General features: G+C 45.1%; 3 protein-coding genes, 1 non-coding gene and 3 pseudogenes across 8 annotated transcripts; 2 read left to right on the top strand and 5 right to left on the bottom strand.

Annotated features, from left to right (window-relative positions):
* Nucleotides 1-28,488: 28,488 nt before the first annotated feature.
* LOC105866121 (epsin-2 pseudogene) lies at nucleotides 28,489-32,997 on the top strand (annotated as a pseudogene).
* A 1,637-nt stretch (nucleotides 32,998-34,634) lies between these two features.
* Nucleotides 34,635-43,868, bottom strand: TMEM230 (transmembrane protein 230). Of its 5 annotated transcripts, none has more exons than XM_076010947.1 (5): nucleotides 43,705-43,868; nucleotides 40,482-40,602; nucleotides 40,018-40,119; nucleotides 38,080-38,202; nucleotides 34,635-35,707 (listed from the first exon to the last, which is right to left on the bottom strand). In XM_076010947.1, the coding sequence occupies exons 2-5, from the start codon at nucleotides 40,578-40,580 to the stop codon at nucleotides 35,567-35,569; spliced, it is 465 nt and encodes a 154-aa protein (XP_075867062.1). In that variant the 5' UTR covers nucleotides 40,581-40,602; nucleotides 43,705-43,868; the 3' UTR covers nucleotides 34,635-35,566. The 5 variants fall into 5 exon arrangements, with proteins under 5 accessions (XP_075867062.1, XP_020137375.2, XP_075867061.1 ...); XM_020281786.2 differs by lacking the exon at nucleotides 43,705-43,868 and adding an exon at nucleotides 43,526-43,698; XM_076010946.1 differs by lacking the exon at nucleotides 43,705-43,868 and adding an exon at nucleotides 43,372-43,517.
* Nucleotides 43,869-45,303: 1,435 nt separating this feature from the next.
* PCNA (proliferating cell nuclear antigen) lies at nucleotides 45,304-50,353 on the bottom strand. Its single transcript, XM_012755205.3, has 6 exons — nucleotides 49,915-50,353; nucleotides 48,956-49,053; nucleotides 48,722-48,789; nucleotides 47,949-48,143; nucleotides 45,780-45,903; nucleotides 45,304-45,695 (listed from the first exon to the last, which is right to left on the bottom strand). The coding sequence occupies exons 1-6, from the start codon at nucleotides 50,133-50,135 to the stop codon at nucleotides 45,616-45,618; spliced, it is 786 nt and encodes a 261-aa protein (XP_012610659.1). The 5' UTR covers nucleotides 50,136-50,353; the 3' UTR covers nucleotides 45,304-45,615.
* Nucleotides 50,354-52,648: 2,295 nt separating this feature from the next.
* On the bottom strand, nucleotides 52,649-52,766 carry LOC142861515 (small nucleolar RNA SNORA26). Its single transcript, XR_012912740.1, has one exon. It is a non-coding gene; the product is annotated as a small nucleolar RNA SNORA26 (small nucleolar RNA).
* A 5,198-nt stretch (nucleotides 52,767-57,964) lies between these two features.
* On the top strand, nucleotides 57,965-123,753 carry CDS2 (CDP-diacylglycerol synthase 2). The gene is made up of 13 exons (XM_012755048.2): nucleotides 57,965-58,253; nucleotides 100,402-100,538; nucleotides 101,212-101,308; nucleotides 102,654-102,751; nucleotides 104,659-104,798; nucleotides 107,341-107,399; nucleotides 108,073-108,155; nucleotides 110,103-110,190; nucleotides 110,752-110,820; nucleotides 112,036-112,188; nucleotides 115,088-115,207; nucleotides 115,634-115,737; nucleotides 115,989-123,753. Exons 1-13 carry the CDS (start codon nucleotides 58,197-58,199, stop codon nucleotides 116,119-116,121), a joined length of 1,338 nt encoding a protein of 445 aa, XP_012610502.1. The 5' UTR covers nucleotides 57,965-58,196; the 3' UTR covers nucleotides 116,122-123,753.
* On the bottom strand, nucleotides 86,898-87,597 carry LOC109729663 (transcription factor SPT20 homolog pseudogene; annotated as a pseudogene).
* LOC105865776 (transcription factor SPT20 homolog pseudogene) lies at nucleotides 87,811-97,197 on the bottom strand (annotated as a pseudogene).
* Nucleotides 123,754-139,553: the final 15,800 nt, after the last annotated feature.

The following is a 139,553-nucleotide window of genomic DNA, read 5'->3' as shown; positions in this document are numbered from 1 at the left end:
AATTAGAGTCACATTCTGAGATCCTGGGAATTAGGACTTCAATATGGACTTCAATTTTCAGTAGGTGCAGTGGCTCACGCCTGTAATCCTAGCACTCTGAGAAGCCAAGGTAGGGGATAGCTTCAGGTCAGGAGTTCAAGACCAGCCTGAGCAAAAGTGAGACCCCATCTCTACTAAAAATAGAAAAATTTAGCCGTGTGTGGTCATGGGTGCCTGCAGTCCCAGCTACTAGGGAGGCTGAAGCAGGAGGATCACTTGAGCCCAGGAGTTTGAGGTTGCTGTGAGCTAGGCTGATGCCATGACACTCTAGCCTGGACAACAGAGCAGGACTCTGTCCTCCCCCAAAATGTGAATTTTCCGTGCACGCAATTCAGCCTGTACAGCTGCCTGCTGCATCCCTCCCCCAGCTGCTGGGAGTGTTGGCTGCCAGTGACTCACAACTACCCACTTCTCCAGAGAATTATTCTTGGCCAACCAGGGTGGCCTTACATGAGAGGTTACCCACCCCCAGCATCCTGCAACCAGTGCTGTCTGACACTGTCACATAAAGGCTGGTCCTCTTGCCCCAAGGTGAGACCAACACTGTGGTGCTATTCATGCCCGTGAGCTCTCTGAGGGATCACACTAAGCTAGATTCTAGATGAAAACCGCATCTTTGCACACATCGCTAATTGATCATGGCACTTTCCCAGTGGGCACAGAGGTAGTCTCAGATTTCTTCTCAACACAGTGCTCTAGGGCCTGGCTACTCAAGATATAGTCCCAGGACTGGCAGCAGCTGCATTACCTGGGAGATTGTGAGAAATACAGAATCTCAGATCCTATCCTGAACTCACCGAATCAGATCCTGCATTCCCAGGTGACTCACTTCCAAGAGGAAGTCTAAGAGGCACTGGCCTGGGCAGCCACGGCCAATCAGAGTCGTTCTATGGGATGAAACATGTGTCCTTTGTATTTCAATCCTCGGTCCTGTCCTTTTCCGTTTATTTTCCGTGCTTATCTGTGCATTGAATGAGGACACAGGTAGCAGGCTGATCTGATTTGCCCACAGTAAGAATCGCAGAGGGGTGGCTGCGACACTGGATTGCAGAATCGGGGTACAGACGCGCTGAGAGGACGGAGCAAAGGACTGACTCTAACAATTGGGCTAAATAAAGTTTGATCAAGACGAACATGAGAGAGAGAAGAGGGGTGTTGCTCCCTGCACTCTGATGAGCACTGCGTTGACCTCATAGGCTACTAGGGAGGACTCAAACATCTCCAGAGATGGATTGCAGGACAATGCTGTCCTACTGTGAGTGTCTGACAGCTGTTCTTCCTTTCCCGTCTCAACACGTGATGGCAGTGGTGGGGGAGAAGGGTGGGAGAGTGAGGTACCCAAATGCTTGAGAAGCCCCAGAGGACCAAAAAGTCTCCAGGGGAAGATTGCACACTCCCCCTGCCCCCTGCCCAGGGAGTGCTAAGTAATTTCTATGAAACATTTAACAGCCATCCTGTGAAAGAGGAACTAAAATTTCTTCAAGGAAGATCAGAGAACAGACCTGAGACAGGTGGATTAAATTTCCAGAAAAGTAAAAAGTCATATAGGCTGTGTCTACATGCATGTGTACTCTCTGACCATAATGCAATAGAATGAAAAATTTACAAGAAAAATTTAGTCCAAAAACTTGTTAACGTGGAACTTTTTATAAAAGCTTCCTAAATGATTAATAGCTACAAGAGAAAACAAAAACACAAATCACAAACTATTACGAAATAAACGATAATTACAGAGCTACATGTCGAAACCTAGATGTGGTCAAAGCAGTACTCAGGAAAGTGCATACTCACAGGATCACTGACAGCAAAACTGACAGTAGGTGAATTCAACCTAAGAAGCTAGCAAAATAAATCCAGAGGAAGTATAAGCAAAAATTACTAAAGATACAAGCAAAAATAGATAAGATGAAAACAAAATCCAATAATAAATGTTATCAATCAAATCAAATGCTAATTCATTGAAGGAAAAACAATGAAATAGATATTTTTGAAAAGGATAATCAGGCTGGGCACGGTGGTTCACGCTTGTAATCCTAGCCTGAGACCAGCCTGAGCAAGAGCGACACCCCGTCTCTACTGAAAATAGAAAAATTAGCTGGGCGTCATGGCGTGTGCCTATAGTCCCAGCTACTTGGGAGGCTGAGGCAGGAGGATTGCTTGAGCCCAGGAGTTTGAGGTTGTATTGAGCTATAAGGACACCACTGCACTCTAGCCTAGGTGACAGAGAAAGACCCTGTCTTAAAAAAAAAAAGAAAGAGATCATCAAAGAAAAAACGATGTGAAAAAAATTAACATTTGTAATAAGAAAGGCCAAAGAACAGATATTGAAGATTTTTAAAAACACTAGGCACAATTTTATAGCAATAAATTAAAAAATTTAGAGAGTTACAATTTATTTGTGAATGAAATACAAATATCCAATAAATATATGAAAAGATGAAAATATTAAGGGAAAGCAGGTTTAATCTCATAAGGACTAACGTCTAACACATTGGAATGATGCATGAATGGCATGACCTCTGTCATGGGAAGGGACATGACGGGCTCAGATGCGGGCTGAGAGGGGAACCGACTGTCAGGAGGAGGGAGCTGGTGCTCCCGGGGGATCAGAACAGAGAATTCTCTGTTTCCATGATTTCCACGATCCACCTCCCTTAGCTGTTTGTTGTTTCCACCAGTGGCCCTTGTTCAGGGCAGCAGAGTTGCTCTAACAATCTCTTTGAGGCTAGCAAGCAGCGGAGAGGTGGCCGTGAGTGCAGCCTGCTTTCCTGGCCAGGAGGAGGCCAGGTGGTCAGAGCAGACGTCCCCACCCCTCCTCACCCCTTGCCACCACCAGCTTCCCCAGTCTCCTGGATACGTATGGGGATGCTTCTGATCTGATTGGGTTAAGGTCAGGGCCCAGGGACTGGGCTGTGGGGCAGGGCTGCCGTCCTAGAGAAGCATGAAGGACAGGAAGTGACCAATCCACAGACTGGACCCCAGGGGGCCATGACTCACTGGGTGCGTGGGGGCAGGGATCACGCCCCTGCCATGCCAAACATCACAACTGTAGGTCACATAGAAGTGCACCAGAGTTGAGCAATGCCACAACAGGGGGTTGGGCTGCATCGGAGACCCCCGTCCCTGGGATAAGTAGGAGAAGCAGGAGCGGATCTGAGAGAGGAGAGGGGCTGCTATGATGTGCAAGCAGCCCACAAAGTCCCCAGCTTTGGCAATCTGCTCAGGCCTTGCCCCTCCCCCGCTGCATTCTGCCCACACACCCACGTTGGCCCAGATTGGGAAACCTCATAGCCTTGCTCAGTCATGGTCAGGTTAGTCCAGGCCAGGAAACCAAGCGGGTGATGCCTCATTGCCACACTGGCATGCCTCCTTCTGGATCGGGCTGGGACTGGCCAGCCACGTCCCAGGGTGAATCACTCTTCGTTGGAGGACACTGCCTTCCCTGATGGAGGGTGTGAAGTGCCGCTTTGTCCCCCTAGAGTTCCAGAGCAGCCCAGAAAAGGAAAGACTGGGGAGCAGAGAAGAGAGAACACTTCTTTTAAAACAAGAATGTCAAAACCCCAAACATAGGGCCGGGCGCGGTGGCTCACACCTGTAATCCTAGCTAGCACTCTGGGACGCTGAGGCGGGAGGCTTGCTCAAGGTCAGGGGTTCGAGACCAGCCTGAGGAGGAGTGAGATCCTGTCTCTACTAAAAAATGGAAAGAACGGCACTCACTCTAGCCTGGGCAACAAAGTGAGACTCTGTCTCAAAAAACAAAACAAAAAACAAACAAAGAAAGAAATTAATTGGCCAACTAAAAATATATAGAAAAAATGAAATGAGCATGGTGGCGCATGCCTGTAGTCCCAGCTACTTGGGAGGCTGAAGCAAAAGGATCGCTTGAGCCCAGGAGTTTGAGGTTGCTGTGAGCTAGGCTGACACTATGGCACTCACTATAGCCCAGGCAACAGAGTGAGACTGTCTCAAAAAAAAAAACCCAAACATAACCAAGGTGTCTCCTTCTGGTATTACTCACACCTGTGATTCACTGAGTTACACCTTGAATGTCTCTGGGCTCAGACGGAATGTCACTGACCCCAGCCAGACCTCATCATCCCCTGTGGACATGAGTGTGTTCATGTCCCCACTGACCTCTTTGATTCCAATCTCCTGCTCCCACCTCCAGGGTCTCAGCTGCCCACCCACACACACTGAGCCCCGGTGCAAAGCTTCTAGGTGCTCCCATTGACTTCATAGTGAAGCTGACACTCCGCCCTGTCTTAGCTCGGACACCTGCAGAAGTAGACTCGGGTATGGGTAGTTGTTTGGAAGAGATTCTGGGAAGTGGAGAGTGAGACAGGGCAGGAAGGAAAGCCAAGGAAGTGTAGATTATCACTGTGGCCGGCAGGCTCATCCTGCTGGGGACCCTCTGATGAGCTGTGTAGGAGACAAGTCAGAATTATCCGGTGAGAGACAGGTAAACTGAGGCAGTTACCCACTGATTCCTGCACTCATTGGTTGAGGACTGTCCTTGGGGCACAAGAGCCCCAGATTGTCCAGACTGCTGTACACAGGCTGAGCAAGCTTCCGTGGTGCTGGAGAAAATCCTGAGGATTTTGAAGTGGGAACGTCACATGTCCTGGAGCTGTCCCCCACGCTGATGAAGGTACCACAATGTCAGCAATGTTCTGGCTCCTAGCCTTCTTGCTTCACTGCCCATCATCAAGATCTCTCCATGGTTGCAAGGTCAACATTGCAGCTCCAGCCCTCACATCTGGGTCCCAGGCAGGTGGCAAGGTAAAAGAATACCTTGCAGCTGACAGTTCCCTTTTTGAGAAGCTTTCCCCAACAACTTCTGCCTACATTCCATTGGCCAGAACACAGTCACATGACCAGACTTAGTCATAGGCATGCTGGGAAACAATAGTTTGTATATTAGTAGCTATGTTAAGCAAGATCATCCAGTGGTTTTATTACCTGTACAGCTGAGATTGAGTGGTTCTATTACTAAAGAAGGAGAAATGGGCATAGGGCTGGGCATGCAGCCATCTGTACCACGCTGCAGTCCCTTTGTGAGAACACAGGTATCCTGTCCTCTTCAGCATCACTCTGAGTACCAAAGATGGGAGGAACAGGAAGGGAATCCTGCCCACAGGAACAAGGTGGGGAGGCCTCTGTGACGTTCTCACCATTTGCAAAAAGAGTAGTATGGGGGGGTGAGAGGACAGCTGGGAATTCCCTTCTCTTACACATCTAGAGCATTCCATTCACATAGCTTCTCAGTAGGGGAAACTTCTCTGCTGTATTTTACAACCCAAGTCATTTTCACACTCAAATACTTATTCCTGGGACATTTTCAGTTTAGCACCTTTAACATACTTACCAACCTCAGTCAGGTGGTGCCTTCGTTTCTCTTTCTTCTGGAAGCCTGGAGCTGTGTCCTCTTTGGGACTCCTTTCCCTGGTGTGGCCCATGATGGACGGTGTGGCCACTGGACCCTGGTGACCAGCTTTGCTCCTGTGGGGTGGCTTTGAGACTCTGAGAAAGAGACACCTCTTCTCAATTGCACCATAAGTTTTGCCTATATCATTTTCACCTCTTCAACCTACAGGAATCCTAATTGTCAAGAAGCCATGTCTTATGCACTTGGGCACCCCCCACACACCTCAAAGACCTGGGGGCGGGCAGGAGCTCAAGATCTTCTTGTTCTTGCTTGGTTGCCTATGACCTGTCCCTCTATAAGTGGCTAACGTAAATTATCTCCAAAGAGGGCAGCTGCCACTGTTTCCTTCTCTTCCTATATGTAAATGCTGCAACTCACTTCCAGAGACATAGCCTAATTCCCCTTTCTCTGAATCGAGGCTGGCCTTGTGACTGAAGAGTGGAAGGGACATCTTGGGACTTCAGGACTCAGTCTTGGGGAAGCCTTGCAGGTCTCAGTTGGCTACCTTGCAATGTTTACTCTTAAGATACTTCTCATACCCCAGCTGACATGCTCTGTGGACTCCCAAGCCACGTGGAAGGCCATGTGCAGGCTCTCCAGTTGATTTCCCTGGCTGAGTTCTCAGCAGACAATTAGCATCACCTGCCAGCCATGTACATGCGCCATCTTGAATTCAGATCCAATCAAGTCTTCAGATAACCACAGCCCTAACCAAAATCTGACCACAGCCACATGAGAGAGCCCAAGTGAGAACTGCTGAGCTGAGCTCAGTTAACTCATAGAACCCTAAAACATAAAAATTAATTGTTTAGCCACAAAGTGTTAGGGCCATTTGTAATGTAGACATCAATAACCAGAAGAGTGCCTCATCCAGGAAGAGAACCCTGAAGTTGTCTTGATCACCCAGGAATCCCGCTGGTGAGAAAGCACTGCCCAGCTTACCTACCTGCCACACTCCTGCTCCAGGTGAGCTCAGGGCTGAGGCAGGTGACAGGTGGCATCCTTCTACCACTGTGGTTCCACTCATCCAGGTGTAAGCAGAAAGCTGTATTTAACTATCGAGAGGGCAAAGACCCAACAGATATTTGCATAAAAGGATTTTTGTTCAACCTGTGCAAACGATCTGGCAGATTTTGTTTGTTGGTTCGTTCTCTTTGTTGTTATTGCCCTGGAGCAAATGTGGGAGAAAAAAAGAAACAGTCTTCGTAGACGATGTATGGGATTTTTTGTTTATTTTTCCTTATTTTTCAGGAGTTGACACTGCCCCATTTCCAGGTGAATGGCCATGGAGTGATTGTCAGGAGCTACTCAAAAGTCAGCTGATCATATGCCCAGATGCCCCAGAAGTGATGTTAGCTTGGGAGTGGAGATATATTTGACTCTAGTCATTAGTGATTGCCTCGGCTCAGGAAGCATGCATCGCTGGGCTATCTGGGGCTTCCTGAACGGCAAGTGCAACCAAGAACGCATCAAAACACAGACAGATGCAGAAAAGGGTGTGGGTAAGTGGACATGGAGAGCTGGAGAAAGGGGGGGCATGAATATACATATAGGGATATACAGATTTATAGTTAGAGTGATATATAATAAGATGAATCAGTATGTGCATTTAGAGACAGATATACAGAAAATGTAGAGGTTTTCTATATATACGAGAGGGTATTTACGTACGTGTGGTAAATGCTGGTATCTGTATGGTAGTAGGTAGATGTTTTCTCTGGTGAGACAAGGTTGAGATAGAATATTGAGAAGGGGCTGGGCACAGTGGCTCACAACTGTAATCCTAGCACTCTGGGAGGCCAAGGAGGGAGGATTGCTTGAGCTCAGGAGTTTGAGAACAGCTTGAGCAACATAGTGAGACCCCACCTCTACAAAAAGTAGAAAAAATTAGCCGGGCATGGTGGTGTGTGCCTGTAGTCCCAGCTACTCAGGAGTCTGAGGCAGGAGGATCACTTGAACTCAGGAGTTTGAGGTTGAAAGAGATGGTAATTGCAAAAGTATTTCTGAAAGTTTCTTTACTGTTGTTTATCTTTTCAATAAAAAGATATAGTTATGAAAACTGCCAAACAACCTGGAAATATTCTTAATGCCAAGTTTGAAAATTGGTAGACAGAATAGCACATGTACTATGTGATTACGTACAAGAATATGTTCAAATGACAAAAACTGGAATGAAATATGCAAAGATTGTGTTAGGGGAGTGGGTTGGGTGATTATTTTTATTTATAATTTTTGTTGTTGTTTTTGCATTGTTTTCTTTTTCTTTTCTTTTCTTTCTTTCTTTATTATTTATTCTTTTATTTTTTTGAGACAGGGTCTCACTTTGTTGCCCAGGCTAGACTGAGTGCCGTGGCATCAGCCTAGCTCACAGCAACCTCCAACTCCTGGGCTCAAACAATCCTCCTGCCTCAGCCTCCCGAGTAGCTGGGACTACAGGCATGCGCCACCATACCCGGCTAATTTTTTCTATATATATTAGTTGGCCAATTAATTTCTTTCTATTTATAGTAGAGACGGGGTCTCACTCTTGCTCAGGCTGGTTTTGAACTCCTGACCTCGAGCAATCCTCCCGCCTCAGCCTCCCAGAGTGCTAGGATTACAGGCGTGAGCCACTACGCCTGGCCAGCAGCAAAATTTTAAAACCTGGCTTGCTCAAGCAGGGGCAGGGGCTTGCCTTGATGCTGGTCTGTGGTTGTCTCGAGGCCCAGGAGACACTAAGTTGGGCCTCTAAGTTCCCCAGAGCAACTTACAGCATCCTGACGGGTAGATGCTGACGTGGAGGTTTTCCCAGTCTTTCTACAAGAAATAATGCCAGAAATTCAACACGAGAAAAGACTGACTCATTCATGCTCTTGCTTCCTCATTTAAGGAGTCCTGACAGCCCCACATTTAGACTACCCAAGGCCAACAGACCTTGGCTGTTTATGGGCCTTTGTTGGAATTCTTCCACATCTATGTGCCCAGAATAGCGCAGGACCACCCATCCTCATGTGGCCTGTGATACTCTCAAAAGCAGCTTAACCTCTGCCAAGGTCCAGGAATCAGGGTGAGGGGGACAATAATCTAGAGGTAGCCCCGGAGATAGAGCTATGAATGGAAGCCAAGGCTGAGAAACAGTGGAAGAAAAAGTACTAGAATATACCAGGTTGCAGAGACCCTGGGGTCCACCTTAATTGTAGAGATAGCAGCTTATTGCCTGAGAACATTCTTAAAGAGCTGGGACTCCACCTGCTGAGTAGCACTATCCCCTGTCTTCAAGGTACCTCCTGGCCCCCCAAATCTGTTAGAAGGCCTCCACACCACCTGGACTTGATTGACTACTAAAGTGACTTTCACTGGTTTTGTACATCCTGTCCCCATCCCAATTTGTCATACCGAACACCAGGCAACAATCTTGTTAAAATACAAATTTAAATTATATCACTTCTCTGTTTGAAAACCTTCAAAGCCTCCCAGGGCCTGTGGAATAGTCAAATTTCTTTTCCTAGTCCATCAGCATCTGACGCTAACGAACTTTCCAGCTTGTTGACCTCAGTCACATCAGTCTAGTCAGCACCTCCACAAAGGCAGCCCACCGGCCCCTCCCTGCCTCTGTGGCTGTGTACACAGGCCTCGCCACCTCTCCAAGGCCGACCCAGCTTCTGTCCGACAACAAAATTCTTAGTATAAATGAGCTGAAAAATGATCAAATGACTAGTATATATATATATATATATATATATATTTTTTTTTTTTTTGCAAAAGTAGGAGATACAATGGGAAAATTTTCCAACTGGTTTTCTTTTCTTTTCTTTCTTTCTTTTTTTTTTTTTTGGAGACAGAGTCTCGCTTTGTTGCCCAGGCTAGAGTGAGTGCTGTGGCGTCAGCCTAGCTCACAGCAACCTCAAACTCCTGGGCTCAAGCAATCCTCCTGCCTCAGCCTCCCGAGTAGCTGGGACTACAGGCACGCGCCACCATGCCCGGCTAATTTTTTCTACATATATTAGTTGGCCAATTAATTTCTTTCTATTTATGGTAGAGACGGGGGGGGGGGGGGGTCTCACTCTTGCTCAGGCTGGTTTCGAACTCCTGACCTCAAGCAATCCGCCTGCCTCGGCCTCCCAGAGTGCTAGGATTACAGGCGTGAGCCACCGTGCCCGGCCCCAACTAGTTTTCTGAAGACACTTCCCTGGGAGGTGTCAGCAGGTGAGGATGCAATCTTGTTCTCCCTAGGAGAGTGTTGTGTACACAAGCACAAGCACATCTAGTCTGAAAAATCCTGTATTTAAAATAAAAGCCCAAAAAAACCCCCTAGCATTTAGCCCATCAGTTCCCAAATGTGTTTGATTACAGAACTCTGATTTCCTGCCACACCTATTAGCAACCCTTGGAAGAAACATTTTGTAGGTCATGAATGGGAAATGTTACTTTAAGTAGTTTTTTCACTCTGGTCTGCCCACAATTTTTTTGAAATTTTAATTGTCTTTTTCCTATACACCTATAAATATAGTATTTTGAGGAAGTCTTGGAAGATGAGTTGTCTCCCAATATTTCTTCTCCCCTTTTTCCAGATAATTTTTTAGCTGGGCACATGGCTGCTAAAAAGAATAAAGTTGGCTTTGTCCAGCCTCCTGTGCAGCTACATGTGGCCATGTGACTAAGTGCCGGCCAAGGGGATGTGGGAGAAGTGAAGGGTTTAGGTTCTGGGCTGTGCTCATACAAGTGGGGTCTGTCCTTCCCCTCTGTCCTTCCCCTTCCACCTGCACACTGGCTAGAATGCAGAGAGACGGGGAGCCATATTGAATCCCGCAGTTAAAAGCAGCACTCTTGGCAGGGCAGAGGAAGAAGACAGAGGGAGCTTGAGCTTCTGGCAACATCACAGAATTGGGATGTTATGCTTTGGACCTTTATATTCTATAAGAGGAAAACCAATTTCTATCTTGTGTAAGCCAGTGCTATTCTTGGCCTCTGTCACACACAGCTGAACCTATACTCTTACAAGTGCAGTCACCATTTATTGTCCCGTCTGACCAGAACATACCCCTGTCATTTGGGAAATGCTTCCCCACTGTCTAATTGTGTAGTTCTTGGCAGTTTCCAGGACTCATTTGCCTGTTCATGGTGATGATTCCAGGGAAGGATACACCATCCATGTTGGCCAAGCAGAACTGTCCCTGGAATGTTTCTACTATACCTGGAGCTGGCAGGGAAGGGCCTTTTTCCTTTTTGGCCATGAGACTATGAAAACATGAATGAAGCTTCCTGAGGATCCAGTTCCAGCCTCCTTGTAGAGACTGATGGCTTGAGAAACAGAGGCCACACAGCAGGTAACTTAGGTTGGACTCCCAAGACCCAGACCCTGAAGTGAGGGTTCATGTGCAAGAGGTTATTAAGGAAGGGCATCTGGGAGTGGGGGAAGCAGGCCAGAGAAAAGGAAGAGTTGGCGTGTAGGGTTGTCCTGCCTCCAGGCAAGAGAGCTGGGCTTTCCTTCTCCCATACTCTCACCCTGGGGAATATAAAATCCCAGTGTTTACAAAACAGGTCCAGAAACTCCAGGCAGTGCTCTCCTGAAAGTCCCAGGTGTGGAAAGCACCCGGAAGGCCTCAAGGGTGGAGCACACAAAGCCAGTGAGAAGATGTCGATGACGCAGACAGCCCCGGATGCAGCCAGCCTGGAGGTGCTCCATGCTCCTTGCCCCAGGGCCTGGCTTTGGTGGCTCACCCTGCGGGAGCTTCACTGTGTTTCCTGGCTCAGGGCGGCTGGCTGGGGCTCCAGGGTGTGGTCAGAGCTGCAGGAGGGCAGGGCTGGAGCCAGAGCCTGGCAGAGGGCTGGCACCAAGGACTGCGCTGGGGAGGCTGCCCAGGATCTGGATGGAGAGCAGGGACACAGAGCCCAGGCAAGCAGGTGCCAGCTCAGAGGCCAGAGACAGCAGAGCCCAAGGCCAGTCTGAGGCTTAGGGTGGTGGGGATTGATGCAATAAAGTAGGGGAGACTAGAAAAGGGCTCTCTCTGTCTCTTCCTCACTTTTAGACTGTCCCCCTTGAAGAAGATCAGAATATGCCACCCCCAAATATGCCACATTGGCACAAGATTTATTTTGAGCTGAAGGCAATTATGAAATAGCAGACAGGAGGAACTCTCTGCCCTTCATATTTCTGCCTAAAAATAGAACATAAATTTTCATTTTTAAAGATGTTTCCCTGTCCCCACCAGGAAGAGGAGAGTGACTCTTACTCACTGTTGTTCCTGGAGGTGGCAGCAAGATGAGTCTGCATAAACAGACATTATTAAATAGCCCCCTACCTACCATTGGGTCCCCCTTAGATTTACTTTCCTACAATTTACAGCCCCTAGAACCCCAAGCCCCCTTTCCTTTGTCTAGTCACTTCTCCACATTTTATCACCCTTTGTTAAAATGATATAGAAGCTCTCAGGCCTATGCATTTCTTTAGGTTTTCACTTATTTTCTGTAAAGTCCCTATGTACATACAAAATAATCTTTTCTCCTGTTAATTTATCTTTATTTTTTTATTTTTTATTTTTTTATTTTTTTTTCTTTTGTCCCATCACTATTCATTGCAAGTTAATTTATCTTTAGACAGTTTGATGTGCAGCCCCCAGCTACAGAAACTAAGAGGGCAAAGGGAAAGTTTTTCCTCCCCTACGCCCTCAACTCCGCCCTCTGCTCTTTCTCTTTCCACGACTATTTTCTTCCAGGCCTGTGGCTGCGTGTTCCTTGTGCCATGACTGTCATTTATTCCTTTGTGTGGGCACTTCTGGGAGCAACTCTCCTCAAAGTGCAACCCTTGCCCCCCGCCCAACTCTCAGCTTCCCCTTGGTCTGCCCATCCCGGCACCAGCTTTCATAGCGGATCCCTGGTAATGTCCCATCTTGAACTAGCTCTGCATGCCCATCTCCGGCCAGCTAGCCGGGAATGGCTGGCACCTGCAACCCTGAGCGCAGGAGCCTCAGTGACTGCCTGGAGAGCTGGACGTGTTTGGGAGTTTGAAGCTCCCCCTTCGCCATGGCAGTAGTATGCAAGTACAGCAACCCTGTCCCTTTGCCTGGAGGTCCCTAATTTATGCGCCAGTCACTCCGTCCCCTCACAGCTTTCTCCTAGGAGTGCTCTTAAAAACCCACTTGCACATGAAACTTTGATTCAGGGACAGCCTGAAACCAAACGCCCCAAAGGTTCATTAAGATGTTCATTTTGCAACTGGAATTCGCTGAACACTGAGTGACTGAGTGATATAATTCATAAAGTGCACAGCAATGGTGATATCATGATGTCTCCCTAGCAGCTGCTCCCCCTTTTATCACCTGCAACCAATTTTCCCTGGTTAAATCTTGACTTTCCCATTCTTAGCCATGCAGTGGGGGGGGGGGGTCAACCCCCACCCATGCTCCCTCATGACCCTGATGGGTTTAAGACATGGCGGCCATTCCCGTGGTCATCACGGCCGGGAAACCCAAACAGATCCAGCACAGGAGGCATCTGCGTGCGTGTCCAGGAAGAAAGGCCGTGAATGAGGAAGGATGTAGTCCACAACCGCTGGTGCTGTCCCAGCCTGCCTGGGAAGGGAGGCAACATCCGGAGTCAGTGCCGGGACAGGAAGAAAGAGAAACTGGGCTTGGTCACATCATCTGAGCCCTGGGAAGAAGACTATTCTGATACAGAAGTCCCCAAATTCCCTTTTACTATTTAGCCAATTTGAGTTTATTTAATTTTTTCCCAATTTTTATCCTTAAGAGTCCTGAGTGATTCATTGGCTCTTTTTGGAAGTGGACCTATTTTGAGATTATTATTATTATTAATTACTTAATTATTTATTTTGGAGACAAGGGTCTCACTCTGTTGCCTGGACTAGAGGGCCGTGGCGTCAGCCTAGTTCACAGCAACCTCAAACTCCTGGGCTCAAGCGATCCTCCTGCCTCAGTCTCCCGAGTAGCTGGGACTACAGGCATGAGCCACCATGCCCGGCTAATTTTTTCTTTTTTTAGTAGAGATGGGGTCTCGCTCTTGCTCAGGCTGTTTTGAGATTATTTTAAGGAGTTCGTTAAGACATCTTGAATGCTCCATTTATTGTATTAGGGTGAATCAAAAAGAATCTTTTCCCCTAGGGTGGAGGAGGAGAAGGAATTAGTGCTTAGTGAGAGTAAAGTTTCAGTTTTGCAAGATGAAAAAGTTCTAAAGATCTGTTTCACAACAATGTGAACATACTTACCACACTTAAAAATGGCTAAGATGGGGCCGGGCGCGGTGGCTCACGCTTGTAATCCTAGCACTCTGGGAGGCCGAGGCGGGCGGATTGCTCAAGGTCAGGAGTTCAAAACCAGCCTGAGCGAGACCCCGTCTCTACTATAAAAAAATAGAAAGAAACTAATTGGCCAACTAATATATATATATAAAAATTAGCCGGGCATGGTGGCTCGTGCCTGTAGTCCCAGCTACTCGGGAGGCTGAGACAGGAGGATCGCTTGAGCCCAGGAGTTTGAGGTTGCTGTGAGCTAGGCTGACGCCACGGCACTCACTCTAGCCTAGGCAAGAAAGCTAGACTCTGTCTCAAAAAAAAAAAAAAAAAAAAAAAAAAAAGGCTAAGATGGTAAATTGAATGTTTTGTGTTCTTTACCATAATAAAAAATTCATGCAGAATGCAGGGATATACATTTATCTAAGTGCATCAAGCTGTATAGTTAAGATGGATACATTATATGGTAATAGATTGTACCCTGGTAAAGTTGATTTAAAGTTATAAAATACAAATGAAAAGAATCTTTTTTCTACAGGGATCCAACCTCATGACATCCTATTAGACCATGTTTTGCAATTGCACCCAACCACTTCACTAGACAGGGAGTGTCCTAAGGGATACTGTGGTCTGGTTGTTATTGGACCCTAGATGCAGTGACTTGAGAGTCAACCATTAAATATCCTTGTATGGCCGGGCATGGTGGCTCACACGCCTTTAATCCTAGCACTCTGGGAAGTGGAGGCGGGTGGATTGCTCGAGGTCAGGAGTTTGAAACCAGCCTGAGCAAGAGTGAGACCCCGTCTCTACTATAAATAGAAAGAACTTAATTGGCCAACTAATATATATAGAAAAAATTAGCCGGGCATGGTGGCGCATGCCTGTCGTCCCAGCTACTCGGGAGGCTGAGGCAGGAGGATTGCTTGAGCCCAGGAGTTTGAGGTTGCTGTGAGCTAGGCTGATGCCACGGCACTCACTCTAGCCTGGGCAACAAAGCGAGACTCTGTCTCAAAAAATAAATAAATAAATATCTTGTATGGATGGACTCACCAGTGTGTAGATACTGGTTATGTAACAGGCATCTATCTGTATATATTCTGCCTGTATCTGTTCTCTGATTGTTATTCTTTAAAATCATTCATTATTTTTTTTTAATTTTTTTTTTTTTTTGAGACAGAGTCTCACTTTGTTGCCCAAGCTAGAGTGAGTGCCATGGCATCAGGCCAAGCTCACAGCAACCTCAAACTCCTGGGTTCAAATGACCCTGCTGCTTCAGCCTCCCAAGTAGCTGGGACTACAGGCATGCGCCACCATGTCCGGCTAACTTTTTCTATATATATTAGTTGGCCAATTAAGTTCTTTCTAATTATAGTAGAGACGGGGTCTCGCTCAGACTGGTTTTGAACTCCTGACCTCGAGCACTCGGCCCACCTCGGCCTCCCAGAGTGCTAGGATTACAGGTGTGAGCCACCGAGCCCCGCCTGAAGTCATTCATTCTTTTACTCGCTATTTACTGAGCAGCAGCTAGCTGACAGGTACTATCCTAGCTGTTGAGGATACACAGTGACCAAAACAGACAAAAATCTGTGCCCTTGTGGATTACATTCTAGTAAAGGAACTACTCATAAATAAGATAAACAAAATGGATACTATGATAGATGGTGGTAAGTATTAAGGAGAAAAAGAAATCAGGATACGGGATACAGAGCATAGGAGATGGGGTTTAGCCTAATTGAGAAGGTGACATTTGAGTAAAGACTTCATGAATGAACCACAGACATCACCCTCACTGCCCTGTGGAAGTACAACCTGGGCAGAGCACTAAGGAAATGGACCTAGGAGAAAAGGGAGGATGCAGACAAGTCAGATACACACAGGTTCATGGCTTCATGTGTGTGTCCTGTGCAGTCACAGTTAGAAGGTCCCCATGTTTGGTTTAAGGCTCTGCTGTTGCCACTTTGACTGACTTTGTTCCTTTCTTTTCTTTCTTTCCTTCTTTTCTTCCTTCCTTTCTTTCTCTTTCTCTCTCCCCTTTTTCTTTCCTTCCTTCCTTCCTTTCTTTCTTCTTTTCTTTCTTTTGACAAGGTCTCACTCTGTTGCCCAGGCTGGAGTGCAGTGACGACATCATAGCTCACTGCAGCCTCCAACTCCTGGGCTGAAGTGATCAGCCTCCCAAGCAGCTGGGACTACATGCATGCCACCATACCCAGCTAATAAATAATGCCATTTAACATCAAAGGAGTTAAGTATTTCCTCAAGATTCTTCTTTGAAATTTTTTCTGGCTATTATCATATCTTTAATTTCTAGATAGATTTCAGAATCACTTTGTCAAGTCACCCCATCATTCCTATGTGATTTTGATTAGAAGGGAATTGCATTTGCAGATGAATTTATATTTCTTTACAATATTGAGACTTACTAGTTTGATAAAATAATCTTTTCAATATCTCAGTACAGTCTTATGATTTTGTTCCAATGTATAATTTGATATCCAAGGATTTTGTTTTATAGTTAGTGTAAATGAGACTCTTATTATGTTTCCTAAATATCATTCTAGTATAGTAGAAGTGTTTTCAATTTTTATATTCTTTGTAACCATCTATCCTATTAAATTCTCTTGGCTGGGCCTGGTGGCTCACACCTGTAATCCTAGCACTTTGGGAAGCTGAGGCGGTAGGAGGATCATTTGAGCCCAGGAGTTCAAGACCAGCCTGGGCAACATAGCAAGACCCCATCTCTACAAAAAATAGAGACACCTGTAGTGGTGTGCACCTGTAGTCCCAGCCACTCGGGAGGCTGAGGCAAGAGGATCGCTTGAGCCCAGGAGTTTGAGGTTGCTGTGAGCTACGATGATGCCACTGCACTCTACCCACCGTGACAGAGAGATACTGTCTCCAAAAACACTTTTGTTTTGTTTTGTAGGTTGCAATCAACTTATTTATAAATTATGATTAGTCTGTGATTCTTTCTTTCATTTTATTTTATTAGTATTTTTTTGTCAATTTTATACTTCTCATTTCTGCTGTGAGAGTGAAACTTACTGTGTTAACTGATGCAATTTTCATTTCCACTATTTCAGTGACCCCATGACTGTTTCTCTCTGGCCTGGCAGAAGCTAGGGTGTTCTCTGTGTACTGGCTTAGGGAAGGAATGACACAGCAGAATGTAGGAAAAGGAAGTCCAGTTCTTGGACTGTGTAGCGCCTAAAGCCCTTATCAGACTTGGAACAGCAGATGGGGGGGGGGATGACAGAGCTTCTGTACTAGGTTACTCAACGTAATGACCCTGCTGGTCCGTGAGCTGTTACTGTCCATGATGAGTTAAGTGCAGATCTTGAAAACAAATATGTAGATGCTTTTATGGCAATTTGCTGTTGCCACAATATCCAAGGGCTTGATTGGCAGACTCATCTCATTGAGCCATATATAGACCAAAAATATTAATCCATGACAAATGGAAATAAAACAAAGTTGGTTTTACTTCTTACATGTTTTGATATGTACTTCTTTAGACTAACTAAAAGTGTCTAGATTCAGAGAAAGAAGACAGTTACAGACAAACAGGTAGGTTCGAAGTTGCCATTATGTCCCTGCATCCTGTCCTCCACCCAGAAGCCCAAGCATGGCCAAAAGTGGGCAGTGGGGGGTGGCAGGGGCAAGCTGCCAGTAGCAGAACTAGATATCCTCCACAGACCAGGAAACTGGAATCTGAAGGGCTCCTGGTTCGACGTAGAGTCTGGGAAGGAGAAAGATGCTATCATTCCTTTGGGCAGTGACAAGGCTGTGGGCACGGCTGGGCAGCTGGGTCTGGACAGCCCACTCAGTTCCCACGCGCCCCAGCACGGGGCTGGAGCAGCAGAACAACTTGACGTATGTCCGGAAGGAGCCCAAAGGCAATGAAGAATTGAACATTCCCACCAAATGGGCACAAAGGCCACCTAAAGCTCCTAGGTGCCCAAATGGGGTGCAGAAGGAGCTGAGAGACTCAGATTCAACGAATATTCATGGCAAGGAATAACACAGCGGCTACCTGTATGCACCAATACCAGGGGGCTAGACAAGACAAAGAGTATCTTGGCAAATGCCAGCGGGGGCAGATGCTTCTCCTCCCTGGAGGCCTTGACACTAAGTGACACTCTCTCTCCCAAGATGAGATGGCAAAGCTGTCAGGAAGGCGAACGCTCTCATAATGACCAAGAGTAAATTTCCATCACCTAGGAAAATGGTGATTCATGATTGAAATTCAAAGGAATTTTTTAAAAGGCAGAAAAAATTTGGAAAGCCTTATTTCTCATAAACCTGAGTCTGCGGACTGAGATGCTTGCTTACTTTGGCTTTAATCAAAATGGCAAGTGTTAGTAGGCACTTTTACCTTGTTTCTGATTTTAATAGGAATGTATCTGGTATTTTTATTGTTAGAATGGCATTTGGTATTAATTCTTCATGTTCTTGATGATGTTAAAGTCCATCTATTTCAAGTTAGCTAGAGAGTTTTTTTTTTTTCTAGTCCAAACTCTTGTTTTTATTTTTGTAATTATTTTTTAACTTCAGCATATTACAAGGGTACGCTAGAGAGTTTTAGAATGTCTTTTTATTAAATCAGGAATAGATGTTGATTTTATCTAATGCCTTTTGGCATGTATCAAGAAAGTCATAAGATTTTTCTCCTTCAAGCTGTTAAGGTAATGAAGTACACAACAGATTTCCTTAAAATACCTTTGACTTTGCCTATTTGTTTTATTATATGGCTAGATTTTATCACCTTATAATTTCTTTACAATCTTAAAATCAATATTTATAGGTGAGTTTGGCATGTACATTTTTTTTAAACATTCGTTTGGACAAGCTTTGATATGGGGGTTACAGCCAGCTTGTTAAACAAACAGTGATGCCTCTAAACTTGTCTCACTCTCTAGATTCTAAAATGTAAAACTACTTACAGTTTTTCTTCTCACATTATGCTGAAATTAAAAAAAAGAGTGAAATGACATTCCTTTCTTTTCCTTAAATCTTTTATTTCTTTTTATAATATTTTTTTCTAATTTTTCAGGAGCTATTTCAAGTTATTTCAAGTTTTTTTAATTAAAAAAAAAGGTCTTTAGGCCGGCCGCGGTGGCTCACGCCTGTAATCCTAGCTCTCTGGGAGGCCGAGGCGGGCGGATTGCTCGAGGTCAGGAGTTCGAAACCAGCCTGAGCAAGAGCGAGACCCCGTCTCTACTATAAATAGAAAGAAATTAATTGGCCAACTAATATATATATGCAAAAAATGAGCCGGGCATGGTGGCGAATGCCTGTAGTCCCAGCTACTTGGGAGGCTGAGGCAGGAGGATTGCTTGAGCCAGGAGTTTGAGGTTGCTGTGAGCTAGACTGACGCCACGGCACTCACTCTAGCCTGGGCAATAAAGTGAGTCTCAAAAAAAAAAAAAAAAAAAAAAGTCTTTAAACACAATTAGTTCTCACACAATTTCCATTAAAAAAGAAAAAACAAACACAACATTTTCCATAGGAGATAGAGGTTTGAAGAGTGGACAGTGCCCACGTCTCCTAACTGGGCTAGGTCAGCAGAAATGTGGGCAAAGGGCGAGGAACCAGATTTTATCACTGCAGAGCAGTCATCGGTGACAGGAGATCCACACAGCAGGTGGAATGACACAGTTAATGACACCAAGCTCATCTGAGTGTGGGCGGTAAGAACTCAATATACAACATTATAAAGGGATCACTTTGGCTGCTGTGCTGATAAGTGAATATTTTATGCTGATAAGAGAATATATTGAGATAAGAAAAAAATATTACAGCCATAAAATAAATATTGATTGCTCTAAAACGTAAAAAAAAGTCCTTGGACATTAAAACCATGACAGGGCCGGGCGTGGTGGCTCATACCTGTAATCCTAGCACTCTGGGAGGGCAAGGCAGAAGGATTGTTTGAACTCAGAAGTTTGAGACCAGCCTGAGCAAGATCGAGACCCCACTTCTACTAAAAAAAATTGAAAGAAATTAGCTGGACAACTAAAAAAAAAAAAAAATATATATATATATATATATATATATATATATATATATATTAGCCGGGCATGGTGGCTCATGCCTATAGTCCCAGCTACTAGAGAGGCTCAGATAGCAGGATTACTTGAGCCCAGGAGTTTGAGGTTGCTGTGAGCTAGGCTGACACCATGGCACTCTAGCCAGGGCAACAGAGTGAGACTCCGTCTCAAAAAATAAAGAAAATAAAACCATGACCGCAAAAAACAGTAACATAAGGATAGGAATTAAGTATAACAGAGGAGTTGGAAGTTGGAATAAAAAACTGAGGAAATCTCCCATAAAGGAGATCAAAGAGACAAAGCATGAAAAAAAAGGACCAAAATATGAAAAATAGAAAAGAGAAGGACCAACATCTAAAGAATCAATCCCAGAAATAGGAAACAGAGACATGTGAGTGAAAGAGATTATCAAAGAAAGAAATTAATTTCAGAAAATTCACTAACACTAAAGGACACGAGTTTCCAGGCAGACAGGGCTCAGAGCGCCTGGCCCAGTGGGTAATAGGTGCTGGAGAAAAGCTGGCAACGGCAAGACATGTCACTGTGAAATTTCACAACACTGAAGACGATCCTACAAGCACTCAGAGAGAAAAACAGCAAAGGAAGAGCCAAGAATCAGCGTGGTATCAGCCAGCTCCGCAGACGCATGGCAAGCCGGGAGGCTCTGCAGTCACACCCTCCCCTCCTCAAAGGGACAGTGAGCAGGTAGGACAGGGGAACACACTCCTCTGCGGAGCGGGTTCTTCAAGATGAAATGGAGAAATATACAAATGGGGTCAGATTTGGCTTTACTAGCGATACGTGCATAGAAAATCACGCAACCAAACAAAGATTGTTAACTCCAAAGAAAACTGAAAGTTCTGCCAGAAGCGAAGAGGGGTCATACGCAATGTCCTGGCTCAGTTGTGAATAGGGTTTATATCCATAGTAATATCAACATTAGTATTATCCATCCCAAATGACACAATTATATGGACAAAATGGGGGGACTGGAAGTGTGTGTCTGTGGTGAAGGACGTCCCAAGTCTCCGATTTCCACTAGATATCGTCAATTGATGAGGCCCAACACTGAAAAGTCACTAAGTGGTAATTTCACATGGAGAAGTCAAAGTCAATACTAGAAGGTTCTGCTGAAAGAAGTGAAGGTGGTTGTCTCTTGGGGAAAGAGGGAGGAGGGACGGCAAAGGACTACTTTTTATTTTTATATATATTTTTTTGAGTCAGAGTCTCACTCTGTTGCCCAGACTAGAGTGCAGTGGTGTCAGCCTAGCTCACAGCAACCTCAAACTCCTGGGCTCAAGCCATCCTCCTGCCTCAGCCTCCCAGGTAGCTGGGACTACAGGCATGTGCCACCATGCCCAGCTAATTTTTTCTATTTTTAGTTATTTGGTTAATTTCTTTCTATTTATAGTAGAGACGGGGTCTTGCTCATACTCAGGCTGGTCTCAAACTCCTGAGCTCAAGCAATCCTCCCATCTCGGCCTCCCAAAGTGCTAGGATTACAGGCGTGAGCCACCATGCCCAGCCTGCAGAGGACTACTGCTTTTCATGACGAACCTTGTGGAACTTTTTTAAAAAAATATGTGCATTGATAATTTTGAGAAAAATAAAACAAAATTTAAAAACAAACTATCCAGCCAGGCGCGGTGGCTCACACCTGTAATTCTAGCTCTCTGGGAGGCCGAGGCGGGATTGTTTGAGGTTAGGAATTCAAGAGCAGCCTGAGCAAGAGTGAGACCCGATTTCTACTAAAAATAGAAAAAATTATGTCATGGAGTCTTGATTGGTAAAAATAAAAGAAAAAAATAGAAAAGATTAGCTGGACAACTAAAAATAGAAACAAAAAATTGGCTGGGTGTGGTGGTACATGCCTGTAGTCCCAGCTACTCGGGAGGCTGAGGTAGGGGGATCCCTTGAGCCCAGGAGTTTGAGGTTGCTGTGAGCTAGGCTGATGCCAGGGCACTCACTCTAGCCTGGGCAACAGAGCAAGACTCTGTCTTAAAAGAAAAAACTACCCTAGTTTTTATTCCTTAGCTGGTCACAAGCTAATCCCCTGTCTCTTAGCCAACCTTAATCCCCATCCATCCCCATGCCTGGCCTGTGGGCCCCAGACCACAGCACCCGTTACCAGCTTTGGAAAGGCCAGAGTTCTGCTCTGTTGCCCTGGCTAGAGTGCAGTGGTGTCATCCTAACTCACTGCAACCTCAAATTCCTGGGCTCAAGCAATCCTCCTGCCTCAGCCTCCCAAGTACCTGGGACTACAGGTATGAGCCACCACACCTGGCTAATTTTTCTATTTTTAGTAGAGTCGGGGTCTCACTCTTGCTCAGGCTGGTCTTGAACTCCTGAGCTCAAGCCATCCTCCCACCTCAGCCTCCCAGAGTGCTAGGATTACAGGTGTGAGCCACTATGCCTGGCCCATCTCATATATTTTAAATTATCTCTAGCTTACTTATAAAATCTAATATGATGTATATACTATTTTTTTTTATTGTTGTAGGGTTTTTTCCCAAATATTTTCAATCCAAGTTTGAACCCACGGATGTGGAACATGTGGATACTGAGGGCTGACTGCACTCATTTGTATCTGTTCAAATATGGATCTCTTTCTACCTAAATGTGTTGCAAACTTCTGGAGGACAGACATGGTGGACAGTCCCTTTTTTTTTTTTCAAGGCAGAATGCCACATGCAGCACCTCATTTGGATGTGCCTGAAGTCTTGGAAGCTTCTCTTACAAATGGACCTTGAGAGCTTGTTTGGAGGTTCTAGCAGGGGAGCACAGCTACTCGTATACCCTTGACCAGGGGTCCTCCAACTACGGCCCTCGGGCCACATGCGGCCCACCGAGGACATTTATCCGGCCTGCCAGGTGTTTTTGCCGCGGCTGCCTGTCCTGCTTAGCAGCCGACTTGTGCTGGGCCCACAGTGCGCATGTGTGGAATGTGCGCTGCACTCTCCAACGGCCCTCCAACGGTCTGAGGGACAGTGAACTGGCCCCCTGTTTAAAAAGTTTGAGGACCCCTGGTCTTGACCAAGAACGATCCTCTATTAGGGATCGTCCCAATATGGGATGTTCCAGAATAGTCGTCCTCTTCAACTTAGTGCACAGCTTTGGGAGGGACGTTCACAGAGCAGTGAGGGAGGAAGGGGACACCCACCTAGCCAAGCAGGTCGGCCAAATCAACCCCGGGTGATCAGTGGGGGCCAAATCAACCCCGGGTGATCAGTGGGGTGATCAGGTTGCAGCCAGATCGCCCTCACATCCATCCTTTTTTAAAAAATTATTTTTATTTTTATTTTTTAGGTGTGGATCTCAGGCAGATAAGATCCATTCTTTTAGATGCCTAGCCAAAAAGCTATGTCCATAGTCAGTGCCCTAAAAATATTTCATGGATAAACTTAAAGGTAGGATTTAGGGTGAATTGATACGCCAGATTTTTGTTTTGTTTTTGATAGGCAAATTTAAATCAAAGTCTGGAGATAAAAACCAAGGTTAGATTCAAGCTGTGACTGATAATAGTTAAGACACGTGGAGGACCTAACTGTATCAAGACGGAGCTTTCAAAGCTCTGTGATCTAATTTTCTGGATAATGTTCAAGTGAAGTTGTTTTAATAAAGAGATATTGTACCCCCAAAGTACTCTCAAGTTTTATGTTCTGGTGACCTGGGGCTTGGTGTGTAAACAAACGTAGGTCTGCCCTGCCAACACCCTGTGTGACTTTACAGACTTTGTTCCTGCTTCCTGTGTTTTCCTAGACTACAAAGTCCCTAACTCCGTACACTGAGAAATTCACTTTTTACTGCTGTTCAGATAAGACTGGAGGAGAGAGGCTTTGTTGCCCTTCGCTGGAGGTGGGGAGATGGACACACCAGGAGAGCAAGGCAGTGGGAGATCATCCTGCGTCGTCAATGATCAAAATGAGTGGGAGGCCTTGACCCTGGGCCAGCATCACTCCATGGCTCTTTTGGTCTCACTGTGCTTTCATTCTCCATTAAATGGGGAAAATATTTCTCATTTTCTGACTCCCCAATTCAACATTCGCATATCAATAAATGTGATACACCACATGAACAAAATAAAAACAAAAATTACATGACTATTCTCCACATATGCAGAAAAAGCATTTGACAAAATTTGACATCTTTCATGATAATCAACTCCCAACAAGTTAGGTATAGAAAGAATGTACCTCTATACAATGAAGGCCATATATGACAAGCTCACAGCCAACTTCCAGTACTACGTGAAGGTGGAAAGTCAAAGCTTTTCCTGTAAGATGAGGAACAGGATAAGGATGCCCATTCTCGCAGCTTGTTACTGACATAGTACTGGAAGTCCTGGCTGGGGCAATTAGGCAAGAAAAATAAATGAAAGGTATCCAAGTCAGAAAGGAAGAAGTAAAATCGTGTCTATTTGCAGGTGGCACGATCTTATATATAGAAAACCCTAAAGACTCCACCAAAAAACTGTTAGAACTAAATGAATTCAGCAAGGTTGCAGGATACAAAACACAACATACAAAAACCAGTAGTGTTTCTATACATTAACAATGAACTATCTGGAAAAAAATATCAAGAAAATTGTTCCAGCTGGGCACGGTGGCTCACACCTGTAATCCTAGCACTCTGGGAGGCTAGGATTGCTTGAGCTCAGGAGTTCGAGACCAGCCTGAGCAAGAGCAAGACCCTATCTCTACTATAAATAGAAAGAAATTAGCCAAACATATTAACGGACCAACAACTAAGTGGACATATAGTAGTAACATTTATCGGGTGTCAGGAGGGTGGGAGGGGGTAGGAGGGAAGGGGTACGTACAACCACAACGAGTGAGATGTGCAATGTTTGGGGGATAGACATGCTTGAAGCTCTTACTCGAGGGGGGAGGGGGACATGGGCAATATAAATAACCTTAACACTTGTACTCCCATAATATGCTAAAATAAAAAAAAGAAAGAAAGAAATTAGCCAAACAACTAAAAATAGAAAAAATTAGCCGGACATGGTGGCGCATGCCTGTAGTCCCAGCTACTCAGGAGGCTGAAGCAGAAGGATCACTTGAGCCCAGGAGTTTGAGGTTGCTGTGAGCGAGGCTGACGCCACAGCACTCTAGCCTGGGAGACAGAGTGAGACTGTCTCAAAAAAAAAAAAAAAAAAAGCATCTTAGCCAAAACACAGATTGGAGCATTTCCTGGCTGAAGTTAGTGGCAGGAATGAAAGAATGGAGGTGTTACAAACCCAAAGACACAGGGAGGAAAAACAGCACCTCCAATGTTCAGGGTAAACTCTTTTTTTTTTTGAGACAGAGTCTCGCTTTGTTGTCCAGGCTAGAGTGATTGCCGTGGCGTCAGCCTAGCTCACAGCAACCTCAAACTCCTGGGCTCCAGCGATCCTTCTGCCTCAGCCTCCCGAGTAGCTGGGACTACAGGCATGCGCCACCATGCCTGGCTAATTTTTTATATACATATCAGTTGGCCAATTAATTTCTTTCTATTTATAGTAGAGACGGGGTCTCGCTCTTGCTCAGGCTGGTTTTGAACTCCTGACCTTGAGCAATCCGCCCGCCTCGGCCTCCCAGAGAGCTAGGATTACAGGCGTGAGCCACCACGCCCGGCCCAGGGTAAACTCTTGAATCACCTATCCTGCCTTTCACTGGGTCATAAATTATACCATACCCTTCCTTGGGGCCTTCAGGGTACCAAAGCTTGTTCTACTCCGCCTGTAGCCTTTCCCACCTTCAGGACTCCTATTGTGAATTCTTACTGATCACACAAATGGTCTTCACCAAGCCTCCCTGCCTTGTTTCTGTGCCATTTCTATGAAGCTTCCTCAAGACCTGGGCAGTTTTTTTCTTAGCCAGAGCATAAAGGTGGATCAAGGAAGGACTTAAGTTCTGGCCCTTCCCCCACTGGCACTGCCTGGGGAGGTCCAGTCCCAAGGTAAGGAAACGGACTAGGTGCAGGATGACCCCACCTCTCAGACACGTTCCTCAGACACTGACATGCATCTTGCATGTCTTGCTACAATGCAGGCTCTGATTTAGCAGACAAGCCCAAGATTCTGCATGTCTGACAGGTTCCCGGAAGATGCTGATGCTGCCAGTCCACAGATTACAGCATGTGAGTAACAAGGGGCATGACTGAGGGGAAGTGCAGAAAACGAAAAGGTGAAAATAGAGAGAAGGAAAAACAAACTCCAGAGAAGTAATCTGATGATGCTGCAACTGCAAAACCCCTCATGTTTAAGGGCTTCCTTGCAGGGCCTTCTGGCTACAAAGGGGGGTGCTGCTGTCATCCCTGCCTTCTGCCTTGTCCAGCACACACCAACCCAGGCCCAACCACGTGCCGGGAAAGTGCCAGGGGCCTGAGCTCTCCTCACATCCTCCGACAGGCAGTTCTGTCAGGGAGAGGAGCCCTGCTGGACCCTGTCCCTGGCTCTGGAATAGTTCTGCCATGGAACAGCAGGTTTGTCAAGATGGCCCCAGGAATAACAAATGGGCTCTCACCTCTCCACCTCTGCCTCACCCCAGGCTCTGCCTCCTGAAGCCAAAGGAGTGACCTTCATTTTCTCAAACTGCAGCTTCCATTTACTGAGCTTACTACTTGCTCTGTGTGAAGCACCATCTGAAATTGTTTGATTTAATCCTCACAATCACTTTGCGAGGTAGGAACTGGTTTATCCCCACTTTGTAAGACAAGGGAACTGAGGCTCTGTGACCGAACTATATGCCTGTGAGACCAGGGGCCTATGGGACTGGATATAAGAGAGAAACCTCAGGATAGGAATTTAATGAATTAAGGCAACTAAGGTGCACTGATTTGGCACATGATCATTCAAAGGTCAGCAGAAAGTCAATGCTGTGCTATTGTCCCCCTACCTGGTTCTGTCACCACATACCAGTTAACAGGAGGCTCCCCTGTGCCAGCTGGTACAGGTAGATCATGCACTGGGCTTGCTGGCCACAGCAAAGGGCGACACACAGCTGACAGAGGGCCACTTAGAAAAGTCCAAATTAAATGTTACTAGCCCAACTGTCCATACCTCAAAGGGACATAGTGCCCTCCCCAGGATGGAAATGCACTTGAGGTTTTGGCTCATTCATTTGACAAACAAGTGCCTACAAGCATTGTGCTAGACTTTGTGGGAGGGTTTAAAACACATTCTTTGTCCTTAGGAAAAACAGCAGGTTGGGTATAAAAGTAACAGAATGGAAACTGGTGAACTGGAGAATCCTGCTCAGCTAAAGCTACTTTCACTACTTTGCTCTATTGGCCTGGAACCTCTCAATAAAGAACTATTTGAAGAACCTCTCAATGAAGAACTATCTGATTTTTCAAAAGAAGTCCAAAATCAAGATCATTAAAAAAAAAAAATGCAGGCCAACATGTGGCAGCTAGTTTGCAACCTCTGCTCCTCACTGACCAAGTCCTGTCTTTTCCTCTTGTACCTGCCTCCAGCACCTAACAATTCCTGGTAGAACCAGAGCGGCCAATGTGTATCTGGTATATTGACCACGTGAAGCTCACCCACAGGAGACCCACCAGAGTGGCCTCATACAGAACAGCTGACACAGCTGGGGAGGATTTTTAGCCTTGGAAGTGACTAATGGGAGGCATAATTGTGCAAATGAGAAGATCCTTATAAAGTTAGGGCACATGGTTTGTCCAACAAGAACAAAACAAGGCTACTTTTAGGTAAAATACACATTTGACTATTGACCAAGGACCCTGCTACATCTACTAGTCCATCAGCAAGTCCCCAATTTCTTTACTTGCCCAGTCCCTAAAGGCATTTGGTTTTCATATCTGGAAAGGGAATTCAGGCTTTGCTTCATTTGAGTCCCAGATATCTCACCTATTGCCTAAGAATCTTACCCAACTTGCAGGTTTTCCCAAGGATTAAAATGAAATGGATACTACCAATGGCATTGTTGGAGAAAGAAAAAATAAAAAAAAGAAAAAAGAAGAAAGAAAAAATGAAATGGATATGTAATAAAAGTTCTTGGCACAATAGGGGGCAAAGGGTTCAAGGAATGCTCACCATTATTACATAAGTTGAGATCTTTTCCATAAAACACCAAAGAATACAATTATAGTCTACGCACAGAAGTTACAGGGAGTCTGATTTTGGCTTAATAAACGATACTTCTGCAACAACGCCAGCTGGAATGAGATTATGAGCATGAATGTTCGAACAGAGCAGCAAGGGCCATTACTCAGCGGACACTGGAAGGGATTCCCACCCTAGGTAGTAAGTTGGCCTCTGCTCTTAGGACACTATAACTACATGCACAAGATGGTAAACCACACTTACACTGCACGTTAAAAATAATACGGCTACAAGCGGGCGTGCGTGCGCGCGCACGCGCCCTGCGCCGTCCCGGCCGCCATGTTGGCTGGCGCGGGTGTCCAACGGAGCCGGAGCCTGACGGGCGGCCCCGCGGGGCCTCTGCTCGCCCCGCGTCCCAGCGCTACCGGGGGAGTATTTCCTCCCAAGCTGGGCACCGTGCTAGGTGCTGGCTGCTCGCTGGCGATGAGACAGGTGGAGGTGACCCAGCGTGTGGACCGCACGCTAGCCCGGTGCTGGCGTCCCGCGCCTGGGACCTCGGGCCCCCGAGGGGGAAAGGACTGTCCGGGGACCTTGCTCTAGAAGGACTCCAGACACTGAACCTCCCTAGGGTACAGACGTAACCAGGTCAGGGAAGCCTCTCTCTTTGAAGGGCTTTAAGTTTGTAACCAAGAAAAAAAAAATGACGACTTCTTCTATCAGACGGCAGATGAAAAACATCGTGAACAAGTACTCCGAGGCCGAAATCAAAGTCCGGGAAGCCACTTCCAATGACCCGTGGGGCCCGTCCAGCTCTCTGATGACCGAGATCGCGGAGCTGACCCACGGCGTGGCGTCCTTCCTGGAGATCATGAGCGTGGTGTGGAAGCGGCTCAGCGACCACGGCAAGAACTGGCGGCACGTGTACAAGGCGCTGACGCTGCTGCACTATCTCGTCAAGACGGGGTCCGAGCGGGTGGCCCAGCAGTGCCGAGAGAATATCTTTGCCATCCAGGCCCTGAAGGACTTCCGGTACACTGACCGTGACGGCAAGGACCAGGGCATCAACGTGCGCGAGAAGTCCAAGCAACTGGTGGCCCTCCTCAAGGACGAGGAGCGGCTGAGGGCCGAGAGGGCCCAGGCTCTCAAGACCGAGGAGCGCAAGGCCCGGGTTGACGCCGGTATGGGCAGCAACCTGAGCACCTCCGGGCGCGGCTCCCGCCAGCCCACGCTCTCCAGCAGCTACTCGAAGCAGGAGTGCGGCCAGGCTGGGGGCTCGCCGGCCTCCTACCACGGCTCCACCTCCCGGAGGGTGTCCTCTGAGCTGGAGCAAGCCCGGCCCCAGACTAGCGGAGAAGAGGAGCTTCAGCTGCAGCTGGCACTAGCCATGAGCAGAGAAGTGGCCGAGCAGGAAGAACGCCTCCGGCGGGGTGATGACCTCAGACTGCAGATGGCCCTAGAGGAAAGCCGAATGGACACAGTTAAAGTTCCAAAAAAGAAAAAGCACGGCTCCCACCCACAGCAGACCACCCTGTTGGATTTCATGGACGCTCTCTCCAGCTCAGGCCCTGCTGCCGGGAAAGCGGAGCCCTGGGGCCTGTCGGCCTCAGCTAACCAGACCAACCCCTGGGGCGGGCCAGCGGCTCCTGAGAGCACTTTGGATCCCTGGCCATCATTCGGTGCCAAACCAGCTGCCTCTGTTGACCCATGGGGAGTGCCTACCGGAGCCAGCACACACTCTGTCCCCAAGAGCTCAGACCCCTGGGCCACTTCACAGCAGCCTGCCCCCAGTGCTGGGAAAACCACCTCTGACACCTGGGGCACAGTCTCAGCCACCAAGCCAGTATCTGCCTCTAGGTCCTTTGAGCTCTTCAGTAATCTGAAGGGTACAATTAAAGACGACTTTCCTGAATTTGACAACTTCCGAACTTCAAAAAAACCAGCTGAATCTGTGGCCTTGCTGCCATCCCAAAACAATGGAACCACAAGCCCTGACCCCTTTGAGTCTCAACCCCTGACCATTGCCTCGAGCAAGCCCAGCAGTGCCCGGAAAACACCTGAGTCCTTCCTGGGTCCCAACGCGGCCCTAGTAAACCTGGACTCACTGGTGACCAGGCCCACCCTGCCAGCCCAGTCGCTCAACCCTTTCCTGGCACCAGGTGCAGCCGCCGCCTCCACCCCTGTCAACCCCTTCCAGGTGAACCAGCCCCAGCCACTGACGCTGAACCAGCTGCGGGGCAGCCCCGTCCTGGGCACCAGCACGTCCTTCGGGCCTGGCCCTGGGGTGGAGCCCATGGCTGTGGCCTCCAGGACCTCCACGGCCCCACACTCAGCTCTGGGAGCCAGTGGTTCTTCTCTGACATCACTGGGGCCCACGATGAAGAATATGGTGGGCAGCGTGGGCATCCCCCCATCGGCAGCTCAGGCCACTGGCACAACCGACCCTTTCTCTAGTGCCTCGGGCCTGGGACCCACCCTAGAGGGACGTCCAGAGCACCCGTGCAGAGGACACTGGGCAGGAACTCTCGTTTGTGGGATGGGGCTAGAGAGGTTGGGGGGTGGTGTGTTAGGGCTTTTCAGTTCCAGTCTTTATAGCCCTGACCCTCAGACTTAGATTGTCACACGAGGTCCTCACGTTCTGAGGCAGGCCCGCTCACCTGTCCCAGCCTGGCCTACTCTCGCCACCTCTTCCCAAGGGCTCAGGTCCTGTCAGGGCTCCTCTGAGGCCTTGGAGGTGGAGGTGGAGTTGTCAGTGTTGCCCCCAGCCTCGGCCCAAGGGTCTCTGGGACGTTGCCTGGCCTAGGACTTGGGACGGTCTCTTAATTTTTGCCCCCAGTCCTAGGGACAGCCCAGGCAGTCCCAGGTGTGGAAGGGATGAAGCACTGGTTCCATGAGACACTGACTTTTTGGGGACGCGGTTGTGCATGTTTTATTTTTCTTTGACTTGTGCGTGAGTTCAAAGTAAACACCACCATGGACAACTCTTGAATTAAATCCACTAGAGCAAGCTTTAAAACTAATCTGAGCATAACCCTGCCACATGGCTGTATGCTTGTATACTTTTGCACACATTTTGTTTAGTACAGCTTCATATTTGAGTTTGCAGAATTACCTAATAGTCTTTTGTTGGCTAATATTTTTATAACGTGTTTCTTATTTAACTGTCTAGTTTTGATAGGATTTACCAGGTCTGGCTGATTTAAGATATTAGCATGTGTCATTTTAGTGGTTTAAATCCTATTTATGGTTTTAACTTTGTAAGAAAATTCTAAAAAGAAAAGATGTTTGGATGACAAAAAAATGCCTTATGGAAAAAGTAAAGCAAATTCTTTATAGGGAAACATATGGGAATTTGATTACACATAAAAGATGATGTTTATTAAAACAAAACAAAACAAAACAAAAAAAAAAAACAACTACAACAGCAACAAACAGGCCCAGCCTCCAGTTGCCTTTTCCTCCCTTTTTTGGTGAATTACTAAATGACTGACTTTCAGCCTTTTGGCTAGATCCTGAGAGAGGCTATTTTTCTTACTGATACACCAACATCTTGAAAGTTAAACAAAAAAATCTCATATATGAATGCGACTCACCGATTTTTATCAACTAATTCCTTTTGTGAATAAAAGGCATGCAGGGATTAGCTGAAATGGAAGAAATGTCTTGACTCTGTGTGTCTGCTCTCCTCTGTCTCAGTCCACACTCGAGTTCAAGATGGGGATAATGTGGAAATGTCAGTTGTCCCAGGGGTGGGGGGTGTTTCTGTGCCCGCAGGTCCCCAGGGGACAGTTCCCAGGCTGAGACGGGGGTGAGGGACCAGGATGGCCCTCATCCACCTACCTGCTAACTCCTTTGTTTTTAAATTGCAGACTTAATAATAATAATTTCTCATTTTGGAGATGTAGAAAAAAATCATTCTCACATGGGCTAAGATTTTTTAACAAACATGTACTAATATTACCTCCCTCTCCCAACCTTCTGCTGTTCTCACCCCACCCACCACTGTAAAAAAAAAAAAGTATTATGTCACAAATTAAAGACCAGAAAAGACTTGCTTCTCCCCAACAAAGACATTCCCCCAATCCTGTGTCCCAGTAGCATGTCTACTGGGCATTTCTGGCTCGTTTTCTACCCTGTGGACTTCTCACCTCCAGCTCCCAGGTCAGCTGACCACCTGCCAGCCCCTCTCTGGTTCCTGAAGGAGAGCTGACCCTTCGCATTGGCACAGAGAGATTTAAGATCTAAAATGGTCTCTGTGGCCAGGCGCAGTGGCTCACGCCTGTAATCCTAGCACTCTGGGAGGCCAAGGTGGGCGGATTGCTCGAGGTCAGGAGTTCGAAAGCAGCCTGAGCAAGAGCTAGACCCGATCTCTAGTATAAATAGAAATAAATTAATTGGCTAACTAATATATATAGAAAAAATTAGCTGGGCATGGTGGCGCATGCCTGTAGTCCCAGAGACTCAGGAGGCTGAGGCAGGAGGATCGCCTGAGCCCAGGAGTTTGAGGTTGCTGTAAGCTAGGCTGATGCCAGGGCACTCACTCTAGCCTGGGCAACAAAGTGAGACTCTGTCTCAAAAAATAAAATAAAATAAAAAAATAAATAAAATAAAAAATAAATAAATAAAATAATAAAATAAAAATAAAATAAAATTTAAAAAATAAATAAAAATAAATAAAATAAAATGGTCTCTGGTCTGGCGCGGTGGCTCACGCCTGTAATCCTAGCACTCTGGGAGGCCAAGGCAGGAGGATCACTCAAGGTCAAGAGTTCGAAACTAGCCTGAGCAAGACCATGTCTCTACTAAAAAAAAAAGAATACAAAGAAACTAATTGATCAACTAAAAATATATATAGAAAAAATTAAAAAAAAAAAAAAAGAAAAAAAAAAAAGAAAAAATTAGCTAGGCATGGTGGCACCTGCCTATAGTCCCAGCTACTTGGGAGGCTGAGGCAGGAGGATCGCTTGAGCCCAAGAGTTTGAGGTTGCTGTGAGCTAGGCTGACGCCATGGCACTCACTCTAGCCTGAGCAACAAAGTGAGACTCTGTCTGAAAAAAAATAAAATAAAATAAATAAAATGGTCTCTGGGCTGCCAGAAGGACATGCAGGGTCTGAGTGAAGACTGCCCACCTGTGCTGTTCCACAGGTGTCCTCTCTGGCCCCAGGAGCCACTCCTCCACCAGAATCAGAGGATGCCATTCAGGAAGGCTAGTGGCTGGTCTCTTCCTGCCCGGGGGAGGGTGGGTGGCACGGTTGGGCGCAGGACAGGGTTCTTGCCCAGGTAGGTGCTTTCCCTCAAATGGTGCGCGGGGCCCAGACCAGTCAGTAGACCAGACTCAACTTTTTGGGTCAGTGATTCTTTTGTAACAGACAAGAGCTCTTGCTGACCAGACTTTGAGGCCCCAACATGACCACCCCGACCCCAGCTCCTGGCACAGGCCATCACGAGTGCATGTTGTCCCTGTTGCCTTCTGCACTGATCATGGAGCCACTGGCCACTGCCATTGTGCTCCCTCCTAACGGGCACGGTGGGGAGGAAGCCACCAGGGACCCGAAGCTGGTTTTGAACTTGTGTTGACTGTTGATACTTATTTACTGTATAATTCATCATTTGTATCATGAAAAAAAAATATGGCTAAAAACAAACAAGAATATGGTTGATCTCCATGAGTATGGAAAGATATACAAAATAGGCTAAGTGGGGGGAAAAAATTATAGAACCAAACAGCAGGAGCCAAAGTTTTAAAAAAATGGACATATATGTTTATGTGGCTTAGACCATTTTAGGAAAGATATACAAGAAACTTTGGACAACCTTGGGAGGTGAGCTGGGGGAGAAAATGGACCAAATGATTTAGTTTGGCAGAAATGTCCTGGTCTGAGCTTTGTTTCACAAACACTGCCCAAGATAAAGCTTTTATATATCATCTCACATCTTCACTGTCAAGGCCCAAGAATTGTAGAGCACTGGACTCCCTAGCCTACCCTCCCATTACCAATGTGCCTAACCTCAGAAGCTGCTTTAGGACACATTCTCTTTGTTCCTGTTTCCCGAGTCCTCTTTTTAACTCCATGTGCACTCATTCCACTGGTGCTCTCACCCAGCCCTGTGACTCCCAAGACACTGTCCAAACACTGACTCCCAGATTTCCACCTCCAGTCTAGAACCCCTCCTGAACTCTAGACACAAGTGTGCCCTGTAACTACTTCAACAGCTCCACCTGGATATCAAGTAGACACCTTACATTTAACACATGCAAAACTCATCTTCACTCCAAGACTTGCTCTACCCACAGCTTCCAAATCGCAGCTGATGACATGTCTAGCTTTTAGCTGCCCAAGTCCACAACCTCATAGCAAAAGAATGACTAGAAAGAAGAGTCTGACCTATAGTGCAAGTAACCTGAAAACAAAGGTTGTTCTGGGTACTGGGATTTAAGATATCTTAAGATTGCTGGGTGTGGTGGCTCATGCCTGTAATCCTAGCACTCTGGGAAGCCAGGGTGGGAGGATGGCTCGAGGTCAGGAGTTCAAACCAGCCTGAGCAAGAGCTAGACCCTGTCTTTACTAAAAATAGAAAGAAATTAATTGGCCAACTAAAAATATATAGAAAAAATTAGCTGGGCATGGTGGTGCATGCCTGTAGTCCCAGCTACTCGGGAGGCTGAGGAAGGAGGATCGTTTGAGCCCAAGAGTTTGAGGTTGCTGTGAGCTGGGCTGATGCCACTGCACTCTAGCCCCAGGCAACAGAGTGAGACCCTGTCACAAAAAAAAAAAAAAAAAAAAAAAATCATAAGATCATTGAAATGTTTTTGAAATGTTTAAAGTTAACTCATTTTAAGTTTAGGATTTGGATTTCAACATTTTAATTTGAGTATAAGTCACTTTTTGCAAGCTAGGAAACAGTATCAGCCTAAGTAAGGCAGTATAGTCTTTAGGGATCCAGACTTCTGATCTTTCACAGAATGAGAACATAATACAAGGTACTGACAATAGGGTTATAAACTCTAAATAACAACACTTATCTACATTTTTCATTAGGAAACAGCCAAAAGTCCAGTCCTTAAAGGCATGATATACAGAACATCTTGATCTACAAAGGACATAATGACCCATATTATATGCTGTTCAACCTATTGGTGATATAGCTCAGAGCTGGCCAAGGATTGGTAAACAGAGAAGGTGTTTACATTTGAAAAGTTGTTCTGCAGTTTAAAAAATTCCTGGTTGCTGTCAATAAGAAAAAGAGTAAAAAATATTACAGATACATGGACACTGATATTTAATTTTACCAAGGTTTTACACTAGAACATGAATGCAGAAGTAACTAGAGGGGATAAACTTAGATTTTTTAAAAATAAATTACTTAGTAATAAGAAATTAGACATGCTGCATTCTTCCATTTGCGGCTAGAACAAATTGACAATGAAGACCATTTAATAGAAACACTCAACTCTAAAGAGGGTGGTGGCAACAACACTTTCCACTACAGAATAACCTCCTGTTTCCTAGACAATTAACATTGCTATTGTTCCATGATACATATTCCAGTGGAAAAACTTGTCAGGAGCTTTGCCAGGGCCAGAAGCTGAAAAGCAGAGGATGTCCTAATTAGCTAATTGTAAGCTTAGTTAACATCTTGGGGATGGAACCAAAATCTGGACATTGTTTTTAACATTGCAAACTGCAAAATTCCTTAGCCCTTAGCCATAGTTTTTGCTCAATATCTCAAAGCTAGGTGTAGTCCCATTGTGACTTTTCTCCTCAGGGCTGGGTGGGTGCTAGTCATCAAAGTCTGGAATGTCATCGTAGGAGTAACCCCGGTAGCCTTTGGATGCATAGTAGGCAATGCGCAGGTGGTAAAATCCGGGAAGGAACACCAGAATGCCAATGATCAGGACTGGAACAGCTCGGTCTGCCCCCTGGTGGCAGAAAGAGGCAAACACATTAGTACCATACAAGTTACGAATTTTTTTAAAAAAGTCATGGGCCCAATCTACAGATCAATATTTTACACTTTCATAACATTTTCTTTGGGAAATACACTACTAAGGGAAAAGGTTTGTTTGTTTATTTATTTATTTTTTGACACAGAGTCTCACTTTGTTGCCCAGGCTAGAGTGAGTGCCCTGGGGTCAGCCTAGCTCACAGCAACCTCAAACTCCTGCGCTCAAGCAATCCTCCTGCCTCAGCCTCCTGAGTAGCTGGGACTCCAGGCATGCGCCACCATGCCCGGCTAATTTCTTTTATATGTATTAGTTGTCCAATTAATTTCTTTCTATTTTTAGTAGAGACAGGGTCTCGCTCTTGCTCAGGCTGGTTTTGAACTCCTGACCTTGAGCAATCCTCCGGCCTCAGCCTCCCAGAGTGCTAGGATTACAGGAGTGAGCCACCGCGCCCAGCCTATAAGGTAGTCTTCTGTTAACTACACAAGGTGAAATGATATTTGTTGCATCAACCTTGCCTCCCTCTGCTTTCAATTCTTTTTCCTCCAGTATTCTTTGTATGACTTGCAGTTTTTTTCTTTATTAAGAAGGTAACAAATGTTTTTGTTACATGGATACCTTTTTATAATGCTTAATAGCCAGGGCTATAATCGATTTCTTAAAAAAGAGGTGTTGGCCAGGGGCGGTGGCTCATGCCTATAATCCTAGCACTCTGGGAGGCTGAGGCAGGTGGATCACTCAAAGCCAGGAGTTTGAAACCAGCCTGAGCAAGAGCAAGACCCCATCTCATCTCTACTAAAAGTAGAAGAAATTAATTGGCAAACTAAAAATATATACAGAAAAAATTAGCTGGGCACATGCCTGTAGTCCCAGCTACTCGGGAGGCTGAGGCAGGAGGATTGCTTGAGCCCAGGAGTTTGAGGTTGCTGTGAGCTAGGCTGACCCTAGGGCACTCACTCTAGCCTGGGCAACAAAGCGAGACCCTGTCTAAAAAAAAAAAAAAAAAAAAGAGATGTTGTCCAGGATGGCCTCGAACTCCTGGCCTCAAGTGATCCTCCCATCTCTACCTCCTTAAGTGCTGGGATTTATAGGCGTCAGCCACCATGCTGGGCCACCTTTCAATTTTTCTATCACTAACAGACTCCTTACTATACCCCTGGGATTAATACTTCATGCTTCAATGAAAGTTAACTGAAGACCCAGTCCTGATGTAAGGTGTTCAAATGTAACTGCATTAAGAACGCCTCTGGTAGCCATATAGCAGTACCTAACGCAAATCAGACACTCCTCTTAAAAACCATGTGCAGGTACTTAATTGAGACACTATTCTCAATTCCAATGATAATAGCGGCAATTTCAGCTCTGGGCAGTGTTCTTTCTGTAGAGTGATATGACCATCATCCTGCTGTATGTTAATCATGGTCAGAATCAGTTCAGGATAACTTAGACACTTTGTATATGGGGACAGCCCAGGAGGAAGAACCTTAGGTTCTAAGGTATTTAAGAAACCTTACGGCTGGGCGCAGTGGCTCACGCCTGTAATCCTACCACTCTGGGAAGCCGAGGCGGGCGGATTGCTTGAGGTCAGGAGTTCGAAACCAGCCTGAGCAAGACCCTGTCTCTACCAAAAATAGAAAGAAATTAATTGACCAACTAAAAATATATATACAGAAAATTAGCCGGGCATAGGTGGCGCATGCCTGTAGTCCCAGCTACTGGGGAGGCTGAGGCAGAAGGATTGCTTGAGCCCAGGAGATGGAGGTTGCTGTGAGCTAGCCTCATGCCACGGCATTCACTCTAGCCTGGGAAACAAAATGAGACCCTGTCTCAAAAAAAAAAAAAACCAAAAACAAACAAACAAACAAAAAAACACCTTAGAGTTCTAAGGTATCACATCAAAGCTCAACTAAAACTCCACCTAAACCCAACAAAAGAAGGACTGATGTATGAGGATCACTGACCCCAGACCTATAGAAAAATCATTGTTTCTCTCCAAATGCTTGCCAGGGGGTTGCAAAGTGATGAGGACATAATATTATTCCAGTTACAGCCCTGTAGCAAGCAGGCATCTTGGATGCCAGCCTCAGCTGTACTCTTCCAAACTATGACAGTGGGCAAACTGCCTAGTATCTCAGAAATTAAATTTGCCTACCAGCACCCACAACCCTCATAGGAACTACGTAAGTTTATTGCTTAAAGGAAGAAAAACATATTTTGTCATCAGAGAAAAAAATATAAAAGAAAATCTTTCTGTTGGAATCTGCTGTACTAGAAATGAATATAAAAACAAGAGCCTTGGCTAACATTTTAAAGATCTCACAGCACATTCCCAATGTCTGTCAGCTTACCCCTTTGCTGATGTAGCCCGACAACAGGAGAGAGCCTATGATAATGAGAAAGGCGCCAATCAAAAACAGCACGGTGGCAAGTGCAATGGCCTTATAAGGAATCTTAGGAGGGCTTTTCTTAAACTGGAAGAGAAACAAAAAAAGACAAGAAAGGACATTATGAAAATACAACAGCCCAGATACTTTAAAACAGGGAGGATAATTAAATTGGATGATTTCTGGGTCTTGAAATATGTCCTACCACCCAGTGCAGCTCTGGGAAAGAAAGGAAAGAGACAGGCAGGACACCATGCTCTAGTTACTGCTCTAACAGTCACTCAAAAGAGTCCTAGAGGAATGTCATCCTTTCTAGTTCTATTCTTATACCATGTTCATAAGAAAGTTTTTTTTTTTTTTTACAAAACCAGAAATTACTTGATGGTCATTCACTCATTGGACATATTATTAAGTGCCTGGCACACAGATGGCTGTACTAATTACGGGGATTGAAGAATGAATACCGGCTGGTTGAGGTGGCTCATGCCTGTAATCCTAGCACTCTGGGAGGCCGAGGCGGGAGAATCGCTCAAGGTCAGGAGTTCAGAAACCAGCCTGAGCAAGAGCGAGATCCTGTACTAAAATAGAAAGAAATAATTGGCCAACTAAAAATATATTGAAAAAATTAGCTGGGCATAGTGGCACATGCCTGTAGTCCTAGCTACTCGGGAGGCTGAGGCAGAAGGATCACTTGAGCCCAGGAGTTTAAGGTTGCTGTGAGCTAGGCTGACACCATGGCACTCTAGCCTGGGCAATAGAGTGAGACTCTGTCTCAAAAAAAAAAAAAAAGAATGAATACCATGATATGGAGAAGAAAATAAGTAATTTCTGGAATCAAAGTTAAGTTAGTATATGGTTAAAGGTTCTAGAAACAGACAATTTTAGTTTTTTCTAAAGCATTAGTTGTTTACCTTATGAATAAGTTCAACTCAAGGTTAAGATTCAGAGACAAACCTTCTAAGGTTTGGCTCACGGCTGTATCCGTTCTAACTGGCTGAAAGTTTCCCAGATCTATTTTTTTTTTTCTTTTTTTTTTTTGAGACAGAGTCTCGCTTTGTTGCCCAGGCTAGAGTGAGTGCCGTGGCGTCAGCCTAGCTCACAGCAACCTCAAACTCCTGGGCTCAAGTGATCCTTCTGCCTCAGCCTCCCGGGTAGCTGGGACTACAGGCATGCGCCACCATGCCCGGCTAATTTTTTTATATATATATCAGTTGGCCAATTAATTTCTTTCTATTTATAGTCGAGACGGGGTCTCGCTCTTGCTCAGGCTGGTTTCGAACTCCTGACCTTGAGCAATCCGCCCGCCTCGGCCTCCCAAGAGCTAGGATTACAGGCGTGAGCCACAGCGCCCGGCCTCCAGATCTATTTTTATCTGTCCTTCAAATGCAGGTCCAAGAGTATGAAGAATTATTTATTTATTTATCTTTATCTTTTTTTTTGAGACAGAGTCTCACTCTGTTGCCTGAGCTAGAGTGCTTAGAGAGCCTAGCTCACAACAACCTCAAACTCCTGGGCTCAAGCAATACTTCTGTCTCAGCCTCCCGAGTAGCTGGGACTACAGGCATGTGCCACCATGCCTGGCTAATTTTTTCTATATATATGTTTGGTTGTCCAATTAATTTCTTTCTATTTTTAGTAGAGACGGGGTCTCACTCTTGCTCAGTCTGGTTTCGAACTCCTGACCTTGAGCGATCCACCTGCCTCAGCCTCCCAGAGTGTTGTATTTATTTATATTTAAAGGGATGAGGTCCTGCTACTTCCTCTTCGGCCCTAGACCAACCTAGAATATTCTATTCCAAGGGGAAATAGGCAAAAAGAGATGCTGTACTACTATTTTGTAAATGGTCAGGGTAGGAACAAATTTAATATTCTGTTTTACTTACTGTTTGTCACAAAGAATACCTTTAATAAATTGGATCTCATGACATCAGGAAAGAAGGAAGATTCCCACAATCTGCTGGCTTCAGCAGTAAGTTTCTCCCTTAAAAGATGAACTGGCTTTGACTAAAGTGTAAATAAACCGGTGACAAAAAATTCTGCTTAGCAAAAAATTTTAAAATTCCTTAAAAAAACTCCACTTAACAAAACACAATCTGATTATTTTCTGGATAAACTAAATGGAATTACAGGGCTCTGGCACTATAACTAAAAAATTCTTAGAAATGGACAATATTAGAATTGGTTTGAAAGTGCCCTGCCAAGGTCCTCTTCTGTAAGCTATGGCTGAAAGGGTTGCAGAGCTGAGTTTACTTCTTGCTACTCCCTCTAATCCCCAGGGACAGTTAGCAAAACCTCCACTGGGAAGGTTTTCCTGCTAACAACAGAAACATATGCAGTCCATCTTATCAGTTCCCTTCTGCATTTACCTGAAGGTCAATGTAGCCATCGTCTGTGCTGGAAAGCCTTGAATATTTCACTTTACTACTTGGGATTCCAGTAGCCAGGTTGGTACGGGAAGGCATCATAACACACTGACACAACTATAGTCTGCAAACAAAAAAACCTTGTTATTGTCTGTAGATGACTATGGTACATTAAAGCCAATGAGTTCAGGACTCTCAGATATTATGCATGGGAGTTCTCGGCTGTCATGTCATACTTGCAACTGGCAATTTAGGCTTCACTGCTTTTAAATCCAGATATTCCTCTGACACAGTAAAAACATTCTTATTAGGTATTTACTTTGGTTAGTCCTTGTATAATCACAGCCAAGACACTAAGAACCAGATCCCACTTTATCTTGCCACCAAGGTTCCTTGCCTCTTAATTTTTCCAAAATAATACAGAGATTATGTGGAAAAGGGTGACTTAAATCCAGGTCCACCTGACACCACAGAATTGAGTAGGAAAAAGATAGAGCAGCATATACTCAACTGACTCTCTTATTTGCTAAGGAGGAGGGAGAGGGCAGGGAAGGGAATACACTCACATCAGTGCTCTGCCTATTTCCCCATGATAGAGATCATCCTTTTAATGCAAAAGATCTATGAAGCTTCTTGTAAATTTGGCTAAGCACCTGGCTATCAGTACTATACCACTGCCTTCAGAAATGCATGTCTCCCTGCCCCATTCCAAGCACTGAAAGTAGTGATTTCATTTTCCAATTACTTCTCAAAAAAGTGAGTAAGATTCTGGTTTACTGATCAAATATTCAAAGCAGACAACAGTGATGAAATCATGGCTATTTTGTCACTAGCTTAAGAGATAGTATATAAGATTTAAAAACAAGACATTTAAACTTAAAAAATTTAAGCCAGCCATGGTGGCTCATGCCTATAATCCTAGAACTTTGGGAGGCCAAGGCAGGAGTATCACTTAAGAAGTTTGAGACCAGCCTGCTCAATATATGGAGACCTTGTCTCTACAAAAATAGAAAAACTAGCTGAGTGTGGTGATTCTCGTCTGTAGTTCCAGCTACTCAGGAGGGTGAGGTGGAAGGATCGCTTGAGTCCAGGCGTTTGATGCTGTAGTGAGCTATCATTTCACCATGGACTCTAGCCCGGGCAACAGTGCGAGACTCTGTGTCAGAAAACAAACCAAACAAACTTATATTTGTACACTTTTCCTCCATAAAGTAACAAAGTTATAAGAACAAAACATGTAAATCTATTCTGATGGCAAGGCCATTTATTTATTTATTTATTTATTTTTTGAGACAGAGTCTTGCTGTGTTGCCTGGGCTAGAGTGGTGTGGCATCAGCTTAGCTCACAGCAACCTCAAACTCCTGGGCTCAAGCAATCCTCCTGCCTCAGCCTCCCAAGTAGCTGGGACTACAGGCATGTGCCACCATACCCGGCTATTTTTTTCTATATATATTAGTTGGCCAATTAATTTCTTTCTATTTATAGTAAAGACAGGGGTCTTGCTCTTGCTCAGGCTGGTCTCCAACTCCTGAGCTCAAACGATCCTCCTGCCTCAGCCTCCCAGAGTGCTAGGATTGCAGGCGTGAGCCACCAGGCCTGGCCAAGGCCATTTAAATGCAAAAACAAAAGAGAAAAGTATTTCAATAAGAGCAACATTAAAAAAAGAACCCATAACTTGAGGGGGGGGGAGGGCAATATACGTAACCTTAAACATTTGTACCCCCATAATATGCTGAAATAAAAAAAAATGAAAAGAACCCATAGATTTACATTTCTCCAGTGTGACATTTTATAAATCATAATCATTATCATCATCACAATAAGGGCAGTTAGTACTTACCTAGTCTTGGTTAGGTGCCAGGCACTGTTCTAAGTGCTTTATACATATTTAATTCTGAAAATTAACAAGCTGTTTTAAGTGGCTTGTAGTCAATGTAAAATAACTAGCATTATGAAAGAAATGAAGCTACATGTTCATGTACTTTTAAGAAGTTATGGCCAGGTGCGGTGGCTCATGCCTGTAATACTAGCACTCTGGGAAGCTGAGGCAGGAGGATTGCTTTAGGTCAGGAGTTCAAGACCAGCCTGAGCAAGAGTGAGACCCTGTCCATACTAAAAATAGAATGATATTAGCTAGACAACTAAGAATAGAAAAAATTAGCCATGGATGGTGGTGCACACTTGCAGTCCCAGCTACTTGGGAGGCTGAGGCAGGAGGATTGCTTGAGCCAAAGAGTTTGAGGTTGCTGTAAGCTAAGCTGATGCCACAACACTCTAGCCCAGCCAACACAGCAAGACTCTGTCTCATTCACAAATACATAAATAAATAAATAATTACAATAATGCTCATCTATGTACTTTTCTAAAAGGGTTAGATCAAACTAACCCTCTTGCGTGGCAAACACTAGGTGTTTAGTGTTGACATCTAGATTACATTTAATATTACAAAACTTAAAAGTTCAAACTACCAATGTGAGGGGCTTTGATGGCAATTAATCACATTTGATTTTTATCACTATTAAAAATTACATACATATTCTGCTTAACTATTGATACCCACATCAAAACTTAAAAAAATCACAGGGCATGAAGGAGAGGAGAAAGGAATGCTTATTCTTGGCAAACAGTAAGGATTCTAAAAGAGGAGAAAGGAAAAACGTAAGTCGATGGAGTATTTTCAAAGTATCAGTCCAACTTCCCAACAGGCTTTTTACCAGCTCATTGCAACCCCCAAATTCCCCCCGCAAGTGAATGTTGCAAGAATTATAAAAGCATCAGTAAAGCGCTTGGCACAGTGCCTGGCATTACACGTCCCACCATAACGCTATTTTCCTGCCCGTCTCCAGACCTCGCCAGGGAGAGAAATAAGAACCAAGGCGAATGTGCACGTACAATAAACAAAACTTATTTCTGGAGCCAACCGTGCCTGGACGGGCGAACGCTCCACGCCGAGGACTCGGCTTGATTTCGGCGGGGAGCGCAGACCCCGCCACGCCGAGCCCGAAGAGGGCGTTTCCGCTCGCGCCCCGCCGCAAGCACGCCTTACCAGAGCGCCACGCCAGTGCCCCGCGCGCCGAGAACTCGCCCACGGTTGGTAGCGGAGGAGCCCGAGGCTGCATTGGCACGGCCCACCTAACTGCCACACAGTCCGCCCAAGCACCGACTAGGCCGCCGGAAGCGGCGCGCCGGAAGTTGCGTCACTCAAAGCGTCGTCTTCTCACTCACTTCCTGGATGCGTCTGGGGTAGCGCTTTGCGCGTGTCGGCGAATGGAACCTGCAGGGGGCGTCGGGGCTCTGGGGCCGCCCTGTTCTAGCGCCGCGGTTTCAAAAGGCGCCCCGACCCGTGCCCGCCACCACCTTCTTCCGCTGCGGCTGGCGGGCGGACATTTTAGGGTCCCCGCCCACCTGAGTCACAGTCAGGCCCAGGGCAAGCCCGCTGCGTTGTGGCGTGGTAGGGATCGCAGTGGTGTACGCCGAACTGGAGCTGGTCAGGGCCACATCTCAGCCCTGTCGCCACATCCCTTGAGTAGCCCCCCATTCTTGTGCTTGTTTCCTTTTCCTGGTCATTAGGCCTTGCCCAAGTAAGAGAGGCCTGCCCACAGGGACATTTTGCTGCAAGTGAAGCTTTTTTTTTTTTGAGACAGTCTCACTCTGTTGCCCAGGCTAGAGTGCCATGGCATCAGCCTAGCTCACAGCAACCTCAAACTCCTGGGCTCAAGCGATCCTCCTGCCTCAGCCTCCTGAGTAGCTGGGACTACAGGCATGCGCCACCATGCCCAGCTAATTTTTTTCTATATATTCTTAGTTGGCCAATTAATTTCTATTTTTAGTGGAGACGGGTCTCGCTCTTGCTCAGGCTGGTTTCAAACTCCTGACCTTGAGCCAGGCTCCCAGCTCGGCCTCCTGCTGTACCTGGCCAAAGCTTTTTTAAGTTTGGTTTATTAAGGTATAATTTACATACAGTAAAACGCAACTGGATGCTCTGAAGAACGCATGCAGTACTAGAAGAACTGTCACCTAGCTAGATAAAATATTCCCATCACCTCAAAAACTTCCATCTGGTCCCTTTACAGCCATTCTCCTTCCCCACTTGCAGGTATGTGGTAGGTAATGAATACTTTCTGGATACAGTCAGTTCTAATATCCACAATAACTAGAACTATCCAAGTAAAACAACAAAGAGACCAGTCACTTTATCTACCAAACAAAATACACTGGGAAAAAATTATAAGCAATATGGGGATCTGGAAAAAAAATTCTGATAGAGTAATTCTCAATATTTAACATGCCAGTGACTTTGTAGCAGTTCCTGGGAATGTTTTCTTCACAACTACAGGGCCTTTTCACTTTCTTGGTTTGATCCAACATCCATGGAATTTGAGACACCTTCATCCTTTAAGGGAGTGAAGTCCCAAAAAGAGTACTCGTAATAAGAAATTTCTGCACAACCATACTCCTTGAGCCCTATTCACACACCTACTGAAACTTCAAAACTCTTGTAAAATACTAACTACGCTAAAAAGAAACACTGCCCTATGACAATGCTAGTCTTATGAAGCCTACACAATTCTGGGTACAGTAAGCTTCTGAAAAGTGTTAGTCTGCTAACTAAAATGACAAAATGATGAAATACTCAGGATTTGCTCTACTCTCCCTGTTCATTACTTGAACTCAAATTAGAATAACAAAATAAGTTTGATAAATGAATCCCTCAAAATATCTGGCATTTGAAATACACATTGATGTGAAAGGGTAGCTATAGCTGAGAATGCAGTAGGATATTTGCAAAAGTCATGGTTCAAATGAAGGCACTGCCCTGCGATATATTTGAAATTCAGGTAATTTTATTTAAATTGAAAAACAATTCTTAAAACTGCATTTAGAATGAAGACTCTTTGTATTATAAAAACCATAAGGAGTATTTCTAAGTAAGACAAAATATTTCTGGGTTAACAAGACCAGATTTGACTTTGGACTTTAAAATTGTAGAGAATGGAGGGGAAAAAGTAGGTTATTTACAGAAAATATCTACATATGTACTCAATATTTTGTGACACGAAAGACTTCAGTATATGCTGGAATCTCAGAAGCAGTTCTCGAATAGCTTAATTTTATTTTCTTTGACTTTGAGAATGCCTAAGATCCTTCTTCATCTTCAATTTTGGGAGCCAAGTAGTATTTCAAATGTCCCATATCAGCAATTTTATACTCTACAACTGAAAGAAAACAGGAAGATAGGTGATTACTGAGGAGTATCACATATACTACCTATGAAACAATGTTTGAATTTATTATCTTACCAAGGGGTACATCTGCAGACATACTGAGTGTTACTGTAGAAGACAGTGGCGTGGCTTTTGTGAAGAAGTTCAGATACCTCAGTGCAAAAGTTAGCTGAACTGGCTCATTCATCTCTATGGTAACCTACAGGAGAAAGCAAAGATTCATCACACTGAAAAAACATGAGGAAAGTTACAATCTAGGCTGGGCTCAGTGGCTCAGGCCTGTAATTATACCACTCTGGGAGGCCAAAGTGGAAGGATCCCTGAGCTTGAGTTCCAGACCAACCTGAGCAAGAGCAAGACCCTGTCTCTACTGAAAATAGAAAAGTTAGCCTAGTGGAGAGGTACTGTAGTCCTAGCTACTCAAGAGACTATGGCAAGAAGATCGCTTGACCCAGGAATCTGGGGTTGCAGTGAGCTACAATGACGCCACTGCACTCTACCCAGGGTGACAGAACAAGACTATCTCAAAAAAAAAAAGTTACAATCCATTAGTTCATAATATATACTAAAAACCAAAAACCTTTATTGGTCATTTTGGAGGGTGCTACAAAACTAATTTTGAAGACTATAAATAAAGCAAAAGAACTATGTATTTATATTTAGCCTTTTCTATATAAATTATACCTGAGGTAATCAAATTATGCAATATGGGACAGCTTCTCTTTAGACAAATATTTCTAATAAATCAACTAATAAATGAAGGAACAAAGTATATTATATTTCAACTCTGTAAATGCTAATGACTTAATGGAGCTAGACAATGACTATGATGGCTAATATTGCAAAAAACACCCAGATACCTTGAGCCTCCTACTAGAGGTAAACACTACCACCTCTAAAGTATTCTTGCTCTCACCCCAAAACAAACACCCTGAATGTCACTGACCCTCTGGAGCTGTGGCTACCAGTTTACAGGAAGTATACAGGAATGTGTTGACACACAGGGATACACTGAGCAAAATCCAGGCCTGGATCTAGTTTCTTCAACAAATAGATTGCAGTGGCACCGGGGGAAAAGAGGGAACCAGTAGATTGAAAGAAAGTTAAGGGGCATATAAACTAATTTCAATGTATGCACTTTATTAAAATATTTTTGGATAAAATAATGAGATTTGAAAAAAACCGAGGCTAGCAGGGTAGTGGAAATGTGATTCAGGAGTTAAACAATCAGTCCCTGGGCTTTGTTATTAATGGTTTTTTTTTTTTTTTTTTTTTTAGAAAAATCTCTATGTAAACTGAGTTTTACCTTCATTTAAACTGAGAGTTGACTTATGCAAAGGATAAGAAAATAATATCTAATATTTATTGTAAGCTTATAATATGCCAGATACTATTTAATCCTAATAATCCTATAAGGTTAGGACTTTTAATCATCCTTGATTTACAAGTGTAATTGGTGCTCAGGCTAGTGAGCAAAGTTTTCTCATTTGACTATAACTATCAAATATCAGTGTATAAATACTAAGAATATTTAAAAAAGCACTTGACTTCAGGAAAACCCTCACTTAAAGATATTTAGGAATTACAGTTCTTCATCATTTTGTTAAAGGAGGGCTCTCTAGGCACCCTTTCAAATAATGGAAAAAGCTTAGGTAAATGCTAGTCAATATTGAACATAGTGCAATTCTTTCCAAGTTACATGTAGTCTACTTTCTAGCCTTAGTGAGGAAACTCTCCGGTTCAACTTTGATTCCTACAGCCTGTGACTTTGGTTAAATTGCCACTTAACTCTGTTCAGCTGGCTTCTCCTCCAATGGGCCAATAATTGGAACCACAACACAAAAAGCTAATACAAGGATTACATTAGAGCTAATAACAGCTAGAGTTTTATCCCTAACCATATCCTTCAATTGAATTGCTGTCCAACGCTCAGTTATTTGGTGGAGGCACAGTAAATTATCTCCAGAAAGCTAAAAGGTAGATGCCTACCTTCCCTATCCTATCCTTAGGGGATGTCTGGGCTTGATCTACAAACCCAGCTGAATTTGTATTCCCTTCTCACAGATACACTTCTAAATTGGATGACACTTATCACTTGCAAATTTCAATGGTATCTTTTAGTTTTCACACATTACATGGGATATAATTTTGCCCATTTTTATTTAATTTTTAATAATGAACCTAATGTCAAGCAGTATTACAGTTCTCTTCAAAATATTTTCTATTTATTTAAAACCTACTTACAGCTTCCTCCTCTTTATCAACGTTACTTGTCTGTGACAATTTAATGTTTCCATTTCCAAGTTCTCCACTTGCAGAAAATTTCACTCCATCTTTTGCACAGGAAATTACAACAGCGTCTCCAATATGACTGAGATCTCGGCATATACGTGCAAATTCACCAGAAGGCATCTTTACTACACAACTGTATTCTTGTTCCTACAAAACAAAGAAATTTTAAATGTTAATTACTAAAAATTTAAAGATCTGGCACCCTCACTTTCTTAACAATGAACATCTAAATGAGAACTCAGAATTTAGATTTTCTGATTACTTTAAAACATCATTCACATAATTTCTTAACACACCGCAACCACTCAAAAAACAAATGTGGATATAAAACACGTATTTCATTAGAGCATAAACGTTTAACAGCAAATGCACTATCCAGGGCTAACTCAAGAAGACATTAGGGTATGGCACAGAAACGATGATGGTACAAACAGACCTAATTGATTTCTGAAAGAAAACAAGAGAACATGATATCGGGTATTTTAAGCAAAACATTTCTTCTCTCCTTTGATCTTGATAAACCTACCTAACCTTGACAAATCTATTCTGACACAGCTTACATGTCAGGCCAAATAATAAAATCCCTCTTTGAAACATGTATTAGTAGATAGATTTCTAGAAAAAGTTCTGTCAGGAAACAGGCCTTATATTATTATATTAACATATCTTATGTAACTATCTTGACTGATTGCAGTACCCCCTATAATTTGAAACTTGATACTCACTGGAATTCCAAGTTGTTCAACATCCAAATCCATTAACTTCATTTCATAGTCTGAAACTTTCTCCTGATCTAACAAAAGTAAACGTTGTTGAAGAAAAAGCATGAGTTGATAACCATGATGTAAATTTTACAACATCACCAACATTAATATTCTTAATATTCAGACAGCTTTAGAAAATGCTGACACTGCATTTTAATTTTTTGTAGTATAACTCAGTAAAAGGGTACAACTTACTTGGTGCTTCGAATACTAGTGCCAAGGTGTCCGCATTATCTTCGGCCCTTAGTGTAATGATATCTTCATTGCCAGCACATTTTAGTATTTTGGACATGCTAGAATACACAAGACACAGGGTTTAAAATCAACACGATCTGCTCAAAATCTAGATTTCTAATGCAATTAAGAGTTACCATTTTCATCCATCATGCTGAGAATTGGTAAAGGGGTAAACATGCTGGAGGATGTGTATATCGGTCCCATCATTTTGGAATGCAACTGCCAGTATTTATATAAGAGCAGTATTTTCCGAACTGCAAATCTCTTTAGAACGTAAATTATTCTCCGGCCGCGACAAACCTTAACAATGATCTAACGAATCTATTAAAACACGTTGCATATTGCTTAATTATTTCTTATAAGCCTTTTAAAATGTAAGCATATTTTTTAAAAACGTAATGCACTAAATATGTAGCAGCAAGAAAGCTGAAAGCCATTGCCCTGAAGAAATTTTCCCACAGCTCAGAATGTTCAGATGCGCGCTGCGACTTTGTAATGAAGACCAGAAACCATCTGCCGCCCCCGAGCAGAGTGACAGGGCGACACACACTCTCACGAGGGCACATTTTGAAGCGCTTAAAGTCAACCACAACTAAGGCTAACACATTCAAGGTCACTGGCATTTAATGAGCAAAGAGCTCTGGAACAGTTTTCCTGTCACTGCAAAAAAGCTGGTCATTTTCCCGCCACCACTCGCTTTGTGACTTTGGCGCGAAAAGAGCCGGTTCGCGCTGTAGCCAGCGCGGGCTTTTCGGAACCGCGCTCTCCGTTGGGCTCCGCCCCCCGGTGTCGCAGGCCAATGAGAAGGCGCGGATGGTTCACGCCAGCCAATGAGGGCCCGGCTCGAAGGCGCTCCCGCCAAGAGCCGGAGAACCGGAGGGGCCCGGGCCCCCGCTCACCGCCGCCCCGGGGCCCACCTGGTGAGGTTCACGCCCATCGCCAGGTTGCGGTCGCAGCGGTACGTGTCGAAGCCCTCGGAGCGCAGGGTGAGCTGCACCAAAGAGACGTGCGACGAGTCCATGCTCTGCAGGTTCACGCCGCTCGAGCTGATGTCCCAGCAGGCCTCGTTGATGAGGTCCTTGAGTGCCTCCAACACCTTCTTCAGGATGGAGCCCTGGACCAGGCGCGCCTCGAACATGGTGGCGGAGTCGCGGTGACGCGGCTACAGGCGGGTGCAAAGGACGAAGGTCTGGCCGGTTTTGGCTCCTCAAGGCTGAGAGCAAGAGGGCAAGCGCAGCAGCGAGAGCCTCAGAGCAAGAAAGACGACGACCCGTCAGCTACGCCAGCAGCCGTTTAATGCCGCCGCGTCCGCAAGCGCGCGCTCTCTTCGCAGCGCCCGTGTTGCAACGTCACCACGTCGACCCGCCCACAGCCTGGGCGGAGAGACCCTAGGACCAATCGTGTCCCTGCTCCGCGCGAGGCCCGCCCCCGAACATCCATTGGAGGACAGCGGGGCAGGCGCGCTGAGCGTCAGGCTGCGGGCGGAGCCGCTCCGGAGGTCTCCTCCTCTTTTTGCCTAATTCCTGAGTTTGGGTTTCGAGGAGAGTCCTGGCTGCGGTAAGGGTCAGGGAACGCAGAGCCCCAGCTTTATAATGACTCCTCAGCCTCCCACTCCGGGAGTAGAAAGTTTCCACCCACGAAAGTGAAATGCAAATGAAATACCGGGAGGCAAAGCCGCCCTGTAGCCCGAAGAGTACAGCTGCTTTAAATATGCACTTTATTTTGCTATTATAGAAGTGATACGCTCCTGTCGGGCGCGGTGGCTCTCGCCTGTAATCATAGCACTCTGGGAGGCCGAGGCGGGCGGATTGCTCGAGGTCACGAGTTCGAAACCAGCCTGAGCAAGAGTGAGACCGGGTCTCTACTATAAATAGAAATTAATTGGCCAACTTATAGAAAAAATTAGCCAGGCATGGTGGCGCATGCCTGTAGTCCCAGCTACTCGGGAGGCTGAGGCAGGAGGATTACTTGAGCCCAGGAGTTTGAGGTTGCTGTGAGCTAGGCTGACGCCACGGCACTCACTCTAGCCTGGGCAACAAAGCCAGACTCTGTCTCAAAAAAAAAAAAAAAAAAGAAGTGGTACTCTCCTAAAAGTGTCAGACAATAAAGGGGTGTACTGTTTGGTTATAGTTAACTTCCACTCACCGTTTTATAACATCCCCACACACATACCAAGCTCATAAAATCATGCAATCGTTGACTGTATTCAATCTTTTAAGCTTTTAAAAATACAAATACACTTTTAAAAATGTGTTCATTCCAGGCAAGGTGTGGTGGCTCACGTGTGTAATCCCAGCACTTTGGAAGACCGAGGAGGAGAATCCCTTGAGCTCATGAGTTTGAGGCAGCAGTGAGCTGTGATGATGCCACTGCACTCCAGCCTGGGCTACAGAAGGAGATCCTATCTCAAAACAATTAAAATTAAATGTGATCTGTTAAGTATTTTGCCTTAGTGTTTACGAAATGAACAGGTGTTTTTTTGTTGTTGCTGTTTGAGACAATGTCTCAGGCTGTTGCCCAGGCTAGAGTGCAGTAGTGGGATCGGCATGGCTCACTGCAGCCTCCAACTCATTAGCTCAAGCTATCCTCCTGCCTCGCCTCCCGAAGTGCTGGGATTACAGGCAAGAACAATTTCCCCTGGCCAATGAAGTACTTTTAATTTTATACGATGTCCATCTTTTCTATAGCAGTACTCTTTTGAAAAGGGCATAATATCTCATGTATGTAACCTAATTTACCAATTTCCCATTGTAATTACAAACACCTTTGAACATTTAGGTAATTTTAGTCATAGCAGCTCCTTGAAGCAGTATTGCTTAGTCAAAGAGTATACACGTTTAAATTTTTGATGTTACCATATTGACCTCTAAAAGATTGCTATTTATGCTCCAGCCAACACTGTGCTCATTTCCCCTTATTTTCCTAATAATATGCGCAATCACGGTTTTAAATCTCCGTTTGTGTGAAAATTTCCATTGTTACCGGTTGGAGGCAATTTGTTGTTTCTCTTTTGCTTTGTTTACATTTCTCTTTAGTTGCTTTCAATATCTTATCGTGGTCTGTCAAATCCTTCGGTTTTCCTACCGTGTATCTAGGTATGGATTTAGTTTTATTTATCCTGTTCAGGGAACTGAAGATTAATTTATTTCATCAAGTCTAGAATATTCTCAATCATGACTTTAAATATCTTCCTTTTTTTTTTTTTTTTTTTGAGACAGAGTCTCACTCTGTTGCCCAGGCTAGAGTGAGTGCCGTGGCGTTAGCCTAGCTCACAGCAACCTCAAACTCCTGGGCTCAAGCAATCCTCCTGCCTCAGCCTACCCCGAGTAGCTGGGACTACAGGCATGCGCCACCATGCCCGGCTAATTTTTCTATATATATTAGTTGGCCAATTAATTTCTTTCTATTTATAGTAGAGACAGGGTCTTGCTCTTGCTCAGGCTGGTTTTGAACTCCTGACCTCGGGCAATGCACCGGCCTCGGCCTCCCAGAGTGCTAGGATTACAGGCATGAGCCACCGCGCAGGGCCTCAAATATCTTCTTATTCTATTCTGTCCCTCTGGCACTTTTCTCTCTTTTTTCTTTTCTCTTTCTTTCCTTCCTTCCTTCCTCTCTCTCTCTTTTTTTTCTTTCTTCTTTTTTTTCTAGTTCAGCTCTGACTTCAGACAGGATCCAAAGAGGAATTTTACAATCTCTTCTTTGGGTTTTATGGAGACTTTACCCTTCTGTGTTAGTCTCTTAAAGCAGTGCATCAACCTTGAAAGGGCATCTCCCTTTGGCATTTCTATTAGACATATGTACTTCACTGAATTTAAGATACTTTCAATGTAAGATGTACCATTATTTTATGTAGCACAAGAATGAAAATAAAACTGTCACATTATTATACAATGTTTTATCACTTAGAATTTCTATTTTGTGGCTGGGGGTGGTGGCTCATGCCTGTAATACTAGCACTCCGGGAGGTCGAGGCAGGAGGATCACTCAAGGTCAGGAATTCAAAACCAGCCTGAGCAAGAATGAGACCCCCATCTGCACTAAAAATAGAAATAAATTAATTGGCTAACTAAAAACATATAGAAAAATATTAGCTGGGCATGGTGGTGCATGCCTGTAGTCCCAGCTACTCAGAGGCTGAAACAGAAGGATTGCCTGAGTCCAGGAGTTTGAGGTTGCTGATGCCACGGCACTCTAGCCAGGGCAAAAGAGTGAGACTCTGTCCAAAAAAAAAAAAATTTCTATTTTTTAATTATTAAAAGAACATTTAGGCTGGGCGCGGTGGCTCACGCCTGTAATCCTAGCACTCTGGGAGGCCGAGGTGGGTGCATTGCTCGAGGTCAGGAGTTCGAAACCAGCCTGAGCAAGAGTGAGACCCCGTCTCTACTATAAATAGAAAGAAATTAATTGGCCAACTAATATATATAGAAAAACTTAGCCGGGCATAGTGGTGCATGCCTGTAGTCCCAGCTACTCGGGAGGCTGAGGCAGGAGGATTGCTTGAGCCCAGGAGTTTGAGGTTGCTGTGAGGTAGGCTGACGCCACGGCACTCACTCTAGCCTGGGCAACACAGTGAGACTCTGTCTCAAAAAAAAAAAAGAATATTTAGACTTTAAAAACATTTTTATCATATGTTGCTTTTGTGCCTACATAAAAAATATAAACAAAATAAATTAGTTAAGTCATTCTTACTACTTCTCCACATTCAGAGTTTCCTACTCAGTTGCTGATTTTGTTTTTCCATATAATCTCACACTGTATTGTCAAGGATGTTGATGATGCGGCATTTTGCAAGAGAGCTACTCTATTGTCTGTTATTTCTTGCAAGCCTCTGCTACCCATTTGTAAGTTTTGATGCTAAAACTTTCTTGCTTTATATGTGATTGACTATCTTTTTGCAATATCTCAATATCAAAACATAATACAGCTTCATCTATGTGTGGGTATTTTCCTTTCTTGGGTCTCTTAAAGTCTTAGTTCCTTTGCAAAATGTGTTTATTCCTTCAGTGAAGAACATTTGCTTCACTAATAACAAATGTATATGTTCTGCTACTCTGTTTCAGTGCTCTCAGCTTACATAATAACATTTTGATTTAATGCCAAATCATAGTGAAATGGATTTCAAAACACTTTAAATGTCAATCAAACTCTACTCATATGGTACCCAGAATACACATGAATCTGTTGAAATGAGGACATAAAAATGACTATGACCTGTGGTCAGAGAAGGCTTCTCTGAGAGATAGTATTTTACCAGAGAAGCTAGATGTTTGGAAAGTGGAAGAAAGAGCATTCTAGGCTGAAAAAATAGCATGATTACAAAGGTCGTCATGCTTAGATGTTCAGACAGGTTCGTTGTGGAATGCAAAAGACTAATGTGCCATGAGCACACTGAACAATGTAGAGAGTGGTGCAAGATAGGTTGCAAAGAAAGGCGGAGTAAGATCTTACAGGACTTTGTAGGCCCTCTATAAATGCAAGGGAAAGTTATCAAAAGCACGTCCTTGACATGATCCAATTTGCATTTTAAGAGGTTCACCTTAACATATAGTAAAGGTACTATTCGATCAGTGGAAGAAAGAATGAATTAAGTAAATTTTGATCAAATGATTGATTAAACTGTTAGAAAAGAATAAAGTTATAGACTGTTCCTAATAACTATTCACCAAAATAAATTCCAGGTACATTAAAGAATTCAAATTCAAATAAATGTATATCCAATAAGAAATGGAAAAATATTTCAGTAAATATTTATGTGATGTTCCTGTGTGCTTCTAACTATAAAAGGAAAAAAACCATAAAACACAGGAATGACTGCATAAGTTTTAAGACTTTAATATGCCTACAAGCACTGTATTGGTTAGTATACCTTAGGTTTCAGTGACAGAGATCTCAAACTGATAAACAGAAAAGGGAAATTTATTCATCTAAAAAAAAAAGCCAGAGGCATCTGGCTTTCAGTGTCTAATCCTAGCCTTAGTGAATATGTGAAAAATTTGTTAGCCACATTAATAAGTGAAGAAATGTAAATTCAATGGTGATAGAATTTTAACCTACAAAATTAATAAAATTTATATTAACACCCAGTGTTAGAAAGGATTCAAAGAAATAGGCACTTTCAAATATTGCAAGTGGGAGTATAAATTGGTGTAATTTTTCTTGTGGGAACTTGGAAATGTATTTCAAAAGCCTTAGAATTGGGCTGGGCATGGTGGCTCATGCATGTAATCCTGGCACTTTGGGTGGCTGAGGAAGGATGATCGCTTGAGGCCAAGAGTTTGAGATCAGCCTGGCTAATATAGCAAGATCCCATCTCAAAAAAAACCCAAAAAAACAAAAAAACCTGGGTATGTTGGTGGCCTGCCTGTAGTCCCAGCTACTTGGAAGGCTGGAAGGCTGAGGCAGGAGCATCCCCTGAGCCCATGAGTTTGAGGTTGCATGATTATGATACTGCTCTCCAGCCTGGGTGACAGAGTGAGACCCTGCCTATAAAAAATAAAAATAAAAATAATGAAACTAACCCAGGAGTGCAATGAAAATAAATCTCTGTGTAGATGTTACTCATGCATGGAAAAAAAATGACCCTGGAGAAAAGAATTAATAAAGAGTTAATATAAGGAACAAAAGAGAAAATCAAGAATAGAGGAACAGGTGCAAGGTAATGTAAAGGAACAAAATTCTTCTTTGGGCTGGAGGTGGAGGGAGATTTTTACTTTTAATTTCTTTCTACAATTGAGGGAGAGGCCCCAAAGCTGGCCAAAGGGTCAATTAGCATGACTTTTACCTGATCCCTGTTCTTCACAGCACTGATTTCAGCAATATACTTGATTTGAGCTCACTTAGTTTGGGAGGACTGAGCATGACAGATAAATTTGTTCAGATCAAATTTTAGGGAGTTATTTATCCTAGTAATCATACTATGCATTTTAGAACTCTGACCTATATGCATTGGTTTCCCAGCCTTCTTTATATTGGGCTGGGTTTGAAAGGGAATAGATGAGCTTCCAAAAGGACTGCTGTGATGCTCACTCACTCAGATGTGACCTTTCACAACCATGTGCCCCTAAAGGTGACGTATGGGATACTAACATCTCCACCTGTTTCAGAAGATAACCTTGTAGCTCTCTCTGTGGTGATGTCCTCCTAGGTCCTTAAGATAATAAACCTTGCTTTAACTTATCCAAAAGGTTTCTGATCTTTAGATCAAGAAGTGACCATCAACATTGGTCAAAATGGTGGTCACACAGTCATCAATAGGTTAAATAAGTTTTAAAATTACCATCATTATTCTAAATAAAATAACAACAAAAGGCTGGGCGCAGTGGCTCACATCTGTAATCCTAGCACTCTGGGAGGCAGAGGCGGGTGGATTGCTCAAAGAGGTCAGGAGTTCGAAACCAGCCTGAGCAAGAGTGAGATCCTGTCTCTACTATAAATATAAATAAATTAATTGGACAACTAATATATATATAAAATTAGCCGGGCATGGTGGCACATGCCTGTAGTCGCAGCTACTCGGGAGGCTGAGGCAGAAGGATTGCCTGAGCCCAGGAGTTTGAGGTTGCTGTGAGCTAGGCTGACGCCACTGCACTCACTCTAGCCTGGGCAACAAAGCAAGACTCTGTCTCAAAAAAAAAAAACAAAAGACAAAATAAACACAAAAAGCAAAGCTTTCTTTACATAAATTATGAGCTGAAGAGTGGTATCTCTCCCACTCCCTGGGGGGAAAAAAACCCACACAAGTATCTGTGCAGTGTTGTTAAATAGGAAACAAAATATACCTTGAGTTCAGTGCTACTCCAAACTCATTTTACTGTCACTTCAAAGCATTGTAAAGAAACTTGGGAATATACTCATATAGAAATCAGGAATATATAATGCCCTTTTCAGAATTCTCCCAACTTTCCCCAAAACCCGCACCTCAGGTCAAAATTGTCAGGGAATTGCAACTCCTCTGTGTGCAAGTGCCTGTCATTGTTAGATTACAAGATGGTTAAGGTTGGGGACTCCACGTTGTATTTGTGCTACATCACTTACCAGGCAGCGAATAGGAAGAATACGAAGCACTGAAGGTGATGCTAGAGCAACACAGGTCTTAATGAATTCAGGCAGGCAGAGTGGTTAGAGTGTGAGCTTGGTAACAAACATACCTGTGTTCTAATTCTTACTACGCACTTTCTAGCGGAGAGACCTTGGCTAAATAATTTTCCTTTTCAAAGTTTTAAAATCCATTCATAAAAAAAAAATCCATTCAAAAAGCACTTAGAATGTGTCAGGGACACAGGACACCCACAGTAAACAAAACTAGGTAGCATTCCTGTCCCCCAAAATGTCTTTCAACAGTCCAGAAGACATGTGAAACACCGAGGAGGATCTTATCTGTAAAATGACAATCATATCCACTTCCAAACGATGTGTGGATTAAATAAGAGAAACTAAAACGATTTACTCAACTCAGCGCCTAGCATTCAATTAGCGCCCGCTTGGCAAAGCAAGGGGACTGAAGTTTGGGTTTCACTTCTTTATCACGTGGTAAGAGGTGAGCCGACCTCTTAACCAGGTCGGCTCACCTGGCCTCCCCACTCAGAGCCTAAATAACGCCTATTTGAGAGTGTGAGGGAAGAGCCCCCGCTGCGGCGGACTAGAAGCGGAGGGCAGCAAGTACTCGAGGAGCTGGAGCCTCCGGGGGGCGCCCCTCGCTCTCTGTATCCCGTTACGTGCAGGACCCAGGGCGCCAGCCAGCCTCATTCACAGCTGGAGCTCCCATTGGCTAATCTCGCTAGGGCTCGCACGCCTTTCCCCGCCCCCTCACGCTGCTGCCCAATGCGCGCCTCTCCACTTTGCTCCGCTCCGCCCCGGCCGCCCCGCCTCCCTGGCGTATTTGCGCCTTGGTGCATCTCTCCGGCCATGATGGCGGCGGCGCGCGTGCGCGCTCGCTCCGAGCCCGCCTCCCGGGAGGGGGAGCTAGCGGGCCGGGGTTAGGGACTGTCGACCGCTCGGCCAGGGTGAAAGGGCGGTGGTGGCGCTGGGCTGGGCCGGGCTCCCGGGCTGGCGGCCGGGCTGCGAAGGGGCCTGCGAGCCGCTGCAGAGCCGCGCGGGCGGGGCGGGGCCGGTCGAAGGAGTCCGCGCGTTCCCGCGGTGAGCTGTCCCCTCCGGCGGCTGCGCTGCTCGCCTGCGGCGACGTCGGCTCGGAGTCTCCGACATGACGGAGCTGAGGCAGAGGGTGGCCCACGAGCCGGATGCACCGCCCGAGGACAAGGTAGCGGCCGCGTCGAGTGGGCGCGGCCCGGGCAGCGGCGCTCCCGGGAGGCCCGCGGGGGACGCGCGCAGAGGGTCGTCTCGCCCCCTGACCTTCGTCGCGGTCGAGCCTGGGCAGCGCGGAGGGTCCTCGGGTGGCAGGGCCCCGCGGCGCGCGCGCCAGGGGTCGGCAGGTCGGGGCTCTGGGTCCGGTTGGGGTGGTACCCCCAGGGCGCAGGAGGGAGCACGCCTGGAGTCGCTCACGGCCTCTGCCTCGCGGGGCTGGTGGGGGTCCCCTCCACTCCCCAGCATCCCCGAGGCCTTCCTGGGTGTGAAAATGCGGACACCTCGCGGAGCCTTCGGTGGGAGGAGACTCCCCTGAGTGCGACTTGGGCTTTCCGTTCTCTTATTAAAATGTTGTTTTTATCCTTTTTGGAGGGAAGGTGGGGGAATCTAGACAAGGCCATAGGATTTGCCTCCTGGGAGATTTAAATCCCTTGTTGGAAGTTAAATCGTTTGCCTTGAGCAGAGAGGTGTCTTAGGCAGTGACCCAGCTCTCAGTCAGCAGGTGTTGGAGGGTATACTCCGGATGGACGGGCGGATGGATGGACGTGGGCACTGATGGGGCAGAGGAGAGTGGAAAGGAGGCCATCTTGGGGACACAGCCGGGTGGGGGTGAAGGATGGGCGAGTAGACTGGTTGAAGCGAAAGGTTTGTATGGGGAGTTGGTGGGGAGTGGTTGTATTACTGTGGACGTTGAATGACAGCATAAGGGTTGGGACTTTATAGTAGTATTTGTGCTTTTCGAGTTAGCAGTGGTCAGGAGCCATGTATTTGGAAAATTGATCTTGTGTAGAGTGGACTGAGGGAATCTGGACCAGAATGCTGGAGACTGGTTTACTCAGGGTTTGCCAGTGGGTGACCTGCAGATGTTTTCTTTGGCCCACAGGTTGCCTTGAAGATGAGAAAATTTCTCCTAACAATCTAAATTTCTTTCCTGTCTTGGATAATTGGAGGATCTGCCATTGCCTTCTCTCCAATGGTTAGAAATGGTTAATGGTTGGCTGGAGCTGAGAATCATCTGTTCCTACCAATCCCTGCTGCCTTATACCAGGCCCACAGCACCTGCTTCTGTATAGCCTATAAAAGATTAATGGAGGAAAGGGACATTAGGGAGACACCAAGAATGAAGAAAGCACAAGGTTTGGTGACAGAATGTCAACAGAGCAGTTACACTAGGAGGAATGTTTTGGGTGAAAGATAATGGGGTTTTAAACAACTTTTTTGTTATTGCTATTATCAGCAGATCATCCAAGGACAACTGTCCATATTGATTTTTAGAACATATTTTGGAGAAAATTTAGGGCTAGTGGTGCAGATTTAGGGTCACTTGAAGAGACATGATACTTTGAAGGGCCTAGAAGGTGTGAAAAGAGGGAGAAGAAAGAAGGCATGATAATAACTGGTGGGCTATATTTTTGAAAAGCTAACTATTTGCAATAATTAGACATGTTTGAAAAAGAAAAAAACAAAACTAGAACAACTCTGGGGTTATGAGGTGAAAGGAAGTTGCTACCTTTCCTACTCAGCTCTTTGGATCTATTCCTCAAAAATAAAGTGCCAGTTAATTCTCACTTTCACATCCCATATTTTAGGTAGGGAGGACATGAGGAGCTGTCCAGCTAAAGGTGACTTCATAGTTACAACTTGGCTTATACCACTTATACAATGACAGAATGCCTGGGGTTGTGAGGTCCACTAGTTGCATGTTGTTCCCTAAAATACAGGTGCTGTGCATTTTGTTAAAAATCTGATGACCATTAGTCCAGAACAATGCAATTAATCCCTCACCCCATCATTTAGTATTTCTGAATTGTCATATCTGGGCTTTTTAATAAGGGCACATTTTAAAAACTGTGAAATGCATTATTTGCCTTTGATGAATATATAATAAAGTTTTTTAAAATCCTGATTTATTCTGTTTCATAGTTTGGAAAAAATCTACTTCTATGATTCTGGCTTTGCCAATATTCTTGTGTTAGAACCCAAGGAAATTAGAAATAATAAAACAAGGTTGTCTTTTTAGGGAAATGAATTGTGAAATGGGAAATTTCTTGTTTCACTGTAGAAGAATCCGGAGAACCATTTTCAAGTCAGTGTTTTAAAAGATCTGGAACAAATTTGAAAGAGTCCTCAAAATGTTACAGTTGCTTAACTGCTGTGGCAAAACTATCTTATAAATAGACAATCATTAGTATCAAAATTATCTGGGGAATGTGTTTATTTATAAAAGTCAGAGGTATTTTGTTATATTTAGCATCCCAGAATGGAATTTTCAAAGCCAATTGCTATGTTCTCCTCTGGGAACTGTGCTTATAATATTAAAGTCTCAAAGCAGAGTATAGTTGCCAAACTAAGAAACTTGGAATTTAAACTTTGGGAATGATCCTTTTCCTGCCCAACCATGGTTTTGCAAGAAGCTCAGGAAAGAGAAGGATAAAATGTGGTCCAAAAGATTGGCATCTTAAAACTTATTATTGGAGGTCCGATGTGGTGGCTCATGCCTGTAATCCTAGCACTCTAGGAGGCCAAGGTGGGACGATTGCTTGAGCTCAGGAGTTCGAAACCAGCCTGAGCAAGAGCAAGACCCCGTCTCTACTAAAAATAGAAACAAATTATCTGGACAACTAAAAATATATATAGAAAAAACTAGCTGGGCATGGTGGTACTTGCCTGTAGTCCCTGCTCTTCTGGAGGCTGAGGCAAAAGGATTACTTGAGCCCAGGAGTTTGAGGTTTCTGTGAGCTAGGCTGATGCCACGGCATTCTAGCCTGGGCAGCAAAGCCAGACTCTGTCTCAAAAAAAAAAAAATTATGATTGGGTTGGCATTTCAGGAGATTTCTATTTGGAATTTAAAGTGAAGTTTCTGGGGTTTTTTTGCTTTACTTTGATGCTGCAGTGCTATTTAAATTAGAGCTTTACTTGTTTTAAGGCTTCCTTTCTAGGTAGATGAAACCAATATGCAGAGGAAATAGTGACATCATGTAGAAAGGAGGGTTTAAATTTTAGCTGAAGATAGTGGTTAAGTCAGTTAGATCCACCTTCAGCCTGAGCTCTGCCACTTAGAAGCTGTGTAACTTTGAGCAAATCACGTAAGTTGTATAAACCTTAGTTTGTCCATCCTTAAAATGGGGGTTATGAAATTGCATGTGCTTCATAGGATATTCATGTGGATTAAATGAGTATGCATGTTACTCGTTTAGGGCAGAGCTTGTCACACTGTAATAATGTCTTAGTTATTGTTGCTACTGGTTAAAGTAGGTTTTTATAGGAAAAAATATTCATCTTTATGGAATTTATAGGAAATAATATTCATCTTCCACTTTTGGAAGATGCTTAAATCTTCAAATTATATGTGTTTGGTGAAACCATTCGTATTCATTACCTTTCTTTTTTTTTTTTTTTTTTTTTTGAGACAGAATCTCACTTTGTTGCCCAGGCTAGAGTGAGTACCGTGGTGTCCTAGCTCAGCAACCTCAAACTCCTGGGCTCAAGCAATCCTACTACCTCAGCCTCCCGAGTAGCTGGGACTACAGGCATGCACCACCATGCCCGGCTAATTTTTTCCACATATGTTAGTTCGCCAATTAATTTCTTTATAGTAGAGACAGGGTCTCGCTCTTGCTCAGGCTAGCTTCGAACTCTTGACCTCGAGCAATCTGCCCGCCTCGGCCTCCCAGAGTGCTAGGATTATAGGCGTGAGCCACCGTGCCCGGCCTCGTATTCATTACCTTTTAAGGAAAGTTTTATAGAAAAGGCTTAGCCTTCTGTGACTTATCTTTTCAGTTTATTTTCTTGCTGAATTTTTCAATACTCAGAATCACAGTTAAGCTTTAACTGTAGAAGGACCACTGGGCATTGCTGTATGCAATTATCTTTTTTCATAGTACTAGCTACAGTGTATCTCAACACACTGATGGAATAATTACAAATGGCTTTCTGATAGACATTGAGAGTGAACTACTGAAATAGTAAAATCTTATTTTAAGAGCTATGACTACCTCAGGTGTAGTAGAAATGCTTTATTTCTTTCAAAACAATTTTTTTGAGCTGAATTTAAGATTCACAAAATTTTTTTAATGTTGGGAAATAATTTGGGAAATGAAAAATTAGTAAACCTTAACTCTCAGTATAATCTTTCAAAACTTACTTCCCAATTTATAAATATTTAAAGTTAGCTTTTTCTAAAATCTAATTTTTAGAAAATATTTCACATTTGCATAAATTAATATGGCATTTTATTAGAAGAGTTCAATATCTTTTTAAATGTTAAAATTGCTCTCATTGGGTGTTAGGACTAGAGGCGATCTTACAGAAGATGATACCACAGCCCAGAGAGTTTATTTGTCAAGGTTACACAGCTGGTTAGATACAGAGTAGTTAATATAGTATGAAGGTCATTTAATTTCTGGGCTTTTTTTCCCCCTATTATGTTACATAATGCTGCATTCAAGAATATAGAATTAATTAGACTTTAAAAGCTTCTGCATTGATTAATTTTGATAGATAAAATGCCCAAATATTACCTATTTTTATTTGCCTACAAAATCAGAAAAATAACAAAATACGTCTTTCAAAATGTCATATGCAAAAAAAAGTAAGGCCTCAAAGAGTGAATATGGATATTTTACTCTCTGTAAAATTGTGAAAAATATTTCTTTGGGGGGTAGAGAAAGTTAATTAGGTCCAATTTTCCTGGTTATTGGATGACTGGTGACTTACAAATTTGTAAGCACATCTTGGGAGCGCCCATTTGGGTATCCTTGAAAGGCACTCCCAGAGTGGAGCTTGAAGACTGCAAAGGGCCTCAGGGCATGTGTGAGGCTGTTTGGAAGAATTACTTTCCAGGTGAGAACCATTTGTTCTAGCAATAATCAACTCAGATTTCAGTATTCCTTTCCTTAGCACATTCACTGACTCCAGTGTCTGCTGTGTACAGTCTCTGTTCTTTGAGAGTGGCTGATATCAGTATTCATGAGGATATTATACAGGATTTTATACCATTTTTGACTCCCAAATAATCCACTTTTTCTCTGCCGATTTAAGGAAGTCATGTAATTTTGTATGTTTCTGAGAAACTCTTTTTTTTTTTTTTTTTGAGACAGTCTCGCTTTGTTGCCCAGGCTATAGTGAGTGCCGTGGCGTCAGCCTAGCTCACAGCAACCTCAAACTCCTGGCTCAAGCAATCCTCCTGCCTCAGCCTCCCAAGTAGCTGGGACTACAGGCATTCGCCACCATGCCCGGCTAATTTTTTGTATATATTAGTTGGCCAATTAATTTCTTTCTATTTATAGTAGAGACGGGATCTCGCTCTTGCTCAGGCTGGTTTTGAACTCCTGACCTTGAGCAATCCGCCCGCCTCGGCCTCCCAGAGAGCTAGGATTACAGGCGTGAGCCACCCCACCCGGCCTCTGAGAAACTCTTTTAAAATGAATTTTGTAACTGATCATCCTTTAAACTGAAAAAATTTGCATGTCAGTGTCTCTGATTTTTCACACTTTTCTGGGATCCTCAGCTTGTTAACCTACTCTCTGTGCTGTTCCAGCCTCCCAGACCTTCCCAACTGGCACTAGAGGATGTTGGGGTGAAAAAGTGCAGCCATTCGTGTGTCAGACTGCCTTTGGTTCTGGAAAAAGGCAGACACTGACTCTTGACTGTTAATTTTGCCAGGGTCTCCTTGAAAGCATATTGATTTGTTTTTGGCATTGGGCAGAATTCTTGCCTTCTAAGTCTTGTCATGTGGTTGGGATAGTAGCGAGGTGCTTCCTGCTCACTCTCACACGTTAGGCACCTCCCCATGCCAGTCACTGATCTTTGGTCCCACGTTGTTTGCTCCAACAGTGGGGATGGCGTCAGGCCTGCCAAGTTGAGTGACCTTTTAAAGAAAGTTAAACTTTATTATGTTATTTGACCCTAAGAAATGTGGGGTTCAGAACTTGAAGAGAACAAAGGGTACATGGTGAAGGCTTCCTTTCTCCTACCTGCTTCTCCCTGCAGACAGCCCCCACGCCAGGCTGTGATGCTTGGGAGCGCTGCTTTCTGTGTGGAAGGACCTGACCTGTCCTACCAAAGTCAGATGTCCATTTGATTTGCTGCCTTTGAGTCACCACAGGGCCAGCTTGGAGCTTCTCTGTGAAGACTTTGCTGAGTTTTTGAAAGAGTCCTTGGCACCTGGGATTTGTGGGCAACACTCTGTGCCCCTGGGTCTAAGACATGGAGAGGTTGTCTATCATTGACACCAGAGCCCTAAGTGGGCAGCTCGCAGAGACTGTCCCCACAGTCTGTGTCCTGCTAGACCTGTGGTTTCAGTGGTCTGCAGGACATTCCTCGGTGCATGTCCCTCAGTCAGCACACACTTGCTTTGTCTCAAATCTGAGTTCTCTCACTCTACTATTACCCTCCTCCTCCAGTTTCCTTTCTTCTGCAAATAGAATCACAGATCACTCGGTTACTCTGGCTTGAAATCCAGTAGTCCTCTTTTCCTTTGCCCAGGCCAGGATGCAGGTTCTAACCAGATGTGACCTGGAATCCTTATCTGTCTGTGGCTGGTGCACATTTCACAGATCTCAGGACTTAATGCTTGCTCTGTTGTAAACCCTTGTAATTGCTCTCACCTCCTGCCGCCCCACTGACATGGATTCCTTATCTATCTGTGGCTTATGCACGGTTTCAAAGATTTCAGGACTTAATGCTTGCACTGTTGTAAACCTTTACCTTGGATTCCTTATCTGTCTGTGGCTTGTGCACATTTCAGAGATTTCAGGACTTAATGCTTGCACTATTGCAAACTTTTACCTGGAATCCTTATCTGTCTGTGACTCAGGTACATTACACAGATTTCAGGACTTGGTGCCTTTACTGTTGTAAACCCTTCTAATTGAGGTCCCTCCCTTCAGGATTTGCTCTTCTAAGCCCTTTCTAGTTCACATGTTCTTTGTATCATCTGTCAGTTCTGAAGCTACCATATGAATTATGGGAAAAAAGAATGGAATTCTGACCCCTTTTTCATATCACTTAAACTGCTTACCGTCCTTTGTAGCCTTCCTCTTAAGCGGCCCCTCCCCCTGCTTGGTACTTCTCTGTCAAGGATCTTGATTCTTGCTATTTCTTTTTTTTTTTGAGACAGAGTCTTGCTTTGTTGCCCAGGATAGAGTGAGTGCCGTGGCATCAGCCTAGCTCACAGCAACCTCAAACTCCTGCGCTCAAGCAATCCTACTGCCTCAGCCTCCTGAGTAGCTGGGACTACAGGCATGCACCACCATGCCCAGCTAATTTTTTTCCATATATATTAGTTGGTCAATTAATTTCTTTCTATTTATAGTAGAGACGGGGTCTCGCTCCTGCTCAGGCTGGTTTTGAACTCCCTCCTGACCTTGAGCGATTTGCCCGCTTCAGCCTCCTGGAGTGCTAGGATTACAAGCGTGAGCCACTGCGCCTGGCCAGTTCTTGCTATGTCTTAGCCCTGAAATGTGCTCTTTCTTTGTCACCTACCCTATTTCTACCTATTGAAGTCCAATTTTTTCAAAATCTATCTCAGACCATCTCTGGTTAGAAGTGATTTAGGCAATTATTATAAAAATCACAGAAATGTGTACATGTGAGAATAAAATCTGTCTACAAACCCATCAATCAGATAAACAAACATTATTCAAATGTGTACATCTATGTCTCTCACAAATATTGCTACATGTGGCTGTAACAGGTGCCACTGTGCATAATCGGGTATCTTGCTTTTTTATGCTGTTAAAAGCATTGCCCCACATCCTTAATATTCTTTGTAAATAGTATTTCATACTTTTAATTATGAAAGAAACAGATAAAAATAAAACATATTCATTGTAGAAGCACCAAAAAGATCATCATAATTCTGCCACTCAGAGATAGCCACTTAATGTTTTGATGCATGTTCTTTCTTTTTAGACACACCATACATTCCTACACTATGTATACTACTATTTTATAACCCATTTTTTAATTATAGAATATACCCTAAACATTGCTCAAGTTTTTAAACATTTTAACCCAGCATCATTTGAAAATATTTTTATTTGACACATAATAATTATTTATATTATGGATACAAAGTGGTATTTCAATATATGTATACAATGTGTAATGATCAAGTCAGAGTAATGAGCATGTCCCTAACCTCAAACAGTTATTATTTCTTTGTGTTGTAAATATTCAAATTTTCTCTTCTAGTTCTTTGAAAATATATAATAAATTATTGTTAATCTTTTACCCTACAGTGCTATAGAAGAGTAGAACCTATTTTTCCTTTCTAGCTGTCATTCTTTATCCATTAACCAACCTCTCCCCATCTTCCCCTCTGCACCACCCCTCCTGGCCTCCAGTACCCCAAATTCTACTCTCTATGAGCTCAATTTTATTTAGCTCTTATATATGAGTGAGAATATACAGTATTAACTTTTCTGTGCCTGACCTATTTCACTCAATATAATGTCCTCCAGGTTCATCCATGTTGCCATGAATGACAGGATTTCATTCTTTTTTATGACTGAATAGTATTCCATTGTGTATGTATACCACATTTTGTTATTTATTCATCTGTTGATGGACATTTAGGCTGATACCTTGTCTTGATTATTGTGAATAGTGCTGTAATAAACATTGGGGTTCATGTATCCCTTTCATATCCATTTCTTTCCTTTGGATAGATACCCAAGGATGGGATTGATGGATCATATGATAGTTCTGCTTTTAGTTGTTTTGAGGAATCTCCATATTGTTTTCTATAATGGCCGTACTAATTTACATGCTTACCAACAGTGTCTAAGAGTTCCCCTTTCTTTTTTTTTTTCTTTGAGTCAGAGTCTCATTTTGTTGCCCAGGCTAGAGTGAGTGCCGTGGCATTAGCCTAGCTCACAGCAACCTCAATCTCCTGGGCTCAAGCGATCCTCCTGCCTCAGCCTCCTGAGTAGCTGGGACTACAGGCATGTGCCACCATGCCCGGCTAATTTTTTCTATATATATTAGTTGGCCAATTAATTTCTTTCTATTTTTAGTAGAGACAGCATCTCACTCTTGCTTAGGCTGGTTTCCAACTCCTGACCTTGAGTGATCCTCCTGCCTGGGCCTCCCAGAGTGCTAAGATTACAAATGTGAGCCACCTTGCCCAGCCTGTTGAGAGTTTTTTTTTTTTTTTATCATGAAGGGATGTTGAATATTTTCAAATGCTTTTTCTGCATCTATTGAGATGATGATATTGTTTTTGTTCTTCATTGTGTTGATGGGATTTATTACATTTACTGATTTACATATGTTGAACCATCCTTGTATCCTGGGATCAGTTCCACTTGAACATAGTGTATTATTTTTTTGACATGCTATTGGATTCAGTTTGCTAGTATTTTGTTGAGGATTTTTGCATCTATGTTCATCAGGGATGATATTAGGTGGTAGTTTTCTTTTTTGGTTGTGTCTTTGCTGATTCTGGTATCAGGATATTGCTGGCCTGGGAGAATGAATTAGGAAGAATTCTCCTTTCTTCAAGTTTTTGTGATAGTTTGAGAAGAACTGGTATTAGTTCTTTAATAAGTTCGGTAGAATTCAGCAGTAAATCTGTCTGGTCCTGTGCTTTTCTTTGTTAGGAGACTTTCTGCTGCTGATTCAATCTAGTTACTGGTTATTGGTCTGTTTAAGTTTTCTTTTTATTACTGGTTCAATCTTTATAGGTTATATGTGTCCAGGAATTTATCCATTTCCTCTAGGTTTTCCAATTTGTTGGCTTATAATTGTTTATAATCCAGCATAATTTTTTTTTGAGACAGGGTCTTGCTATGTTGCCCAGCTGGTCTTGAACTCCTGGGCTCCAGTGATCCTCCCACCTCAGCTTTCTGAGTACCTGGGACTATGTGCACCTGGCCACCAGCGTCATTTTTAATGGTGGTCTACCATTTTGTTGTGGGGCTGTACCCCAACTTACTGAACCAATCAGTTCCATTTAACTTCTTTTAAGTTTTTTTTTGCTATTTCAAGCAATGCTGGAGGAAGTAATTCTTGTAAACATTCATTCTGCACATAAGGCGATATTCTTAAGTAAGTTCCTTTGTTTAGAACTGCTGACTCAAAAAAGGATGTACATTGTTTAAGTTTTTGGTACAATTAATATATTTCCTTCTACAGCAAATTTGTAGCCACTACCTTAGCAGTATGAGTGTCTGTCTTTGTTATTTCTCCTTCTTGCAGAGTAATACTGAGTTATGCACTTGTTTCTTGATTTTTGGAGAGGCATTATAGCCTAGTGATTATAGGCATAGAATCAGGAGTTGGACTCTTGATTTATATCCTGGCCCTATCACTGATTTGTGTAAGTTTTCTCATCTGAACAATGGAGCCAAAAATAGTATCTACCTTACAGAGTTGTTCTGAGGTATTATCATTCTTTTCTTATATGAATTGCGCCTTAGAGTAATCAAACAGTTGACTAGGGAACGTTTCTCGTTATAGAATAAATGGCAAAGGAGTGATAGAATAAAAATATTTGTATTTCCCAACCTCCGATGAATTAATAGAATGAGGCAATAATCATAAATGCTGCTACCATCACAGAGACAGACAAATATTATGTACCACCTGATGGAGAAATATTGTCAAATAATCACACTTGAGCCTGATCAAGACTCTAGTTCTAAGTGCTAGTTTGTAGGAAATTCAAGGGACAGAAGAACACATGGAAAAGCACTACTTGACAAATGACCTGGTCGCTTTAGTAAGTAAATGGCAGGGAGGCACCTGTAATGTTGTGGTACGATTTTTGTCCATGATTCTGGTTCATAATTCAGATAGCACTTATTACAATGTTAGGGCACTTTAGGCTTCAGAAGCAGGCCTCAGAAAACAGAATCTCTCTCTGGCCCTCCTTTTACCTGTTCCTTTCTCTCCCAAAAGGCAGGCATCTTCCCCTGTCTTTCTGTCTTGGAGCTGGCCAGAAAGAAATTCTCTGACCCACCTTGTTTCATTGTAGGCTCTAAGACCCTTACTGAGGCTGGAAGGCTGGCACACCCCATACCCCGGGGGGAAGGAATGCACATCTCCAAGAAGAATCTGAACAGACAGGGCTTGCTGGGTTTCCCCAGTCTGTTAGTATTAGATCATACATTTTTTTGTTCAATCAATTTTCTCTGTGGTTATCTGTGCTTCAGTCAAACTTGTCTAAAGAAGTGTCCATAAAAGGCCTAAGAGGACAGGTTCAGGGAGCTTCCGGATAGCTGAACACATTGAGGTGTGCGGGGAGGTGAAGAACGCATCCGTGTGCCGGCAGGGTGGCACACCCTAGCTCCATAGAGACAGAAGCAAGCTTCTGTGCTTGGGACCCTTCCAGACCTTGCCCTGTATGGCTCTTCATCTGGCTGTTTATTTGTATCCTTTTAAGTATCCTTTGTAGTAAGCCAGTAAATGTAGGTAAGTGTTTCCCTGAGTTCTGTGACTTTCTAATAAATTAACTAACTCCAAAGGGGGGGTGTTGTAGGAACCCCAACTTGAAGCTTATTGGTCAGAAGTTCCTGAGGCCTGGACTTCTGACTGGTGGGCAGGAGGGGGTAGTTTTGTGGGACTGAGCCCTCAACCTGTGGTTTTTGAGGATATCTCCAGGTAGATAGAGTCTGAATTGAATTGGAGCACACCTAGCTGGTGTCCACTGCAGAATCGATTGCTTGCTTGGTGTTTGGGTAGAAACCCCCACACATTTGGTCAGAAATCTTCTGTGATTGTTGTTGTGGTACGAAACAGGAAAAACACAGTTTGAGTTTTTCCATTTTCATACACTGTTTTCCTCTATTTAAAGAAGAGAGAGCGGGGAGAGATAAGGGCATATATGGAGGATAAAATCTATAGATTAAGGCCGGGCGTGGTGGCTCACACCTGTAATCCTAGCACTCTGTCTGGGAGGCTGAGGCGGGCGGATTGCATGAAGTCAGGAGTTTGAAACCAGCCTGAGCAAGAACGAGATCCCATCTCTACTATAAATAGAAAGAAATTAATTGGCCAACTAATATATATATAGAAAAAAATTAGCCAGGCATGGTGGCACATGCCTGTAGTCCCAGCCACTCAGGAGGCTGAGGCAGCAGGATTGCTTGAGCCCAGGAGTTTGAGGTTGCTGTGAGCTAGGCTGACGCCATGGCACTCACTCTAGCCTGGGCAACAAAGCGAGACTCTGTCTCAAAAAAAAACAGCAAAAAAACACTATAGATTAAAAGACTCGGCTGGGCCTGGTGGCTCATGCCTGTAATCCTAGCACTCTGGGAGGCCGAGACAGGATGATCTGTTGAGCTCAGGAGTTGGAGACCAGCCTGAGCAAGAGTGAGACCCCCGTCTCTACTAAAAATAGAAAGGAATTAGCTGGACAACTAAAAATATATAGAAAAAATTAGCTGGGCATTGTGGTGCATGCCTGTAGTCCCAGCTATCCAGGATGCTGAGGTAGGAAGATTGCTTGAGCCCAGGAGTTTGAGGTTGCTGTGAGCTAGGCTGACGCCACGGCATTCTAGCCCGAGCAACAGAGAGAGAGACTCTGTCTCAAAATTAAAAAAAAAAAAGACTCAAGGCATATACTGATTTCTAGACCTGATTTGGAGCCTGATTCAATTAAACTACAATAAAGAGAAAATTGAAATTATCGGGTAAGTTTGAATATTGGATATTTAATATAAAGGAATTGTTAATTTTTTTTAGATGTGATAATGGTATGGTGATGTTTAAAAGTCTGTGTACAAAAAGCATGATAAAGGAAACAACTGATAGATTGAGCTATGTTAAAATTAAGAACTTCTGTTTATTGAACTGTAGTATTAAGAGAGTGAAAATAAAGGCCACAGATAATGAGAAGGTATTTATAAAAAAAATATCTGACACAGGACTCATTTCTAGAATCTTTAAAGAATTTTTTTTAAAACAAATACATAAAAAGACAACTCAATAGAAAAATGGGCACTATAGATGATCAATAGACATTTGAAAAGGTGCCCAGTATCGCTAGTCATCAGGGAAATGCAAATTAAAATTCCTGATAAGATACCACTGCATGCCCACCAAATTAGTGAAAATTAAAAAGAATGAAAATATTATTAGTTGGCAAGTATGTGAAATACACTATTACTATGAAGTATACAAGCAGAATACTTTCATACTGGTATAATGCAGTATACTAGTACACTCTGGAAAACTGACAATATTTACTAAAGCTAAATGGACACAGACCTTATGATCAAGCTTTTTCACTCTTGGGTGATTGTCCAACAGAAATCTGCACATGTGTTCACTGAAAGATAAGTTCTAGAACATTCAACACAGTGTTATTTGTAGTAGTCTCAAACTGCAAACAATCCAAATTGTGAATATTGCTGCTGTGAACATGTTGTACAGATGTCTGTTTGAGTCCCTGCTTTCAGTTCATTTGAGTATATTCCCAGAAGTAGGATTGCTGGTAATTCTTTTTTTTTTTTTTAAGACAGACTCTCACTCTGTTGCCCTGGCTAGATAGAGTGCTGGGGCTACAGCCTAGCTCACAGCAACCTCAGACTCCTGGGCTCAAGCGATCCTTCTGCCTCAGCCTCCCAAGTAGCTGGAACTACAGGAATGTGCCACCATGCCCAGCTAATTTTTTCTATATATTTTTAGTTGTCCAGCTAATTCCTTTCTATTTTTAGTAGAGATGGGGTCTCGCTCTTGCTCAGACTGGTCTCGAACTCCTGAGCTCAAATGATCCACCCACCTCGGCCTCCCAGAGTGGTAGGGTTACAGGCATGAGCCACCGTGCCTGGCCTGCTGGTGATTCTATGTTTAATTTTTTGAAGAACTACCTTATTTGGATATTCCTGCATTTTATAAATTTCTCTATTTTAATTTTCTCAATAGAGGTATAATATACATAAGCAACTATTGAGGTCCTCAGTAATTCAAAAACTGCTGCTTTAATAAACTGTATTACTCATCAAGGAGGAGAGGGTTGAAGCAGTCATTGTCAGTGGGTATGGAAAGTGACAGTGTGGGTCAGTTGAGTGACATATTCTTTTGCTCGCAAGTGACCCAGTTGGGGTGATACATTATATAATCACCCTAATGATGGGGTCCATATCAAGATCATCATATTGGTAACAGAGTCACCTTTGGAGTCACCTTTGTGTTCTGCTGTAGAACTTTCTGAACTGGCAAGCTATAATCTTCCTATAAGCCACAATGGACCAACATTTAGGAGGAAAAAAATGCAGAATGAAGCTTTGTTACATTCTCGGTTATATGAAAAAAATCCTTTGTATTATGCTGTAGGATGTTTTTATTATATGTCAGACCATTTTTTAAAAGAAAGCTTCTCACTGTATCCTTACAGAGAGCATGTAACCAGCACGACTCCCAAAGTGCCAGTAGCTTTGGAGACTACACATCCATTTTGTAATTTGACATGCTTTCCAAAATGGGTAATGATTTTTGACTTTCTCCCACTGTTATTTGAAATTCAACATTAAACTTTCCCCACAGATTATTTTGTTTTATTAAAAATGTTGAATGGATTTTGAGACAAAATATACATTTTTAAAAATATATAAACATTGACTTGACTGAAACCATCATGTTGGATCACATGCTTTCCGTGGGTTTGTGTATTAACAAACTGTGTGTGTCTTCCCATACATGGGAATGTTAACTGGGGAGGGTTTACAGGGTGTGCTGGCTTGATCCAGTCCTCTCCCCTCTGGCTTGCAGAGCACATTACCTCCTCCTCAAGGGGCAGGGGGCACTTAACACACCCCCCCCTCACTAGTCATTGTGAGGGTTCAGCATGGCAGTTTGATGCTCACTAGTCTCCTTGGGTCTGATAACTGTGCACTAAAGGGTCATCTGTCATCCCTCTGCCTCCGAGTACAACTGTGGAGGAGGGACAGGATGAAGGTTGGCAGGATAACCAAAATAAGCTTTCTGCTTCTGACAAGGCAAGAATGGGGGAGACACACAGCAGTGTCTTAGTTCACCTCTCTCCTGAGTGGAAATTGGAGACCTCTGAGTGCTTACTTAGATGGAGCCTGTTGCCTAATAGGCTCCATTTTAGGTTGAGTGGATGGGGAGCAGAACCCTCCAAATCCCAGAATGAGGAGGGTTCTACTCTGGGGCCCAGTATTCACACTGGAAGCTTAAATTAACCCAGATGGTCTATTTGGTTTATTTACAGATATACCTTCTAGTTTGTAGACTAGGGGAATAACCATGTTTTCTGTAGATGAGCCTGGGAGTGGAGCTTGTAACTTGCATGGTTGTCTTAGTGGGTAGACCTTCAGTTTCTGTTACAGTCCCTAGTTCTTGCTCTCATCACCATCCCCTATGTCGAATATTGGTTCAGAGCTTCTTCAGACTTTCAGAGGGCAAAGGCTGCTACTTCCTCTGCCTTGGCTACATTTTCTGCATTGTTTCATCCCTCTTAGCTCTTCAGTCTATTTTGTCACCCAGAAATTTGTTGGAATCTCACACCCACTGATGATCTCTTTCGCTTGCTGTGTCTAAGGCCATGGTTTCATTCCTGACATTCATTTCAGTGGGATGTTTGTTGGGTCTGCTGTCTTCAACAGGAAGTTTTGAGAGAGCAAGCTGGTGTTACAACACAGAAGCAGGTAGTTGCAACACTCTTGTTGATTTTTATTTTTGGTTTTGTTTTGTGTATGTGGCGAAGGATAAAAATGATTCCTCTCGATTGATGACACTTGTGAATTCTGGGCTTCTTTCTCTTCTTGGCGTTAAGACTGGCAGGAGCTGACCACTGACCTGGAAAGTGCCTGTTCTTGGTTGTAGGTGGATGATGGAGGAGTCAGGGTAGGAAACCAGTGAAAGAGCCAGGAGGTAGTGTGCTGCCAAAGCCTGCAAGAAGTTTTTGAGGAAGAAGAAAAGGACAGTGTCAACTACCATGGGGGTGTCAAGTAGAATAAGGGGGGACCTGGTTTATCCTACCCATGTGTATTTCCCACAGTGGCCCAGTAATCATTTTATAGAAGAGGTTGTCATCTTAGAAGGTGATGAGACCTAAGTTTTTTTTTGGAGACTGAGTCTCACTCTGTTGCCTGGGCTAGAGTACCACCATGCCCACCTAGTTTTTTCTATATATTTTTAGTTGGCCAATTAATTTCTTTCTATTTTTATTTTTTATTTATTTTTTTTTTTGAGACAGAGTCTCGCTTTCTTGCCTAGGCTAGAGTGAGTGCCGTGGTGTCAGCTTAGCTCACAGCAACCTCAAACTCCTGGGCTCAAGCGATCCTCCTGCCTCAGCCTCCCGAGTAGCTGGGACTACAGGCATGCGCCACCATGCCCGGCTGATTTTTATATTATATATATTAGTTGGCCAATTAATTTCTTTCTATTTTTATGGTAGAGACGGGGTCTCGCTCAGGCTGGTTTTGAACTCCTGACCTTGAGCAATCCGCCCGCCTCGGCCTCCCAGAGTGCTAGGATTACAGGCGTGAGCCACCGCGCCCGGCCTTCTTTCTATTTTTAGTAGAGACAGTGTCTCGCTCTTGCTCAGGCTGGTTTTGAACTCCTGACCTTGAGCGATCCTCCTGCCTCAGCCTCCCAGAGTGTTAGGATTACAGGTGTGAGCCACCATACCTGGCTGAGACCTAAGTTTTTTTGAGCAGTAAACCTTTATACATACATTTGCTATTTTGTGGATTTTGCTAAGCTCTTATTTGTGATATTTTTTAGCCTCTACTCCCTTATGAAATAACTAGCACAATGTGTTTATAATCTGTTTATTTAAACATTTCAGCAAAATCTCTGTCTTATATGCCAAAAAATATTCTGTGCCCTGTTTAACTGCAAGTGACTGAAAACTAAAGATAATATAATAAGCAAGATAGAAGTATATTTTTCTCATGTGAAAAGAAGCCTGGAGGTCAGCATTCCAGCAGCTTCATGGTGTCAAGGGTTGAGGTTTCTTCGTTCTTGCTTCCACCCTCCTGAGTATGTGGCTTCCACCCATAGTAGAATTCTTGCCATCTCATCATTGCTCGAATTCCTGCCATCTCTGTGTATTTAAGTAAGCAGCAAGGAGGGAAGGAGAGAGGAGAGGCCTGCTGCTTTCCTATAAGGACACTTCCTAAATAGTGCACGATTTTTGCTCATATCTCATTGGCCGGAACTCAGTTGCATGTCCTGACTTTTTTTTTTTTTATTTATTTATTTATTTATTTATTTATTTATTTATTTTTTGAGACAGAGTCTCGCTTTCTTGCCTAGGCCAGAGTGAGTGCCATGGCGTCAGCCTAGCTCACAGCAACCTCAAACTCCTGGGCTCAAGCAATCCTGCTGCCTCAGCCTCCCGAGTAGCTGGGACTACAGGCACGAGCCACCATGCCCGGCTGATTTTTTTATATTATATATATTAGTTGGCCAATTAATTTCTTTCTATTTTTATGGTAGAGACAGGGTCTCGCTCAGGCTGGTTTTGAACTCCTGACCTTGAGCAATCCGCCCGCCTCGGCCTCCCAGAGTGCTAGGATTACAGGCGTGAGCCACCGCGCCCGGCTCATGTCCTGACTTTTAACTGGAGGGAAGCTGGGAAACGTCCCTCCTTAGGGGCCATGTGCTTGGCTGACCATTAAGGTTCCTCTTACCGTGGAAGGAAAGGAGAATGGATTTTGGGGGACAACCAGAAGCCTCTGAGAACTTCCAAAGGCCTGAAGATACCTGTTAAAAATTGACAGGAGATCCAAGATATACTGAAGAAGAAAAGGATGGAGAGTGGACGAGACTAGTGGTACCTGAGAGTCTTCACTAGTGGTGGCAAGAGCTGATTCAGTGACACCAGGCAGAAAGGGAAGGGGAGCTGTTGTGTAGGTCTGGAGATGAGAAAGAGGGGCTGAGCACAGGCATAGGCAGCTGCCCCCTGCTCAGTAATGGAGCCTGGGCTTTGAGGGGCTTTTGGTGTATGGTATGTAAACGTTTGGTGAACAAAGGCATAAATATGCAGAAAACTCCCTGTATCCCAATAGCTCAGTAGTTCTTTTTTTTTTTTTTTTTTTTTTTTTTAATTTTTTTATTAATATGGACGAGGTTCTGGGGCCCCAAGAGCGGGGGCCCCAGAAGTCGCCCAGCTCAGTAGTTCTTGAGTATGTCCAGGCCCGCCTGCCCGCCTTTCTCCTTTCTTTCCTTCCCTTTCTACCCCCTTTGCCCCCTACCCCAAGCTGGTCTTGAAATTGGGGCTTAAGCAGTCCTGCTGCCTCAGCCTCCCAAGTAACTGGGATTATAGACATACACCACTGTACCTGGTGGGGCACACTTTTTTTTTTTTTGGACACAATAAAGCCCCAACTTACTCTGTTGCCCGGGATAGAGTGCCCATGGTGTCAGCCTAGCTCATTGTAACCTCAAACTCCTGGGCTCAGGTGATCCTCCTGCCTCAGCCTCCCAAGTAGCTGGGATTACAGGTGAGCACTACCATGCCTGGCTAGTTTTTTCTATTTTTAGTAGAGATGGGGTATTGCTCTTGCTCAGGTTGGTCTGTAACTCCTGAGCTCAAGTAATCCTCCCACCTCTGCCTCCCGGAGTGCTAGGATTATAGGCTTGAGCCACGGCACCTGCTCCACTTTACTAAAAGTAGAGGAACAACCAGTCCCCTCTGCTTTAATGCCTCTCATTGTCTAATTTGTGTCTTTTGATCTCTCTATAAAGAGCAGTAATTGTTATCTAAAATGATAATCTTGAATTCTTACAAAAGTGTGTGGGAATGAGCTGTGGGAGAAAGCCAGAAATGGTGCTGCTTTAACAGGATGACTTTGGATACAAGTGATTGCACCTGCACCCCTCTTCCTGCCATTGCAGCAGAAGTCTGTCGTTCTTAGATGTTACAGCAGTAGCAGCTAGGGATGACACAGGTACCAGCAGGGCTGGGATTGAAACCTGGGCATCCTGCTGCCTCATGGTCCTTACAGAATGCCATGGTTAGGCTCTTATCAGCTCAGTGGAGCCGTTCTCTCCAGTGAAATTAATCAGTTAATGCAGTTTTGTGGACAGTCTTCGAAATAAGAAATCTTTGGTGGAAAAATAATGAAAGGATAAGGTTGAGACATAGGTCTAGACTAGCCCTGTTATGTTGCATGTGGAAACTGAGGCTCAAGGAGACTGGCAGGTTGGCCAGAATTCTGATTGCCTCTGGCCAGTTTTTTCCATGGACTTATCTCTGAAAGCATAAAAATAAATCATCTTTAGTCCTTTCAACTGTAGATTTTGGTCTTCCATTCTGCTTTGAGTGTGAGGGTAGCTTGTAGGTGCCCAGGGACCCTTCTTTATTGCTGATCTTTTGGGTATTCAGAATAGACTCTCCCCTCTACAGTCCACACTGTGTTCAGGTTGATATCTGTCCCCTCCTGTAGTTTGAGAGAGTGAGAACCATGCGAGCTTTGTTCCGTGAACCTTGTTTTCTTGCGGGGATGTCAGCCAAATACCCAGTTTTCTCTTAAATAGCTGCACTTCTCTCTTCTAGCTGTTACACAGAATTCTCTCTATACAGAGATATTTTTCAGTTTGCACCCAGTGATCTGTTCAAAATGTGCCACTAGGGAGTAGCTATTTTGAAAAATTCTGACCAAGAACCATTTCTTTAGAGATATTAGTCTCTTCTAGGGACTTTTCATCAGACAGGTGACATCTTATTGTTCTCAGGGGGTCCGCTTGAGTCCTGGAAACAGTAGAGTGACATCTTATTTCCTAGATCTCAGAGAATTATTATTTCAATTATTAGGTTTAGTGTTCTAACACAAGTCCTTTCTCATTGATCTTAAAATATCCAAAGCACCAGAATGAGCTACCGTTTGAGAGTTGAAAAACAAAAACTTTTGTGTGTCCAGAGAATCAAAAAGGGAATAAAAGCCTCATGATTTGAGCATTCTTCAGGGCCCTTCCTTTTCAGGGAAATTTGGCGTAGGATTTCCAGCCTTCAACAGATCGTTAATCCCTCTTAGCTTTGATGAATTTGGTGTAAGTAATGTGGTTGTGGAAGCTGACCTCCGGTGGGCTGGCTCTCCTGGTTGCTTTGAAGAAGCTCATGTTGCTTCATGTATTCCTTTGTGTGTGACTCTAGGGCTCACTGTCATTCTGAGATAGTTAGCACTGCCTGGGCAGAGCCAGGGAAAGGGCTTGGCAGAGGTGGTGACAGCTGAGCTGCAGGTGCTTAACTTGTATGTTTTCGGCTATTTTTATAGTTTGCTTTTGATGTTGAAAGCTTTAATCCAACTGGAATATATTTTAATAAATGGTATAAAGTAAAGATCTAAACTGTAGTATTGTTCTTAAAGCATTTTTTAAAATGATCATTCATTTTTCAAAGTCATGCCACTGTGACAACCAAGGGAGGATTTGGGGCAGGGTGTGGCTTTGTGATGGCTGGCTACTCAGCTGAGCTGTGGGTTATTACAAGGTCTGACCATGCAGGGGCCAGCTGTGTCCATTTCTAGGAATGGGCTTGCTGGATTATCAGAAGTATTGGCTCCTCTTTTTCAGGGATGAGCAAACAGGCCTGAAGTTCAATAAGTTGACAAGTTAGAGTCTGAACCCAGCTGGGCTGAACCCCAGTCCCATGCTCTTTGCCTTAGCCATTCTGCCTCCCTGGTCTCTTCAGTCATTTTTCTTCCACAGTTTGGCCAAAGAGCCTCTAATGCAGAGAGGACTGTGAGCTTCTTGGGGTCAGCCATCAAGGCCATGGGGAGTGGAACAGCCCTTACCTTCCTCTGTACCCAGTCTTGGAGAAAGGAGGTGGTGACACTGGCCACTGAGTTCCTTGGGACCTGCATGATGGAAGCAAGGGTATCCTGGAGTAGAGGGAGGCCTATGGCACAGTACCCTCATCTCACAGTCCCTGCTGTGGAGCCCTCAAACCCTCCCACCCCATTTCCTCATCTCTTCCCTTTCCTAGGATTCTGTGGAAGTCATCTGTCCAAGCCCTCAGTAGGTGCTTTCTCCTGCTGTCTCCTCAGCAGATGGTCTCTGGAGTCAGGCTCCTTGTCTTGCATTTCTGTAGCTCCCACATGATTCAGTAAAGGCATGTTGATTCATCATGGGGGTTCCTGGAACAGTGACAAAACCAGCGGTCCCACTGGGAACAAAGTAAGCAGAGCTCACAGGTGTGGCTCTCTTGGAGCCTTGGTCATAAACTCCTCACTGGTCAGACCTGGCTGTTCCTAGCACATAAGGTTGTCAGGAGGTAGAGTTCATGCTAAATCAGCTGTGAAGATTAGCAGCTGCCTGGGCAGTGAAAACCAGGCCTCTGGTTTCAAGAGGAATTTGTTGTGCTTAGTGACTAGAGTTTTGCAGCAAACAAAATATTGGCACATTACTGTTTATTTTTAGCATTGAAGAACCATGTTAACAGCATTAAAGCTACATTAACATATACTATGCTTAGTTTCAATCTCAATATTTCATTAAAAAGTGCTTAGAATTTATGAAATTCAAAAGATGGTAAAACTAGGTGGCTCCAATGCACAAAATTTGGACACACTACAGAATATCAAGTAAAAACCTAATTTGATAAACAATTTAAATACTAAAACATAAATTACTATTCCTTTGTAGCTTAGTAGATAAGGTAAATAAAATTTAAATTTTATTGAAAATTAAAATTTACTAAAATTTACTAAATTAGCTATATTTCCTTCAGTTTACTACATTTACTTCATTTATTACATTTAATTCAAAATTAAAACTAAGATTTAAAATGCAGTGATCAGGTGGATGGTGGCATGCACCTGTAGTCCCAGCTATTTAGGAGGCTGAGGCAGGAGGATCGCTTGAGTCCAGAAGTTCGAGACCAAGCCTGAGTAACACAGCAAGATAGTCTTTAAAAAAAAATGCAATTATCTTTTAAAATGTGCATCATAAGTGACATTGATTTAAGCATATTTTTGTTTAACTTTTATTTATTTATTTCAGCATATGGAGGTACAAATTTTAAGGTTTCAAATAATGCCCTTGCCCCCTCTTTTGTTTAACTGTTTTTCCCCCGTGCTGAAAACCTAACTCCCAGAGTAGCGGAATGATGCGGGCACTGAGCTGCAACTGTTTTCCTTTTAATCTTTCACCTCTAAAAAATCTCATCTTTTGTTTGATAACTTTGAGGAATTTTGGGGAGCAGAGACTAAAGCCTTTTAACTAATGTCCTGTGGTTTTTGTTTCAAAGACAGAATTTTCTATTTATCTTGGTGTTCTTTAGTTTCATCATTAGTTTGGAAAATCTTTGAAATGGCATAAGAATTAGTCTTTAGGCAAAAACTTTGCTCTAGTGATTGATCTTCCTCCTCCTGAGGATTCTAGAGGAAAAGAAGAAAGCTTTTAAGTGAGGATACATTGAGTGTGGGTAAGTCTCAAAATATAAAAGCATGTCATTTAGAATGCATTTGTACCACACTGGTGTTTGTTACTGAAAGTTTGGCACTTGTCCTCCAAGCCGCATTAGAAGAACGAGGACAAGTGGTTTGAGGAGAAGGAAAGAGGAGTTTATTAATTTGCCGGCAAATGAGGGGGATGGAGATTCCTGTTTGAAATGCCGTTGTCCTAATTATAAGTAGAAATACAAAGCTTTTAAAGGGGGACCATGCAGCTTCAGGCAATTGCTGTTCAATTACAGTTGATGGTTCTGATGGTCCCATCTCCACCCCAGACCTCAGCCCACTTGGGAGGCCCACCCGGCCCTCCAGGACCTTTGCCTGGTCAGTTGAGCCATGTCCTATAGCACAAAGAGTGAAAGACATTACCCTGCCCCTCCCAACCACTGGGCTGAGGCAGGGATGCAGGTCTTAGTTCTCAAAAAGTAGTGGGGGATGTTTTAAAGAGACATAAAATATTTTTGCCATTTTTGCAGGCCATTCCCTCTGTAACACATTCTGTCTTTTGTTTTAGGTTCTCATCTGTAAAAGGTCAGCAGTACTGAGCATCCTGTTCCTACCCTTTTTCTGCCCCCTAATAATAGCTAGCATTTGTGTGGTGATTTAGTTTACAACATATTTCTCTGCATTGCCTCAGGGCCTTTTGGGCTTTGTTTGGACCTTGATCCACAGGAATAAATAAATATACTTTACTGTGTCCCAGTACCAGCTTGCATGGGTATGTCACTTGGAAACAAGTTTCAGGAAGCTGTGCTTACTATTTATATCTGTGATGTATCCAGAAGTTTTCTGTTATTTGATTCTATCTGATTCTACTTTTTATGTGAACTTTTTATTAAATATACATATAAAATGTGTACATATCATAATTTTACAATGACTTTTCATAAAGTAAGTATATGCCTGCACCTAACACCTAGATCAAGCAAAATGGTACCTGTCTGTGGGAAGGCTCTCTTGTGATGTCTCCTAGTCACTGCCCCTTGTCAGGGATAGCCACTAGCCTATCTTCTGGTACCATGTTTTATTTTATTTTTTGCTAGTTTGTGACCCACAGAATTGATCTCAAGACCCTAGTTCTCAACTCATAGTTTGGAAAACAGCCTTATTTTATCTTCCTAATGACCCTTAAGATAGGAGTTATCTTTTTTTGGAAGAAAAAGCTGAGGCCCAGAAGTGACTTGATTTCTCCCTAGATCACAGAGCTTGCCCTTTTCCCCCTTTTGCCTTTTCCTGTGCATCTGAGCTATTCTTCTCCCTGGAGTGAGGAGTGGCTTGCTCTGGAAAGTCAGTTGTAGCCTTTTTGTTTTATGTCTAGTTTATCACTCCCTCTTAATGTGTTTACAGGATTGATATCCATTATAAATGTAGCTGTAGTGAATTCCCGATATTACCATTCTTAAGTAGTGAGAATGTTTTTGGTTTGTGTTTTTATAATGATGAGTTGGATACATTTGCTCTTGTTTTGGAGGTTGTGGGGCTTGGAAGCTTTCATGGCATTCGTCATCTGGCCTCCTCCTATTAGGATGAAGCTCTGCAGAGGCGTAGATGCATGTAGGTATGACAGATGACAGTGTGCAGAGCTCCCCCCTCTCATTGTGCAGCAAACTGACCTGCAGTTTCTTCCCTGCTTATAAGCTTTGCTATGAGTAGATTTCTTCCCACCTCATGTCTCCCTCAGGCTCCAGAACACCTACCTAGAGAGCCTAAGTGCTAAGCTGTCCTGTTATCTTCAAGCCATTATGGTTGTGAGGTCATTCATACCAGCCAACACCTTTTGGGGCAGATACTCTGAGAGCAACTGGGCCTGATCTTCCACAGCCCATACTCAGAAAGTCTTGCCTAGGGACTGAGCCTGAGGGCTCTCCTGGGCTGTGAAATGATCACTGGCTCTGGTAGTTCTTAGCTGAGGCTTCCTTCTAAGGGCCTTGATAGTCGTTCTCCACCCTTGGTAGCTCTCTGGCAGAGAAGTGGCTTGGAAACACTCTCAAGGCAGGGACCTGCCAGGCTGTGTTGTAGGCTGTGGGTATTAACAGTAAATAAACAGTCTCTTCCACCATGAAGTGTATGTTGCACAGGGGAGACAGACCAATGTATAATAATTTTAGGTGGTAGTGATGTTACAAAGAAAAATACACATATTTCCTAATATGAGGATAGCATTTGAAGTGTTAGCATCTGAAGGAACCTTCCAGTATGTGTGGTCCAGTTGGCTCAAAGCACAGATGTGTCCTGACTCTGCCTAAAGCATTTTCCATTATTCATGGAAAACAAGTGGAAATGTACACAGACCTATACACTCTGTAGGGCAGAATCCAACCATTTAGGACTCTAAAAGATTTCTTGCTGCCTACTTATTCATTATCCCTGGCAATATATTAGCTGCTATTGGGAAATACAGCTCATTACCACTCTGCATTGTGTGGTTGCCCCTTGTGGAGTCCCTCCACCCAAAATCATCTTAACCTTTGGGAGGGGCTGAAACACAGTGCATTTAGTCATTAGTTGCATTTGTATCACTGTAGCTGTAGGGTTGTCTTCCAGGCACAAATGCTGGCAAGTCAGGATTCTAGGCCATGTAGTTAAAGGTTGATGAATTTGATTCATTAAAAAACTCATCGAGCATCTAACAGGTTCAAGGCAAGGAGATTTCAAGGTAAGCAAAAATGAATAAGGCAGTCCTTTTGATGATCTTGAAATCTAAATTAAATTATGGAAAGTGTTCTCTTAACTTGTAAATATAAAGCATAACAAATCATACAGTGGAGGTACATGTAATATTCTGTGGGAACTTTATCAGAAGAGAGAGAAAGTTGATGAGAAGGAAAGGATAGTGTGGCTGTGGCCACACCTTTCTCTCTCTGCTCTGTGTTCACACTGCCCTCTCCTCTGTGTCTACACTGCCCTCTCCTCTGTGTCTAATCTCCTTCTGCCTCTCTCTGGTATGGATACATGTGATTACATTAGGGTCCACCTGGCTAATCCAGGATAACTCCTTTCCACAAGACTCTTAACCTAATCACATCCTTGCCAAGTAAGGCAATATTTACTCTTTTGTCATGTAAGGTAATATTCACAGGTTCTAGGGATTAGGAAGTGAATTTATTTTTTTTGGGGGGGGGTGCATTTTTTCCCTGTCTACCCAAAGATGGGAATCAGGGAAAGTTTTCTTTAGTGGCTTCTAAGATGGGATTTGAAAGATGAACAGGGAGGAGAAAAGGCTGGGAGCAAAGGGGGAGAGTAGGGAATGGTGGGATGTAATCAGGAATGAGGAGTGGTTGGGCTTGGCTCGAGCAGGTGGTGGTGTAACAGAGGGAATGGCCTGGAGAAAAAAAATGGCAAATCTCTAAAGAGATTTTCCATCTCTTTAGAACCTCCTCCACTCCTTTTTGAGAGCTAAAACGTGTACCCCTGCCTTGGGCCAGTGGTTAGGAAAGGCAGAGTAATGTCTTTTGTTCTGTGTGTTACAGGAGATAGCTCAGCCATCCCTGGCCAGCACCTGCCTCTCAGGTGGGTGGAGGTCACAGGCTTTGTCTTCAGCAGAGATGAGATGATTAGAATCTTAATGACAGTAGCCTAGAACTGAGGGCCCTTCCTTTAAAGGCTCTATATTTCTGCTTCCTATATTTCAGCTTCTGCTTCCCTGAAAGGAAATTTGGATTTTGAGATGAGAGTCTGCCATTTTTCCTTCTTTGCCAGCAAAGTAATAAACGTCTCTTTCCTTCTCTTCAACTACATGTTCTTGTTCTTCTGATGTGGCCTTGAGGACAAGTGCTGAGCTTTTGGTAAAGGTGTGGGGGGATGGATTGGATAGATTGTGGAGGACCTTGAGTGGGAATCGAGTTTGTCTTTAACTCACTAGGCAACAGTGAATGGGGGAGGTTGTAATCAGAGCTGTGCATTATGAAGATTAATATGATTGTATGTGGGGAATAAATTAGAAGGGAAGAATTAGTGGAAAAACCAATTATGAGGCCAGTGTAGTAGTGAAGGATTGGCATTAGGACTTTGGACGGGTATGAGCAGTGAGAGTGGGGAGAAGGGCTCCATAAGGAAGGACCTGAGAGAGAGGATCTGCACAGTGTGAGAAGTGACGAGGCGTGTTGGGTGGGGGAATTAAGTGACAGTAATAAGGACAATGTTTTCCAGGGGGCATATCTCAGGTAGATTAGGGTCTTGAAGGAAAGCAGGAGGATGAGCTAGTGTGGGTGGAAAAGGAGGTGATTAGTTTATTTTGGTGACTGGTTTATTGAGTTGGAGTTGCTGGGTACACATTGGGATATCCTGTTGGCAGATGGAATGTTGCACAGGAGCTTGAAGGAGTGGACATAACTAGTATTACAGGAGATGGTCCACAGAAGAGACATCATCGGCTCAGTAAGGAAACACCATAGGCCGGGTGCGGTGGCTCACTCCTGTTATCCTAGCACTCTGAGAGGCCGAGGCTGGAGGATTGCTCAAGGTCAGGAGTTCGAAATCAGCCTGAGCGAGAGCGAGACCCCATCTCTACTAAAAATAGAAAAGAAATTAATTGGCCAACTAAAAATATTTAGAAAAAATTAGCTGGGCATGGTGGCGCGAGCTTCTAGTCCCAGTGCTAGGAGGCTGAGGCAGAAGGATCGCTTGAGCCCAGGAGTTTGAGGTTGCTGTGAGCTAGGCTGACGCCACGGCACTCACTTTAACCCGGGCAACAGAGTAAGACTCTGTCTCAGAAAAAAAAAAAAAAAAGGAAAAAGAAAAAGAAATAGCATTGAAATACATCCTTGGAGAGTACTGGCATTTAGGAAGTGTAGGGAGGAAGAACCAAGAAGATGTGATGAATTATGAATGCAGGAAGTCACTCAAATTGATTAAAAGGAAAAAAAAAAAGAAATCCATTTGGCTCATGTAACTGAAAAGACTAAGGGAATTTTAGTTTCTGGCCTGATTTAATCCAGAGGCTCAAATGTCACCAACTTTGTTCTCCCTCTGTCTATTGGTTTTCCTTCATGTTTGCTTCACTTTTAGGCTTTACATGGCAGTAATATGTCTGTCGGCAGGTGAAAGGCCCATGGAAAGGTCATGCTTGCCTCCTGTTGGCTCCAGAAGTGCAGGAAATTGCCACGATTGGGTCTTGTCTTCAGTTCTGACCTGGCCAGAAGGAGCACAGTACTCTGACTAATCAGGTCTAAATTATGTGCCTGCACCTGGAGGAGGGGTGGGAGAACTACCCGGAAGCCAAGTAAAGGAACTTTTATTGCACAAAGGGGAAACGAAGCTGGGTGGTAAAACACTAAATGTCCAGGATTCAAAGGATCTGGGAGGGAGGGGTAGTGGTTGGATGCCACCAAAATCTCTGTGAGGAAGATAGAGAACAGTTTATGGGGCTTGACAATTGGGAGCTAATTGATCTGTTAAGAACCAGTTTCTGGGCCAGGCACGGTGGCTCAGGCCTGTAATCCTAGCACTCTGGGAGGCCGAGGAGGGCGGATTGCTCAAGGTCAGGAGTTCTAAACCAGCCTGAGTAAGCGCCAGACCCTATCTCTACTATAAATAGAATTTAATTGGCCAACTAATATATATCGAAAAAATTAGCTGGGCATGGTGGCATGTGCCTGTAGTCCCAGCCACTCGGGAGGCTGAGGCAGCAGGATTGCTTGAGCCCAGGAGTCTGAGGTTGCTGTGAGCTAGGCTGACGCCATGGCACTCACTCTAGCCTGGGCAACAAAGTGAGATTCTGTCTCAAAAAAAAAAAGTTTCTGAAAAGTATGGTAGGTTGAAGCTCAATTGAAAAAGTCTGAAGAGTTGGTGGGGAAAGAGAATAGATGGTGGGTGTGGACTTCTTTGTAAAATAATTTGGAAGTGAAGAGAGGGGAGGTGGACTGGTGGCTTGAGGCAGAATGGAGTTGAAAGAGCACTGGTTTTATGACTGAAGAAAGGAAAAAAATCTGAGAAGAAAGCGATTAAGCTGGTAGAGGCAGAGAGAGGTTGATGGGTCTAGGAGGGCATGGAAGGCCTGGGACCTGGAGCTGGGGGCAGGGGAAGAGGCCACACCTCAGCTGCTGTAACTACATTCCACAAGCTGGGTGGCTCATAAACAACAGAAATTTCTTTCTCACTGTTCTGGAGGCAGGGAAGTCCAAGATCACTGTCCCTATCACCTAATACCTTCTTCATCTTGGAGGTTAGGATTTCAGCATATGAATTTTGGGGAGACACAAACATTCAGACCATAGCAGGCCAGGACTTCAAACAGGGTAGGGGACATGGCCAGGCACTGGGTTGAACCACCATTTCACTTCTTTCTGAAGGAGCTTGTTACTGACAGCCCTTAGGTCATCATGTTTAAAAGAAACCTCACTGCTCATGTGCCAGTGATGCTACAGCTGAGCTGTTTGTGCTGCCGCTGCTGCCATAGCCATTTGATGCTGCACTCATCTGTTGCTGCTGGTGAAAGGCAGAGGAGGGCTGGAATCTGCTGAGCAAGGCTTTGCCCAGGGCTTTTTTCAGGCCTGTAATTACATAAAGCTTCCTATGCTTGCTGAGGGGATAGGCCTGTTCTTAACAGGTTGAACCTTGCTCAGAATTCTGCTTGCCTGGCTGTTGAAGACTAGACGTTGTAGGTTGCCAAGGTGGTGGTTGTGGCATGAAGAGAGAGCTGCCTTTGCTGCTGCTGCAGTGTTAAAAATGAGCGACCCACCTGGAAGCTGGAGTAGATTTAAGGGCCTGAGACTTGGAGTATTTATTAAGCCAAACGGAACTTGCGCTGGGCGATGCATTTGGTAGCAGAGCTCCCGAAGGTAGGAGGCCACTCAGGTTTATTCTTGCAGTAGCTGTGGCCCCAAAGTTTATAGCCTGGCATGGGGGTTTGAAACCACTCATCAAAGCCTGAGCACTGCACACACAGCCCATTGCACTGATGAAGTTAAGTCCAGCAGAGTTTGCCATGACCAGTGTGGCCGTAGTTCCTGAAGTTAGACGTTACCATGGTGGAAAGCAGAATGGTCATGACAGGCATTGCCTGGCTCAGAGACTTTTGCTGCTGACAAGTCGAGTTAACAAAGTGGGCTGAGGGGTGAAGCCTGAATCTTGGGGAGCAGAGGTGGCTCAAGGAGTTGGCCTCCCAGTGTCAGGAGGGTGTGGGGTCAATGAAGGGGTTGGTGAAGAGCGGGTGGCTTAGGAGTTCCAGATCTTTGTGATGAGCTGGTAGTTGACAGGGAGCTGGAGAAACTATGCCAACTGATTGAGATGCACAGATGGCTTCTGAGAAAGACGTGGTGGCTTAGAAGCAGGGGGAGGAGTTGGCGATTTAAGAAAGCAACTTGCCTGTTGTGTAGTAACTTACCTGAGAAACTATTTCCTGAGCTTGAGGGAAGTTTGAAGGATGGAAGTAGATATTTTACTCCTTTCCTCAGTGCTGAACACTGAACTGACACAGTCTCAATGCCGTTCTGTTTCTTTCACTATGGAAAGTTGACATAGATTGGCTGAACCACTGGAGCTGTGTGACATCTTGACTGGGCATTTGACTTTATTCTGGACAAATTCCTGGTACTGACTGACCACCCTCTCACATCATCAGTCTTTGATCCCAAAATGAACCATTGGAAAGGCTCATCTGTGGAGGAGTGGGATGCAGACATCAGGCTCTCACTTTCTTCATATTCTTTGTGTGGCTGTATTTTACCACAGTAAAATGGGCCACCAGGTGACTGCAAGATGGTAGCTTTGCCTTCTGATACGATTACCTGGTTCATATTCAAGTACATGATCATCTTTTAGATCATGGGCTGGGCCAGACTGTTGGTTGTAGGTCATCAGATTTGATAGACTTTTCCACATATGTCTCTACATCCACTTCAGAAGGTATGGTCAAATTATAGGGACTCATTCCACACATCTGTACAATCTCCTGCTTTAGACATTTTGAGGCTCTAATGCTGACCTGCTTTTCTTTCTCTTTTGGTAAGAAATGAAGTAATCTTAGCTGAGGAGGTAGACAATGAGGCAGATCTTACTCAGGACCTGGAATACCTCTTGAAACACCGTATCGTAGGAAGAGTGTTACTCTCTTGCTTGTTACAGAGCAGTCTGTTTGCAGCGTAGATCCTTCCTGCTATGGAAGGATCAAGACCCAGAGGTTCAGCTGTAGTTAGGATCGGTTGGCTCTCAAGCTAATGTTTGTCTTCCTGGGTCCATTTATGATTATCAGTTGTTATTGAATGTACATCAGGGATTAAAGTCTGCATGGTTGGATGTAAAAGATTGTGCCTACTCTAGTAACCATGGGATTTCCTATTACTGGACTGCCTGTGGTCACATATTTCTGCTATGACATATCCACAGTGAAAAGTATTAACCTGGGATTTTTCTAGATGATCAACTAAAATAGGAGGTAATTCTTCTACATCCAAATATTCAAGCAATTTCCCTTCAACCATAAAACAGTTGAATGGTCTCAGAATTGGATCCATATTTTTTCCCTAAAAATCAGGGAATAGCCCTCATTTTAGGGGTATAAATTGATCATTGAACATGACGTTGTCTCTTGCATAATAGCCTTCTCTAATCAGTTCTCATTTCTTCTTAATTTCTTAATCTCAGGCTCTTTTTCACATTCTTCAATATATAAGTCAAAAAATTTTAAAAGTACAGATCGTCTTTCACTTGTTATTTCTTTTTAGGTCGTCTTTGTCAGGTACACATCACTTTCAATGATGTGTACTTTGTGGCATAAAATAGAGGTCCAAAAAGAAGAGAAAATTCCTGTGCATTGATGAAGTAGGGTGAAAACCATGTCTTTCATGGTAATCTTACAGTATTGTGTGGGCAGCTGCCCTGCTGGGTGTCATGATGGCACTGATGGCTCAGCCCTGTGGAACATACTAGGTGCCACCACGGTTCCCCCCACCCCTTGGCGTGGTGCTGCAGCCATCCATCTGCTCCTTTTTTAGTCTATCTCAAGAATGCTTTATGGATGTAGCACCGTCTCTTTAAGGATAATAATACCTTTTCTCTTATGTTTTCTTCTCCCTACATAAATTGTTTTCTCTAGTTTTTTGCTTTTGTCTTAGTCTCTTCTAAGTTAGAAACTTCTCTGAGAGATCTGCTGCTTCTTGGTGTCTACACAAAATTAAATGTAAGGGACAGAGAAGCCTGTCACTCTGGGGTGACTAGGGTGGGCACTTAGGGAACCACCACCATTTTTAGGTCTTTCCTTTGGGGCTGGCCAGAATCCCATGAGAAGAGTCTTCTCATTTCTTAAAGGAGAGTGGCCTGGCCTCTGGGGTTCTTAGTAGAGGAAGAGGGCTGGGGTCTTGGCATCCATAGGCAGAAATCTACCTAATCCCCTTGTCTTAGTGAGAAGCTTTGCCTTTAGCTGTTCCTGGTGTCTTTCAATCTGAGACTTCTCCAGAGAATAAACCTCTAGTTCTTTGCACGGGTGAGGGAAGGCATTTGAGGATCTAACTACTTACCAAACAGCTTTCACCTAATCCTTATTTCATCCCCTGTTCCCAGGCCTTTTGAAAGTTCAAAAGTTGGCCATCATTTTCCCACCCTTGTAGGGTTCAGCTGTCTCCTGTTGACTCCCATTCAACCATCTGCTTTCCAGTGCCCTAAATTATTGCATTGTGACCTCTCCTATTCTCCCCATCCTGTGGGCTAGTGTAGTTTTATAAAATCGTTTTATTCAAGTTTTAGTGGGGTTCTGGGAGGTAGTGAAATTTGATGTGAGTTTTAAATGCACCACCTTAACCTGGACCCCACTGGATACTTTCACCAGGGAGGGCTTCACATTGGAGGTGACAGCTCAGCTGAGATCAGAGTGACAGGGAGGAGCAGCTATGCGTAGAGCTCAGGGAAGAGCAGTCCAGGAGAAGGGGAGCCGCTGAAGGCAGCAGTGGCGTCTCTGAGAGGTGGAAGGAAGGCCAGTGTGGCTGGGCATGAGGGGACAGAGACATGAGGTTGGAGTGCTTGGGAGGAGCCCTGGAGGTCACGAATGAGACTGGATTTCATTCTGGATGTCAACTGAGATGTGGGAGGATTTTAAACTTTAAGCAAGGAAATGACCCAAATGATTTATGTTTTTTAAAGATCTCTGGTTGCCCTGGGAGAATGGCATGGGAGTGGCAAGAGGAGGTCAGTTAGGAGGTTGTGGCCATTGCCCGGCTGGGTGCAGCCAGGATGGCCTCGCCTAGGGCACTGCTGTAGAAGGGTGAGAGTGGGGCAGATACTTGATGGTAATTTATGATTTAGGGACTTGTCGCAGATGAAACCCTAGCAGCTCGTTCTGGTTCTGCTTCCTGGTGGAGGTCTAGGGAGCACACCTGAGCCCAGTTTTGAGATTGCACATATGTTTTTCTTTCCCATCTTTTAGATCTTTTGGCAATATTTGACATATTCCCTCTTTGGAAGAGCCTTATTCTAATGAACTGAAAAATAAAATCACCTCCTTCCCCAGTAAGGCTGAAGACTCATTTTCCTTTAAATACTAAATGGAGATGCCTGACTAGGGAACTGCTAATAGGAGGACCTATTAGACCCCAGAATGCTTCTAATTTTTGGTGTCTTTGCCCTAAGGCAAGGAAGGACAATAGGAAAATAAGTGAAGTCATCAAAACAGAACAGTGTGCAGAGCCTTGTGGGGACCTGAGTGGTTTTTCTGTCTCTGATAGTTTCTGTACTGAATTAAGTAATGTCTTGTGATGGTGATTGGTACTTCCTGCGGCTGTTTCAGATTGTAGTCCTATGTGAGTTCTGTTAGTAAACAGATCCATCTACTCCAGAGGGAGGCTTTAATGGGCAGGGTAGGTATTAGGAGAAAGGATTCCTGTTCATTCCTTGTCATGCAGATTCTTGGTTTAGTGTATGAGATTGGTGGTTGTGCAGAGGTTGGAACCCATTACACTGGCCTGTGTTTGAGTTAGAAAGCCTTGCGTTTCTAAAAGCTGGATTTCAGAGAGGCCTCTTCATCCTTTTTTGAACTCTTTTCGGACATTCAAATCCTGTACTTTTTTTGGAATCCCCCCATGTCACTTAGGATACATTTGGTCACAAATGTTGAAGAAGGAAGCGGAAACGAAGAGTGGGACGATTGGCTAAAGCCCTATAAATGCCTCCTATACTGCTATTGAGTACAAAAAATACCGAATTTGCTGACCTAAACTATGTGTAGCCCAGCTGTATCTGCCATTTTGGCAAGCCCTGGATTCTCTCTAGATGATTGGCTGTGGCTGCTTACACAGACGTGGTGAAACTTATTGTCTTCCATGTTCCAGGCTCCAGGCCAAGTGCTGGGGGTACAGTGGTGAGGAAGTTGACATGGCTACCCCCTCACAGAGATTATCGTCTCAAGGAGGAAACGGTGCAGTGTTGAGGAAGGACAGGGAGCCAGCAGGACACACAGGTAGTCGGGGAAGGTTTGGAGAGAAAGAGATCTCTTAAAGGATAAATTAGAATTCACTGGAAAGAGAAGTGGGTCTTGGATGAGGGTTTTTGCAGACTGTTCTAGGTAGGAGCACGTGAGCAAAAGGCCTAAATGTGAGAAAGTACAGCCTGTTTTGGGAACCGACTGTAGTTCAGAATGGCTGCGAGAGACAAAGCTGGAAGAGTAGACAAGACACTTGTCAACAGAAAAGAAGACAAACTCTGCAAAATAATTTAAAGAGGTTTATTCTGAGCTGAATTTAGGGACCATGGTCCAGAGCCACACCCAGGAAACCTTGAGCAAGTAGACTTGCTATAGCTAGGTTACAGTTTGGTTTTATATATTTTTTTTTTTTTTTTTTGAGACAGAGTCTCACTTTTGTTGCCCAGGCTAGAGTGAGTGCCGTGGCGTCAGCCTAGCTCACAGCAACCTCAAACTCCTGGGCTCAAGCCATCCTCCTGCCTCAGCCTCCCAAGTAGCTGGGACTACAGGCATGCGCCACCATGCCCGGCTAATTTTTTGTATATATATTTTTAGTTGGTCAATTAATTTCTTTCTATTTTTAGTAGAGACGGGGTCTCGCTCAGGATGGTTTCGAACTCCCAACCTCGAGCAATCCGCCCGCCTCGGCCTCCCAGAGTGCTAGGATTACAGGCGTGAGCCACCGTGCCCGGCCTGGTTTTATATATTTTAGGGAGATAGGAATTACAGGTAAAGTCATAAATATCAGTACATGGAAGGCATACATTGGTTTGGCCCGAAAAGATGGGACATCTCAAAGTGGGGGCTTACAGGGCATACATGGGTTTAGGGATTAAGGCAGGGCATCTTGAAGCGGGGGCTTACAAGTCATAGATGGATTTAGGGATTCTTTACTTGACAATTGTCTGAAAGAGTTGGGCTTTGTCCAAAGACCAGGAGTCGGCCTAAAGGAATGCTTAAGATAAGGGTCTTTTATCTTTCATGCAATGCTATACCGTAATCAGGGCAGGATATAAACTTCATCATAAAAACCTGTTTACTGAGATTTTATAATTTATAGGTGTGATTCACCAGGCCCCTTTAGAAAGGAATTTGAGCAAAAGAAAATGATCTGAGTTTAGTCCTCACCCTGATCCCAGAGGGGCTTATATGCCATTTAAAAAAGTTTAGACCTAGGGAGCTCTGGAAGGTGTTCAGGGTGGCGAGTGACATGACCAGAATTTCTTTCTGGGAAGATCCTCTTTCTGCAGAGTTAAGAGTGGAGGGAGGTGGGAGTGGCCTGTAGCCTGGTGGTGAGGTGGCCAGTTAGGCTGTTGCAGGAGGGATGATGCTGGCTTGAGTTAAGGAAGTGACAGAGTTGGTGGGAAGGAGTGGATGCTGGCTGAAGGTATTTGGGGAGGTAGCGTTAACAAGCTTAGTGATGGATAGATCTACAGGCTGAGGGAGGAGCCACTAAGGGTGATGGCCACATTTCTCGCTTGAAAGTTCAGTGGAAAGGGTACCATTTGCTAAGAGAAGTCACACAGTAGGGGGAAGAGGCTTGTGGGAAGAGATGATGAATTTGGTTTTGGACACATGGAGACTTTTAGGTGTCTGTGGAGACATCTAGTAGGCATTTGGATATGTGGGTCTGCAGCTCAAGAAGAAACAGCAGGAGGCATAGGAATGAATGAGATCACTCAGGGAGAGTGAGTAGCAGGAGAAGAGAGCCTAGAGCCAGTGCCTGAGAAACCCTCAAATTAAGGAGCAGGCTGAGGAAGAGGAAAGTGCTGAAGGGAAGGCCAACTAGAGATGGCCTGGCCAGAGAGGCAGGTGGAAAACCAGGGGATGTGCTGCTTGGCAGCCAATGAGGAGTGTTTTTTGATAACAGCCTCAAAAGCTGCTGAGAGGTAGAATGGGGTGAGGACTGAGAGTCCCTTGTGGTCCGTGACAAGGTCGTTGTCAACCTGGGAAAGCTGCTTCAGTGGAATAGGTGGGGCTGATGTTGGGTTGTTGTGGTTTGAGGAAATGATGCACAGTGGCAGGGGCAGGGGTGGGTGGAGACGTGGGTGTTAACAGCTCTTCCCAAAGGTACTGTGAGTGGGGAAGAAAGTGCATCGGTTGGGCGAGCTGTCAGAAGTTGTGTATTGTCAAGCCGGCTTAGATGGCTAAGTAGGGCTGTGGTGAGCTGAGATGACGGGGGAGGGTAACGGAGTGAGTGTCTGAGGGTGGCAGGGGAGGGCATGGCAAGCACATGGCCATCTCCTGATGTGGCTGTCCTGGGAATGAGTGTCCTCCCTTGAGAGCCCTGTCTGGGCCCGTGGCTGTCAGGGAGGTGACCTCTACAAAGGGCCCGGTAGTCCTTTGTAAATATCTTCGTCTGGAGGCAAAATGGCTCACGGCCAGAGTTAGATTTTAAAAGCTAAATCTGCCACATGCGTGTTTTCTCGTGTCCTCTCTCTGAGTACTATTATCTCTGATAGGTCCCGGAAGTGAAGCAGTCCATCTGGGTAGCTGAACACATTTTCTGTGGATCCCCTCATTGATACAAGGCTTTGGAGGACGGGGTACAGCCACACTGGGGATGATTCAGACTTGTTCAGGGTAGAGCTCCCCTCTGTTTGATCCTGTGTTCAGACAATTGAACTTGTCAAATGGGGTTAGCATTACACAGGGCTAGAAATATTCCTTTGTTATTCCTAACACTGCACACACACTCACACACACGCACTCTCACACTCACACACAGACATATATATTTTTTTCAGTAGGAACTCAGATGAAAGCCCACTTGGCTTTTTCATTGAGAGGGACACATAAGTCCCTGGCACTTATTAAGAGTCCTTATTGAGGATAATGCTTTCTCTGGCAGTTTCTCTACCAGGGACCTGTCTGTGTAAGTAGGATACTTGATTGCCCCGGCACCTGGCCACAGGGCTTGATTTAGACGATGGCAGGCGTGGCATTTAGCAGAAAGGTTAGGCTCAGACTAATGACTTTCCTCCAGGAGAGGGCTTGTAATTTGCACATAAAGCAGTGCAAAAAATAGTTTGTGTAAGTTCAAGAGTCATTTAGTAAGTGAAACTTGTGCATTTGAATGCAATGCCAGTGGAAAGTACAGAGTTGTTGGAAATATAACCAGCCAGTGCATTGAACTGTACCTTTTAATGAAATTTTCTTGAAGCTGAAAGAAAAAGAGAAGAAAAGCGTAATGGATGGTACCACTTATTTTCTTTCCCTAGTGTTTATTTCCTCTTAGGTGAACATGAAGGGAATGTTAATATATTTTCTTTAGTGGGGTGCAAAACTGAATCAGCATCTGGTAAAGAAATGGGGTGTGGGGCAGCATCAGTCCCACCGGCCTGGAGTCCAGCTGACACGGTCAGTGCCAAGGGCTTTGTCCAGCCCTGGCCATAGCCACTTTTTTGGTGGGTCAAGCTCCGACCATCACCACTTGTGTGTATTACTGCCTAGTCTTGAGAAATACCGAGGAAGGAGGGTGAGCCCTCATGCCAGCTGATGACCAGAAGGGAGCTTTAGAAGGATGCTGCCCAGGAAGCTTTTGTAAGCCCGTCAGGCCTGCAGGAAATCTTGAGAATTAAGGAGGTAAGGTATGAGCCAAATGACAGGGAGAGAGAGTTGATAGTGAAACTGAGCTCTACAAATGCTGTTCTGGACTGAGCTAGGTCCCTTCCCCGGGAAAAGCCACACCTTGACCACGAGGAACTTCCCTCCCACCCACTGCTCCCTCTGCACCTTTTCACTGCCTTCTCTTGGTTCTGTTGAAGGAGGGCTTCTGTGCTCTTCTGTGCCCCAGGTCAGTGCTGGGTGCAGGGAGACTTCTGGGCAGTTGTGGGAGGCTAGAAGGGGCCCTGGAACGGTGGTAGGGGAAACTTTTTGAGCATGAGTTTCTCCAAAAATTCTGACTGCTCTTACTGAGCCCTTGGTGCCCAGGATGCTCCATGTGTCCATCATCCTAAGTGCTTCTGCCTTTCCCCAGGGAGTCTAAGTAAACTCAGAGGAAGGGAGCCTCAGAAGGAGCTTTTTTGCCCTTCCTTTCAAAGCAGCACTCTTGTTTCCTGTTTACACCAGCACTACAACCCCCTTGGGAAGTGGCTAAGGAACTATAGGAGGATGGGCGGTGGTGGAGAGGGAATCTGAGAGGTCCGCCCCACTCAGACTCTGTTCTGGGAAATTGGGATTGAAAGGGAAGGAAGGAGAGAGAGGAGTCTGAAGTGGCAAGGCAGCCTCTCCCACTGCACCGTGCTGGCCCCAGAGCTGGGCCCTCCCACCCGCTGCCCACCAGGGAAGGAGGCAGGAATGGACTCCAGTCTGGTCCTACTGCAGGGCAGGCAGGGTGTGTGTCAGGCATGTGAGCTGGAAGGAGAGTGAATGCTGTCTGGACACTTTGGTCCATGGTAGGTCAAGTAGAATTGATTAGCTCATTAGTTCATCCAGTCCATGGGTACCAGCTACGTTCCAGGTGCTGCTTAGTGTGGTGGTGAATAGGTAGCCCACGGCCCCTGACAAATCATCTGCCACGTATGTGATGTTTTGACCAAGCACCCCAGATGACACATACTAAGGTGTGTACGTGTTTTCATATGTCCATTATAAAGCATACACAGGGAGGGAAATAAGAATGCTGTAAGTAGAAATAAGTTCTAATATTTCCTCCCACACCTCAGCAGATTATATTGCACGCAACCTGCTTCAGAGAGCACTAGCATGGACTGGAACCTTAACGGGTGGGCTTTGTGTCAGATGCCACCTTACACATTTGAGTTGGGGCTGCCTGTGTGAAAAGAGGAAGCATGGCAGGCAGGTGCTGAGCTCAGATGGTATATTAATATTAGCACACGGGCCCCAACAAGGCCTCAGGGTCACTGTTCTTCCTCCCACCCCACCCTCCTTGGGAAGGGTGCCCAGGTCGCCTGGGGTGGGTGTTTAGGGTTCTCATGCTCCTGCCCTATGTGGTCGGGCTACTGAGCAGTGGAGGTAGAGGAGCCAGTGCAGGAAGTGCCTGTTGCTATGCAGTCCCTTTATAGTTGTCACAGACTTTCGTTGATGCTGCATTTGATCATCTGAACAATGGTGTGAGATAGGGAGTCCTTTCCCCACTGTGAAGACCGGACGTGGAGGCCTATGCTGAATGGCATGAGTGTCAGAGCCAGCCTAGGGGCCTGATACCCTGAACTGGCAGCTGCCTCCTTCTGCAGAGAACTTTCCTTGACATCCTGCCTGTCTTGCCCCAGAGAAGCAAACAGATGAACATGTTCAGCACCTGTGATTCTTTGTCCAGCATGTGCCACCTTTCTTGTGGGAAGGCACTTGGGTTCCAGGTCCCTGCCCGCTATGGAAGCTGCCACCAGCGCTCAGCTTCCTTTACCCAGGTATGAGCAGCCGTTTCCTGAAGCAGGAGGCCTTTGTCGACGAGGTTGGGGGAGCCAGAAAACCGCAGGCCTCCAGGTTTTCCTAGATTTCCGTTCCCCCAGCCTGCTCCCTGTGACATCCACGCCTGGGGGTGGGGCAGAGAGCAGGGGCTGGAGAGCTGGCTGACATGCCTCCTCCGCATCTGTCTTTCCAGGCTGTTCCCTCTCCCAGGATTTACCTTCCTGCCTGCTCACCCCGTGTCAGCTGTGGGAAAGTGGTGGTCTGTGCAGGGGCTGGTCTTCTGCTCTGAAGACGCTTCTTTAGTAGCCCTGTGGGGGAGGCCCCGGGAGCCTGAAGTTACTTATAGGCAGGAAAAGCCTGGAAAGTGAATCTCTTTCAGGCTTGTTCCTTCAGAACTTTTATTTCATTTCTTAGTTGTTCATCTCAGTCACTGTGAAGCCTTGGTAAGAATAGTCACTGTAACTTTGTGTTAATAACAATTCTCTACCTCCTCTTGCTGTCTTCTGCCTCAGGATACCTCTCTTCACTTCTCCCCTTCCTACAGGGAGGGAGAGTAGCCAGGCCTGGCAATACTGCAGGACGCAGTGCCGGCCAGTGCCGGGTTGACAGTCCCTAACAGGGCCTAGGCAGTCCACGGAGACCCAGCACAGAGCTGAAGCTGCCTCCCCCTCCCCCACAGGACTCTGCCTGGGTTCTCTTCCTGCCCTTGCCTGTTGGGGAGCCAGCAGCCTTTGTGAGTCTCCTTGACAACAGGGTGGAAAAATTAAAAATAACCTTGTGCTGGGCCTTCTGTGCGTGTGAGCGAGTGCCCCCTCTCCTGTTGTGCCCGAGCGCAGCCCCTGTGGCTTCTAGATTAGATGTTCCAGGAGGGCCTCCGTGGGAGCCACGGTGGGACCCAGGTGCTGGCATTTGAAGCCCTGAGGTTGGGCGCCAGGCCCACACAATCAGGCAGCATCAGTACCTGGTATTACTGGTGGCTGCTGACGGAGTGTGGGTGTCAGTGTTAGAATAAAGGTGGGAAAGCTGTTCTGAAGGCCGCGTCTTTGCTTATGCGAACTGGAGAGGGGCGATTTTGGAGGCGTTCCTGTGTTTCTCAGCCTCTGGGGTGGTAGGACATGGTGCTGAGAGGGAATTTTGTTATATCTCTTCAAGGGATCCCCACAGGTCAGGAGGGCCCCTCCCGGGCTCCCTTTATAAGGTGAGGACAGAGGGGACAGAGGCACTGGGCCACTTGTCCAGAGCCGCCTGGCCTGGCTGCGGCAGTGGGGAGCAGTGCCGTGTCATCAGAGCCGTGGCTTTTTGTCCTGGACCCAGTGACAAGGCCATCTTACAGGCCCTGTGCCAAAGTCAGCTGCCTCTTCTGTAGCAGCAGTCTGCACTAGTTAAGACCCTCTGTTTTGTGGTCCTGTCATGGTTGTAAATTAATTCAGAAATAGCTGTCTCCATGAGGGCAGGGGCTGGGTTTCTCCTTACCACACCTGGAATTAATTTTTCTCTTCCTTCCTCTATCCTTCCAACCATTAATAAGTATTTAGCTGTGTGCCAGGCAAAGGGATATAAATGAGAACAAGATGTCACAGTCTCGTCTTTAGGAAACTTATGGTCTGCCAGGGAGGCAGTTATAAAAAAGTCCCCATTGTGGTCAGTGCTGAGAGGGAGAAGTTTCGAGTGTTAGGACAGCAAAAGGTTAGCGTGCCTGACCTTGCCTGAGGTGAGGGTAACGGTTAGAGTAGACTGAGAGAATGTATTAGCAACACAAAATACTTAACATGGAGTGCATAAAAACTCCTACAAATCAATAAAAAGGAAGGCAGAAAACTCAGTAGAAAAAACTGGCCAATAATTTGACAAACACTTTACAAAAGAAGATGTCCAAATGGCTAGTGAACATATGAAACAGTGCTCAATTCCCTGTGTTTCTTAGCCATCAGGGAAGTCAGAAGACCTGGGTCAATATGATACATTGGGCCAGACATTTAACTTCCTGGTGCCCCTGTTTCTTATTTGTAAACAGGGCTCTTCCTTCCCTGCCTCCCAGTCTGCTCCCAAGCTTACAGGCATGGGAAATGCTCCTCACGCTATACCAATACTGAGTAGTGTTGTTACTTTGTCTAATTGTAAGTGATCTGATTTCTTCTCCACCTCTCCTCACAGCAACTATTCTGAATTCCCCTAAAAAATAAAAGATCTGAGTAGTGGGATGGTTCCTAGGACTCAGAATGGCCTGCTCTTTGGTACCTTGGATACAGACCTTGTTGCTGACAGGGCTCTGGTCCCCTGTCCTGGCTGGGAGCAGGGTGAGTTCCTGTAGCTGTTTTCTTTGTGGCTGGATCCTGGGGCAGCAGCTCTGCATGAATAAAACTGCAAGGTCTGTCGCTGCCCAGGGCCTGCTAGCAGGGAAAGGACAGAGCTGCACCAGTCCTGGCTCAGGCATTGACTTGAGTAAACTGTATGGTGTGTCTTCCACACCGACTGTGGCTGACCTCACAGAAGGCCCTTGTGAATCCAGAAGTAATAAATACTCTGGGCTTTTGGCAATGTTGGCATTAACTGGTCCATACGGACAATAGCCCACACACCTGGCCAGCTGCCCCCTAAGAGCTTGGTCAGTGCCACTGGCTCCGCTGGCAGGCTTGGCAATAAGCCCTTGCTAAAAATCTGTCATAGCCTTCCTTTTGTGTTCTTTGGATAAAAGGAGCCGTTTTCTCTCTCTTCTGGATCCATCCTGCCCGGTTGAGCAGATCATGTGTGGTACGTGTGCACTGTCCCAGCAGAGTGTGGGTCACCTTGGCATTGTCAGAACAGGGTCAAGATTGCTATTAGTCCCGTCTGTTCCGTCTCCTGATTATGCCAGGTCTTCAGGCCCCATTTGGAGTCTTTTCCCACAAATCTCCCATGACAGGAATGCACTTCTCAATAGTCTGCTCAGCACTTTTGACCTTTTCCTCTTCTGTGTTTCTGCTGTGCAGGAGTCAGAGCCAGAAGCAAAGTTAGATGGAGAGACTGCGTCGGACAGCGAGAGCCGGGCAGAACCTGCTCCCCCGCCAGCCTCTGCAGATGATACCCCGGAGGTCCTCAACAGAGCCCTTTCCAACTTGTCTTCAAGGTAACCTGGCTTAATGATGTAGGTGCTTGTTGGGGGTCTTGCACGGTGTCCAAGTGCCATGGAAGACCCATGTTTCAAAAAAACAAAACAAAACACACAAATTGTAAGACCCAAAGCATTATACAAGTCAGGCATCCTCAAACTACGGCCCGAGGGGACATTTATCTTGTGTTGAGGGTTGAAGGAGTTAATGTATGTAAAGTCCTCATAAAAGTTCCTTGTGCATATTTGTAGTAGCTGTTGTTACTTACCATTGCTTGTTATCCCCGTAATGATGAAGGGCAGTGCAATGTGGAATCCTACTGCAGGGAAAATGTGAATAGTTTTTTCTTTAGATAGAGTCTAGAAACTATCCAAGTAGATACAGAAGCAGAGGGCACTACCTTTGCCTTGGGGTTTTGTTTTGTGTTGCCTGATACCTCGCTTAAGGTGTATGCTGGGTGTTTTTTTCTGGAGGCCTTGGAGCACCTACTGAGTGTGGTTGTAGGTGAGGCCTTGGCACAGTGGCCCTGCTCCTGCCAGCTTGTGGCTGGTACCTCCGTCAAGGTGAATTTGGAAAGGATTGAGCTCAGGGCCCTCAAATCCCAGAAAGATCCATACCCCTTGAGTTTGTGCTTCAGTTCTTTCTGGGTTCCTAACTGATGTTTTCTTCTTCTTCTACTCTCTGACCTAGATGGAAGAACTGGTGGGTGAGAGGCATCCTGACTTTGGCCATGATTGCATTTTTCTTCATCATCATTTACCTGGGACCAATGGTTTTAATGATAATTGTAAGTACCATTTCTGGCTATTTTACTTTTGCCTTCAGATTTTCCTGTAGGACCAGTTGTTTTAAGTGCCAGGTGTCAGGTTGGTTGTGGGAATTGATGGGGGTCCTCAGAACACTTTTGCCATAGAACATCTAAGTGAGAACAACTTCTCACTTTTCAGTAGCCAACTGGAGGGTCATTTGCGTAGGCCAGTTGTTTGTGGTTAAGGATATTTCCTCATTTTAAAAATTGACTTTGCCCGGTCGTGGCGGCTCATGCTTGTAATCCTAGCACTCTGGGAGGCCGAGGCAAGAGGATCGCTCAAGGTCAGGAGTTTGAGAGCAGCCTGAGCAAGAGCAAGACCCCATCTCTACTAAAAATAGAAAGAAATTAATTGGCCAACTAAAAATATATAGAAAAAATTAGCTGGGCATGGTGGCGCATGCCTGTAGTCCCAGCTAAGTCGGGAGGCAGAGGCAAGAGGATTGCTTGAGCCCAGGAGTTTGAGGTTGCTTTGAGCTAGGCTGACGCCACAGCATTCTAGCCCGGGCAACAGAGTGAGACTCTGTCTCAGATAGATAGATAGATAGATAGATAGATAGATAGATAGATAGATAGATAGATAGATAGATAGACAGACAGACAGACAGACAGACAGACAGACAGACAGACTGACTGACTGACTGACTTTATCATTCCAACTGTTGGATTGAACTGTGACCCTGTGACTGTGTCTTTGTGTGGCTCCTGGTTTTGTTTCTTGTTTTCCTGGGTCCTCCCTCATGGGCTTAGACCTTCCATTGAGAAGTCACAGTCCCCAGAGCTGCTTTCTGTCCCCTCCACTGTTACAGGCAGGGTCAGGTGACCAACTGCTGAATGCTGACCAAAGCAGTTGGAGCTTTTCAAGTATTATATTCAAAGTCAAAAGGGGAAGGGATTGGTTGAGTCCTGGGAGGTTTTAGGACAAAAAGTTAATCAAAACATCGGGGTGTGTATTTTATTGTGAGTGAGAAATTGCATCTGTGTCTGCAACAGAAAGGGCTGCACTGCGGTGTGGGATGTTATGAGAGAGGGAGGGGAGGCAGCGAGCACAACCACTGTAGGCTTGGTATTTGCCCTAAATATGATGTTTTATCCTGAAGGCTCATGACCTGTTGTTTTCTGTTTCCAAGGATCGTAAGAGTCAGGTGATCAGCCAGGCATGTTGGTGGCTCATGCCTGTAATCCCAGCACTTTGGGAAACTGAGGTGGGAGGATCAGTTGAGCCCAGGAGTTTGAGATCAGCCTGGACAACATAGGAAGACTCCATCTCTTTAAAAAACAAAAAGAATTGGGGAATCACTGTTCCAATTCTTGCGTCCTACAGGTGATGTGTGTTCAGATTAAGTGTTTCCACGAGATAATCACGATTGGCTACAACGTCTACCACTCCTATGACTTGCCCTGGTTCAGGACCCTCAGCTGGTAAGCTCTCTGGCCCCACAGGGATCCTTAACAGGTTGGGATGATGTCTTTTGTGGCAGATACTTACAGTGATGGTGGGTGGGAGGTGGAGTGATGGCCACAGACTTGCACAGCACCTTTGAGACCAGAGTATTTCATAGGTCACACCGTGCGACCGGCCTTAGTTATTAAGAGTCTGGAATCATCCTCAGAAGAAGCCAGATCAGCTGCACTGTGACCATGTATGTCTCAGTGTTTATTTGGATTCTTCAGATTCCGCACAACGGCCCCCTTTTCTAGATCAGTGTGTTTTTCGTGCGGTAGTAGGCCAGCGTCCCACTTGAGTAGTCTGGGATTGTCAGGTTCTGGTGTTGGTGTTGCTATCTGTGGAACCTGGTTCCCTCATCTCTGAAACAGATGGTTGAGACCTAGTGGTTTCCAGACTATAGTGTAGGAGCCCTAGTTCCTCGGACGTGCCTTGGGTGCCAGAGTGGGCAGGAGTGAGGCTGAATGCACAGGATCTGGGCTCCTCTGAGAAATTCTGCTTTCTTCTTCTCCTTGGACAGGGCTTGGCTGCCTTAAAGCAAAAACAAAATAAAAACCTGCAGTGCAGATGACGTTTGAAACCCCCTCCTGATCTGAAGCTCAGCATTATTGGCCATAGTATTCTCAGGTAGTGATGTTTGAGCAGAGCACTACACAGTGCTGAGAAGACCTGGGGCAAATATGGACCTTCTCCCGCCACTGTGCCAGGGACATAGGGGTTGAGTCCATGACTCAGTGGGCTGGAGAGTAGTGTTTGGTGCCCAACTTGGTCATGCTCAGGGGAGCCGATGTGCCCAGACTTAGGTTGGGGACCTCCTTCCCAAGGTGCTTCCCCATCATGCAGCAGCACATGCTGCCTCCCAGCCTCCAGGTGCACCTGTGATTGCCACCTGGGTTAAGATGTAGGTCTCTTCTGTGGCTGTTCTAAGGCTGGAAAGCAGTGTTTTGAATTTTGTTAAGATGCTCAGGAGGCCTGACCCCTGGCTGTGATCACTTTCCAAAGGAAGTTTCTTCTATGTAACAGAAAATAAGCCCAATATAGGAGTTTTTGAACTTCACAATTTAAAAAAAAATGGGAAAGAGAAGCTCTTTACGCTCTTCCCTGTCTCAGGACCCGTGTTGAGGGTGTGGAGTGGTGGCTGCATGGCCCATACTTGGAAGTGGCATGGAGGCTGCAAAGGGATGTGAGCCCTGGCTTCCCCTCTCAGGGAAGACCGCCTGAAGAGAGGATAGTAGTAACAAGGGAGTTAAAGCTAGGGAATGGCTTACCTGTCAGAGCCAGGCTTCAGGGAGAGAGATGCCCTGAAATGAAGCATAAGTGAAATGAGCAAATACTACCTGATATAGAAATAAATTCAGGGAGGCACATACCATGTTAGGTCATGCAAGATTTTATGAAGAAAATGGTATTTGAGCAATGAGTAAAAAAATGGATAAGCAAATAGAATGTTCTAGGCAGGAAAAAGGCAGGAGCAAAGCAGACAGGAGGCAAAGCTGGAATAAACCGTGTTGATAGGAGTGGAGGGATTCCTGTCGGAAAGAATGGAAATAAGACGGGGGAGGCTGGATGGGGCCATTTTGGAGGGTCTTATGGTTCAAGTGTCCTTCGGTTAGGTATGGAAATGCTACCAAAGGACAAAAACTGAGTCCCTAGCTTGTGATAAATGGAGAGTGTTGAAAGCTGCCACTAGTTTCTAGATAAACTTCTCACCTATAGTGTCACCAGAGAACCATGGTCTGCTTGTCCCTCTGAGAGCTGCCCTGGGTTTCTTGAGGGTGGGGTGATCTACTGCCCCCGTCCTCTTCTCAGGGCTGTCCAACTGCCTCGTTGAAAAGGAGAGGCCACAGTGTTCCCCGTGGCACTGACCTGTCTTCGTTTGCAGGTACTTTCTACTGTGTGTAAACTATTTCTTCTACGGTGAGACAGTGACAGATTACTTCTTCACGCTGGTCCAGAGAGAGGAGCCTTTGCGGATTCTCAGTAAATACCACCGCTTCATTTCCTTCACTCTCTATCTAACAGGTATGCATGATTAAGCGGTTCACCATTTCTTGTGCTGTATTATTTTTGTATGTCTATCAAATGGGTGTTGAGGAATTTTTTTGGTTAGTTTCGTGGCATTAACTCTGAGCATGCAGGGGAGCAGAGCTGACAGCTCTGTGTTCTGTTGAGCTGTGGCAGCTCTTTACTAAGAGAAACAGCGTCTGAGGGGCTTGTGCAATTGTGGGGAAGTGCATTCCATGCCACCTGTCCTCGTATTCCAGCTTCTGCTAAGGACAGCACAGCATGATCCTGTCCTGACACTCCTTCTGGCAGAGACTCTGGGAGGGGAGTCATCTTAGGAGACCCCATCGTCAGGGGAATCATCTTAGGAGACCCCATTGAGAGACATTGCAGCATGGTGGAAATTTGACTGGAATTGGGCTTTAAAAAAACACAGCAGGCCGGGCGCGGTGGCTCACGCCTGTAATCCTAGCTCTCTGGGAGGCCGAGGCGGGCGGATTGCTCGAGGTCAGGAGTTCAAAAACCAGCCTGAGCAAGAGCGAGACCCCGTCTCTACTATAAATACAAAGAAATTAATTGGCCAACTAATATATATAGAAAAAATTAGCTGGGCATGGTGGCGCATGCCTGTAGTCCCAGCTACTCGGGAGGCTGAGGCAGGAGGATCGCTGAGCCCCGGAGATTGAGGTTGCTGTGAGCCAGGCTGACGCCACGGCACTCACTCTAGCCTGGGCAACAAAGTGAGACTCTGTCTCAAAAAAAAAAAAAAAAAAAAAACACAGCAGCCTCAGGGGGCTAGGAACTTAATCTTTCTGAGTCTCAGCTCTTTTGTAGTCTAGAGCTAAACCTGCCCAGTTATTGTGAGGATTAAATTAGATATACTAAAACTTCGCAAACACTAAAGTGTTATATTAACATAAACTCAGGTAAGGCCACACACCAATTCTTATACTGCTAATGGTCTTCACAGTTGCCTTCAAAGCCAGTTTGAGGCACATGAGAAATTTGTTCTGATCTCAATTTCTGTCTGATTTGTTTTTGATCATCCTGATAACAAGTTTTTGAACAGCCTTATAGTTCTGTGAATGACATCTGGCTATTAAAATATAAAGACTTACTGCCATGGGGTCTGATGCTGTTGAGGATATTCAGAAAGCATGCCTTAGACCCTAAAAGCAGCCACCCACAGGAGGGGGTCAGGGGTCTGGAACAGTGACACACTCATTTCTGGCAGGACTGTGTTCATGGGGCCTACCTATCACACTTATGAGTAAAGTTTCCTTTCCTTCCTGGAGAAGAAGGCTGCAGACATTTTTTGCGACCATCTAGGTCATTGTGAGACAGATGCAAGGGTGATCTTGACCCTATACCAAGTGGATCCCTCCTCCCCTAACCCTATTCTCTAGGACAGGAGTTGGCAAACTTTAACTTTCCCTTTCCCTTTCCCTTCCTTCTCTCCTTTTCTTTCTTTCTCTCTCTCAACTGGACTAGAGTACAGTGGTGGCATCATCATAGCTAACTCCTGGGCTTAAGTGATCCTCCTGCCTCAGCCTCCCAAGTAGCTGGGACTATAGGCGTGTACCACCATGCCCGGCTAACTTTTCTATTTTATTTTGTAGAAGAAAGGGTCTCACTATGTTGCCCAGGCACATCTTGAACTCCTGGCCTCAACAGATCCTCCTGTCTTGGCCTCTCAAAATGCTAAGATTATAGGCGTGAACCACTGTGCTCAGCCTGGCAAACTTTTTCTTGAAGTTCCAGTTAGTAAATGTTTTAGGCATTGGGGGCCATAAGGTCTCTGTTGCAACAACAGTTGTGCATCACTTAATGATGGGGATATGTTCTAAGAAATGCATCATTAGTTAATTTTGTTGTAGAAACAGCATAGAGTGTACTTACACAAACCTAGATGGTATAGTCTACTACACACTTCAGCTATATGGTATTGCCTCTTGCTACTAGTCTACAAACCTGTATAGCATGTCACTGTACTAAATACTCTAGGCAATTATAACACAATGGTATTTGTATATCTAAACATAGAAAAGGTTCAGTAAAAATATGATATTATAATCTTATGGACCACCATCACATATGTAGTCTATTATTGATCAAAATGTTGTTATTTGGTACATGACTGTACACAGTTCTGCCATTGTAGCTCAAAAGTAGCTATAGACAATATGTAAACAAATGAGCATGACTGGGTTCCAATAAAACTTTATATATAAAAACAGGCTACTTTCCTGTCCATTGTTTACTGGTCCCTGCTCTAGGAACAAAACATTCCTATCTCATGAACCATGGTCCTGAATTGAGTGTAGTCTGCAAAATTATAAAATATTGCCTTCCTTTTATTATCTTGAAGGAGTTATTTTTTCCTTATGACTGTTTCTCTAGATAACTAGTTTTCCTCCCCTGGGCTTTGCAATTGTGTACCAGTTAGCTGCTGGGAAAAAATTAGCCAAAGAACCACTTAACACAGCTAAAGGAAATGACTAGGACAAAGATAAATGTGCATGCAATTCCTTTTGTCCTTTCTTCTCTCTCTTTAAACTAGGATTCTGCATGTTTGTACTGAGTCTGGTCAAGAAGCATTATCGACTGCAGTTCTACATGGTAAGGGAAACGCATATGTGTGCATGTGAGAATTCTTGGTTTAAAGGAAGTTCTGCAGAAACTCAACATGCTTTCATGCTTTTTGTAATAAATCAAAACTCTGGAACGCAGTCTGTTCTGTGTGCATGCAGGACCCAGAGCATGAAGGAAGAGTGCCCGTTTAGGTTTGTCAGCTCTACACCGACCTAGAGCCAGTCGCTGTTACTTAACTTATGGCATAGGCAGTCTCCCCACTGGGGCCCTGAAGGTGGGCTCCAGGTAAGGCTCAAGGGGAAGCTTGAGCTTCCCACTTGACACTGCCCACAGATAGCCCATCTGGTACATCATGTGCTATCAATCATTCCCTGCCTCATCTTGAGAACACCTCCTCTCTGTGTGCCCCAGGCACCCAATAAATACTAAGAAGGTGAAGAGTACCCAGGCTCTCAGAGCAGGAAGGGCTCACTCACTAGGGGACCCTACTTTTGGTGAGGACTCTTAGCTGGGGTGGGGGAGCCCACACAATGTTACTCCCAGAGGCCTGTTCTGTACCTTTTCACTTCCAATAAGTCAGGTACAAAAGCAGATATTCTTCCTTCCTGTTTCTCATTGATTTTCTATTTGATATTGATTGGTCTTTGAAGTTACTTTCAAGGTAAACTGGTAGGTAGAGTTTATTTTTCTTCTTTTGCAGTTTGGCTGGACCCACGTAACGTTGCTGATTGTTGTAACCCAGTCACATCTCGTTATCCACAACCTCTTTGAAGGAATGATCTGGTGAGTGATGTCGGGGACAAAGGAGATTTTCCCCTTTATTTTGTGGCTGTTTCTCATGAACAGGAAGGCTGGGAGCCCCTGCCTTACCTTCTAAGCCAGTGGTTCTCGGCTTGAACCACATTAAGGACCCCCTGTAGCGCTAGTTACAGATCACTGGATCCTAGCCCTGAATTTCTGATTTAGTAGGTCTGGGGTAGGGCCTGAGAACTTGAATTTCTAGTACATTCCCAGGTGATGCTGCTGCTGCTGCTGGACAGAACCCACACACAGAACCACTGTTCTAGACAGCTACAGGGATATTTAAAGACTCAAAGACAATGAAACATGTATGGCAACAAATTTGAAAACTTAGAGGAAATATTCATGATTTCTTGGCACAATGTATACTGAAAGTCATGAAGAAGGAAACTTGAATAGATCAATAAGTATAAAAGACTTTTGAAAATTATGTAGGATTCCACACCTGGAAAAAGAAACAGAACCAGATGTGTTAACAGCCGAGTTTTATCTAATCTTTATACCAAAGCTGATGAGGAGGGATAAACAAGAACGATAAGCCTGTTTCTTTTATGATTATAGATAAACCATTCTAAATATTAGCAAATAGAATCTGACAATGTGTCAAAAGAAAAATATGCTAGTAGTTAGTAGATTTTATTCCAGAAATGCAGTGGTTTCAACAGGAAATCTGTCGGCATTGATAGAAATCAGCAGGCCAATTAAAGACACTGGATGGTCTTAGCGAGAAGGGAAAGGCATATCCCGGTGTATATGAGGGAGAGAAAGGTTCTTAAATACTGGGGTTAAGATCCGGATTGTGCCTTTGCTTCCAGATCTCAGAGTTAGGATACAGCAATCCTCACCTCCTGAGGAATAGATTAGTAAATGTATGTAAAGTGCTTAGAACCGGGGACAAGCTTACATTAGCCTGAGGCATTATTACGTTTAAAACAATTAAGATGGCCTGGGGAGGCAAATAACTCCTCTTCCAGTATTTTTTTTTTTTTTTAAGGTATTTCTTAAGAGTGGCACCTGCTAAGTTCTCATCTTCAGGGCCAGACGTACCACTTAGTGCTACAGTGAATAATATTAAAATCTCCATAATTGTTGGTTTTCAGACTCAACCTAGAAGACTTAATTATAGTCACAGAGCAGAGACTATGTGCCAGAGGCCTTGACAAAGTAAATCATGTGGTGGGAGCTGGGAGGCAAATGGAGTAAGGAGGGTTCCGATGCTCTCACTCTCTCCCTTAACAAACAGGAAGTCAGAAAATACTGTAGTTGATAGGCCAGGAAATAGAGGTGTATGTATATAGTACTAGGATAAACTGTAACAGAAGAATTAGAGAGTGAGGAGAGGATAGGGATGGTGCAAGTGTGGAAACCACCCCTCTCTTGTGGCAGGGAAGGGGCAGTCAAGAAATCTAGCTGTCAAGGTTTTGTTCTCACTGTTGTCCTAGGGAAGGGTAGGGCTCACAAGAGCTGGTAATAAGCAGTAAAAAGGTAAGTAAAGTAGGAAATAGACATATAATATATTATTTAGAGTTGTGGAGGTAACTACTAGAAGAAGAAAAATTAGAAATGATTAAAAGTGGTTGTTTTGGGGAAGAGAGATAGGGATGGGGGAAGGAAGGAAAACTTATTTTTTAAATTCTTGTACAATTTGAATTTATATTGTGTATATACATATATTACTTTATCATGACAAAAGAACCAGTGACATTTTATAGAATGCCTCAGTAGTCATTCAGTAAACATTTGAATATGCCAGGTACTAGGCATGGCTTTTTGGTATTTTCTTTCTTTTTAACTTATTCCTTAACGGGTGACAAATGTAGTAATTTATGTGTTGTTTTGGTACCGGCATTTATGAGTGGCATTATTTTGCAGACTTCTGGGGCACTATCATCTTGGTAGACTTGATTTTTACTTTGGTTTCTTTCCCAGGTTCATTGTCCCCATTTCTTGTGTGATCTGTAATGACATCATGGCCTATATGTTTGGCTTTTTCTTTGGTCGGACTCCACTCATCAAGGTAGATGGGTTATCCTAATATGAAATATCACTGTGAGGGGAGGGTGGTGCTTTTGGTATGAGCAGATCAGCTGGGCACAGAGAGGAAATCTAGCTGTGTGTATTGTGGCCATGTCTTCATGTCATCCTGGTTATTCACTGATTTCTAAGACAAAGGCCAAAGGAAAACATTGAAAATTCATTTAAACAAAAAGAGAGCTAATACAATATTTTTACGAGCTATATTGGCATACTTTTGGGACTTTTATCTGGATTTGAGTATTGTCATTTAGTCTATAGTCTGTAGTTTTTATAATAAAAATATTTGAATGACTGAAACAGAAAGGAGACCAAAAGAAGGGTATGAGGTAGGGAACAAAGAAACTGTATTTGGGGGAATTTTAGAAGGTGACACGGTTAACAGGATGGGGGTTTTAGGATAGAAAGGTTTTTTTTTTTTGGTTTTTTTTTTCCAAAGTGACTTACAGATTCAAAGATAGAAAGGTTTTTAACAAGTAATCATGGTTCCCAAAGCTGGAGTTATTGAAACACCCGTTGCTAAGAACTTGTTCTTTGTCCACAGCTCTCCCCGAAGAAGACCTGGGAAGGCTTCATTGGGGGCTTTTTTGCCACTGTGGTGTTTGGCCTTCTGGTAGGTGGTGGCTCCTGGCTGGCTGGGAGGGTGGGAGTTGGGGGAGTAGACACAGGCCTCACACTACCTTCCAAGACCAATGTAGAGCTAAAGAGTGTGTCCCGAGGCCAGGGCCTCCATCCTGCTGAAAATGCTGACCCTGCCTGAGTAAAGGCAGCCACCAGCTGTCCTTTACTCATTAGTTTTCAACTAGGGTTTGGCAGCTGGAGAGCAGGGCTGTGTGCACCTTGCACATCCTCTTATGCCCAGGCATGGCGGTGTTCTTGTCCGACATCTAATGTTCCAAGGTCAGGACTAGGGCACCGAGAGTGAGGGGTGAGGTGAGATGTGCCACCCCAGCCCAGATCTTCTCCTGTGTGTGCCCTGGCCTGAGACGGGTGACCTTCCTGCCCTTTCGAGAGCACCAGTTCCTGCTCAGGCCCTCGGCCAGTCTCCCGTCTTCAGTGCTGTCTGGCTGCCCCTCGGTGCTCCCCCACAGCCTGCCCCCCAGCACTGTTGCTCTCTAGCCGCCTTCTTCCTGGTGCCTGCCTCTTGCTGCACCACTCCCGTGGCCTGTCTCTGGATATCTCCAAGTTAAGAGAAATGAGGGAAGTGTACCATAGCTCTCCAGATGGGAGGATCTTCTTGTAGTTTTTTTTTTTTTTTTATGTTTGCTTTTGTTTTTGAAACCCAGTTTCATTCTGTTGCCCAGGCTACAGTGTAGTGGCGTCATCATTCATAGCTCACAGCAACCTCAAACTGCTGGGCTCAAGCAATCCTCCTGCCTCAGCCTCCCAAATAGTTGGGACTATCACACTCTGCTAATTTTTGTATTTTTAAAAAAAATTTTGTAGGGATGGGATCTCATTATGTTGCTCAGGCTGGTCTCCTGGCCTAAAGTGATCCTCTCACCTGGGTCTCCCAAAATACTGGGATTATAGCTGTGAGCCACCATACCCGGCCCTTGTTGTGGTTCTTTGCTCAAATTCATTCAGGTCTTTCCTGGATTCTTTCAAAGCCTGGATGTTTGTGCACCTCTGTGTGAGATCTTAGTGGACAGTGAGCTTTGTTAAAAAAAATTCAGGTAAAATACATGTGTGGTGAAACATGAACCTCCGATTCCGCACAAAGTTCGCAGTTAGTGGGGTGCCAGGCACTGTGAGGAACGTGGCCAAACTGCCATCCAGGCTGGATGGTTGGAACTTGTCTCCTTGCCTGTGTGCTCTTCCTCCTCAGCTGTCCTATGTGATGTCCGGGTACAGATGCTTCGTCTGCCCTGTGGAGTACAACAACGACACCAACAGCTTCACTGTGGACTGTGAGCCCTCGGACCTGTTTCGCCTGCAGGAGTATAACATTCCTGGGGTGATCCAGTCTGTCATTGGCTGGGTACGTGCCACTCACATGGGGCGAACGGCCTTTGGGCCTTGGCTGAATAGTAACTACAAAGAGAGAGTCCCCTCCACCACCACCCGCTGTCCTCAAAAGCTAGCTTCCTCCCTCCCAAAACTCTCAGCCCCAGGATGAAGGAGAATTGCGCAAGCCAGGGCAGGAGACCTTCCCCCCCCACTTCAGATCATGTAGACCAGTGATTCTCAAAGAGTGTTCTGTGGATCCCTGGATGACCCTGAGATCCTTCTTAGTGTGGGTTCTGGGAGGTCACAACTATTAATATTTTCATCATTAGACCATGACATTATATGCCTTTTTTAACGTGTTGACATTTGCTGTGATGTGGTACAAAAGCAGTGGTGCTTAAAACTGCTGGTGCCCTCACATGAGTTAAGGCAGTGGTTTCTTTAGGCCACATGCTTGTAGTACAGACAGGCCCATTGCTCTTATAAATGTCTTTGAAATAGTAAAATTATTATTCAATCTTGACTCTTCTTGCACACACACTTTTTTAATACTCTGTCTACTGAAATGGAACATATGTGTAAAATGTTTCCACTAAATACTGAAGTATACTGCTTGCCTACAGGGAAAGCATGTTATGCATGCAGTTGTCTGAGTTGTGAGCCAAATCAGCTGTTTTTTTCTAGGAATATAATTTTTACTTGAAAAGAACTGACAAATTACAGTTTTTTCAGACTTGAGAATTTGGCAGACATTTTTCTTGAAAAGAATGCAGTGAGTGTGTCACTTTAAGGAAAATGACATAATTGTTACCAATGATAAAATTTGGCTCTCAAGTGAAAATTTGAATTTAGGAAGGCATGACCTGCCACTGTGAGCTTGACAGCTTCCTGATTCTTAAAGGCTTTTCTGATGAGATCTGTGGTGATTTTAACATATGTTAAATTTTTTTTACTTCTTTTTTTTTTTTGAGACAGAGTCTCACTTTGTTGCCTAGGCTAGAGTGAGTGCCGTGGCGTCAGCCTAGCTCACAGCAACCTCAAACTCCTGGGCTCAAGCAATCCTTCTGCCTCAGCCTCCCAAGTGGCTGGGACTACAGGCATGCGCCACCATGCCCGGCTAATTTTTTCTATATATATTAGTTGGCCAATTAATTTCTTTCTATTTATAGTAGAGACGGGGTCTCGCTCTTGCTCAGGCTGGTTTCGAACTCCTGACCTCGAGCAATCCGCCCACCTCGGCCTCCCAGAGAGCTAGGATTACAGGCGTGAGCCACCGCGCCCGGCCTACTTCTTTTTTTGTTTTTTGCTTTTTATATTAATTAATTAAGAGACAGGGTCTTGTTCTGTTGCCAGGCTGGAGTGCAATGGCCTGATCATAGCTCACTATAACCTCAAACTCCTGGGCTCAGGCGATCCTCCTGCCCCTGCCTCCCAAGTAGCTGGGACTACAGGCACACACAACCACACCTAGCTAATTTTTTTATTTTTTGTGGAGATGGGGTCTTGCTATATTGCCCATGCTGGTCTCAAACTCTTGGGCTAAAGTGATCTTCCTGCCTCAGCATCCCAGAGTGCTGGTATTACAGGTGAAAGCCACTGTGCCCAGCCAACATGTGATATTTTAATATTATATGATGAAATGTGTCTACATTTGGAAGATTTATATAACTCAGTGAACTAGCATTTTCTTTTCTTTTCTTTTTTTTTTTTTTTTTTTTTTTTTTGAGATGATGTCTTACTTTGTCACCTGGGCTTGAGTGCCATGGCGTTACCATAGCTCACAGCAACCTCAAACTCCTGGGCTCAAGAGATTCTCCTGCCTCAGTCTCCAAGTAGCTGAGATTACAGGCGTGCGCCACGATGCCCGGCTAATTTTTCTATTTTTAGTAGAGATGGGATCTTGCTCAGGCTGATCTCAAACTCCTGACCTCAAGCGATCCTCGTGCCTCGGTCTCCCAGAATGCTAGGATTATAGGCAAGAGCCACCATGCCCAGTGAGAACCAGTATTTTCTAAATGGCCAATGCATGGTGTTATACAGTCATGCATGGGTAAAAGAACCATTTAAAGTGCAAGATAGGCCAATGGGTTTTAATGTAAAAGAGTATAAAAAGTTCTTCAATAGGATTTCAGATTGCACATTGTACCTAACGTTGAAGAAATGACTACTTGTCATGTTCTGGCATGGTGTCGAAGAATACCCACAATTATCTGAGAAGACTACTAAAATACTCTTCCTTTTTTCAACTACATATTTGTAAGACTGAATTTTCTTCACATATTTCCACCAAAACAACATATTGCAATAGATTAAATACAGAATATCTTAATGTCTTCCATTAAGCTAGGTGTTAGAGATTTACAGAAATAAGGGGAAAATCCATTCCTCTTACTGATTAAAAAAATATATAATTAGTTTCATAAAGAGTTATTTCTGGTGACTTGTAATAAGGCTTGGCCCATTAGTGTTGATATAATGGAACACTTGAGGCTGGGTAATCATAAAGTAAAGAGGGGTATTTAGCTCAGCGATCTGCAGACTGGGAAGTACAAGAAGCGTGGTGCTGGCTTCTGCCTGGCTTCTGGTGAGAGTTTTTTGTACTTGGTCATAGCATAGTGGAGAAGGTCACAGGGGAAGCAGGCAGTGCAAAGAGGCAAAACCCAAGGGGCAGCCTCGCTTTATAACAATCCACTCTTGGGGACATTCCCTTGAGAACTCATCCAGTCTCGAGAGTGAGGACTCACTACCTCTGGAAAGGCATTAACCATTCCTGAGGGATTTGCCCTCATAACCCACACCACCACCAGGCCCCACCTCCCGGCACCACTACACCGGGGTTCAGATTTCAGCGTGAGTTTTGGTGGGGACAACTCACATCACAGCACTGGGCTTGTGCATACATTTACTTTTACTTTGCTCGTTCTCCACAGAAAACGGTCAGGATGTACCCCTTCCAGATTCACAGCGTCGCCCTTTCCACCTTCGCCTCGCTCATCGGCCCCTTTGGAGGGTTCTTCGCAAGTGGATTCAAACGAGCCTTTAAAATCAAAGTAGGAAAGCCCTTCTGTCTGTCCTCTCACCTTGCTCCCTCCTCGCCCAGCTCTGCCTGTCTCCCCCTGCCCTACCCTGTCAGTCACCACTTCTTCAGAATGCCAGGCTGTACACCCTGGTGACTAATGTGTGCTCCTCTTGACCCATGTGCTAAAGTTAGTGGGTTCAATAAAAATATGTTTCTTTGCAAAAAAACACAATAGTTGATTTTCAGTTTATTTGTTAATATATCTTTCTTCAAAATAATATTTTTTAATTTAAGAAAATTATGTCCTAAGATAGCCTCAGCTCTAGATTTAATACTTTTCACTTTCTGTTGCCCTCGGTTACTCAGGACAGTTGCTGGACATTGGGGTGGGACCTTTAGGCTGGATTTGGTCATTGGCTGAGCCCAGGCTCATCTGTCTCTCCCCTGCCTCTACCAGGACTTTGCCAATACCATTCCTGGCCACGGAGGCATCATGGATCGCTTTGACTGCCAGTATCTGATGGCCACCTTTGTCAATGTGTACATCGCCAGTTTTATCAGGTATACACTTTTCCATGTTGGTGGATTTTTAAGTATGGTGCAATCCTAGAATTTTAGCTACATCAAAGTTCCAGGGAAAAGCATCCCAAATGTGAATGTAGTTTTCATTTTTTACTGCTTGTGAGTTTTTGGAAACCTCCTCCCACCCTCCGTTAGTAGAGAATCCAGAGATCAGGGCAGCCACTTGGATAATCAGGCCTTAGAAGCTTCTAGGTCCCAGCTCAGTGCTGTTATTTCACGTTCCGTTCCAGGGGCCCTAATCCAAGCAAACTGATTCAGCAGTTCCTGACCTTGAGGCCAGACCAGCAGCTCCACATCTTCAACACGCTCCGGTCTCACCTCATTGACAAGGGGATGCTGACAGCTGCCACGGAGGACGAGTAGGGGCCACCCAGGGCCGGGAGAGCAGGAGCAGGACTGAGCGAGGGGCAGGTCTCCAAGGCACGCCCTGCTGGTGTGACTCAGACTATGAAAAGGCTTCAACTCACTATCTTTCTTTCTTTCTTCTTTTTTTTTTTTTGGTAGGGTATTTTTTATTTGTGGATTCAAAAAAATCTGTATATATAGTCTATGATTTAGGTTGTGAGTAAGCTATAGCTTTGAGTTGGAAAGAAGTCATGGGGGTAAAAACTGTTTGAGTTTTTTAAACAAACAAAAGTATTTAATAATCCAGAAGACAGTGTTGCTCAGCTCAGGAGTGTGTCTACTTGGTGGTTCTAGCCCCCATCAGTTGAACTGTTTCTGGGCTCAGACAAACACAGACATGCATCTGTGTCTGACCAGTTCAGGGGGCTTCCTTACCTGTGTCGGGGGGCACGGCTTGGATGTCTTTGCTGTACTGGAGAGCTCTCACCTGGTCGTTTCCAGCAATCCCTGCTTGGAACCACTGGTGGTTGCCTTCTGTGGGCCGGAAGGATGGATGCGTATTAAGAGAGAAGCATTCCGTCCACACGGAAATCCTGCCAAGTGTCAAGAAGCTCTGCTTCAGAGTGTGGTTTTACCTTACTTCATCACAGACTGAAAGAAAGTTTCAGTTTTTATTTTTTTTTTTCAGAAAGCACGAGAAATTATTTATAATAGTCTGGAGAAAAAAACACACTGTACTATTTCAAGTGTATGCAGTAGAATGTACTGTAACTGAGCCCTTTCCCACGTGTTTTCGGCCCGAGTGTCTCCTGCAGGGCAGTCCAGCTAACTGTGTCTTTTTCAGGGACGCTGCCATCACGTTTGTGCTGTACACCTGCTGCTGCTGGATCCTTCCTGGGGCTTTCCCATCAGGCAGGGAGCGGGGGGCTTCTCACTCGTGCACCCTTTGCCTGAACACCCATGTAGCTGCTGTGTTGTGTATATTTTCCTCCTAAGGGTGGATACATATATATATCTGTTTGTTTTAAAAAGTCACTTATGTCTTACAGTGATTTTCCTTGCACCATGACTTTTCACTGAAACCACAAAGTCCTGCTTAAAACTATGGAAAACCTAACCTGATTAGAGGCTTGACTATTTTGAAGATTAAATGCACACTTTTTATATATATAATGTGACCAGTTGAAATGTATTTTGTATTTGACTGGGGTACCTTTTGTTGTTGTTATTTGCTAAACTGTGATTTATTTTTTTCCCTCCCTAATTACAAAGGTGGGGGTGACTTGGGGAAGACAGCAGTGGAGGGTGGGAGAGAGAATTTGCTGCCCAAATGTGTTAAATTATTCTGTGCCATGGTTGCTTTCACTTTCAACGAGGGTGTAATGACTTGCTTCAGCACGTCGGTCTAGTGGTGGTTTGTGTTGTCTCTGCTTGTAAATTAGCCTTACTGCCTCCCTCAAAGCTCATGGTCAACGCAGGTCTCTGGGGTAGAGAACAGAGCCCTCAAAACAGAGAACAGAGCCCTCAAAATGTTTCAGTTCACGTGTCACTGTGTGACCTCCCATACGTGTGCAGGGCTGAAGCGGCTTCTTTCCTTTGAACTTTCACTGCATCTCAGCTTCCTGCCTTTTCTTGTCCAGGCCCAAGGCCTTCTTAAAAACAAAACACACGTGACCCCGGGCAGGCTGCATTGCTCTCAGGGGACTCATTTTCCGTGCTGTCTTCCCAAGTTCTCTATTCTGCAACTCTGGCTGAGCAAGTTCACATCACCAGAGGCTCCTGTGGGTATTGAGTGATGTCCTGTGCACCCAAAAAGGAAGTGCTTTCAGGCCTTTTCTAAATGCTTGTCCTCAAGATGAGTCAGTATCTCAGCAACAAATCTGAAGCAGTGATGGTGATCAGTAATGGGACTGTAGTTTCCAGATTGGAGAGTGAACCTGGATCACCGAACCAGATACGGAAGGGCGCCCGTGTGTCTCTTGTGTCCCTTTGTGGGTTTGTGTGGGGTCCTTGGGAACAGGGAGTGTCACTGGGGTTCAGCAGTGGAGACTGCCTCCAGTGGGGCTGCCTTAGGGATCGGGAGCCTGGCAGCAGCAGGCAAAGTCACGGTCCTTTGTGGACGCGGTCACTGAGGGGTCCCGGGAAGCAGGAGCTGGACGCTCTGCTGGCAGGAAGGCCAGAGGGTTCGCCTGGCCTTTATTTTCTTCCGATTTCCCCACGTGCTTTCCCAGAAAGAGGAATTTCCCTGTCAAGTAGCCAGAAGAGCAACGCCACCTTGTGTCTGTAGAGCGCAGCGTTTCTCTTCCTCCTGATGTTTACAGACAAGATTCAAAAGGCTGTTTCAACATACACCCGTGCAGATCTTCATGAATGGCATTGCTCGCTTTAGACCCATTTTTTGGGAGGGGGGTCAGAAATAAAATGTGACTGAAACTGTGTGCCCCTCCTAGTGTGAATTCACTGTTTATCTCTTCCACGCATGGTTTTGTGTTTCTCACGTGTTTATGTATTCATCAATGTTTTGCAATTCCGTTTTAGAGATTTTTGTTTTGTTCTCCAGTTTGTGTCCCCTGCATTCTCACAACAGCTTTCTGAGGTGCCTCGGGTGAGAGTCATGAGCACCTGGACGGTGTGACAGAGCTTCCCCGGGGTGGCGTTGGATGCGCTTTGTGCACAGGGCTAGCCCTGCTTGCCTTGTGGACGTGGCTTGAGCGCGCCTGGGATGTTGCAGCTTTCCTTCCCTCAAGCTCACCAGGCCTGGCCTGAGCCAGGTGGAGCTTAAATTGCTCTTAGCTCGTAACTGGTGAAGTAAGGAGTTGATGATGGAAGGGGTCACAGAAACCAGCGCTGACTCTCGAAATGCGAGCCTGGTGTCCTGACCCATGAGTTGTGCTCATGACAGCTCACGGGGTGCCGGGTCTCGCCCTGTGTGTGTTCGCATGCCGCCCTCTGAACTGCGTTCAGCATCGAGACAGTGCACATTTGTGTTTTACTCCTGAAAGTGAAACCCTCTAAGGCAGCCTGGGCCTTAGGTATGTTTATTAGTATTTTTTCCTTTGCCCATCTGCTTATGTATTGTCTGTATGTTAATTATTTTTGCCTGTTTCATATTCTGAGCATTTTGGTAGCTACAGTATTAACCTTTTAATATGTATCTACTCTTAGTATTGTACACTCTGTAATGTATAACTAGTCTCACATCCATTGAAAATAGTCTCTTTTCATAGGGGCGAAATATAACTTTTAACCTATTATACAGGTGGACTTTGAAACCATTTTTATGGAATTAATTTTTTCCCACTGGGCTTTTAACCTGTAACTTGACCTATATTATGCAAGAAAATCCCAAAACTGCTTTAAGGGAGACACTCCACAGACACTGTGATTTGAGTTTAAGCTAGTTGTTGAGTTGGCCGGAGCCTGATTCGAATGGACTGCTGAGTTGAGATCTTCGCACTGTCAGCGAGCCCCTGGCAGGCTCAGGTCCAGCCCGCTGTTGACAGATCTGGGTAGGGGGAGGATGTGAATGGCTCAGGGCAAAAGTCAGCCTTGCTGGGGAGAACTGTTCAGCAGTGGCCTTGTTCCTTACGAAGCCAGCCCTAGGTGGATTTCTGAGGGAGTAGGTTTTCATGGCTCTACTAAAGGTGGTGCATCACCGCTGGGACACCGCCCTACGTTAGTAATATCTTAGGCGCTGTTCTCTTTCATCTTTCAAGCAGCTTACATCCGGGCCCACGTTTTTTGTGCACTGATAATGTGCCAAGAAGAGGGTGGAGTGGGGTGTGGGAGGGATGATTTCACTTGGACCCAGGTTCCTGTTCTTCTGAGGGCATGGTCGGGAGGAAAGGCTAGGGGAAGAGTGTCCAGGCGACTGTTGTGGACACGTTGCAAGACGGTACGCTGTGGGTGGACTCGCACGTGTGCGTGTCTGGAGCTCAGGGCTCCAAAGGGCAGCTGGAACAAACTGTCAGCTCCTGAACACAGGGACTGATACTCACACGGAGCCTCACGGTCTTCCTCGTCTTGGCCAAAACAATCTTCCTTTCTTTTTATCACCCTTCACACGGCTGCCCAGCTTCCGCTTCTTAAAGAGTTAACAGTTCCCACTTTCTGACTTAGTTCCCCTTGTAGGGTAGGGCCTTGTGGCACAGCCTGCATGGGTTGCGGGGGGTTGGACCAGGCCGTGACGAGGGATTCTTATTATTCCAGGGCTCTGCCTGGCCCACCTCCTCTTGGGCCTGGACTTTTCCCTCCCACACCCCCTGGGTGGGCCCCATTCTCAGGAAGAGTCCCAGCTGCTATTTCCAGTCCAGGTTGACCAGCATGGCCTTGCTCACCTGGCTCTCAGTTGGATGGAGGCTGTGCTTCTCACCTGGGGCTGTCTCTTGATCGAGGCTCACACCTGTTTGTATGGGGACCATTCCAAGGCGCAGAGCTCTCCACTTTGAGGGCAGTTTAGGAGGTATACTTTGGATGCTGAAGTGTTGGGTTTTTTAGGGCCTGTGGATGATTTATGAGACTAGAGAGGCAGAACATGTGCAGTCTAGGGTTTTATGGCCAGTGGGTTTCAAATCTGTTGGCAGTTTGAAGACTCCTCTCCACTTCTCTACCAAAGGCCTGTCTACTGAGGTTCCTTCTCTTTTTATTCTTGAGCCAGTGAGATATCACCAGTGTGTTTATTAGGGATTACAATATAGTGCTTAATATGTGCCAGGCACAATGCTAAGGGTTTACATACATTATCCCATTTAATCCAGAAAACAACCTTTGATTGGGTATTATTATCCTATTTTATAGATCAGGAAACTGAGTGTGACTGAGGTTGAGAGCAGTGGTTAAGAAGATAGACTTCAGGCTCAAAATGCCTAGTTCTGAGCAGGTTACTCAGGCTGCTGTAAGCTTCCACCTCCAACCCAGTTGAGTCTGATAATAGTACCTTCTCTATGGGGAGGTTGTGAAGATTTAATGAGATAATGCATGTAAGCATTTAGCACAGTGCCTGGCACATAGTAAGCGCTCAATAAATGCTAGTTCCTTTTCTTGATCTTTGCTAGTCGTTTGACCCACGTTGATGTAATGCCAGAGACTGGGTTCTCAGTCACAACACTGCCACTGCCCTGCACACAGCCCAGGTCCTTCTGAGAGAAGCAGTCCAACCGTATCACCCCCTACAGCATCTTGGTGTGTCATGTGTCATTAAGAAGGCCAGCCTGACAAAAGGAAAGAGGCTGTGAGGGTGTTCTGTTCTTCACGGGAAGGGTCGGCCTGAGAATCTTGCCCACCCCCCGTGCCTGTGGTCTGGACTGTCTGCGGGGAGGAGGCCGTTTCCTTGCCTGCTGGTGTGTCCACTCTGGGCAGTGAAGGCCTGTCTGTGACTTGCTGTGGATGCCGCTTTCCCCTCTGGCCAAGGGCTGCACCCTGTACACACAGTTCAGGAACCTGCAGCAGTTGTTTGTACATTTTCAGGGGCCAAGAAGAGTAGGGAAAACAGAAACCTGCTGTGTAGGAGGCTGTACAGACTAAAAGCCTAAAAGTCTTGCCCACCCCTGTACAACGCAGCCAACCTGGGGCCTCGTGTTTCGTTCTTTCTGAAAAGTATGAACAGGATAGGAGTGGGTGACCCGTTGAGGACAGACGGCGTGGGGTGTTTCTGTCGGATTTTGGGTTAGCAAAGGATCAAGTGGGTGATTCATGAGTGGAGGGAGAACAGGCACAGGACTAGGTGATAAAAAGTTCCTTTAATTTCATTTTCTGAACCAGAGATAAGGGAAATTGGGGAGGGAGGGTGTGCAAGGCAGAGGCTTCCTCACTTTGAAGGAATAGTACCGGCTAACAAGACCCATGGAATAACAGTGTAGAACTACTGGCTTGACTGTGGATTATTTCCTAGGTGTTAGTGGGACCCAACAGCCTATTGCTAGCATTTAAATAACAGTCTCTGTCCTTCCGTTAATTAATGAAGTAATGGTAATGCCATGAAGCAGGACAAGATGGTGGTGGGGTTTTAGCAAGCAGCCGCTGTGAAGGGCTGATCCTGGGCTTGCCCCTGAGGGTCCCCTTGCTCTTCTGGGCTCGAGTTTGCCAGGCCTGATGCTTCCTCCCTCATTGTGCCATCGAATGGACCCAGGGCAGCCTTTTGTCCACACAAAGTCTGCACTGGAGGTGAGGGACCTCTGGACATCGAGCTGCAGATGCCCCTGCAGTGGTCACCCAAGGCGCTGGCAGGGCCAGCTCTTTGCAGCCCCCAGAGGACTTTCTCTGCATAAAGCGCTCAGAAGGTTTAGCCACCTGGTGATTCCGTCCCAAGTGAAATCATGTTTGCTGATATATCACCCACATAGCTGTCCCTGTCCTCGGCTACTGGGATGCTTTCTGTCACTTGCATTAGGTTCTGGTGCTGGTTTTGCTGGCTTTTCTGAAAGGAACATCAGAACAGAAGAGGGCTTAAGAATGTTTTCTAGTAGCAGAATGTGCCGACGTGTTTTTATAAGAGTGTTCTTTGTGTGCTGTGTCTTCTAAATCCTCTATACACAGAGCACCGTGGGCCTTTAGCAAATCCTGTATTTCTGTGTTGCTGGGCGCCTGGGGGCTGATGATGAAGGGAAAGAGCTGAACAGACATCAGGGCCAATGAAACCAAAGGACTTTGGAGCCAAGAGACTAATTCAGGGATTGGGAGGCAGCGGTTTATTGTCCTCCAGCCAGAGAACCCCTGAAAACCTGTAGGGGCAGCAGCAGGGGGAACACAGGGGCGAGGAGGGGGCCAGGAGGGGGCCAGGAGTCTGCTACTGGGGGCTGGCTCTAACAGAGGCAGCCTAGCGAATGCTCACGTGGGTGTTGGGACCAGAAAACTGAGCTCAGAATACCCATGCGGGGAAGTTTGAAGCTCATGGATTATCCTCTGGAGTTGGTACTGATTCCAAGTTTTAATTTTTATTGCTGTTCAATACCTTCTAAAATGGATGGGGAAGATCAGACAGGACCCCCCCTCTGTTTTGAAGAGTCTTGGAAACCCTGGTGTTTTAGGTGAGTCATGCACAGCCATCTTAATTCTGTCCACTTGGAGGATTTATTTAACCTGAAAGTTCCCCAAACATAGAGATGGCCTCCCCGCCCGCTTTGGGGAGCCTTCTGTGCTTGGAGTGCCAGGCGGTCACATGGGCCCATCACTGCCAGTGTCTGCGCCTCCCAGAGGTGGGCCATGTCTGCCCTGGCCCTCCCGCCTCTGTGATCGGGCAGAGCATCCCCTGGTCGGTCTCTCTGCCCCACCCTTTGTAAAGTGGACGGACACGGCGGAATCAGCTGTCTCGCACCGATAGGTCAGGTGTTGATACTCGGTTTTCCCCACCCTCAGACACGGCGACCTTGAAGCAGTTCTTGGGTGTGTGGGTCCACGTGACAGTCCCCACAGCCTCCCCAGATAGGCGTGTGCCTGGGCGCCCCTGCTGTGCCATATCCCCCCTCAGCGTTTCACTCAATCAGCGTTTTTGCCGCAGTTGATCTTCGTGCACTTCCGATCAGTGTTGACCAATACGTATAGGTTATTTCTCCACACAGTGTAAGAACATGATATGCTGTACATTGGAAAATATTTACCTTATTTATATACCTGAATGTTCCTACTACACAAATAAACATATATTAAATCCTAGATCGTGTGTGTTTTTTGATTTAGGGGGCTGTATTTTGAAGACCAAGGGTGCAGAGGGGTGTGCCGACCTGGTGCAGATGTCAGGTTGCTTCTGTGGGACCAGAGTCACTTCCCAGGGTGCTGCTGCCCACTCCCAGCTTCTGGCGACACCTCTGCCCTTGGCCTTCGCAGCCTGCTCCCTGGCTTCCCTGCCCCCTTGGCTGTTCCTCCTCGGCCGCCTTTCTGGGCATCTCTTAGATTTTGGGCATCTCTTCTCATCCCTTAGATCTGTGGTCCCCAACCCCCAGGCCAGGGACCATACCGGTCTGTGGCCTGTTAGGAACCGGGTGGCAGCTGCTCCTCATCACTCGCATCACTGTGTGAGCTCCACCTCCACCCCAGCCCCTGCCTCGTGGAAAAATTGTCTTCCATGAAACTGGTCCCTGGTGCCAAAAAGGTTGGGGACCACTGGTGGCATTCTGCCTGAGGCTCTCGTTCCCTCACTGAGTTCTCTGCCCTGGGCGTTCCCACCCACTCTCAGGGCTCTAATTACCACCCTCACTCCTACAATTCCCAAGACCGTGACTCTGGCTTACGGGCAAATATTTCCAGCTACTTGTGAGGCCTCCTATAAGGACTTTGCATGACCAAACTGCAACCCATGGCCTTTTCCTACCCTGCCCCGAATCCAGTGTTCTTTCACTGTCATCTGTCCTGTCACACATGCTGGTGACCGGAGTGATCTCCGTCATCAAGGCCTGCCCATGCTGCCTTCTAAACATCCTTCACTGTCGGCCAGGCCCCTCTCCGGAATTTCTCGGGCAGCCTCTGCTCTTCCATTCCTTGTGCTGTGGCCGGGGTAAGCTTTCTTTCCTCGAAACCCTTGGTTCCTCAGGTTAAAGTTCAGACTTGGTAGTGAGGCTTCCGGGCCCACTTGTGAGCTGTCTGCATCTGACCCGCACACCCCGGCCCTGCCCCTCACAGCCACACCCGCTGCTCGTCCTTTGTTCCAACACAGGCTCCTCTCCAGGCCTCAGCATGTGCCGTTTTCACTGCCCAATTTCTCCTCTCTCCCTTCCCCAGCCCCCCCCCAGCCTGCCTACTGCCAACTCTCTTCTTCGCAGGTCTCACTGCCGATAGCGAGACCCTTTGCTCAGGGAGGTCTGACATGCTTCCTGCCCCAGGACTCTGTTTTCCTGGAGCCTGTGGGCCCTGGGAGGAGGGTGGGGGGAGGGTGCTCTGAGTCTGAACTCCTGGGATCCAGAAGGCCAGTCTTACCAGGGCTAATGCCTCGGGCCCGTGGGCCCTCTAGATTGTTTGTATTTTGTACAGGGGCCTCTGCCTTTTTCCCAGAGAACCTACTCTTGGGACTTCTAGAATGAATTGCTTGCCAACACTCAAGGTGCAGAAATCACTGCATTTACTTACTTTCCTAAACCCAGTGGGTTCTGACTCCAGGCCACTGGTTTCCAAGACTGAGATTCCCTGGCTGCCTCGCTCCCTTCTGCTGCACCAGGAGCCAAGGGTACCCCTGGTCTCCAGTTGATCTGCTGAAGCCTCTGTCATCCAGGCCTGTGAGGGCCATGGGAGGCCCTTGGCCAGTGACACCAGGGCACCTGTGCAGTTGCCTGCATTGGCATCTTCCACCTGGGAGCCCTGCACGTGGGCTTGCCGATCTCCATGTGTACCGCAACCTTGCGGAAGGCCTGCTCTGTGCTGGGCCCCACCTAGACACTGGGGATGCGGCAACAGATAAAAGTCCCTGTTTTCATGTAGCTCATTTTAGTGGAGAGCAGAAAAGGTAGTATGTTAGGCAGAGAAAAACATAGCCAGGTGAAAGGACAGGGAATGCTCATAGGAGAGATTGCAATTTTGGATGGGGTGATCAAGGAAGGCCTTGCTGCAAAGGTGGTGTTTGTGCGAATGGACACACCTGGATGTGGAGGGAGGTATTCTGGGCAGATGCACAGCAAGTGCATGTGTCGTGGAGGAGCTGCAGGGTGGGGGAAGCAGGGGTGGGGGAGGAGTGGCAGGAAATGAGGTCCCAGGGATAGTGGGTAACTACATAAGGCCATGGTCACTGGCTTCTGCTCTGAGCAAAAAGCTGTTGGAGGGCTCAGGGCTGAAGAGTGATCTGGTCTGGTGTTTGTTTGCAAAGGACCACTTGGCCACTATGCTGAGAACAGACTGCAGAGGGGTGGGAGCAGGGAGCAGGGGGACCAGAGAGGAGGGAGCAGCAGCGATCCAGGTGAGAGAGTATGGAGCCTCAGCTCAGGTGGGGCAGTGAGAGGTGGCCAGATTGTCAGAATCTGCTGAAGGATTAGGCATGGAGCGCGGGAGGGAGGAAGAGGAGTCAAGGATGGCTGTGAGGTTGGCCAGGGCAACTGCAAGAATGGCATTGCCATTTTTCTGAGCTGTGGGAGGCTGTGGGTGACAGGGTGGGTGCAAGGTGGGCCAGAGAGGGCCAATGACGGGTTTGGTTTTGGACACATAGGCTGGGTGCAGAGGTTCACACCTGTGATCCTAGCAGTCTGGGAGGCCAAGGCAGGAGGATTGCTTGAGCTCAGGAGTTCGAGACTAGCCTAAGCAAAAGTGAGACCTCCATCGCTACCAAAAAGAAAGGAAAAACAACAACAACAACAACAAAAACCAAATCAAATCCAGCTGGATATTGTGGCACATGGCTGTGTGTCAGCTACCTGGGAGGCTAATGCAGAAGGATCGCTTAGAGCCCAGGAGTTGGAGGTTGCAGTGAGCTACATGATGCCACTGCACTCTACCCAGGGGGACAGAGTGCGACTCTGTCTCAACGAAAACAAGGCAACTGAGCACCCCTCCTCACAATCCCCATCCCCTTCATTAAAAAAAAAAAAAAAAAAACTTCAGCGAGATCAAGGTGTGGATGTTATTCTACACTAAGAACCAGGGGACTGGATAAGGTCATTGACAGAGAGTTGAGGTCCAAGACCAGCCCTCCGTGGTTCTGGACTTGGAGCTGCACTTCTTTGTAGGTAGGGCCCTCCCCTTTCCCCTTTGATGAGTCTGTCCTCCCCCCTGCCTCAGACCATCCAGTTTCAGGTGGGGCAAAGGCCTGCTGGGGTTGGCCTCTGGTGGCCCCACTGCCACCTGACAGCAGAAGCAGCTGTTAATTCCTTCTTGGAGAACGGGCCAGGATTCTCGAGGCCGGGGTGCCCTTCCCTGGAGGAGGAAGAGCGGCATTCCCTTTCGGTCTCCTGGGGAAAGAGGGAAACGGAAACAAAGCAAGAGTGGCCTCTGTGTCTGATTGCCCAGGCAGCTGGGGCGGGTACCCGCGGCGATGACTGATGGTCGGGCCACCATGTACTAAATCACAAGCCACACCCCTCCCCCTACGTACCAGAGGACATTTCACCGATTATCCCAATAATGTCCTTCATAGCAAAATAATATGTATGTTTTTGACTGTTGCGATCGGAAGGTCTCCTCAGGGTCTTCGAGAACAAGAAATACCCTCCCTGCCTTCTCCCCACGTCCCCCTTCCCTCCTCCGGTGGAAATACTCCTGGGTCGGCTGTTGCAGAGGCCCAGGCGACACAAAGTGCGGTCCCCGGCACAGTGAGGCAGTGCTGTCACGGGCCCAGCAGAGGGCAGTAGTGGGCCAGGAGTGAAGTGCAGCGCCTTGGCGTGTGACACGTCTTGGGGGCGTCCTGGGCTCAGCTTTCACTGGCTACAGTGACCCGAACAAAACACTCAACCGCTCAGCTTCCTCCTCTGCAAAACAGGGGTAATTGAGAAAATGTGTGAAGCACTTGTCCCGCTCCTGGCACTTAGTAATCATTCAAGAGAAACTTCTATTTGCAATCTTACCGCGTTGGCGGGAAAAGAGAATTAATCAGGGGTGCAGGGGAGGAGCTGGCTCGGCTACCCCAGTGAAGGCAGGGATGCAGTGACTGTGACACCTCGTTCGTTCGTGTCCTCATGAACTTCGTAATTCAGGGCTCGACAGGAGGCTGGGGACATGGAGACGGAAGGGAGCTCTTGGGACTGAAGTACAGGGAAAGTGAAGTTTTAGCTGTGGCTGAGTTTCCTCACCTTGGGCACCCAAGGCCAGTTGGAACTAGAATCCACACTGGAGTGTGGGCTGAACATTGGTGGCATTGTCCAGGTTCCCACCAGCTGCTGGAATCCCCCTCCACAGCCATCCTTAACAAATCCAGGAAGGAGCGATGGTTTGTCTTCTTTTCCATTCTGGTTGGGGGAGTGCCTGAGTTCGATTCCTAAGTCCCTCACATACTGGCTGTGTGGCCTTGCGCAAATTATTTAACGTCTCTGTGCTTCCAGTGTCCTCAGCTATAAAATGGGGATAATAATAGTACTCACCTCGTGCAATCATTGTGAGGATTAAATAAGTTAATACGTGCAAAGAGCTTAGACTAGCTTCTGGCACACAGGAAATTTTCATAAATATTAGCTTTTATTATTTCAGTGCCCCCCTCCATCTGCTTTTCTTCCTCATCTATGTGCTTGGCTTTTTTTTTTTTTTTTTTTTTTTTTTGAGACAGAGTCTCACTTTGTTGTCCAGGCTAGAGTGAGTGCCGTGGCATCAGCCTAGCTCACAGCAACCTCAAACTCCTGGGCTCGAGTGATCCTTCTGCCTCAGCCTCCCGAGTAGCTGGGACTACAGGCATGCGCCACTATGCCCGGCTAATTTTTTTTATATATATATATATCAGTTGGCCAATTAATTTCTTTCTGTTTATAGTAGAGACGGGGTCTCGCTCTTGCTCAGGCTGGTTTTGAACTCCTGACCTTGAGCAATCCGCCTGCCTCGGCCTCCCAAGAGCTAGGATTACAGGCGTGAGCCACAGCGCCCGGCCGTGCTTGGCTTTTTCGTATCATCCTCAAGGTGGTCCCAGTATGAGTGGGGGAGTTACTCTTGGGTCTGTACCTTCCTGTCCCTTAATATAGCTGTTGTACAAGTGGCTGCTCATACTGAACTTCCCATAGCCACCAGCCAACCTTGTGGAATTTTTTCTTTTTTTTTGAGACAGAGTTTTGCTCTGTTGCTGTAGGTAGAGTACAGTGGCGTCGTCGTAGCACACTGCAACCTCAATCTCCTGGGCTCAAGTGATCCTCTTGCCTCAGCATCCTGAGTAGCTGGGACTACAGGCATGTGCCACCATGCCCGACTAATTTTTCTATTTTTAGTAGAGATGGGGGTCTCGCTCTTGCTCAGCCTGGTCTTGAACTCCTGAGCTCAAGCAATCCTCCCAATTCAGCCTCTCAGAGTGCTAGGATTACAGGTGTGAGCCACTATGCCTGGCCCACCTCATGGAATTTTTATCTGCCCAAGAATTTTCTATCTGTCCATTATCCATTGTGCAAATATGCCAGAAAGAAAGGACTCTGTATAAACAAAACAGGCCGGGTGTGGTTGCTTACACCTGTAATCCTAGCACTCTGGGAGGCCGAGGCGGGAGGATTGCTCAAGCTCAGGAGTTCGAGACCAGCCTGAGCAAGAGTGAGACCCTGTCTCTACTAAAAGTAGAAAGAAATTAATTGGCCAACTAAAAATATATAGAAAAATTAGATAGGCACGGTGGTGCATGCCTGTAGTCCCAGCTACTCGGGAGGCTGAGGCAGGAGGATCACTTGAGCCCAGGAGTTTGAGGTTGCTGTGAGCTAGGCTGACGACACGGCACTCTAGCCGAGGCAATAAGAGTGAGACTCTGTCTCCAAAAAAAAAAGAAAGCAAAACAAAGCAATAGGATCATGTCAAAATGATGGAGCCAACAAGAAGAGGCTTCCAAAGATAGAACATTTTGAACATCAATAAGGGTAATAACTGCAATTCATTGAAACATATCAATTATGTTTAAATACATGAATTCGTAATGATAATTAAACTCAGAAGATCACTGTTGGAGGATGATAGTAAAGCAAATCTATTTCTGAAGCTAGTAAACAAATGGAAAGAATCAAGCATTTGTCTTGTCTTTTCTAAACAAACTATGCCATTGCTAGTGAATACCTGTTGCATAGGATGAACCAACTAGCAACCAAGGCAGTGAGGCAGTGCTGGCTGGTACATAAAGTAACAGAATTAAAATCAGGGAAACAGATCTACACATATATAGTCACTTTATTTATGCAAAAGTGATGGTGCAGTGGGGACAGGGTGGTCTTTTCAATAAATGTGCTGGATCAACTGCATGTCCATGTGAAAAAAATTACCTAACACTTCACACTGTACAAAAACAATCAATTTCAGATGGATTGCGGTCTAAATGTGAAAGGTAAAACAATAAAGCTTTCGAAGAAAACACAGGATTTCAGTCAGGGCGAGGTGGCTCACATCTGTAGCCCTTGCATTCTGGGAGGGTGAGGCAGGAGGATCGCTTGAGGTCAGGAGTTTGAGACCAGCTTGAGCAAGAGCAAGACCCCATCTCTACTGAAAATAGAAAAAATTAGTCAGGTGTGGTGGTGGCACATGCCTGTAGTCTCAGCTACTCGGGAGGCTGAGGCAGGAGGATCACTTGAGCCCAGGAGTTTGAGGTTGCTGTGAGCTAGGCTGACGCTACAGCTGTCTAGCCCAGGCATCAAACAAACAAACATACAGACAAAAAACCCCCCACAGGACCACCTTCATGACCTTGGAGTAGGCAAAGATCTCTTGAACAAGACACAAAAGGGCCAACTGTAAAAGAACAAAATTGATACATTAGACTAAAAGTCCACTGCATTAGGTACCTTAAGGGATGCAAATACTGTGAAACCTAGTGCTCATCCTTATGAACTTCATAATTAAGCTTGTTTATTGCTTTCTTTCTCTTTTTGTTAAGAGTAGAGCTTTTAAAGCAGGCTGGCAGGCTTGCAGTCCTGCTCTCCCTGGGTGGGGGGCTACCTCGCTCAGGTACCTGCCGTAGGTTGCTAAGTGTCCCCAGCGAGCATGTCTCCCCGCTGAATAGCTGACGCTCTCCCCTTGCCTGGCTAGATCTGCCTCTATTTGGAGAGACGGTTTGGTGGTTGAGGAGTGAGAATGTGGTGGGAGGGGGCAAACAGGTCTCTACCTCACTGACAGCTGATTTCTGTTGTCTACGTGCTCAGGCTGTGAAACTGTCAATTGTTGATTAAGATTCTGTTTGGTCTTCAAGCACCACTTGAAGACTGGACACGCTTGAAGCTCTGGAAGAGCAGGGTGGGGAGGGGGGCAGGGGCAAGATATGTAACCCTAACAATATTTGTACCCACAGAATTTGTGAAAAAATTAATTAATTTAAGAAAAAAGATTCTGTTTGGGTCTTGTGGCGAGGAGAGAGGTGGGTAGCTTCTGAGAACCTAATCAGAAGGCATTTGGGGAAATGGAAACTTCGCTGCATGGAGCTTCAGCTAATCATTCGCTGAGCTCAGAGAGGACCCTCCGCACTCTTTCCCTTCCTCCCTGTCCCTCTCTCTGAACTGTGGGCCATGTGTGAGGGGCCACGTGTGAGGAGCTGTGGACCTCGAACATTGGCAGGAGTCAGAACGAACTCAGTGGCCCAGGATTATTCTCGTTTACTCACCAAAATAAAATGCAATAAATAAATGAATAAATAAATCATACCTTGCCCTTGTTAGTAAGAGAGTGAGAGACATTTAAAATGGACCATGATAACAATATGTGGGAAGGTTTATTAGGAGTTAATTATCAACGACATTTATGAAAGCTTTTCCTGGACCAAGTATTGTGACTGGCTCTTTACTGGCACTATGTCCTTTAATCCTGATAGCATCCCAAGAGCTCAATATTATTCTACCTGTGTCATAGATTATGACATTGAAGCTCCTAAGAACTTAGCAACTTGGTCAAATATATTGTTAAGGGTCCCGAGACAAATGTCTTTACAGGTCGTAGCCCCTCAATCAAATGCCATTTGGCAACGAAGCTTTCTCATTTTGTTATCAAACTGCCACCCAAATTATTTGAAGCCTGAGGCCTTAATTAAAAATATGCCTGATGTGTTTATAATAATTACAATGTGTCAGAGTGCTGATGCCATAATTGAAAGTCAGAGTGTGATTCATTTTTTTTAGCGAAATATTTGAAAAGGATTGATGGTGGCTACTTATGCCTCAGGGCGGCAGCCCCTTGATGCCGAACCACTCCCAAGAGGAGTTAGGGCTATAGCTGGCTGACCACAAATAAAGAAAACCTAACAGGTATCTTTCCAGAGTGTTCCTAAGGTTAGGAACAGGACAAGGATGTCTGCTTTCATTACTTCTATTCAACATTGTATTGGAGGTTCTAACCAGAGCAGTCAGGCAAGAAAAAGAAATCAAAGTCATCCAGATAAAAGGAAGAAGTAGAACTATCTCTATTTGCAGATGACATGAACTTTTACATAGAAGGGTCTAAGGAATCCACTGAAAAACTGTTAGAACTAATCAGTTCAGCTGCAGGATACAAGATCAGTATACAAAAATCAGTTGTATTTCTATACATCAGCAATGAGCTATCCAAAAACAAAATTAAGAAAACTATCCCATTTGCAATAACATCAGAGAGAACAAAACATTTAGGAATAAACTAAATCGAGATGAAAATGACAAAAGATTGGTGAAACAAATTAAAGAAGACATAAATAAGTGGAAAGACATTCCTCGTTCATGGATTGGAGAAGATAACATTGTTAAGATGTCCATACTACTGAAAGCTATCTATAGATTCAACACAATTCCTATCAAAATCCCAATGGCATTTTTTTTATAGAACTAGAAAAAACAAGTCTAAAATTCATATGGAACAACAAAAGACCTCAAACAGTCAAACCAATCTTAAAAAAGAAGAACAAGCATCACACTTCCTGGTTTCAAAATATATTACAAAGCTACAGTAATTAAAACAATATGGTACTGGGATACAAACGGACATATAGACCAATGGCACAGAATAGATAACCCAGCAATAACTGCATGCATGTGTGGCCAGCTGATCTACAAGAGCACCAAGAATGCACAGTGGGAATAGGGTAGCCTCTCCAACAAATGACGTTGGAAAAGCTGGGTATCCATATGCAAAATAATGAAATCAAACCCTTATCTTACACCATTCACAAAAATAAACTCAAAATGAATTACAATTTAAATATAAGACCTGAAACTGTAAAACTCCTACAGTAAAACAAAAACATCATGACACTGGATTTGGCAATGATTTCTTGGATGGAACACCCAAAACACAAGCAACAAAAGCAAAAAAAAAAAAAAGACAGTTGCATTACATCAAAGTATGTAATTTACTTTCTTTTTTTGATATTATTTATTTATTCTTTTAATCTTTTATATATTTTTTGACATATAAAGAGCTTATGTAATTTACTTAATTAACATTTAAAAAGTTCTGCCTTGGCCGGGCGGGGTGGCTCACACCTGTAATCCTAGCACTCTGGGAGACCGAGGCGGGCGGATTGCTCGAGGTCAGACTTCGAAACCAGCCTGAGCAAGAGCGAGACCCGTCTCTACTATAAATAGAAGGAAATTAAGTGGCCAACTAATATATATAGAAAAAATTTGCTGGGCATGGTGGCATATACCTGTAGTCCCAGCTACTCGGGAGCTGAGGCAGAAGGATTGCTTGAGCCCAGGAGTTTGAGGTTGCTGTGAGCTAGGCTGATGCCACGGCACTCACTCTAGCCTGGGCAACAGAGTGAGACTCTGTCTCAAAAAAAAAAAGTTGTGCCTTACCGAAGGAGCCAGGAAGTGGGATATTGATCTACCAGCTGTGGGTCTGCATTGGTTGAGGGCTGCTCTGTGGGGCTTCCCCAGCACTTCCGGCCTGCTGTGTGTGCAGGGAGAAAGCTCCAGGGCCTAGCTGTAGGCAATTATAGTAAGAAGCTACTAGTGGCCAGTGCATGTGACAGGAACGTACAGCATCTGCTTCTGTTTCCTAAAATGGTAGCCACCAGGTGAGAGCAGAGCCCACAATACCTCACATTTGTAGCTTGTGTTATATTTCTATTGGCATTGTGTGTCTGAGTCCAGGGCCCACTGCACATACGAAGCATCACGGCAGCACTATTGACACGTCCCACCAAAACTTATCTGTGATTAGGGCACCTTATACTTTATCATCTGCAAAAGGATTCTTTTAGTAGTGAAAGCAGTGCTATTAGTAATTGCACCGGAACAGGCATAAAGTGAACGTCTTGGACAAACTAAGGTGTAGGATCATTCTTCTAATGATATTCCTAGTTCTCCTGTAAACTGCTCTCAGTAAGCCATTAACATCATGGAGAGATACTAGAGGCTGGAAGGGTAGGAAGGAGAGGTTGATTAATGGGTACAAATGTACACTTAGATAAGAGAAATAAGACCCAGTGTTCAACAGATTGGTAGGGTGACTATAGTTAACATGAACCGATTGTATATTTTAAAATAGAAGAGAATAATTTGAATGTTCCTAGCATAAAGAAAAGGTAAATATAGGCCTGGTGCAGTGGCTCACACCTGTAATCCTAGCATTCTGTGAGGCTGAGGTGGGAGGATAGCTTGAGGTCAGGAGTTCGAGGCCAGCCTGAGCAAGAGTGAGACCCCTATCTCTACTAAAAAAAATATGGAAAAATTAGCTGGATATTTTGGCATTTGCCTATAGTCCCAACTACTTGGGAGGCTGAGGCAGGAGGATTACTTGAGCCCAGGAGTTTGAGGTTGCTGAGAGCTAGGCTGATGCCACGGCACTCTAACCCGGGCAACAGAGTGAGACTCTGTGTCAAAAAAAAAAAAAAAAGAAAGAAAGAAAGAAAGAAAAGATAAATATTTAAGGTGATGAATATCCCAATTACCCTGATTTGTTTATATGAATGTTATCAAATTATCACATGTATCCCAAATATAGTAAGCTGTATCAATGAAAAAAAAAGGGATGGGAGAATAAATGAATTTGTGTTTCAGTAGCAAGAGTTGATAATGGCTGAATGCTTTCTTCATCCTGGGGGTGATGGAATATTTTAATCTGACACCATATTCCAACATTTCCCAGAGTCCTTTTGGTTCCACTGGTTGTCAATAGTTATTTACAGGAAGAGGCCTCTGGGCAAAGAATTTTGAACAACTCTGGGCTAAACCAAGTTAAATAGTTTCTTTTACGTCAAAATTTTTCAGAATTTTCCAAACAGGATATACCATAAAGAATTTCTCGAATGTGTTTGCCATGGAATACCATCTTTTTTGGGAAGGTGCGATTTGGCAGAAAAATCTCTCAGGACTGAGAGATGTGAGCTCATGACGGGAGGGGTGAGGGATTTCTCTGGGGTCTCTTTTATTTATTTATTTTTTTATTTTATTTATTTTTTTTTTTTACTGCTACCCACTGTGACCTAAGGGGTCTCTTTTATAAGATACTAATTCACCAGGGCTCTCCCTCATGACCTCTCTCCTCATGACCTAATCAGCCCAAGGCCCCATCTCCAATACCTTTGCATTGAGGGTTAGGATTTCCTCATGTGAACTTAGGGGGTGGGGCATGAACATTCAGTCCATTGCAGAAAAATAATAACAGGGGAAGAAAAGTGGAATCATCAGCCCCTATACCAGTGGGGCCTAATAAATGCTATTCATATGTTTTTTTCTCCTCTTTAAAAATCCTCCAGATTCTGACATTTCTGGCACATGATGAAGAAGGCTGGTTCATGTTAGCAGGGAATTAATGTACTCATCAGGATGTGAAAATTAAGTCAAATGATTGTATAAATTGCTCATCATTATATTAAAAAGAATTAGGGGTGTTTGTACTTTCAGAGCACATTTCCCTTAAAGTGCTTGATAAGACTTAATAATGCATCTACCCTTATAACATGTAAGGCAAGCAATTACTACTAAATCCTGCTTCATGAAAAAGAGCCTTGAAAAGTATTAACATATTCCCTTATTAGTTCTCTAGTTTCTACTCTCTTTCAAATCCTTCCTGAGTGGCAGAAATGCCATAACTCTTACTTTGTGGTAGAGACAGGGTATTTCTGTTGAGGTAAAGTCCTTCAAGGTACTTTTCAACTTGGAGAGTCTGTAATCTATCTGTCATGAGACAAGGCAAGAGCAGAGTGGCCTAACCAGGACAGGATGAGCTTAGAATTCAGCTCAGCTTGTTGGACCCCAGTCTTGTAAAGAAGTAATAATGGCCGGGCACCATGGCTCACATCTGTAATCCTAGCACTCTGGGAGGCTGAGGTGGGAGGATCACTTGAGGCCAGGAATTCGAGACCAGCCTGAGCAAGAGGGAGACTCCTTCTCTACAAAAAAATAGGAAAATTAGTCAGGAGTGATGGCACGTGCCTGTAGTCCCAGCTACTTGGGAGGCTGAGGCGGGAAGATCACTTGAGCCCAGGAGTTTGAGGTTGCCATGAGCTATGGCACTGCACTCTAGCCTGGGTCACAGAGCGAGACCATATCTCAAAAAAAAAAAAAAAAGGTAATGCCCTAGTTGATAAAGAAGGAAACGGACTGTGGTCCATTGGGGATTATGGTCCCCAAATTCTTTTCTAAGTGATGGCTTAATTTATATAAAATATGTATTATTGTAAGTATTAAGTACGTATTATATGCTTTATTAAATATAAGACAATGGGAAGTTTCATAAGCTGTGGTTGAGTGATATTGGTTCTATTCCTGGCTTTCCCATTAATTGCTTTTTAATGTCACTTATTTTTCTAGGCTTCATTTACCAAGTGAAATTATTTCATGAATTATATTAATTTATCAGTTTAGCTACATGTGAGAGAAAAGCCAAAATAACAGTGGCTTAAGCAAGTGGGTTAAGTAAGATAGAACTGTATTTCTAACTTATGTAGAAGAAGCCCCAAGGTCTGGTTGGTGTGATTTTGGTGCCCCACAATTGTTAGGATCCCAGGCTCCTTCTGGCTTGTGTTCTGGGGTGTAGACTTTGTGGTCCGAGATGGTTGCAGGAGCATAACCACCATTCCAGACAGCAGGAAGAGAAAGGGAGGAGGAAGCGTCAACAAATTCCCTTTTTAAATTTCCCAGAATTCCCGTGCAACATGTCTGCTTACAATCTGTCGTCCAGAACTTAGCCAAGTGCAAGATCTAGGGCAAGGGTGGCAGGGAGCGAGCGAGGAAAGCAGCCTTTATGTTGGACAGCAACGTGCTGAAATGAAAGTCTTCTTCTGTGCCTCAGGCAAAGGGAAAGGACGGACGTTGGGAGGCAGTTACTGGCCCCGTCACAGTCATACACAACTTTGGGGAAATCGCTGTGAAAGCACAAGCAGGGGCTTGATGAATGCCGCTGACACATTTTGTCATTTAGCTGACAGCATGCATTTCCAGTCTTCCTCAAGGCTGTTTTCACCAGCACAACAAACCTTTGTGGCCAAATTCTGGCTTTGGATACCTTTGCTCCCAAAACGGGGGTGGGGGGGTGGGGGGGGTGGTGAGGAAGAGAGAAAATGGGGTGGGGAGAGCCATAGTTCGACCTCACCCCGCCAGTAGCCTCCACGAAGGCATGAGGAGCTCATCCTCTCCTTCCCCAGGGTCTGTCCCCAGCTTGTGATTTGAGTCTTTTTTTACACAAACTGAGCCGGTGAACATTTAATGCCATTTCTACTGTAACAACTTTGCTAAACACATTATTGTTATTTTTAAAAGAAATTAACCACTTTGGTACCGCGCTCACCGGCTGTGAAACCTTGCCCACAGCCGGCACTCACAGTCTGCAGGATAGCTTGTGCCGTGCATTGACGACGAGTCTGTTTTGCTCTTGTGTGATGAGGAAAGCTTTAAAGCACTGAAAGCTTGTTTTACTTTACAGGCAGCTTTACTTGTAATGTAAATCAGAATAGGTAGCATATACATATATGTTTTCATTACGTTATTTTTAGATGTTCACAATTTTATTTTGATAAATGAATAATTAGAAAAGTCACATCATGGCTGTAGGCTAAAGTTGACGCTCAGATCATCTGTGGCTGTCGACTATAGTCGATGCTCGTACCGAAGTGGTTAAGGTTCCTGGACTTGTATATTACATATATATGGTCATTCCAAGGTGAGTTAGCCAAGAGTTTAGTCCAGTCCTCACAAGAGGATGTCCTTGAATGTCCTTCTGGTCTGTGTAGACACGGTCTGGCTATAAACAAGCATGTGGCTTCACAATAAACCCTTTCTCTAGCCAGGGGGTCTAAGGCAGGGGTGGGGAGGCACATTTTGGAAGAAGTGGGGACTTAGGGAAAGGAACTGCCAGAATCTTTCATCGAATCGTGAATTTATAGCTTATGATGTATAGGTGGGTTTGAAAATCAGGCCACTGGAGAATGATTTCACCTCTTCTCTGTTGTTATGATCACTGAGAATCTGTGGGTGTCTGGGAGAGGAACGTGAGCCGACTGGAAAGTTAGAAGTGAAATGGTGCCTCTGCAACTCCTCCCAGTGGGCAGACCGTAGAGGCCACTCGCACACCCAGCCTGGGCTGCTCTGTCGGACTCTGGTTGTCCGAGCTCTCTTCTCCCTACTGTTTGGCCAGCCTTGGAGTGCAAAGGCTCCTATGGAATGCCACATGGGAGCCATTGGGAAGAGAAATGCCTCCAAGGGGAGATGAAGTGCTCTGGCCAGGGGCAGGATCCCAGAAGGTGGATAGGAATTCACCAGCAAGGATTGGGAAGCAGAGGCAGCGTTCTGACGGAAAGGTGGGAAAGCAAAGGTGAGAACCAGGGCTGGGTAAGAAGACCCTCTGGGAAGCATGCTTGTTCCTGCATGCATTTTCCAATGGTTATGGGGAAAGTGATTGCACCTAACTTTCACCCCTTCTCTTGCAGGACTTATTACACATGTTATCAAATATATACTCAAACAATCTTTGTAATTTCCTTTTAGATATTCCAATGGTGACAGTCAGAAGTTGGCTATAGGTGACAAACTCTTCTAGCTGGGGCAAGCAGAGAGGGATCTATATAGAGAATTAGGTGCTTGCAAAATCACTGGATCAACTGGAGAAGCCAACTCGAGGCTGAGCTCCAGGAATAATTTACAGAGTGACACTGAGGAATCCGCCACAAAGAGAGCACCACTTCCTCCACTGTCAGGCTGGGGGTCGAACACCCCCCTCCTCAGGGGACCAGGGAGTTGCTGCCACGGCGCAGGTCAACTCAATCCTCATGAAGTTAGGGCTCAGCCCCTGGGGCCTTGGTTACCGTTACTGCAGAAAACCAAATCCCTTCTTGCGTAGATTGACCGGTGGGAACAGTAGACGTCCGTGGGACTCGCGGTGAAGCTAGGTCGCACACAGCGCGAACAGGGGAAGTGTGGTCTCTAACTTCCCTGGGTGGATGCAGACATGGCCAGGGAAGAGGGCACTGTGCTACTTCTGGTGCAGGTGCTGCTGGAGGCTTGGACCAGGTGCTTGGGCTGAAAAAGGAGAGGCTGGGATGTATTTTAGATGGAGAACCAGTGGAGCGCGCTGGAGAGTTGGATGGGGGTGGTGAGGGACAGGCGGCTCAGAACGAGTCTTCGGTTTCAGCCCTGCCCAACAGGTGCACAGAATACCACTGTTTCCCAGTGAGAGTCTCACTGCTTCCGTAGGACAGGGGCTGTTACGGAGATGGGGACAGACTCAAGGACGACGTGGAAATACAATTGGGTGAAGCTTGTGAGGGTGTTTCAGAGGGAAAATGACCTTTCTCTCTCCCCACTTTGGAGATCAGAGCTCCTGATAGCAGTGTCTTATCCATTTTCAAGTTGGTAACACTGGCCAGGGCCCACCACTTTGTTTCATTTGTTTCTGTTATCTTTGTTTTGACAGCATCCCTTTTTCTGGCCTTTGGTGGGTGTGAGCATAATTACATTGGCAGAAATAACAATAGT

This window comes from Microcebus murinus, chromosome 16, assembly GCF_040939455.1.
Source record: "Microcebus murinus isolate Inina chromosome 16, M.murinus_Inina_mat1.0, whole genome shotgun sequence".
In the NCBI taxonomy this organism is placed as follows: domain Eukaryota; kingdom Metazoa; phylum Chordata; class Mammalia; order Primates; family Cheirogaleidae; genus Microcebus; species Microcebus murinus.
The sequence above is the reverse complement of the archived record's forward strand: the minus strand, read 5'-3'. Positions and strand labels throughout refer to the sequence as shown.

Bases quoted from the DNA above. Each gene is read 5' to 3' on its own strand.
- TMEM230 (XM_076010947.1), bottom strand. From the start codon at position 40,580: ATGATGCCTTCCCGTACCAACCTGGCTACTGGAATCCCAAGTAGTAAA. The intron at 38,203-40,017 runs GTATTCTTTGTG...TTTCTCTTCCAG, and splicing joins TGAGATCCAATTTATTAAAG to TTTAAGAAAAGCCCTCCTAA. The intron at 35,708-38,079 runs GTAAGCTGACAG...TTCTGCCACCAG, and splicing joins CGGGCTACATCAGCAAAGGG to GGGGCAGACCGAGCTGTTCC.
- PCNA (XM_012755205.3), bottom strand. From the start codon at position 50,135: ATGTTCGAGGCGCGCCTGGTCCAGGGCTCCATCCTGAAGAAGGTGTTG. The intron at 48,790-48,955 runs GTAAGTTGTACC...TACTTTTGTTAG, and splicing joins ACTAGTATTCGAAGCACCAA to ATCAGGAGAAAGTTTCAGAC. The intron at 45,904-47,948 runs GTAAGTAGGTTT...TTTCTCCTGTAG, and splicing joins TTGATAAAGAGGAGGAAGCT to GTTACCATAGAGATGAATGA.
- CDS2 (XM_012755048.2), top strand. From the start codon at position 58,197: ATGACGGAGCTGAGGCAGAGGGTGGCCCACGAGCCGGATGCACCGCCC. The intron at 101,309-102,653 runs GTAAGTACCATT...TGCGTCCTACAG, and splicing joins CAATGGTTTTAATGATAATT to GTGATGTGTGTTCAGATTAA. The intron at 102,752-104,658 runs GTAAGCTCTCTG...CTTCGTTTGCAG, and splicing joins TGGTTCAGGACCCTCAGCTG to GTACTTTCTACTGTGTGTAA.